This window comes from Theropithecus gelada, chromosome 20 (genome assembly GCF_003255815.1).
Source record: "Theropithecus gelada isolate Dixy chromosome 20, Tgel_1.0, whole genome shotgun sequence".
Classification (NCBI taxonomy): Eukaryota; Metazoa; Chordata; class Mammalia; order Primates; family Cercopithecidae; genus Theropithecus; species Theropithecus gelada.
The window spans coordinates 42,671,436-42,791,109 of NC_037688.1; the positions used below are offsets into that span (position 1 = coordinate 42,671,436).

A 119,674-nucleotide genomic window follows, 5' to 3' on the forward strand; every position below is an offset into this window, starting at 1 on the left:
TTTTTTTTTTTTTTTTTTTTTTTTTTTGAGTCAGAGTCTTGTTCTATTGCCTAGGCTGGAGTATAATGGTGCGATCTCAGCTCGCTGCAACCTCCACCTCCCAGGTTCAAGCGATTCTCCTGCCTTAGCCTCCCGAGTAGCTGGGATTATAGGCATGTACCACCATGCCCGGCTAATTTTTTGTATCTTTAGTAGAGATGGGGTTTCACCATGTTGGCCAGGCTGGTCTTGAACTCCTGACCTTGTGATACGCCCACTTGGCCTCCCAAAGTGCTGGGATTAAAGGCATGAGCCACAGTGCCCAGCCAGAATATTTCTGAATATTGATTTAGCCATCCAATAACTTTACTGCTTCTCCTACCACCTTCCCATGTCCCGTCCTTTAAACAATGTCATGAGATATGTTAGCAGAGGCTCCATCCTGGATATCTGTAGGTTTCCCTGCCTGTCCAGAATCGACCCTCCTTGTTCTGACCAGACCACCTCAGTTTCCTGGGAAGAGCCTCCCTTCCCTTGCTCTCCACTCAAGTAGTGTGAGTGGGGCTGACCCCTACTCCTGTGCAGATCTGATCAATCCAGTTATTCCAACAACCTGACCTCAGAGATTGGTTCCAGGGGATGAACACACAGGTGCATCAGTCCATTCCGAACAAATCCTGGGGCTTTTGCTGAAAATATTGAAAGAGAAGATCCTTTTTTCCATGGGGCCTGCTAAGCTGAGACAGACAATATAAGTCTAGAGCTCTTGGAGGACATTCTGTAAAAAGAACCTAATCTGAGGCCAGGCGTGGTGGCTCATGCCTGTAATCCCAGCACTTTGGGAGGCTGAGGTAGGTGGATCACTTGAGGCCAGCAGTTCAAGACCAGCCTGGCCAACATGGTGAAACCCCGTCTCTACTAAAAATACAAAAATTAGACAAGCGTGGTGGTGCGCACCTGCATTCCCAGCTACTTGGGGGGCTAAGGCATGAGAATTGCTTGAGAATTGCTTGAATCTGGAAGGCGGAGGTTGCAGTGAGCTGAGATTGCATCACTGCACTCCAGCCTGGGTGACACAGTGAGACCATTAAAAAAAAAAAAAAAAAGGAGCTTAATCTGAGACTGAAGCCAACTCAAAGGAGCAGTGAAGAGCGGGAGAGACCAAGTTCTGATGACATCACTTGTGCTCCTGGATCGTGCTGAGTTAACCCCAGAGCCTTTTAGTTATGTCCGCCAACATATTCCCTCTTTTTTCGGGTTGGGGGGGCAGAGACTGAGTCTCATTCTGTCATCAGGCTGGAGTGCAATGGCGAGATCTCGGCTCACTGCAACCTCTGCCTCCCAGGTTCAAGCGATTCTCCTGCCTCAGCCTCCCGAGCAGCTGGGACTATAGATGCACACCACCACGCCCAGCTAATTTTTGTATTTTTAGTAGAGACCAGGTTTCACCATGTTGGCCAGGATAGTCTCGATCTCTTGACCTCTTGATCTGCCCGCCTCGGCCTCCCAACGTGCTGGGATTACAGGCGTGAGCCACCACACCCGGCCCCCTCTCTTTTAAAAACCAGTTTGAATCGAGTTTCCATCACTAGTAACTGAAAGAATCCTGGGAAATAAACCTTCTGAGTCCAGATATATATTTCCACCATATTTCCTTGAATTACCAGTTTATACATTTCACAGCAAGAAATAAGGTTAACCTAGTGTGACCTGGTCTTTGTCACTGGTGTTTCATCTTTGGAGAGGTCACACATATTTTTTTGTTAAGTCATCTGTCCTGAAGATTTTCCAGGCCCAATGGCAAGTTCACCGATCTGTGGTTTGCAGAACTCACTTTCTTCCTCTTTTAAAAACTGGTCATGTCATCTGCCTCTCTGTAACCTTTTGACAAGGTCAGAAAACCTTCTACGAAGTCAGGAGAGGGTCTGCATGACGTTCCCCTAAAACAGAATCTGACTAAATGAGTCACCTTTTTTCAATTCTCCCGAACAGCTGGCAGTGCAAGGGCAGGTCAGGATGGCACAAGTCAGTGCCTCGTGAGAGGTTCACTTGCTGACCCAGGGAAGGAGTTTCTTCACCCACGGCATCCATCCTCCTCCATTCCCATGAATTCTACAACATGGCACTTGCATTCTGCTGGACTCAGGGCAGAACCCTGCAGAGACCAAAGGCGCACCCACTCACCTGTAGCAACCATGTCAAGGAATGAGGGGTATTTGACACAAACTGAATTCATACCAAGCTGGAGACTCCCTGAGTTCCAGCTTCACATGCATGGTGGCCACACCCAGTTGATCAAACAAATCTGGAATGAACCAGAAGGAGCTGTGGTGCTGAAGACTCCATAATCCTCAGCGCACTGCAGCTCCCAGCTTTTTTCTTCATGTGTTCCCTTAAACTTTCCCAAGGAGTCTACAGTTCAAGTCTATATCTTTCCAAGGACTATCACTTCTGCTTGGGGTGTGGGACAGATACTTGATCATCAATCCACGTCATCTTTTCTCTTAAGTGGTAGAACTTGTTTCTCCTGCATAACTCCCGAAATTTCAGAAAACCCACCGTTTTCTAAAATTGACATTCAGCCCTAGTTCAGATATCACTGCATTTCTTTAGAGACAGGGCTTGATCACTTCATTTAAGGAGCTACCAGAAGGAGCATTATAGCCCTGGAATGTAGTTGTACAAACATCTTCAGAAAATTTGAGGTGTCAGTTAATACTCCAGAACCAGATTCTCCACTTTGCTAGGTCCTGGAGTCGAGTTTGACATAACCCCCAAATTACTAGGGAGGGGCTGTCAGTTTATGTTTCCATACTTCCTCTACAACTAAAAAGGCGTCCAAAGGCAGCACTTCTATTTAAACAACTTTTTTTGTTTTAATTGAGGAGACATAGAAGAAACTGAATGGCCTGAACGTTGTGTTTATTGTATTTGCTGAAAAGATGCCGACTGGCTTAGAATTTATGGAGCAACTGAGATGGAATCTACCAGTCTCAAAGATGCCCCGTTTTAAAAAATATATTGGCCTCCGATTGTTCTTCCATACCATGTATCCTCGCCGGACATTTTTCTTTGTAAAATTTTTTAAAAAATTTATATCATTTATTTATTATTTTTTTTTTTAGCTCCGGCTCAAAGCCTCGCTGGACTAATTTTAAAGGTATGTTGGTTAATGTCATGCCTTCACCGTAACTAGGGGATAGGGCGGGTAAATGCCACGCTTGTTTTAAAGGTAGGGAAACCCAGGGCCAGGAAACAACTAGAATCAGACGGTATTTCCTAGATCCCTGCTGGCGCTTCTCATGCTCCCAACAAAATCATGAAATAACCCACTCACCTGTACGCACCGGCCCTGCCCCACCCCACCCACTGCTCCCAGAGCCGGAGAACACCCAGCCTCTTGGCAGAGCAAGCAAGGATCCAGGTATCCCCGGGCGCGCACCCACGTAGCGGAGCAGGCCTCGGGCCCCGCAGGCTCCGCCCTGTCACGTGACACCAACCGTGGTCCGCCCCTCCTGGGAGGGGAGGGCACGACCCGTCTCTCGCCTGCGCAGAAGGGGCTGGAGGCGGGCACGTCCAGTTGACTGACAGCTCGCGCCGCGGCATCGGGAAAGGACCCGGCTGCTCGCGGGCGGCGCAGTCGCCGCAGCCGCGGAGTCCGACGGCGCCGGTTCGCTGCGCTGTGTGCCCGCGGTGAGAGGTGCGGTGGGGCGTCCTCAGGCCGGCCTGACAGGCTCGTGAGGGGAAGGATGACCCAGGAGGGACGGCGGGGACCCGGGACGAGGGTCTGCGAGGGGTGACAGCTGGGAGCGCCGTGGGGCGGGGGGCGCGAGGAGGGAGGAGGGGTCCGCGGGGTAGGCGGGGGCGGGGCCTCGCGGGCCGGGGGCTCAAGCCGCGGTTCTCCGCAGGCTCCTCGCCTGCTGGGAGGCAAGGGGAATAGGGGAAGGTCGCTGGGAGCCCATGGGCGGAGGGGCAGTGCGGACGCCGGTGAATGAGTGCAACCCGGGCCGCTGCCGGGAGGAGGCGCCCCCAAACCGGGGGCAGGTGGTGGCAGCAGGTGGCTTTGGGATGGAGCTGGTGTCCCAGTCTTGGGGGAAGAAGAAATCCCGGACTCCTGCAAGGGCATTCTGGGGAGAGGGTGCAGGGACCCGGGGGGTAAAGACATTGGCGAATCGTGCGTGTGTGCGGGTTGATGAAGTTGCTGCCTCACCGCTCCCGGGGCTAGCAGGGTGGGGTGAGAGAAAGGGGCTTCCTGGCCTGGGTGGCCAGCCCTATCCATTCTGCCTCTTCCCTCTGCTCTTGATGGGCCCGTGAGCAAAGGGGAGGATTGCAGAGAGCATAGCAATGGAAATACGGTTTTAGCAGCTCAGTTTAGGACCGCTGGATCAGGTGGAATTGAACACGTTTAGAGGATCTTGGAAAGGACAGAATTGAGTGTTCTGGAGCTGGGTGCGTGCCCCCCATTCCTGCCCTTGTCCTGGGTTTGTGCTTCCCTGGGTTGCAGGTTGATTAGACTTGGGAAGATGAAAAGGGGAAGAGGAAAAAAAGACTTTGCAGGGGCACCAGCTGGGTCCTCTTCCTCTCTAGTTAGGGGCCAGGCATGAGTCCCAGCCTCCAGATTGTGCAGGAACAGCCTCTGAGCTGGCACAGGTACGGCGCCCCTGACGTGGAGGTAGTGGCTGTGGTGAGTCAGTGTTAGAGGCAGGCTGACAGCTGTCAGGGCCAAGGCTGCTTTAGCCAGGCTGTGACTTGATGTTGATGTTTCAGATTCATTTCCTTAGAGGCAACCCCCTCCCTCAACCTAAAAGCAGGGTAGAGAAATGCTTAACACCGAATCGTGCAAAGGAAAAAGGTGTGGGTTATATTGCATGTGAGCGTTCCTTCCTGTCTTCCCCCCATTTCTCCTGGGAAGCGTATGTTCTCCATTGTTCAGTGTCTCTGGCTGTCACTTGTTTTTATTTCCACTTTGTTCAGAAATAGGACTGCTTACGCCTTTGAAGCGCGGGACGAAAGGCTATTGAGATTGGCTCGCAATGAAAAAGTTGACTCATGAGATTTTCTTTTTCCATTAAAGAGATGAAGATGGCGTGGGACTCACATGTAGGCAGCCTTCACGACACTCAGATCATCACTAGCCTCTCTGTGTTACATTCTGACGTTTCTGGCCGTGTTTGCCTTTTGTATGGGACGTGTCAGTTAGTGTGAAGGTTGGTTTGCGTTATTTGAGATGTAACAGCCAAAGGCAATGAGAAGCCACTTGGTGACGGAGTAAATCACAAGCCTTAAATAATTTGCTGCTGAATGCCAGAAAGTGGAGGATTTCCATAGATACTGGCTATGGCTCTCTTTTCATGACAATAACTGCTCTTCAAAGGCGAATTGCTTTATAGTAGCCCCAGTGGCTCTGAGGAGCATCTTTGAGGACAGTCCCCAGGAAGGGTTTGGGGTGGGATGAGTCATGCTGCCTGCCTCTCTGTCCTCCCACCTTCTCCCTCCTTTCTCTCATAAAGCAAAAGTAATCAGGTTAAAAAAAACACCAAAAGCAGCCTGGGGCAGTTTTTAAAAAAAGTCATGAGAAGTCAACCAGCAGCAGGAAAGACATGCAAAGGCAGGAGTAAAAACCCTATTGTCCATAATAACCCTCACTTTCATATTTCACAAGGGTTTTCCCACGCAGACTCGTGGCTAATCTTCATTATAAGCTTGGCAATCAGGATGGGTTTGTTACCATTCCCATGTCACACATGAGGAAACTGAGGCTGAGTGACTTGCCCAGGGTCACTTTGCTACTGTGAGCACAGTGAAGTGATCAGCCCAGCCATCTGACACTGGATATAGCAGCCCTTACCACTCTGTGGAATGGGAAGTGGGGCAGATCCGGGTGGATTGTGCCTCACACGAGGGGTCCTCAGAGGCTTGCAAAACATCCTTTTCTTCCACCACCTGCCCGGCTTACCGAATCCGCCGCAGCACCCCTGCCCCCGCCCCAAGCTTGAGGTAGTCTGTGTGGACTCAGATTTATTTGGACGTCCTTGAGAAATCCAATAGGAAGTATGATTTCAAAGAGCGTCTTTTGCTTAAGTCTCTGTATTTCCACATAGCCCAGGTGTCTTCAGCTGTGTGAGGCAAGACAGCATGCAGTTCTCGGGCAGCCTGCTAGAATCGTTTTCCTTGTCCTCCACCCGAAAGAGAAATGCAGTGGTTGTGAAACCAAGGGAGCTGACCCAGTAACTTTGTTTATTCTAAACCGTTTTTTATATGTGGCATTATATGCATTATGGTGACACTTAAAAATAAGCCATAGGGCTGGGCGCGGTGGCTGTCGTTTTCCTGTAGTTCCGGCACTTTGGGAGGCTGAGGCAGGTGGATCACCTGAGGTCAGGAGTTCAAGACCAGCTTGGGCAACATGGTGAAACCCGTCTCTACTAAAAATACAAAAATTAGCTGGGCATGGTGGCGGGTACGTGTAATCCTGGCATCCTGGCTGAGGCAGAATCACTTGAACCCAGGAAGTGGAGGTTGCAGTGAGCTGAAATTGCGCCACTGCACTCCAGCCTAGGTGACAAAGAAAGATTCCATCTCAAAAAAAAAAAAAAAAAAAAAAAACAAACCCCAAAAAGGCGTAGTTGTTCTCATGAGGGAAGAACAAGTTTTAATCCCACTGTCTAAATCTGGGCATCACAAATAGGACTTCGGGGGAGGTTGGCCGATAAATGTTTCGGCAAGTCAGTGGTATAAAACAATGGAAAGCCAAGGCAACCCCGGGCACATGAACAGAAGTATAGGTCTGGAATGAAACAGGGGACAGTCCCAGTCTACTCCATGCTTAGAACATTGTGTTCTTTTCTGGACATCACATGTAATGAACGGTGTAGAAAAAAATAAGCATTTTCTTTTTTTTTTTTTTTTTTGAGACGGAGTCTCGCTTTGTCACCCAGGCTAGAGTGCAGTGGCCGGATCTCAGCTCACTGCAAGCTCCGCCTCCCAGGTTCATGCCATTCTCCTGCCTCAGCCTCCCACATAGCTGGGACTACAGGCACCCGCCACCTCGCCCGGCTAGTTTTTTGTATGTTTTAGTAGAGACGGTGTTTCACCGTGTTAGCCAGGATGGTCTCGATCTCCTGACCTCGTGATCTGCCCGTCTCGGCCTCCCAAAGTGCTGGGATTACAGGCTTGAGCCACCGCACCCGGCCAAAATAAGCATTTTCGTTGGAAACTGCTACAGTGGTGAATGAATTAGATGTAAGCCTGGAGAAGCTTGGGAACTGTGATTTATTAAGCCCAGGGTTCCAAGAACCAAGGGACAAAAGTAATAGAAAGACTTGGCCTTGGCTGGGTGTGGTGGCTACACTTGGAATACCAGCACTTTGTGGGGGCCAAGGCAGGCGGATCACCTGAGCCCAGGAGTTCAAGACCAGCCTGGACAACATGGCGAAACCCCATCTCTACCAAAAAATATACAAAAATTAGGCAGGCGTGGTGGTGCAAACCTGTAATCCCAGCTACTAGGGAGGCTGGGGTGGGAGGATCACTTGAGACCCAGAGGTGGAGGTTGCTATGAGCTGAGATTGTACCACTGCACCTCAGACTTCAGTTTTAAGACCGTAATTGTGCAAGAGTGGTCGTTTAAAAACTCTGAGTTAAATCGTGTCTGTCTCTAGCAGCTTCCCAAGACCTTGGTCAACTAGGGCAACTGCGCAGGTGCTGACTGACCCTGCCTGTTTCTCCAGCTTCATCGACTGCTGCTGTCACTCACCAGGGTCCTGCCTTCTTCCTGTGCCTTGCGAGTGCCAAAATGACTCTGCCTCAGGGCTTTTGCACGGGCTGTTCCTCCCCTTTCTATGGCCAGCTTCCTGCTGTTCCCATCACTGCTGCAGTATCACATCCTTAGTGAGACCGTTCCTAATAGTCAGAATAATGTTCTTTTTCCTCTGATCCCTGTCCACTCACTCTGTCATATTATAGTGTTTTATTTTCTTCATAACAATATCAGAAATGACCTCGTTTATTGGAGAATGCTTTTACTAGAGACGGTCAAACCTAGCCTGGCTAGTGGACCATTGGGCAAGAGAATTCAGGCACTAGACAGACAGTAATGGCAGGTCACCTTTATTTCTCTCAGGACTGCTCTCACAAAGAAGTACACATCGGGGCTTAAAGCAACCGAAATTTATTCTCACAGTTCTGGAGACCACAAATCCAAAATGAAGGTGTCAGCAGGGCTGGTTCCTTCTTGGGGACTCAGAGAGAGACTCTGTGCCTTGCTCCCAGCTTCTGCTGGTGGCCGGTGATCCGTGATGTCCCCTCACTGGCATCTGCGTTACCGCAGGGTCAGCCCCAGTGGTCACATGGCCTCCTTGTCCCCTTGTGTCTGTCTCCACTTCATGTCTTCTCCTGTGGGTCTGTGTCTCTTCTCCTCTTAAAAGGGCACCAGTCGGATTGGGCTTGGGTTCCACACTACTCCATTATGACCTTCTCTTTTTTTGAGACAGAATCTGTTGCCCGGGCTGGAGTGCAAGGCATGATCTCAGCTCACTGCAACTACCGCCTCGCGTGCCTCAGCCTCCCCTGTAGCTGGGATTACAGGTGCGTGCCACCACGCCTGGCTAATTTTTGTATTTTTGGTAAAGATGGGGTTTCACCATATTGGCCAGGCTGGTCTCGAACTCCTGACCTCAAGTGATCCTCCTGCCTCGGCCTCCCAAGTTGTGGGATGACCTCCACTCGACTAATTACATCCACAGAAGCCCTATTTTCTTTTCCTTTCTTTTCTTTCTTTCTTTCTTTTTTTTTTTTTTTTTGAGACAATGTCTCACTCTGTTGCCCAGGCTGGAGTGCAGTGGTGTGATCTTGTCTTGCTGCAAGCTCCGCCTCCCAGGTTCACGCCATTCTCCTGCCTCAGCCTCCCGAGTAGCTGGGACTACAGGTGCCTGCCACCACGCCTGGCTAATTTTTTGTATTTTTAGTAGAGATGGGGTTTCACCGTGTTAGCCAGGATGATCTCAATCTCCTGACCTCGTGATCCGCCCACCTCGGCCTCCCAAAGTGCTGGGATTGCAGATGTGAACCACTGTGCCCAGCCCCACAGAGACCCTATTTTCAGTTAAGTTCACAGGTTCCCTGGGTTAGGACCTCAACATATCTTTTGGGTCCAGGGGTTGCAGGGGTGGGGGCGCCTAAATTCAATCCATAATGCCTTCCAGGATCAAGATGCAGTGGCGTTTTAAAGGGAAAAATTGGCAGGAGGTGCTCGATTATTTTTAGGGATAATGACGGGGATGTGGACGTTTTTACGAGAAGCATTCATGATCCTTACGATTTGGGAGTCAAGTGCTGACCATGTGCTTCACCATGAAGAGGGCGAGCAATCCAGCGACCTGCCCAAGGCCATGCAGCTCCTGACAGTGAGAATCTCCTCACTTCAGATTGCAGAGCCCACAGCTTCTTTACCCCTCCCGGCAGGGACGCCACTGCTGCTTCAGGTCAGGATGCTGGGTTTCTGCGATGCACTCTGCACGGGCCCAGAGAGATGATTCCCTTCCTTTGCGTTTTGCTACACTGGTCCTTGTAGTGGAGGAACAGCTCATCGGCGTCCAGCAGTGAAATAAATGGCGCGGCTGAATACGATGCCCTCCCACTTAGCCAATGCTTCCCAGAGGCGGTGGCGTATGTAGAAGCCTCTTCCCTTGTGTAATTTGGAAGGGCTGTTTACCAAGGCCTCCAGAGCTGTAGGCTTCTGCGTCTCAGATTTGACCAAGGATGAGCCCTCAGGGAGTTCACAGAGCAACTTTTCTCCCTTTGGGCTGGGGGTGGGGGCAGGGGTGGGAGAAAGGTAGAGCAGGACTGGTGCCAGCTGACTTATCTGGTGACTGGCACCTGCAGCTGGAGATGCCTCAATTCCTGGATCTGTCACCCAGGTACCCAATATGCCCCTGTCTTTATTTATTTTTATTTTTGACTAAGTAATATGTGCAGATGGCACCAAATTCAAATGATACAGAAAGATGTCGTAGTTTGTCCCTCCCTGCCCCCGCCGCTTCCCAGTTACCCTCCCCAGTGGCATTACTGCCCATTTCTTGTGTCTTCTTCCAGAGATCTGATATCCTTTTAATGTCCCCAATTAACCTTCATCCCTGTCACCCCATGGGTCATGCTCGCCATCCCTCCCCTCAATCCGTCCTTCCTCCAACCTCCACAGTCCATCTGTTGTGACAGATGACTTGTTGCCCGTGTTAAGAGCTGATGAGACTAGGCGTGGTGGCTGATGCCTGAAATCCCAGCACTTTGGGAGGCCGAGGCAGGTAGATCACTGGAGGTCAGGAGTTCGAGACCAGCTTGGCCAACATGGTGAAACCCTCTCTCTTACTAAAAATACAAAAATTAACCAGGCGTGGTTATGGGTTCCTGTAAGCCCAGCTACTAAGGAGGCTGAGGCAGGAGAATCGCTTGAACACAGGAGGTGGAGGTTGCAGTAAACTGAGATCACACCATTGCACTCCAGCCTGGGCGACAAGAGGGAAACTCTATCTCCAAAAAAAAAAAAAAAGCTGATGGCTGTACTCCTGCCAAGGAGTTTATCTGGGGAAGGAAGGTGCTTAGCAGAAATGAGTCTGTACAGTTAAATGTGGGGCAAGAGTGTGGGGAAAGTGCTTTTATTTATGGAGTGGTTTTCATAGTCTTGTGCCTTAGACTTCACTGGGTAGGGTTTGCCATGTCCAGGGCGAGTACAGAGGAAGGAATGTGACGGAGACAGTTTATTTTATGTGGCTGAGGTATAAAAATTGTGTGGTTGTTATTATGGCTCATATTTTTAGGGTTTCCTCTGTCCACGCCCAGCTATGTGCCCAGTACCTCATGGGGCTGTCACTTCAACCCTCACAAAAACAGTGTAATGTAGCCACGGTTACCATCCCCATTTCGCAGGTGAGAAAACAGGTATAGAGAGGCGGAGTAACATGCCTCTATCACACAGTGTGTAAGAGCAGTGCCAGCACGTGGGCCAGGGCAGCCCATCTCTGGGCCTGGGTTTCTTTGCCTCTCCCCTGTGCCACCTCTCCTGGCAGAGTGCAGGTCACCTTTGAGACCCCCTGTCACCGGAGACAAGTGCTCTGCAGGGCGCTGGGCCCCTAAGCCCCACCTCACACCTGTGCACCTGCCTCTGCCCCTTCCCCAGGCTGAGCCGTCAGCTACCCTGCTTCCTCTCAGCCCTCTGATTTCCACCTGGCTCTCAAAGCCCCAGGCACCAGGACATCTTCCTGGAGCCCCCGGTTCTCAGAGCAGGGCCACAGCGGTGCTGGGTCTGTCCCCCGTCCCGTGGCAGGCGCCTCTCTTGCCCTCTTCACCGCCCGTTCCTCTCTGAGCAGGTCAGAAGTGGCTCTGCAAGTCCTGTGTTGTCCTGCTCGTTCCGTTCCCCAGGCCTAGCCCAGTGCCCAGCACAGAGCATGTGACGAAGAAATGCTGGTGGCACAGGAAGCTGGTGGTTTAGGAAGCCCTGGTCTCCACCCGGCTCCATGGGGACCCTCCTCTCCCAGGCTGTGAAAGGAAGGCTTTGACCTCAAGTCTTCTAGCGTCAGAATCTTCTCTCACTATGCTTATGATATTGTTTTGTTTTTTGTTTGTTTGTTTTTAGAGATGAGATCTTGCTCAGTGGTCCAGGCTGGAGGGCAGTGGTGCAACCACCACTCACTGCAGCCTCAACCTCCCAGGCTCGAGTGATCCTTCCACCTCAGCCTGCCAAGTAGCTGGGACTACAGGCATGCGCCACTATGCCTGGCTAATTTATTTTTATTTTTTATTTTTAGTAAAAATAGGATCTTGGCTGGGTGCGGTGGCTCACAGCTGTAATGCCAGCACTTTGGGAGGTCAAGGTGGGCAGATCACAAGGTCAGGAGATCAAGACCATCCTGGCTAACACGGTGAAACCCCATCTCTACTAAAAAAATACGGAAAAATTAGCCAGGCGTGGTGGCAGGCGCCTGTAGTCCCAGCTACTCGGGAGGTTGAGGCAGGAGAATGGTGTGAACCCAGGAGGCAGAGCTTGCAGTGAACCGAGATCCTGCCACTGCACTCCAGCCTGGGCAATAGAGCAAGACTCTGTCTCAAAAAAAAAAAAAAAAAAGAAAGAAATGGGATCTTGCTATGTTGCCTGGGCTGGTCTTGCACTTCTCGGCTCAAGCAATCCTCCCGCCCTGGCCTCCCAAAATACTGGAATTACAGGCGTGAGCCACCACAGCTGGCCTGCGTAGAGTGTTTAAACAGGCTTCTTTCCTCCTTCTTTGTTTGTTTCTTTAACAGCTTATTGAGTATGTTCTAGATATCATAACATTTTCCCATTTCAATTGTACAATTTAGTGATTCTTAGTAGTTTTACTGAGTGGTGCAGCCTTCCTCATAATCTAATTTCAGAACATTTCCATCATCCCATCCACGAGACCCCTTTCGCATTTGCAGTCTCTGCCCCCACCTCCCAGTCTGGCCTCTGACAACCACTAATCCAGTTTTTGTCTCCATGGATTCACCTGTTCTGGACATTTCGTAAACATGGAATCGTGCAGTATGTGGCCTTGTAACTAGATTCATTTTTAGTTCGTCACTGTTGTAGCATGTGTCCATGCTCTGTTCCTTTCTACTGTGGATGTTTTTAGTGATTGTCTGGTACTGGGAAAGAGTGCCGGTGCCTTCTGGCCCTCTGCACTCGTCTCCATCTGCCCTCTTGCAGAGGGAGCCTTTGATTGTGGGGTGGACGAGCGGGGAGTAGCCCTCCTGGGTGTGCTTACATATTACGCCATAGACCTTGCTTGACTGCCACAGTGTGCCTGTACTGTCCTCTTTCTGTTCCAGGATCCAGTCCAGGGCACCACACTGCATGTGGTCACACCTGCCCAGCCCCCCTCCCCTGGGACCGCTCCCACCTTTCCTTATTTCACGCACAGTTTGGTGGTCTCCGTGTAACACGGGATCTTCATAGCTCCCAGAAGGAAAGTGATGCAGCGGCAGTGTGTGTGTGAGGTCCGCCTCGCTCAGTAGGAAGAACCTGACTTGAGAAAATCCTGCTTTCGTTCTTGCAGGGTTTCTGGCCTTATTCCAGAAATGTTCTCCTGCCTCTAAATATCAGAAATGAATGGCCAGGACCCATTGCTCTGTAGGAGTAGTTTCTAGCCAAGGCTGATGGGGATGGTAAATTAGAAGAAGGAAAGGAGAGAGAAGGGGTTTTTTTTTTCTCTTCATGGCTGAGTCCATGTAGGAAAGCGTGTGCCTGACAGACCATCTTCTTCAGTGACATCCTTTTCTGTGCCAGGTGTGTTTGGAGACATTTTCCTGGCCTTTACATCATAGCCAGGCGTGACTCACAAGCAGATGACTCAGTGGCAAAAGTGACCAATGAGCTAGGGGAAAATGAGAATCTAGGAACAGTGGAACAAATGGAAAATGCCAGAGTCAGTGCATGTGGACGGCCGCTGTGACGCTGACATCCTTGAGTTAGGGGATGTCGGGTGAACCTAGGACGCTGGGATACAAAATGGGGCCCTGAAAGGAGGGGTGCAAGCCTCATGAGGGAAGAGAACCACATTCTGAGTGAATAGTAAGTATCGAGAATGAAGTAAAAGAATGAAATGAGACCAAAGCAGTGTCCGTGTGTCACTGTCAAACCTAAGACTCCCTCCCCATAATTTTTAAAAAACTTAATTTGCAGTGGTTGGAAGGAAATAGAAAATCCGTTAATAAAGTAAAACTAGTCGATTCCCCACTCTACTCAGTGAGAGGCAGATTATGTTGAACTTCATTACACAGAACAACATCACTCCTAAAATCCCAAGGCCCAATTTGGATAATAAAAAACACTTTACGAGTCTGCTCTTGTGGAAGGAAGCGATATTCTACATAATCGGAAATTTAATGGAAGTAGAATTAACAAGGTCATCTATGCTGTGGGAAAGAAGTAGCATGTCTCACATCCTCTCTCCCTCCTCCGGGGAACCCTCCCAAGTGAGCTGGAGCGGCCAAGAGCGGAGGGGCCCCGTGAGGCTGCGCCTCCCACCTGTGGTCCCGCGTCTGTTCTTGCTAGCATGCCAGTCCACTCTCCACACAGTGGCCAGAGTGCAGCATCTTTCCAAAGTCGAGCTTATGGCATTCCCCAGGTTTAAACCCTCCAGTTGCTCCTGGGATGTATTCCCAAGTCTGTAACTTGGCCTGCAAGTCCCTGCAGCCCTCCCACCCTCAGCTCCTTCCACACCGCCTCTGTGCACCCACTGGACCACACTGCGTCGCTATGGATAGAATGGCCCAGGTCCATGCCCTTGAAGAACACTGAGTTTGCCTCTTCCCTGGGCTGGGCCCCACGGCCTCCGGATCGTAGTGACCTCCCTGCTTTCTCAGGCTGAAGGTGCTCCTTGCTGCCAGCTACCTTCCCTAACCCAGCACAGTCCAGCAGAAATGCAAGACGTACCACATGTGTGATTTTAAATCTAGCAGCCACATTAAACAAGTAAGGGTATCTAACAGTATAATCTATTTTTTAATTGGCCGGGTGCGGTGGCTCATGCCTGTAATCCCAGCACTTTGGGAGGCCAAGGTGGGTGCATCACTTGAGGTCAGGAGTTCGAGACCAGCCTGACCAACACAGTGAAACTCTATCTCTACTAAAAAGACAAAAAGATCGCTGGGCATGGTGGTGGGCACCTGTAATCCCAGCTACTCGGGAGGCTGAGGCAGGAGAATCACTTGAACCTGGGAGGCGGAGGTTGCAGTGAGCCGAGATTGTGCCACTGCACTCCAGCCTGAGCAACAGAGCCAGACTCAGCCTCAAAAAAAAAAAAAAAGAAAGAATCTCTTGTTAATAGATTCTATTATTCTATTTAACCCAATACCAATATATCCAAAATATTATTATTTCTACATGTAATCTATATAAAAATTATTAATGAGATAGCTTACATTCTCTTTTCTGCTCAAAGTCTGAAATCTGGTGTGGTGAGCAGGTCACAGCTTGAACAAGCCACATTTATGGGCTCAAGGGCCACATGTGGCCAGCAGCTACCACAGTGGGCAGCACAGCTCTGACCTGTTAGTGACATATTTTATTCATAGTACAGATGATGGCTATAATATCTTTTGTTTGCTTTTTTGCTCTCTGACTAGCACATAAGCTCCCTGAGGGCCAGGCCTTTGTCTCTTTCACCCAGAGCAATGCCTGGTGCACTGTAGATGTTCAATAATACTTGTTGACTGAGTGGACAGAGGCCAAACACAAACCCTCAATTCTCCTGCTGCTCTATAGGCCACAGAGTAGTCAGTGCCATTGGGAGCCTATTTTAACCAGGGCCATTTAATGTCACGAGGTTCCTTGTAACACAAAACACTGTTTTATGTAGGGACTTATGTATCATCAAAGGTCTATATGATTACTCTTTTTTATTTTTTTGAGACAGGGTCTCACTGTGTTGCCCAGGCTGGAGTGCAGTTGCACGATCAGGGCTCACTGCAGCCTCAACCTCTGGGGATGAAGTGATCCTCCTGCCTCAACTTCCTGAGTACCTGGGACCATAGGCATGTGCCACCATGCCCAGCTACTTTTATTTATTTTATTTATAGATGGGGTTTCGCTGTGTTGCCCATGCTGGTCTTGAATTCCTGGGCTCAAGTGATACTCCCACCTTAGCCTCCTGTGTAAATGGGCCTACAGACATGTGCCACCATGCCCAGCTAAGTTTTGTATTTTTTGTAGCAATGGGGTTTCGCCACGTTGGCCAGGCTGGTCTTGAACTCCTGACCTCAAGTGATCCCCCTGCCTCAGCCTCCCAAAATATTGGGATTACAGGTGTGAGCCACCACTGCTGGCATGATTACTCTTTATTGGGTTGTTTTTTTTTTTTTGGATGATAGTGATACCAAAGAAAGAAAAAAAGGTTTTCTTTATTCTTTTTTTTTCTTTTTTTGAGATGGATCTCACTCTGTCACCCAGGCTGGAGTGCAGTGGCGCCATCTTGGCTCACTACACCCTCCACCTCCCGGGTTCAAGTGATTCTCCTGCCTCGGCCTCCTGAGTAGCTGGGATTACAGGCATGCGCTACCATGCCTGGCTAATTTTGTATTTGTAGTAGAGACAGGGTTTCACCATGTTGGCCAGGCTAGTCTCGAACTCCTGACCTCAGGTGATTCGCCTGCCTCAGCCTCCCAAAGTGCTGGAATTACAGGCGTGAGCCGCTGTGCCCGGCCATAGGAGGGTTTTTAACAGGAAGCAAGTGCAGAGATTGAGATGCTTTGAAACTGTTGCTTGGAGTTAATGTAGGTCAGGAGTTTCAACTGGAGACATTTGCAGTTGTGACAACCCAGGGGTGCTTCTGGCATCTAGTGGGTGGGGGCCGGGAGTGCCTCAGGCATCCTATAGTGCAAGGACAGCCCCCACCACAAGGAATGACCAGCTCAACTGTTAACGGTGCCATTGTCAAGAAACCCCATTGTTGGCTGGGCGTGGTGGCTCACACCTGTAATCCCAACTACTTGGGAGGCTGAGGTAGGAGGATCGCTTGAACCTGGGAGGCGGAGGTTGCAGTGAGCTGAGGTCACACCCCTGCACTCCAACCTGGGTGACACAGCGAGACTCTGTCTCAAAAAAACAAGAAACTCCACTGCCAATCATTGCAGCTACACATTTGTTGCTGTCTTGGAATTACCTCTGGTAATGTCGGGAAGGTTTTTAACTTCAGGAAACTTGAGAGGTTCCACGCAGGCCCCATCTTTTCATTCCCTTCTCTCCGTTCAGGTTAAACCCTCCCCAATGTATCATTGCTTTTCCTAAAAGCACAGACCAAATGGGAGCCGCCTGCAGCCAAAGCGTTTGAGATGAAAGAAAATTGGCTCCACTTGTAAACTACAGATGAGAATTTTGCAGAGAAGCCATCTAGAGAAGCATGTGCCTTGAGAGCTGTGGATCAATACACTTAAAGCAGTCCTTGGAACCTATTTAGATACCCTTGAAGCAAAACAGCCACAGAAACGTCTTTCTTTTCACTCACATGCAAGTAAACATCTGCCAACTCCACCATTTCCAGGCTCCTCAAAAATGCATTTGCATATTGCAAAGCAGGACTAGCGTGCAGAATGAGATGTATTTTAATTCCTGTTATATATTAAGGTCCCCTAAATAAGAATTCAGCTCCTGTTTTATTATGGGTAGAAAAGTGGTTGATTATATATGTTTCAGTTTTAGGGTTTTGGGGAATACTTCCAAATAGAAACTGAAGTTGTGCTAGACTAGGCAGTATTTTTTTAATCCTTCCCAACTCTCCAACTAGGTCGGAATCAGTCTGAATTAGCCATGTGGGGGATAGCAAACCACCTCACGCCTGTCACTTCGCGCCAACTGTTTCCTCTGTCCGGAATATCTTCCGTTGTATGACTGGCAGGCTCAGGCTTCTACCAGATTTCACCCAAAGAACGCAGCCCTTGAAAACCGCCCCAGGCAGAGTGGAGTTCTGCTCCTGGGCTCCTCCTGGCATCTGCCTCCTGGAGTCAGAGCGCGTGGCACATGGCTGTCATCTTTTCTGTGTGCATCTCTCTGGACTGTGCTTGGGAAAGGAAGGGTCATGTCCTATTCATCTTTCTTTCCTAGGATTTATCACAGTTCTAGTACTTGGTAGGGACTTAAAGATGGTTGCCAAGTGAATGGCTTGAACTCGTCAACGTAACACCTTTTATCTCTACTCGGGCGCTGCCTCCATCTATAAGGAAAGGAGAAGGGCAGAGAGACAGCAGCTGTCCTCGTCAGCCTCAGGTGGTGAGATTCCCAGACGTGGCACTGAGCAGAGAGGTGACAAGCCACTCAGGGGCGGGAGGGACCCTGGGTTCCCCTGGTTCTCTGTGTTTCCAGCTGGTGACACGGTAGGTGGGAAGTGGGGGTTCTAGACCCATCTGAGGAAACCGCCACTTGACTTTGGGGATACAGCTTCACCTTGTCACTTCACTCTCTGGGCTTCAGTGTCCCACTCTTAAAACAATTCCTGGGAATCTGAGCCTTTGTCCCCTGCACTGCCCACTCCTGTCCCTTCCTTATCTGTCTGCCAAGCCCCTACCCGTTTGCCAGAAGCCTGAAGTCTCATGTAACCCTGACATCCTGGGATTTTATTTGAGTAACACAAAGTCTAGAATTAATTAGTGCATAGCTGTTTTGTTCCCACTTCTTTGCAAACATCCTTTATTCTCTTATAATTATTTTAATAACATTCAACTCTTTTCTTTTGGCAGCGGATAACTTCTGTGAAAGCCCAGCATTTATGGGTGAAAAGTGCTAAGCCCTCCTTGTCAGTCAATCCCTACTGAAGTGGGAACTAGAGAAGTTCAGATGCTTTGGATGGGATATCAAATTGCTAATCACATGTGGCCTGTGTGTCTTCCACATGGGGAGACCTGTAGGTTGAGTCTTTTCCCGTGGCTCTTGGTCGAGGGAGTGTTCATCCACCCCGGTGTACTGCAGCTGTGTGAAGAGTCCTTATCTATCCCCCAAATGAGCAAATACGGGACGGGGTCCTTGTCCATACCCGAAATATTGTAAGGCTGTGGACTCCCACTCTGCCTGGGTTTATCTAGACACGTCCATCTTTGCTCTGTAGCCTTAGGCATCTGTTTAACCCTTTTAAGCCTTACCGTTTCTTCCCCCATGAAGTGGGGATAATAGTTTTAGCTTGTATGTTACTGGAGAATGAAATCAGATAATTAGTGCCTGGTATGTAGGGAATATACAATAAATGTGAGTTATAGTTATTATGTCATCATCAAAAAGGAGTAAATAGTGGTAATACTGAGTGTTGTGGAAAAGAACAGTCCAGCCCAGCATGGCTCCCTCCCAGCAGTGCCATGCACAGAGGCAGCAGCAGGCAGCAGTTGGCTTGGCCTTTCTGCAGGGCGTTCGTCAGGCCACACCATGGCACTCGGAGGCAGGCAGGCTTCTGAGATTCCCTGAGAGGGAGGAGCAGAGACTTTTGAAATGTCTGAAAGTGCCATCCTTTTATTCAAATATAAGTTTTTAAGGAAAGAAAATTTTTAGAAAACCGTGATTGTGTATAACTTCTATAATGAGTGGGATACACATCTTTATTTATTTTTAACAACTACGAGGTTTATAAACAAGTAGTCGGAAAGATAATTCTTTACATTTGCTAATATGTCGTAACAGGCACAAACCGAAATACAATTTTAGAGTAGCAGTGTATAAAAATACTTTTTAAATAGTCATTTTGATAGGTACAGTAGCACTTGGAAAAACAGCTGTGTAGTTATTCCTTGTGAGGACCTACTAAAACAACTCCGTTTACTACCCCCAGCTACAACTGAAAGCACAAACCTGGCAAGCAAGTTCTCTTACCCAGGGACACACCACACACACCTGTGCACTGAAATAACCTCCAGCCCCCATCTGTGGTGCACATTGGTGAGGCATCCGTCTCAAACAGGGCATGAGATGACAGTGTTTGGAGCCTGTTGCTGCTTGGTGGTTTTTTTTTTTTTTTTTTTTTTTTTGAGACAGAGTCTCACTGTGTCACCCAGGCTGGAGTGCAGTGGTGCCATCTCAGCTCACTGCAACCTCTGCCTCCTGGGTTCAAGCAATTCTCATGCCACAGCCTCTTGAGTAGCTGGGACTCCAGGCATGCACCACCACACCCAACTAATTTTTTGTATTTTTAGCAGGGCTGAGATTTCACCATGTTAGCCAGGTTGGTCTTGAACTCCTGACCTCAAGTGATCCACCCACCTCAGCCTCCCAAAGTGCTGGGATTACAGGTGTAAGCCACCATGCCCAGCCAGGAAATGATGTTTAATGGATTGAAATGTCTTACTTGAGGCTGGGCGTGGTGGCTCAGGCCTGTAATCCCAGCAGTTTGGGAGACCAAGGCAGGCGGATCACCTGAGGTCGGGAGTTCAAGACCAGCCTGACCAACATTGAGAAACCCCATCTCTACTAAAAATACAAAATTAATCGGGCGTGGTGGTGCATGCCTGTAATCCCAGCTACTTGGGAAGCTGAGGCAGGAGAATCTTGAACCCAGGAGGCAGAGGTTGTGGTGAGCGGAGATCGCGCCACTGCACTCCAGCCTGGGCAACAAGAGCGAAACTCCGTCTCAAAAAAAAAAAAAGAAAAGAAAAGAAAAGAAATGCTTTTCTTGAATCTTCTTGTTTGTAGACTGGCATGAACGTTTTTCCATATTTGTTTCTTAAAAACCTCAATAGGACAGAAAGAAGGAAGCCTGCCTTATCTTTTCCTTTTGTAGTCACTCATGAAGTTCTCTGTGGCTTGGGCCCTTGTCCCGTCAACAGTGAAGACACTGGGTCAGTCGTATTGGTTTGTAACTGAGGGGAGGTGAACCAGTGGTGCCCACTGCGTGTGCAGGGACTCTGGTCCCCAGGAAGGCACAGCAAGTGTCCCCGGTGTCATCGAGGGCAGGTCACAGTGTTCAGCGAGGTAACTCAAATCAAGTCCCTCGTAGTATCCCAGAGGGGGACACGGTGACAGTGTTTCCTTTCTTGGGGTTCAAAGTGATCCCTGCTGTCCTGGAAACATAGTCTCTGTCCATCTACCACCACAAAGTAATGCTCCTCTTTTTTTTTTTGAGACAGAGTCTCCCTCTGTCACCTGGGCTGGAGTGCAATGGTGCGATCTCAGCTCACTGCAACCTCTGCCTCCCAGGATCAGGCGGTTCTTCTGCCTCAGCCTCATGAGTAGCTGGGACTACAGGCACGCACCATAACACCTGGCTAATTTCTGTGTTTTTTGTAGAGACGGGGTTTCACCTTGTTGGCCAGGCTAGGCTGGTCTCGAACTCCTGACCTCGTAATCCGCCTGTCTCGACCTCCCAAAGAGCTGGAATTACAGGCATGAGCCACCATGCCCAGCCAGTAATCTTCCTCTTAAGAAGGCATCAGGCCGGGTGTGGTGGCTCACGCCTGTAATCCCAGCACTTTGGAAGGCCAAGGTGAGCGGATCATGAGGTCGGGAGATCGAGAACATCCTGGCTAACACGGTGAAACCCCGTCTCTAATAAAAATACAAAAAAATTAGCCAGGTGTGGTGGCGGGTGCCTGTAGTCCCAGCTACTCAGGAGGCTGAGGCAGGAGAATGGTGTGAACCTGGGAGATGGAGCTTGCAGTGAGCCGAGATTGCGCCACTGCACTCCAGCCCAGGCAACAGAGTGAGAGACTCCATCTCAAAAAAAAACAAAAGTGGCCGGGCGCGGTGGCTCAAGCCTGTAATCCTAGCACTTTGGGAGGCCGAGACGGGTGAATCACGAGGTCAGGAGATCGAGACCATCCTGGCTAACCCGGTGAAACCCCGTCTCTACTAAAAAATACAAAAAACTAGCCGGGCGAGGTAGCGGTGCCTGTAGGCCCAGCTACTCGGGAGGCTGAGGCAGGAGAATGGCGTGAACCCGGGAGGCGGAGTTTGCAGTGAGCTGAGATCCGGCCACTGCACTCCAGCCTGGGCGACAGAGCAAGACTCCGTCTCAAAAAAAAAAAAATAAATAAATAAATAATAATAATAAAAATAAAAAAGTAATAAATAAATAAATAAACATAAAATAGAAAAGAAAGCATCTATCCCTCATCATGTCAACGGTCTGTAGCAGTCAGATGTGTTTCTAGACATCTCTGAGCCGTGAAAGAGCAGGCGAACGGGAGGCTGGGGCTGCCGCACATGCCTGGTTTCAGCTGATCAGGGTTGATTTATGGCCAAGCACTCACTGTTCTTTGGGGGATCCTTATATTTAATAGTTAAGCAGAGGCCCAATGACCTTGTTTGTTTGTTTGTTTGTTTGTGACAGGGTCTTGTTCTGTCACCCAGGCTGAAGTGCAGTGGCACAATCTTGGCTCACTGCAACCTCCACCTCCTGGATTCCAGTGATTCTCCTGCCTCAGCCTCCCGAGTAGCTGGGATTACAGGCATCCACCATCATGCCCAGCTAATTTTTGTATTTTTAGTAGAGATGGGGTTTCACTATGTTGGCCAGGCTGGTCTCGAACTCCTGACCTCCAGTGATCCACCTGCCTCGGCCTCCCAAAGCTCTTTATTACAGGCATGAGGTGCCGCACCCGGCCCCAATGACCTTGTTTTAAGGACATGACATGGAATTCCTGGAGTTGGGATTCATTTTGAAGAGTCAGTGGTCCTAAGTTGCCGTCAGGCAGGGGACCAGGTTCTGCCCTGTGCATTGGCCTCTGCTCCAGCCTGTGTGGGCTCTGTGGACGAGTGCCACCTGCTGCACCAGCGGGCACCTTGCAAGGGTTTGTGGAGCTCCAGCGAGTAGCCCACTTCCATCTGTCCATCTGGCTTGGACTTTCTGTACTTATTCTGGTCCCATCGTTGTGCTCCTGCAGGGCTAGGCAGATGACGGCAACCGATAATGTGCATCTCAAAGGGATAGCCACCCGAGGAAGGGTCACAGGAAATGTCACAGGGGTGGGTCGTGCCACAGCCCCTGGAAATGAGCCGGGACGTTGCCCTTGATTTTGCCTGCGTTCTGGCTTTGCACATTGAGGGAGTTGCTTCAGCCCTTCCCTTGGTCTCTGGCTGTCTGTTTGAGCTTTATGTAGGGAGCCGAGTAGGAGTCAACCCTTTGGGGCTGTCTCTCGTGAAGTCTTTCTTACCACATGCCGTGTCTTTCTCGGCTGTGCCGCTGCATCCTTCACTCATGGCTATTCTCTTAGCAGTTTCTTACCCCATGCAGCTTAAAAACAAACATCTTACCTGACCCGGAGTGCTTTCTACATGCCCGTGACACCTTTCTCCTTACAGAGGATGAAGAACCATGGAAAAACTTGGGGCTCTGATATTGCGAACTCCCTAAATTCTCCCACCTCCTTTCCCTTGTAAGCTGATGCTCAGCCCACCACCAACCAGCATCAGCCCAGTGGAGGCCCATCTGCTCTGCCTTCGTCACTTCTAGTCCCCCTCGGTTATATTTCGTGTTCCTCATTCTCACAAGGAAGAATCCCTTTCCTTCTGCAGATGGACGGCCTGTCTGTAGGCTGGTGCCATCCTTCGAGGTCTGCTGGTGACACACGCTGAGAGGGAACCTAGATCCAGAATGTGCTTGTCAGGAAGGGTGTGCAGCCCAGGGTTCTCTTCATGTTCACTGACTCTTTCCTTTGTCATCTTCATTCTGCCATTGAGCCTGTCTAGTGGGTTTTTACAATTTCAGGTACTATATGTTTAGTTCTCTTGTTGTTGTTGTTGTTGAGATGGAGTCTCACTCTGTTGCCCAGGCTGGAGTGCAGTGGCCAGATCTCAGCTCACTGCAAGCTCCGCCTCCCGGGTTCATGCCATTCTCCTGCCTCAGCCTCCCAAGTAGCTGGGACTACAGGCGCCCGCCACCTCGCCTGGCTAGTTTTTTTGTATTTTTTTAGTAGAGACGGGGTTTCACTGTGTTCGCCAGGATGATCTCGATCTCCTGACCTCGTGATCCGCCCGTCTCGGCCTCCCAAAGTGCTGGGATTACAAGCTTGAGCCACCGCGCCCGGCCAAGTTTAGTTCTAAGTGTTCCATTTGGTTCTCCTTTATACCTTCTATTTCTTTCCTGAGACTTTTGATCATTTGCTTTATGTCAAGAATACCCCTCCTTACTTCTTGGAGGGTTTGTTTTTTTTTTTTTGAGACGGAGTCTTGCTCTGTCGCCCAGGCTGGAGGGCAGTGGCGCGATCTCAGCTCACTGCAAGCTCTGCCTCCCAGGTTCTCGTCATTCTCCTGCCTCAGTCTCCCCAGCAGCTGGGACTACAGGAGCCCGCCACCACGCCCAGGTAAGTTTTTGTATTTTTAGTAGAGACGGGGTTTCACCGTGTTAGGATGGTCTCGATTTCCTGACCTCGTGATCCTCCTGCCTCAGCCTCCGAAAGTGCTGGGATTACAGGCGTGAGCCACTGCGCCCAGTGAAGTTTTTTATTATAGCTGCTGTGGAGTCTGTCAGCTAATTCCAATGTTTCTGTTAGCTCAGATGAGCTGTTGATCATCTTTTCCCATGTGAGTTGAGGATATTCAACTTCTTTGTATGCTGAATGGTTCTTGATTGGTCCTGAACATTCTGGATTGATCCTGAACATTCTGGATTGGTCCTGAAAATTACGTTAGGAAACTATGGTTCTTGATTCAGGCCTCTGGAAAGTTGTTGGTGCCTTGGTTTTAGCAGGCACTCTACCAGCTTGGGCTCAGGTTCTCAGTCCCTACCATTCTGCTGTGGGTTTTGGTGCCGTTTTCCAAGCCTTTGCCCACTCTTCAGATCTGTCCACTGTGTAGCACTCCATGGCCTGCGTGGGCCCTGGGCATGCTCCGTCCTGACCTTCAGTGCTCAGGGTCTGTGCTCGAGGGCTCTGTTTACTTATGCCTCGTTCAGGGCTGAGCCCAGGAGCTCGTAACAACTTGATGGGGTTGTTTTCCCCAGCTCCTCCCTCTCTGCAATCTCCTGAGCACTTTCCCGTTTCCTGGGCATCCTGTCTTCAGCCCTTCAGCCAGGAGGCAGGGCTTCGGTTATCAGCTGTGCCACACTTCTCCCGTGACCAAGCTTACTTTTGTGGCCAGGCAAGAAGAGGACACAGAGAAGAAAGCCAGCAGGTTTGTCACCGGCTTTGGACCACTGTTCCTCCAGCTGGGAAGGAAGGTTCCCTCCCTCAGAGCTTCAGACACCTGCCGGCTGACCCCTCTGCTGGTGTTGTCACTGTTGCCACCACTGCCGCTGTGGAATTTCCTGGGAACCAGGGCACCAGAGAGACAGGGAGAAAGGAAAAAAGCCAGGGAACTGGCCCACTGTCTCAGAACCAGGTGACCCCTTTCCTGTTGTTAGAGGCTTATCCTGGAGCCCCCGGGCACCCTCTTGCTCGCTTCTGGGTATCGGGTTGTATTTAGTCCAGGCTGGGGATACCAGGGTCAGGGACATGGTAGACTCACCGCAACCTTGGTGACACTTCAAATTCTGGTCTTCAACCCCCTTCTGCCTGCTGCTGGTCAATTCTCAGAGGCGTCAGTAGCTCCTCTGTGTGCCTGTCTAGCCTTTTAGCCTCGTTCAGTGGGCAGGGCAGGGTGGCGGGGGCGGCGCTTACTCCCTGTGGAGTAACCATAAGGAAACCAGAACCATAAGGAAACCAGAAGATGTGTTTTAAAGGCCTTAAACAGAAAAATCTGGATGATACAAAGAAATGAGGAAGTCAGGAATAAAGTAAAGGGTGAATGAGTAGGTGAGAGTGAGCAGAAGCGCCTGATATGCAGGATCCTGTGGGCCTCTGGAGCCCATCCCTTAATGCCCTCACCCATCTTTCCGTGTGCGCCTTGCCGAGGGAGGAGGGAAGCCCTCCGCACCCACCCCACCTTCCAGGTTGAGACGAAGGCTTCGACCGTCAGCACATGAGCCTATGCTTTCCACGGGGAGTGTCAGAAAGGTATGGATGGAGACATGGAAAGGGGTTTCTGAGAGTCAAGAGTCTTTAATCCATGATATCAAGTGTCTGTGTCCAGGTAGTCACCCACGTGCAGAGCCTCATGCTGCACAATTGGATCTGGACTTGATAAAGAATTTAGCGTCTCAAAGCAGATCTCTCTCTCTCTCTCTTTCCCCCCTCTTTTTCTCAAAAAACAAAGCTTTTATATGATGCTTGCTTTGTTGAAAGACTTTCTCAAGCTGGATGCGCTGGCTCACACCTGTAATCCCAGTGCTTTGGCGGGCTGAGGTGGGAGGGTAGCTTGAGTCCAGGAGCTCAAGGCTGCGGTGAGCCAAGATTGTGCCACTGCACCCTAGCCTGGGTGGCAGAGCGAGACTCTGTCTCTAAATTATACTAGTGATGATAATAATACTAATCAAATATTGTTAAATATGTATCAACCAGATAAGGGAGGATTTCAGAAGACCACAAACGACCTGTAGAAAACAGTGGAACACAATAACGGTCTTCTGATTTCTCCGCATTGAGGGGCAGGTTTTGGGTTGACCACAGCCCAGAAGGCGGTGGGTAGTGTGGGGGAAGTGAAGAAAGCCTCAGCAAAGGTGCAGGGTGTGTGTGAGAGGGAGAGGGAGGGAAAAGCGGCCTGATGAGGGCAGAAGTTCTTTCTTGAAGACACCAACACCGAGTACTTCTGTGAGGTTGCTTGGCCCGGTGGCCATGTCCCCTCTGTCCTTGCTCCCTGCAGAACTGCGTGGGCAGCTTTGAGCAGCTCCAGATTGCAGAGTGCCTTGGGCCCCAGCCAGAGATGGCAGGTGTCGTGGGTAGATGGGGACAGACACTAGTGGCTCTTGAACAGAGGGCTCACTGTGGCCCGCCAGGCCATCCCTGGATCCAGGAGGATTTGCCCAGTCTTTCCTCCCACAGAGGCACAGATGTCCTCGGTGCACAGCTGTTAGCTTTGGCCCTTCATGGGGCCAGTGGGAGCTGAGCACCAAGCCCAAAGAGAACAGAGATTGGTTCCGTTCCACCCTCACCTACCTTGGGTTCTGATATGGTTTGAATCTGTGTCCCCACCAAATCTCCTGTGGAATTGTAATCTCCAGTGTCAGAGATGGGAGGTGATTGGATCATGAGGGCAAATTTCTCATGCATGGTTTAGTGCCATCTCTCTTGGCACTGTCCTCGAGATAGTGAGTTCTCATGAGATCTGGTTGTTTAAAAGCGTGTGGCAGGCCGGGCACGGTGGCTCATGCCTGTAATCCTAGCACTTTGGGAGGCCGAGGTAGGAGGATCATGAGGTCAGGAGATCGAGACCATCTTGGCTAACACGGTGAAACCCTGTCTCTACTGAAAATACAAAAAAATTAGCCAGCGTGGTGGTGGGCGCCTGTAGTCCCAGCTACTCGGGAGGCTAAGGCAGGAGAATGGCATGAACTCAGGAGGCAGAGGTTGCAGTGAGCCGAGATCGTGCCACTACACTCCAGCCTGGGTGACAGATCGAGACTCCATCTCAAAAAAAAAAAAAAAAAAAAGGGGGTGTGGCACCTCCTCTCATTCTCTCTCTTGCTCCAGTTCCTGCAACGTAGGACGTGACTGCTTCCTCTTTACCTTTCGCTGTGTTCATAAGTTTCCTGAGGCATCCCCAGAAACCAAGCAGATGCCAGCATGATGCTTCCTGCACAGCCTGTAGAGCCAATTACAACCTTTTTCTTTATAAATTACCTAGTCTCCGTCTTTATAGCCATGGAAGAATGGCCTCATTCACATTCATAAGGCCCAAGTCCTGCATCTCTTAGGGAGCCTCTCCCAGTTCAGTAATTATGTGCCGCCGTCTCTGTGCCAAGGGGTTGGGGCAATATTCATTTATTTTGCCAAATTATGCAAAAGTGGAAGGCCCAGTCGGTCTCTGTCCAAATTGAATTCAGCTGTCCCGGAGTTGACCGCCGTGTCCTTTTATGAAAGAAGTACAGCCCGTCACCTGGGGAGGGCACGCCTTGCGCTGGATTCTAACACACAGTTGTAGTGGAACCAACTCAGTCAATGGTGATAGCTGATGATAGACAACCCATCACCCCAGGCTGTCTCAGTGCCTGAAACTGGAGCGCCCAGCTCTCGACTCAGGAATTACCTAGGACCAATTAAACAATGACTAAAGTGCAAAGTGTACATCTGCATGCTTGTGTGCGGTGACTTGAGTTGGGACTTAGGACAACTTTTGAAAAAACGAGAAATTTCAAAGACTCTGGAGGAGCTGTTGATTCATTGATTGATATTTATTTATTTTTGTGAGACGGACTCTTGTTCTGTCATCCGGGCTGGAGTGCAGTGGCGCAATCTCGGCTCACTGCAACCTCCACCTCCCAGGTTCAAGCCATTCTCCTGCCTCAGCCTGCCAAGTAGCTGGGATGACAGACACCCGCCACCATGTCCAGCTAATTTTTGTATTTTTAGTAGAGACGGTTTCACCATGTTGGCCAGGCTGGTCTCGAACTCCTGACCTCAAATGATCCCCCTGCCTCGACTTCCCGAAGTGCTAGGATTATAGGCGTGAGCCGCCGTGCCCAGCCGAGCTGTTGATTTATAGCCATGGTATTTCTTTCCTTCCCTCCCCAATCCCCTGGGGGCTGACTCACCCCTTGTCTTCAGCAGTGTGGTGGAGTGGGGTTTGTTGTGGAGCCTTGTGCATTGTTGCTGAGTCGAGGAAGGCAGAAACAGTAGACTGTGTGCTCCGTGTCATGGGGAATACATCCCCTGCACTGCCTGACATGTGCCCAGCACTTAGCACAGAGCCTGCCCTTCACAGGCATTGACAAATGGAACCAGTGGGCCAGGTGCACTGGTTCATGCCTGTAATCCCAGCACTTCAGGAGGCCAAGCACTTCAGCAGGATCACTTGAGCCCAGGTATTTGAGACCAGCCTGGGTAACACAGTAAGATCCCGTCTCTACAAAAAATGTGTTAAAACGTTAGCTAGGCATTAGATGCAGCTACTTGGGAGGCTGAGGTGGGAGGATCAGTTGAGCCCAGGAATTTGAGGTTAACATCAAGCTATGGTTGCACCACTGCACTCCAGCCTGGGTGACAGAGTGAGACCCTGTCTTAAAAAGAAAAAAAAAAGAAAGAAAGAAAAAAGAAAGGACCCAGTTGAAGCCATAGTTTTGTGAGGTCATCTTCGTGGAGAAGTTAATGCATTTCATTCTCCCACTGGGTTGGGGAACCAGCAGATGGACCCTTATCTCTTTTTTTCTGTGAACTGTGAACCAAATTTAGATGTTTTCCTCTTCCCGGAGGTCATAAAATAGGACCTATCTTTGGATATAGCCATTATGACAGTTTTAGTGGAGAAGAACCGCATTAAGCTTTGTAAAATGTTATCTCAGAAGGGAAATGGCAAGACACCCTAGAGGTCCAATGGCCTCTCCCGGTTAATAACCTGCTAACAAGCAGACATCCCCATTCCCCTTCCCGCTTCCCTCAAAAGGAGACCCCAAAGGACTGTTCCGGTTGGTGGTGGCTCCACCTTGCTGGACCTCCACTGCAGGCTCAGCTCTCCTTCTGAGCCACATAGAACCGTACTGTCTACTTCCTCATACGCAGCGACTCACACACATTTAAAGACCACCGTCTTGTCTCAATGTTACTTACCCCCATGGTAATTTTTTTTTTTTTTTTTTTTTGAGACAAGAGTTTCGCGCTGTCTCCCAGGCTGGAGTGCAGTGGCGCGATCTTGGCTCACTGCAAGCTCCGCCTCCTGGGTTCACACCATTCTCGTGCCTCAGCCTGCTGAGTAGCTGGGACTACAGGCACCCACCACCATGCCCGGCTAATTTTTTATTTTTTGTATTTTTAGTAGAGATGGGGTTTCACCGTGTTAGCCAGGATGGTCTCAATCTCCTGACTTCGTGATCGACCCACCTCTGCCTCGCAAAGTGCTGGGATTACAGGCGTGAGCCACTGCACCCAACCCTGCCATGGCAAATTTCAACTTTTTCACCCTTGCTCGGGTGATACGATTATTAGACTCCCTAACAATGCTGGCGGGGCTTGTTTGGAATTTCTTTGGATGCCCTTGGTAACTCTCGCCTTTTCCCTCTCATCTTTTTTTTTTTTTTTTTAAAGAGGCGGGGTCTTGCTGTGTTGCCCAGGCTGGTCCCGAACTCCTGGGCTCAAGTGACCCTCTGGCCTCAGCCTCCTAAAGTGCTGGGATTACAGGCATGAGCCGTTGTGCCTGGCCTGCTTTCATGATTTTTTAAGTCTCACAAGCACTTATTAAATTAAAATGCCTTTGCAAGGTTCTTATCCTTTCTAAAACGATGCATTAGCCTGGTGCAGTGGTTCACACCTGTAACCCCAGCACTTTGGGAGGCCGAGGCGGGCGGATCACCTGAGGTCAGGAGTTCACGACCAGCCTGCTCAACATGGTGAAACCTTGTCTCTACTAAAAATACAAAAATTGGCGAGGCATGATGGCTCATGCCTGTAATCCCAGCACTTTGGGAAGCCAAGGCGGGCAGATCACGAGGTTAAGAGATCGAGGCCGTCCTGGCCAACATGGTGAAATCCCATCTCTACTAAAAATACAAAAATTAGCTGGGAGTGGTGGTGCACACCTGTAGTTCCAGCTACTCAGGAAGCTGAGGAAGGAGAATCGCTTGAACCCTGGAGGCAGAGGTTGCAGTGAGCCGAGATCACGCCACTGCGCTTCAGCCTGGTGACAGAGCAAGTAAGGCTCTGTCTCAAACAACAACAACAACAACAACAACAACAACAAAGCTAGCCAGGCCTGATGTCAGGTGCCTGTAATCCCAGCTACTCTGGAGGCTGAGGCACGAGAATTGCTTGAACCCGGGAGGCAGAGGTTGCAGTGAGCCAAGATCGTGCCGTTGCACTCCAGCCTGGGCAACAAGAGCAAAACCCTGTCTCCAATCAATCAATCAATTGATGCATCCTAATGGGTTTCTTTGGTCTTAAGTTTTGAGGATAACAATGAATATAGATTCTTGGACATGGCTAACCACAGTATTGCTATGGAAAGTTGATCATTTCTCCTGAGGCGTGGAATTGAACAGAATGTTCCAGGAGCAGTCTGACCAGCAGAAGCAGAATGACTGGCGTCATCACTGTGGTTTGGGGGCAGGTGCTTTTGTCCATGCATCTGAAGGTCGGTTCAGAATTTGTTGTTTTCTTCAGTTCCACACATGTTGACTCCTAGCAAGCGAGCCATCAAGCAGTAAGCTGCCTCTCAATATCGTGCTTATGTAACTTCGGATCAAATTTTTATTTTTATTTATTTATTTTTTTTGAGACAGTCTCGCTCTGTCACCCAGGCTGGATTGCAGTGGCACAATCTCGGCTCACTGCAACCTCCTCCCAGGTTCAAGCGATTCTCTTGCCTCAGCCTCCCAAGTAGCTGGGATTACAGGTGCCCACCACCACGCCCGGCTAATTTTTGTAGTTTTTAATAGAAACAGGGTTTCACCATGTTGGCCAGGCTGGTCTCAAACTCCTGACCTCAGGTGATCCACCACCTCAGCCTCCCAAAGTGCTGGGATTACAGGCGTGAGCCACCATGCCCAACCTGGATCAAATTTTTAGATAACCTCGCTAGTCATTTATGAGTTATTGGCAGGCAGACACCATGTTGTTTCTACATCATGCCTAATACATGGAAGGTACTCAGCAAACGCCCAATGAATGAATGAATTTCCCAGCCAGGGGTATCTTTTAGACCCAGCGCATTGCTGCAGTCTGCCAAAATCCTTTTGGGTCTCGATTGTGTCATTCTCTAAGTTAACTATATCTTTTGGTTTTATGTTCCCCACATTCTCTATCAGCATGATGTTTGCATTCATATCTGAATAATTAATAAGGTGTAAGGATAGGCCTGGACTAGAGTTTGCCCCATGAGGGATGGAGACAGCTTTCCAAATTGACTCTCTGGATAAGGCAGCTCAGCTATCATGTTTTATCAGACTTAACAACTCATCAGTTCTAAGATTCATCTTTATTTTATACATTACTAAGAAAGGTTGCTTGAGCCCAGGAGTTCAGAATCAGCCCAGGCAATATAGTGGGAACTTGTCACTACAAAAAAAATTTTAAGGCCAGGCGTGGTGGCTCACGCCTGTAATCCCAGCACTTTGGGAGGCTGAGGAGGGCAGATCACGAGGTCAAAAGATTGACACCAGCCTGGCCAACATGGTGAAACCCCATGTCTACTAAAAACACAAAAATTAGCTGGGCATGGTGGCATGCGCCTGTAATCCCAGCTACTCAGGAGGCTGAAGCAGGAGAATCACTTGAACGCGGGAGGCAGAGGTTGCAGTGAACTAAGATCATGCCACTGCACTTCAGCCTGGTGACAGAGCAAGAATCCGTCTCAAAAAAATAAAAATTTAAAATTAGCTGAGTGTGGTGGTGTGTGCTTGTAGTCCCAGCTACTCAGGAGGTCGAGTTGGGAGGATCATTTGAGCCCAGGAGGTAGAGGTTGCGGTGAGCTGTGATCGTGCCACTGTACTCCAGCCTGGGTAACAGTGAGACTCTGTCTCAAAAATAAGATTAAACACTGCCATTTAAACTGTTACACGTTTTCTTATCATTTAGAATTTTTATTCTATCCTTATTGAAAGAATGTCTTTAGAATTACTTAGACATAGATTGTTATGTGTCACCTTGGTCCATAATAAAAAAAAATAAGCAAAATAAAGTGGTTAAAATACTTCGAAAGCTTCTTCACATTCGAAGACCCATATTTCTGAAGTTATCTCAGCGCCGTTGAAATCTGTGTTTCTTTTTTTCTTTTTTCTTTCTTTCTTTCTTTCTTTTTTTTTTTTTTTGTTGTTGTTGAGATGGAGTCTCGCTCTGTTGCCCAGGCTGGAGTGCAGTGGCCACAGTCTCGGCTCACTGCAACCTCCACCTCCCAAGTTCAAGCAGTTCTCTGCCTCAGCCTCCTTAGTAACTGGGATTGCAGGTGCGCACCACCACGCCTGGCTGATTTTTGTATTTTTAGTAGAGATGAGACCTTACCATGTTGGCCAAGCTGGTCTCAAACTCTTGACCTCAAATGATTCACCCTCCTTGGCCTTCCAGAGTGCTGGGATTACAGGCGTGAGCCACTGCGCCCAGCCAAAATCCATGTTTCTGTACAGTATCATCCTGTCACCAGCAGTGTGCCCTTCCCAGAGTGTACCATCCGTTTACCTTTTGGGGAGGCCAAAAGGGGATGGCAATGTTCTATATCCTGGCGCGGGTGGTGGCTGCATGGACATATTCACTTTGTAAGGGTTCATTGAACGGCATCATTATGATTTATGTATTTTTGAGGCAGGGTCTCTCTCTGTTACGGAGACTGGAGTGCAGTGGTGCAATCTCAGTTTACTGCAACCTCTGATTCCTGGGCTCAAGCAATCCTCCCACCTCAGCCTCCCGAGTAGCTGAGACTACAGGTGTGTGGCACCACGCCCAGCTAATTTAGTTAATTTTTTTGTAGAGACAGAGTCTCACTATGTGCCCAGGGTGGTCTCAAACTCCTGGACTGAAGTGAGCCTCCCGCCTTGGCCTCTCAAAGTGCTGGGATTACAGGTATGAGCCACTGCCCCCCAGCCTCTTTTTATTATTTATTTATTTTATTTTATTTTGATTGCTTAAAAATAGAAAAGGAGTGTCCACTCTTGTCTCTAGACAGTAGCATGATGGGCTAGTTGTAACAGTGATAAGACACATCTGATTTCAGATATGTTGTTTTTTTTTTTTTTTTTTTTTTTTTTTTGAGGCGGAGTCTCGCTCTGTCACCCAGGCTGGAGTGCAGTGGCACGATCTCGGCTCACTGCAAGCTCCGCCTCCCGGGTTTACGCCATTCTCCTGCCTCAGCCTCCCGAGTAGCTGGGACTACAGGCGCCGCCACCTCGCCCGGCTAATTTTTTGTATTTTTAGTAGAGATGGGGTTTCACTGTGTTAGCCAGGATGGTCTCGATCTCCTGACCTCGTGATCCGCCCGTCTCGGCCTCCCAAAGTGCTGGGATTACAGGCTTGAGCCACCGCGCCCGGCCAGATTTCAGATATCTTAAAGTGCAAAAGGAAATAAGATGCATTTAGGGTAATGAAATACAGTATTTTTAAATACATCTAATTACACATTGCTTAGGCCATGTTTTTCTGCCTCGTCTTCAAAGACAGAAAGTGAAAGCAAAGTCCCTTGCTAAGACTCAGTGTGCTATTCTACAGGACAGGACACTCTCCCTGATCTCTGAGTCTGTAACAAACACACACAAACAACAGCAGGGCTTAGTCTGGCACCAGTTCCTGACCTCAGCCCTCACCACTTCCCCTTCGTAGTGCTTGCAGAGCGTCGTGTTAGTAACCTCTTTCTAGATGCCTACCTGACATGGATATCTTACTTAATCTGTTGCACAGAATCTACCACCTTCTCCTTTTGAAATGAGGTTTACATTTACCCTTCTTCTCACCTCTCCCCCAGCCTGTTATCTTGGTTTTCTCAGAGATGAGAAATCGTGATTCAGAGAGTTTCTCTGTGAGTTGTAATTCATCAGTGTGACAGCCAAGTGCTCGGAGCCAGCCTCCCAACAAGTGTGGGCTCTCGGGCCCACTCAAACCTCTAAGCTGGTGCTTGGGTGGTGCTGCGGGGCAATCTGTGCTTTTTCTTTCCCTCCCGTCTCTCCCCTAGTCCCCTTTCTGGCCTTGCCAGTGCTGCAGTTCAGCCCTTCTCTGCACTCTAAATGGTTCTGTGCTTTGTTTGTGCCTCTGGTTCAGCCCAGACTCCTCTGGAAGCCACAGCCAGCAGTTTCTCCTTTCCACGTGACAAGCATGTGCCAGCAGGCACCTTGAACTCAGGATAGCTGGGAGTTGGTTGTGATGGACGGCAGGAGGGTCTGCAGTGAGGATCCAGCATCCCGGACATGGATCCTAAACTGCTGTGGGATCCATGCCTTCCTAAGCCACCCACCCTTTGCTCCTTCTAATCAGCGTGGTGTTAGAAAAGCACGCTTTCCGAGGACCCTTCTCCACACTGCCACGAGAAGTCTTTCAAACGCCCTGGAAGTTAGGTTCAGGACAAGCCAGTCAGTAAGTTCCCCGTCATGCCACACTGCAGCGGTAGCTCTTTCCGTTCCACAGAACATCAGCCACAGGGAGCCAGGGCAGCTTCACAGCCCACCCCATGGGAAATGCCTGACTTTCTCCGTGTGGGTCCCTCTCCAGGAAAGCCTCCCTTCCCAGCTCCTCTTAAAACCCGCCAGCCTTCCAAGACACAGTTCCCCAAGTCTTCCCTGATAATCTCCTTGCCATTGGGTGTGCTCTTGCATTCGTCTGAGCCCCGCTCACCGAGAGCCCTTTGTTCACTGGTTACGGTGCTGGCCCCCTCTACTCGACTGCCCAATTATTTAGATGCTTATCTTTTTTTTTTTTTTTTGAGGTGGGGTCTCAGTCTGTCACCCAGGTTGGAGTGCAGTGGCGTGATCATAGCTCACTGTAGCCTTGAACTTCTGGGGTCAAGGGATCCTCATGCCTCAGCCTCTCGGACAGCTGAGACTACAGGTGCATGCCACCATGCTCAGTTAATTATTTTTTAAATGTTTTATAGAGTCAAGGTCTGTCTTTATTGCCCACACTGGTCATGAACTCCTGGCTTCAAGCGATCCTTCTGCCTCAGCCTCCCAGAGTGCTGGGATTACAGGCAAGAGCCGCTGCGCCCAGCCGAGATACTTGTCTTATTCTTCCTACTGGGTGTACAGTGTCTGAAGATTGAGTCTGTCAATTGTTCTTGTTTGCACAGCGCCCTCCACACAGCACCTCCACAGAAAGTGTGTTTGTTTGCCAGTCAGCGGAACTGTTGACTGGGTTTTTCTCTGCCTCCTGGGTTATGTTGTAAACCCACTGCGGTCAGGAATTGTGCCGTGTACACTTTCATGCAGCGGGGAAGAATGGCGTAGGGTCCGGGCTGATGCATTTTATTGATCAAAAGACCAGTAAATGATCCTATAGTTTTTTCTCCTTTCAGTTATAAAACAAATCGGCAGCAGGGCATTTTCCTGACAGTCTTCCTTAAACTGCTCCTCCCGGCCGGGCGCTGTGGCTCAAGCCTGTAATCCCAGCACTCTGGGAGGCCGAGACGGGCGGATCACGAGGTCAGGAGATCAAGACCATCCTGGCTAACACGGTGAAACCCTGTCTCTACTAAAAAAAATACAAAAAAACAAGCCAGGCGTGGTGGTGGGCGCCTGTAGTCCCAACTGCTTGGGAGGCTGAGGCAGGAGAATGGCGTAAACCCGGGAGGCGGAGCTTGCAGGGAGCTGAGATCCGGCCACTGCACTCCAGCCTGGGCGACAGAATGAGACTCCGTCTCAAAAAAAAAAAAAAAAANTGCTCCTCCCCCATCACCAGGTGTACAGGGTGGCAGGAGGAAGTGTGTGGTGTGATTGGGACGCCAGTGGCTGGACTTAGCAGCTGACCTTGCAGACTGCAGCAGGTGTGGAGGAAGGAGCAGTTCAGATGCAGCCCCTTTGGGTGGAGCTCACCTTTGCTGGCACTGTGAGTTTTTAACCAAAACACATTGACTGAGCATCTCTTATGGGCCTAGCCCTGTTCCAGTCCTGGGAATACTGCAGTGAAGAAAACACACACGACTCCTGACTCCCAGGGAACTTGCGTTGGAGGAGTATTGTCCTGAGATCTTCAGTCCTGGGCCACAAGGAGGGACAGTCAGCCAGAGCGTAGCCCGTATGCCAGTGCCTGGTTTAAAGGATCTCCACTGGGGAGGCTGCCTCTGTTTTTTTTCTCTCTCTCTTTTTACCTTTCCTGTGGTGCTGAGGCTGCCTCTTTCAAGCCAGTACCCTGTGAGTAGGTCATTCTGTGTGGGACCTGGTGTGTCTGCACACGGCTTGGTGTGGGCTGGAGCTGCCCCCACTGCCCTCCTCATGGGTGACCCCAACATTTTCGTCTTCACTGGGCAGTGCTCCCCACAGGAGTAGCCCCTGCAGATGGCTAAGATGCTGCTGCTGTCTGTGTCTGAGGGAATAAAGCCAGGCTCTTATGTTCACAGCAGAATGACAGTTCTCCCTCCCTGGTGACTACAGCACATGGATGCTATTTTGGGTATCAAATCAGAACCTTGGCACTTCAAGCCCTCTTCAGAGAATTCAAGCATGAATGGTCTGTGGTCCGACACTTGTCAAAAGCCCTACTGAGGCATCTGGCATTGGAGGAGAGGCACCGTCATGGGCACGTTCACTGTCGTGCCTCATGTGTCAGGGAGCTCTTCTCTTCACCTAGTAGCGAGATCCAGCCAGCCAAATACCTGCACCAAATCGATTTCATGTATGCCTTCAGATTTTTTGAGAGTCATTTAAAGAAATGCCTGTTTTGGCCAGGCACGTTGGCTCATGCCTATAATTCCAGCACTTTGGGAGACCGAAGCAGGTGGATTCCTGAGGTCAGGAGTTCGAGAACAGCCTGATCAACACGGTGAAACCCCATCTCTACTATAAATACAAATTTAGCCTGGTGGGGTGGTGTATGTCTGTAATCCCAGCTACTCGGGAGGGGGGCAGGAGAATCACATGAATCTGGGTGGCAAAGATTGTGGTGAGTCAAGATTGCTCCAGTGCACTCCAGCCTGGGCAACGAGAGCAGAACTCCATCAAGAAAGAGAGAGAGGGTGAGCAAGAGCAAGCGAAAGAGAGAAAGAAAGGAAGAAAGGAGGGAGGGAGGGAATGTTGGTTTCATCATCTCTGTACCTTTTACAGACCTTGTTAGAGACCTTGTCATCACAGTGATTAGTGTCATTGCATGTGAGGACCCTCCTGACAAGTGCATTTCCAAATTCAGTATCTGCAGAAAGCTACTCTGTGGATGAATTTGTCAGATCAAGAGAATATTATGGCCCACGATGCTTTTCTTTTTGGCTTCGGCTGCCAGGAAACTCAACCAAATCCACTGCCCAACTGCAGTAATGAATTTGGTTGATTCCACTGTCTCGCAGTTGCTCTAGATCCATATTGACTGAGTATAAATCTGTGTCTGGACAGCGACCCAAATACACTGACGTCTAAAAGGACATTGACATTTCCTGTGACTTGACAGGGCTGCTGGACCAAGTATTAGACCAACTATTGCTTAGTAGCCCCAAACAGCCAAAAATCTCTTTGTGGCTCAGTTAGGGTATCATCAAAAGACATGTAACATGACCTTATGGTAGAAGTGAACTGCTTCAAGCTAGTAATGTGCTGTCTTGCAGGTATCCAGTATTGCTGTATTTCCCTCGAAAAACTGATCTATCCTGTGGTACCCCTATAAAGTTTGCTTAGGTGTTCTGGGGGTGCCCTGATGCCAGTTTGGGAACCACAACCCTAGGTTAAAAGCATTCTCAGCCCCTTGAACTCTGCCTCATGCAATGAGGATTTGGGGTTCCCCCTGAGCCAGGCTGTCTTCTCTAGTCACAGGAGATAGGAGGTAGTATCCAGCTAAGGTGGCTCCAGAAAAGAGTGGGGTGCCTGAAGCCAAATGTGATGCTTAAGATGCTATCAGATGCCAGGTCTGCCTGGAGGTGATCCCCGCATACACCCCTCTCCTCCAGCCCCACGTTTCTCATCTCTAAATTGGGAGTAAAAGCAAATACTGCCCCAGCGGTGTGAAGTTGTTCAGAATGAAATGTTTTGTATAGTTTTGCTCTTTGAAAGGTGTGAACTACTCTGTTAATAGGGTCATTGATTCCTCCGCTGAACTGTTTCATGTTAGCACAGCCAGGGGAGATCTTCAGCTTCACCCATCCAGCCAGGAGGACCATAAGCTGTTTCCCTGAAATGTTTCTTCTAAGGCCCTTCATATAGCGCCTCACTGTGATAATCCAGCTGATTAGGGGAAAGAGCAATTCTCATTCACATTTTTCAAAGAGGAAACTAGGGTACAGATTCAGATGATTTCCCAGTTTGATTTTGTGTTTGTTTGTTTTGTTTTTTGAGACTGGGTCTCATTCTGTTGCCCAGGCTGGAGTGCAGTGGTACTATCTCGGCTCACTGCAACCTCCACTTCCCAGGCTCAAGTGAGCCTCATGCCTCAGACTCCCAAGTAGCTGGAATTATAGGCACCTGCCACCATGCCCAGCTAATTTTTGTATTTTTAGTAGAGACAGGGTTTCACCATGTTAGCCAGGCTGGTCTCGAACTCCTGACCTCAGGTGATCCTCCTGCCTCAGCCTCCCAAAGTATTGGGATTACAGGCGTGAGCCACTGCGCCTGGCTTTCTTAGGTTGATTTGTGATGGAGCTGAGATGGAAGGACGAAGAGGCGAGTTTTTCCTTGTTTGGGCCACCAGGCAGTTGGCAAACCAGGTACCTTAGTCAGGGGTGGAGAGGAGAGAAGTTCAGGCCTCCCGCAGAGACACAGCTGGTGTCTCGGGGCCCCAGTGCCCATCTGCACAGTGCACCTGTCCTTCCTGCACAGCACCCTGCATGGACAGCAGGAGCAAAACCCAGGGACCCCAGCTGCAAGGCTGGGGCTAGGTGATGTTTCCACCTTACAGTTGAAATGAAGGTTCAGGCCAGGCATGGTGGCTCACGCCTGTAATCCCAGCACTTTCGGAGGCCAAGTTGGAAGGATTGCTTGGGCCCAGGAGTTCGAGACAAACCTGGGCAACATAGTGAGACCTCACCTTTACGAAATAATGGTAATAATAATAATAATAAGTTAGCCAGGCATGGTAGCATATGCCTATAGTCCCAGCTACTCAGGAGGCTGAGACGGGAGGATCACTTGAGCCCAGGATGTCAAGGCTGCAGTGAGCCGAGATCGCGCCACTCTACTCCAGCCTGGGCAACAGAGTGTGAACCTATCAAAAAAGAAAAAAGAAAAAGAAAAGAAAAAGGCTGGGTGCAGTGGCTCACACCTGTAATTCTAGCACTTTGGGAGGCAGAGGTGGGTAGATTACCTGAGGTCAGGAGTTTGAGACCAACCTGGCCAACATGGTGAAACCCCATCTCTACTAAAAATACAAAATTAGCCCAGCATGGTGGCAGAAGCCTGCACTCCCAGCTACTTGGGAGGCTGAGGCAGGAGAATTGCTTGAACCCATAGTGAGCTGAGATCACGCCACTGCACTCCAGCCTGGGCGACAGAGCGAGTTTGTGTCTCAAAAAAAAAAAAAAAAAAAGAAGAAGAAAGAAAAGTTTCAGGTAAAAGCCCATCAAGTATATATTGCTGTAGACAGACTTTTGGCAAGGTAATTCGGTGTTTCCTATCACAAGGCTTAATAGCGTGCACACCCTTTGGCCAGCAGTTCCACATGTAGAAATGCCTCCTCCAGCATCTGAGATGTCACTGTAAGAGGTGAGGATGACGTGGGGATCTGGAGCACTGGTTCTCCAGCTGACCTGTGTTCGGGTTCCTTGCCCGGTCTCTTCCTGGCCTCTCCCCGCCTTACCTTATTGCAGCTTTAACAGGGGAGACAATCCAGGTGTATGTACATGTGATGCTATGTGTGTTGTGTGTTGTCTGAGGTTTGGCACACTCTGGCTGAGGGGAGCAGCACATTTGGGAGTTCTTGGGAACACTAAAAGAGAGGAGTGTCTTGAGGTTGATGGGAAGGGGCAGGCTTACAGAAAGTTCCAGATTCTCCCTGCAGGGAGCCCTTGTCTGATTGCCCAAAGCCAACCTGGTGGAGAAGCCACAGCTCTGGTTGTTCCGGGATGCTGGGGAAATCAGTGTGAGCACAGCTCGGTGGGGAAGTGGCACAGCAGCCACACCGGGGCAATCTCGTGAGTTCCTTCTACAGCTGGAGGCTGCGGGGTAGGAAGAAGCAGTGGGGGAAGTGGGGCGGAAGGGGTTGCAGCAGGAGGTTAGGAAACCCCCTCCAGAATACAGACCACTGTGGCCTCTTTTCCCATGAGCAGTGGCTCCCCGGCCTCATCAGCCTTCCTGGTTCTTGAACTTTCTAAAGCGGTTACCTTAGGGCCTGCATGCTTCATGTTCCCTCTGCATGGGTCACCTTCAAGCCTTTTCAATGCTGGTTCTCCCTCTTTCCATCTCAGCTCAGAGATCTGCCTCCCCAACCTCGCCATCCAAAGAAGCCACTTCTCAGCCCTCTCAGGGCCGTCACCTTCAGATCATCTCTGTAGCACTTAGTGCTACAGAAGCTCTTGTTCGATTTTTTATTCTATTAACTGTTTCTTCCCCTCTCCCTGCCCCGTGGTATGTACGTAAACACACACACACACACACACACACACACACACACGTTCCATAAGGTCTCCCTCATGGCTTGCTTTCTAGCTCTTTGCACAGTAACCGATACATAGTAGATGCTCAGTACATGTGTGCAGAATGAATGGATGTTTGCAAAATCTCACAAGGGCTTTGGAAGGTACAGGTTGACTTAGAATTTTAGCCTACTTTGATTGGTGGAAGCCTCCATCGTGGGGCCTATGACGCTCATTGCAAAGTGTAACCGCAGGGGGGTTGCAGTGCTTCAGGCCAGCATGTTCCTATCTCCAGTGACACAGATTCCCCTGTAGCCAAAAACGCTGTTTCTCAGAGTCTGGGCAGTGGCCTCAGTACCTCCTTGAAGGTAGAACAAAGCAGATGGGCTGGGGTGCAATCCACAGATGGGTTTTTTGACTACCAAAGTGTTTTGAAATCAATTTAAATTAGTTGTCAGTGTTGAGAAATCAGATTTCACGTAACAGGATTTCAGCATTCCTTAGAAACCTGTAGAAGATCTGATACTCCTGGGTCCGCGTTCCCAGATGGCAGCGCTGGGCTGGCTCTGAGCAGGGACAGTGTGGCTCCTTGCTGGACCACCTCCTGTGTTTTCGCCAGCTGGCCCAGGCAGTCCCCCGAGATTGTGACCCTGCAGTGTGGGAGTGGCCATCACCTTGTCCTGCCTAGAGGCCCATAATGACTTTTCCTTCCTGGAGGAAGAGGGTGGGATTGCTTTCCCTGCCATGACCACACAGAGTCACTGCTGTGACGTCTTAGCTCTGTGAGCGAGCCCCAAACAGCTGAGATCCCTGAGCTGAGGAGTCCGGGGACAGGGGTGGTGCCCACCGCAGCGCTCCTGCCACCCATCTGCTTCCTGTCACTCAGTGCCTCTCCTGTGATGTTGTCGCCTCCATGATGAGCCCACTGAGGAAGGCGGCACCCAGCACTTAGGGCTTCTGGGAGAGGATGACTCATAAGAGCGTCTGACTGGCCCAAGAGTGCCTGAGACTGGATCAGAAATAGCCACGATCATCCAGTTTGATTGATTGATTGATTGATTTAGTTGAGATGGAGTCTCGCTGTGTCTGCACTGTGGAGTGCAGTGGCACGGTTCATTGCAGCCTCTACCTCCTGATTTCAAGCAATTCTGCCTCAGCCTCCCGAGTAGCTGGGATTACAGGCGCCCGCCACCACACCCGGCTGATTTTTGCATTTTTAGTAGAGACAAGGTTTCGCCATGTTGGCTAGGCTGGTCTCGAACTCCTGACCTCAGGTGAGCCACCCGCCTCAGCCTCCCAGAATGTTGGGATTGCAGGCGTGAGCCACTGCCCCCGGCGCCAGCTTGATCTTGAACCTCCTGTGTGTGGGCAGAGAGACACGGCCCTGCTACTGCTTGAATGGCTTCCAGAGACAGTGACTTGTTTCCTTTTTCCCACTGAACTGTGAGTGTTTGCCATGCAATGTTAGGATAATGAACAAAATGAAAGAGGAAATCACCCCTATGCCAGCACCACCATACATTTCTACATTCTTCCTCATTGCTTTTGCATATGTATACATGATTGTAATTAGAGTAAAATTAAATTTCTCTCACTTCAGTGTTCTCAGCACTCAGAACAGGGGTTGGCAAGCAGCAGCGTTCAGTAAACCTGGGCTGACTACAGAACATTCTGTTTACTAGAAAGTGGACGTTTTTTGAATTGTATCATACACTCATCACTACTGCATCAACTTTTTAACATGCATTTGACATTTTACTGTATTTATTTATTTACTTATTTTAATTTTTTTGAGATGGAGAATCGCTTTTTTGCCCAGGCTGGAGTGCAGTGGCGTGATCTCAGCTCACTGCAACCTCCGCCTCCCGGGTTCAACTGATTCTTCTGCCTCAGCCTCCCGAGTATCTAGGATTACAGGCATGCACCACCATGCCTGCCTAATTTTTGCATTTTTAGTAGAGATGGGGTTTCACCATGTTGCTCAGGCTGGTCTCGAACTCTTGACCTCAGGTGATCCACCCGCCTCAGCCTCCCAAAGTGCTGGAATTACAGGCGTGAGCCACCATGCCTGGCCCATTTTACTGTATTTAGGTATTTTTTCTACCCTCTTCCCAGTTAATCAAGATTATAAACACTGTTGCAGTGAACATTTTTCTCTACATAACTGTTTTTGAGTGTTTTGAATTATTTTCTTAGGATAAATTCCAAGCATTTGAATTCCTGAATCAGAACAGAGAAAAATAAGAATGGTAGAAATTGCCTTTTGAAGTATTATTTATCCCTATTCCAGCAATGCTTGAGAATGTTAATTTTACCATAACTTTACCAGTATTTAAATAGTTTTTAAATTTTTACTAATTTAGTAGTATAAGATGGTACCTTATGGCTTTAATTTGCATATTTATATTGTGGTTATTAGTATAGGTTGAAGACTTGTCTAAGCCTTTAATAATTGTATTTCCTTTTTTCTTTTTTTGAGACGGAGTTGTGCTCTGTCACCCAGGCTGGAGTGCAATGGCACCATCTCGGGTCACTGCAGCCTCCTGGGTTCAAGCAATTGTCTGAGTAGCTGGGACTACAGGCGTGCCCCACCATGCCTGGCTAGTTTTTGTATTTTTAGTGGAGATGAGGTTTCACCATGTTGCTCAGGCTGGTCTTGAACTCCTGACCTCAGGTGATCCACCTGCCTCAGCCTCCCAAAGTGCTGGGATAACAGGTGTGAGCCACTGCGCCTGGCCTATAATTGTATTTCCTCTTGTGTGACTTGCCTATTTGAGTGGTCTGTGTAGCTGTTAGAATATAGACTTTTGGCCGGCGCAGTGGCTCAAGCCTGTAATCCCAGCACTTTGGGAGGCCGAGACGGGCGGATCACGAGATCAGGAGATCGAGACCATCCTGGCTAACCCGGTGAAACCCCATCTCTACTAAAAAAATACAAAAAACTAGCCGGGCGTGGTGGCGGCGCCTGTAGTCCCAGCTACTCGGGAGGCTGAGGCAGGAGAATGGCATAAACCCGGGAGGCGGAGCTTGCAGTGAGCTGAGATCCGGCCCCTGCACTCCAGCCTGGGCGATAGAGCGAGACTCCGTCTCAAAAAAAAAAAAAGAATATAGACTTTTTAGAGTTGTGTGAATTTGTAATACAGATACCACTAGCTCAATTTTCCTAGTATATTTACTGTAAACATTTTCCTAGTGTGTGGTTTTTCATTTTTAATGCCAGGCATGTTACCATGGGTGTGGTTTTCTATTCTTTGGCGAGTGAGCCTGTGCTTGTGGAAGGGCCTTGGGTTTCTGATCCAATCTTGATGCCTCAGCCGGGGGGACCCACCGAACAGTAGGGGCCTTGACCGGGGTCGCAGCTGGTGAGGGGAGACTCCAACCGGCCACTCCTTGCTCTCCAGCTCCCTGAGCCGAAGCCACTGCCTTCTGAGCTCATCAGAGCCCTTGTTGTTGTCCTGGTGTGGAAAGTTCTTCTGAGCTGAGGTTTATGCTTCTCTCTTCCGGACTGAGGCTTGCCTTGTGGGGCTCCCCTGAACATGCCCATCACCATGCTGGTGACCGGGAGCCAGCCTTTTTCTTTTCTGACTCAGGGCATTTAAAAATACCCCAGGCTGGAGAATTTGGAGGAATCCATCATCGACGGGTGAGCATTAAGCTCTTAAGAGGCAGAAAAGGCCATTCTGCTATTGAATTGTCCTCTGAAGATGCAGTCAGTTCAGCAGTTTCACAGCCACCTCACTGGCAGGCATTGTCCTAGGTATTTGGGGCCTAATGGACAGGGCTGAGGTTAGAGGTATGCTGTGCTCTGAGGGGCTGACTGTCAAGACGGTGTCTCCTTCCCGCTTAGCTGTCTGCCTCTGTACTGGTGAGGAAGGTTCCCCGGGACCTCTTGAACCAGCAGCCGGGAGACCTGGATTAGAAGCGAAGATTTGAATCCCAGCTCTGCCACCCTGTGACCTGCGTAGCCAACACCCCTGACCCTGTGAGCGTGTTCACAGTCGGGTCTGTTCTTTCCTTCAGCAAGCACACAACACACACATATGTAGTCAGGAGTCCTCGCTGGGCACAGCATGGCTGCAGCGGTGCCAGACATGGTCCCTCTGGAGGGGCGTATGCTTTATGGGTAAACGGAAATATTGGAGTCTGTCAGTAAAGCAAGCAGAATGATAAATTAGGCTGAATACGTTGCTGGAGCCCACAGAGGAGTCATTCATTCATTTTGAATAGGAGCAGAGTAGAGCTTTTCAGAAGACGTGGCCAAGGCAGAGCCTCGAGGGGTGAATAGAACTCCAGGGTAGGAATGGCGGAGGAAAAAGGAGGGGAATGGAGAAGGGAGAGGGCTGCCCAGCCTGAGGAGCCCAGGGGTGTGTCGTTGTCCAGGGCGGCTGCTGTGCCGGGAGAGGGGACAAGTCCAGATGGCAAATGTTGTGCTTAGCAACCATCGTAGGGTTTGAGAAGGATGTTGAGAGGATAGACCTCTGACAGCCTGGGAACGTTCTGGATGAGAACAGAGCCCAGGAAGGAGGCCGGAGCCAGGAGGTGAGGTGTCTGTTGCTCAGCAGGGAGGTTCTTCCGTAGCCACCAGTTCCAGTGACAGCGAGCGGGCAGGTGGATTGTCCCTGGTGATCCTCCATTTCCAGCCCAGGATGGACCTTTTCTGTCCTGGTGATGGGCTCAGTCTTGGGGCTGGAGCGGGAAGGAGGCCAGCAGAGGCAGTGCCCTGACAATCTGTTTGCAGAACTTGGAGAAATCCTGATGTCAGTGTTTATTTGTTCATTCATTTAACAAGTATTTATCGAGAGCCTATCGTGTACCAGGTTTTGAACAGTAAAGTGGTCGGTAGGAAGATGATAGGGAAGAGGCACCCCAAATTCCAGAAGAGCAGAGATTCTTCTCTTTCCGGAGAGTGTGTGATTTAGGTCTGGATTCTGGTGAGGAATGGCGTTAATGTCTGTGTCTGTGTTTCCTTTCTAGATGCTGTAGGGCCAGGTGAGCTGCTGCGAAGGACTCATTCTTGGTGGCCAGCAGTTACCGGCAACTTGTGAGCTTGGTGGGCTCCTACTAACACGCCTGGGACGCCAGGCTGCCGGGCTCCCCTCCAGGCAGCCTCCCCAGCAGCTCCCCGGAGCCATGGAGGCCCCGGAGGTCCCCGTGGGCTCGCTGATCGACTTTGGTCCTGAGGCACCCACCTCCTCTGCCCTGGAGGCACCACCCCCTGCACTGCAGGACGGGGATGGCTCCCTGGGGGATGGCGCGTCAGAGAGTGAGACCACTGAGTCTGCGGACAGTGAGAATGACATGGGCGAGTCACCCTCACACCCGTCCTGGGACCAAGACCGCCGCTCCTCCTCCAACGAGTCCTTCTCCTCCAGCCAGAGCACCGAGTCTACCCAGGATGAAGAGACCCTGGCTCTCAGGGACTTCATGCGTGGCTACGTGGAGAAGATCTTCTCTGGAGGGTAAGGGGCCTGTGTGGACAAGACAGCCTGGCATGGCCACAGGGCCCAAGGGGACCCGCCTTCTGCTCTTGGCTCTGCCTCTCCCCAGGGTGCCACCTGGGGCCAGAGCTTCCATTTCCTCATCAGCCAGGGATGGCCACTGCAGGGGCCTCTCTCCACTTCAGCCTGCATGCAGAGCCACATGGGGACCTTTTAAAGAATACCCGAGTCTGGACTTCACTCCAGGCCAATTACATCAGTTCTCTAGGGTGAGGCCGGCGTCAAAGCATGTGCAGCTCCCAGGTGATTTGGAAGGGCAAACGTGCAGAGAACCCCTGGAGGGACACGCTCCAGAGTACTCGGCTCACAGGTCCCCATCATCCCCGTGAGCTCCATTATTTTCTTTTTGTTTGTTTTCTTTCTTTCTTTCTTTTTTTTTTTTTTTGAGACCGAGTCTGGGTCTGTTACCCAGGCTGGAGTGCACTGGTGCAATCTCAGCTTAATGCAAGCTCTGCCTCCCAGGTTCAAGTAATTCTCCTGTGTCAGCCTCCCAAGTAGCTGGGATTACAGGCACCTGCCACCACACCCGGCTAATTTTTGTGTTTTTAATAGAGACAGGGTTTCACCATGTTGGCCAGGCTGCTCTCGAACTCCTGGTCTCATGTGATCCGCCCGTCCCAGCCTCCCAAAGCGCTGGGGTTATAAGCGTGAGCCACCATGCCTGGCAGAGCTCTGTTATTTTCCAATGCATGTTGTTCCCGAATTTTATCCATGCAATTCTTAAGTAAGGCTTTGGAGGGGGCTGTCTCTTTCCTCTCACTCCGCCGACACCTGTCTCACCTCATCGTTGCTAAACACAAGGGGCACTTGTTCTGTTTCTGGGACCATCTGAGCATTTGTAGGCTCACCACTCCCTAGCGCTCCTTGTCACAGCTATAGTTGGCTAAGAGGTTGCAATTATTCACTGAAATTAGATATAGGGGCAAGATAAGATAATAAAGCTGTGGTTACCCATACTGGTGTGCTCTTAAGAAGCAGATTATTAGGCCGGGCGCGGTGGCTCACGCCTGTAATCCCAGCACTTTGGGAGGCCGAGGCGGGCGGATCACAAGGTCAGGAGATCGAGACCACGGTGAAACCCCGTCTCTACTAAAAATACAAAAAATTAGCCGGGCGCGGTTGTGGGCGCCTGTAGTCCCAGCTACTCGGGAGGCTGAGGTGGGAGAATGGCGTGAACCCGGGAGGCGGAGCTTGCAGTGAGCCGAGATCGCGCCACTGCACTCCAGCCTGGGCGACAGAGCGAGACTCCGTCTCAAAAAAAAAAAAAAAAAAAGAAGCAGATTATTTTTTTTAGAGACAGGGCCTTACTCTGTTGCCCAGGCTGGAGTGCAGTGACACAATCACGGGCTCAAGCAATCTTCCCACCATAGCCTCCCGAGTAGCTGGGGACTATAGGTACATGCCGCCATGCCCCGCTAATTGTTTTTTTTTCGTTTTGGAGACAAGGTCTCGCTCCGTCACCCAGGCTTGAGGGCAGTGGTGCAGTCATAGCTCACCACAGCCTCAAACTCCTGGCCTCAAGCAGTCCTCCTGCCACGACCCTCCAAAGTGCTGACCCTGGCCAGCAGCTGATTCTGAAGCAGCTGTTTGCATGGGGCCCTTCCCTGGGTGGCTGTTCTTTTGTGGTTCTTAAGGGTAAAATAACGAGTGTTGACAATTGGAGCAGCAGGAAGGGAGAGTTTGGGTCCGTGACATCCACTGAGAAGCGGGAATCTGTGCATCGGCCTGATATTTCCCTACCCCAGTTCACTGCCTGTTAATATCTCAGCCAGGGAAAGGAGGATGCACACACACCCCAGAGCCATGGGGTTCACGTGTGGATTGTGGCTCTTCCACCATTCACGGCAGCACACTAGATACGGATGGTCTTGCTGCTCTGTCATGTGTGGGCTGGCAGCATTGGCATCTCCTGGGAGCTTGTGAGAAATGCAGAGTCTTGAGCCCTGGCTGGCCCCTCTGAGTGAGAATGTGCCCTTTAACAAGATCAGTAGACAGCTCATGCACATCAGCGTCTGAGAGGCACTGCCTTAAGGGAAAGTTTTCCAGTTTCATTAACGCAGTTAGGATTTGTGGCCAGGCTCAGTGGCTTACACCTGTATTCCCAACATTTTGGGAAGCTGAGGCAGGAGGATCGCTTGAGCCCAGGAGTTTGAGACCAGCCTAGGAAACATAGTGAAACTCTACAAAAAAACACACAAAAATTAGCGAGGCATGGTGGCATGTGCCCATAGTCCCAGCTACTCAGGAGGCTGAGGTGGGAGGATCACTTGAACCAGGGAGGCTTAGGTTGCAGTGAGCCATGATCGTACCACTGCACTCCAGCCTGGGTGACAAATGGAGACCCTGTCTCAAGAAAAAAAAGAAAAAGAAAAAGAAAAAGAAATGTTGCCTTTTACTCTGCAGAGCCCATTGTTTCCACCATGATTTGAGCCCCACGTGTGTAAACTCTCAAGGGCTGACTTCTGCCTTTTTGATGGGTGCTTTTCAATTGATGGAGACCAGCCTCAGTTTTCTGTGTGGTTAGAAAAGGGAACTGTTGTATGATAATCCACATACCTGACCATCTAAAAATGCATTTATGGGCTGGGTGCGGTGGCTCACACCTGTAATCCCAGCACTTTGGGAGACAAGGCGGGCACATCACCTAAGGCCAGCAGTTTGAGACCAGCCTAGCTAACATGACGAAACCCCATCTCTACTAAAAACACAAAAATTAGCTGGGCTTGGTGGCGGGTGCCTGTAATCCCAGCTACTTAGGAGGCTGAGGCAGGAAAATCACTTGAACCCAAGAGGCAGAGGTTGCAGTGAGCTGAGATTGCACCACTGTACTCCAGCCTAGGCAAGACAGAGCGAGACTCCGTCTCAAAAAAAAAAAAATTAATAAATAAAAATGCATTTATGTTTGATTTGAGTGCATTTTAGGAGAGCAGATGTAGCTTCCTACTTGTTTTGTTTGACCAACACTGAGATGGGTGCGCTTTCTCTGAGCATACCCCAGTTAATGAAAAGGGGAAACACCCAGAAGTTTGCTCATTTGCCAGGAAAGCCAGCCTCTATTTGCAGTAGCCTGTCAGCGATACCGAATGTGGACACCTGAGTCAGATGCGCCTTTGCATGCATTCCGGAAATTACTGCAAAAGCCTGCAGATAACACATATTTCATCTGATGTTGGTATTTAGAGTAAATGAGGACCAAGATGTTTTCTACAAAACATAAATGAAGGTTGCATAAGCCAAGTGATCTTCAGCCTTCTGCTTCATTTTCGAGTCTTTAAATTTGGGAAAGAGTATTGGCGCCTTACAAAGAGTGATGAGAAGTGGCCTGAAAGTATGTGAGCATGTTATCCATCCTAGTGGTGGTGACACCAAGGTGGAGGCCCCTGGTCTCCATACCTCTCGCACACAGCTGGGAATGGCCTGGCCCGTGAGCAGCCTCACTCTGGAAGTGCAGAGGGATGAGCGAGTGCCCTGCTGATATGTGGGAGATGGTTTTCTTCCTGGCATCAAACCTTGGTGTTAGTATACTAAGAGCAAATTCAGGAAGTCTTAAATTCAGGGGCTGGTTCCATGCTGACTCCAGCATCAAAAACTAGTGGGAAGTCAGAGAGCTGGAGAACCAAGACCTCTCAGGGTTCGTGCCCTTATCCGGACTCAGACCTCCCCAGGCAGGGGTCGGGAGGGGCAGGGGAAGGACATGGGCTTTGGAACCAGGAAGCCTGGTTGGAACTCTGGTTCGCCACTCTCAAGCCGGCGTGTGATACTCCGAGCCAGGCTCCTCACCTTTGAAATAACAGTAACACCCTTTCCTCACGGGACCGCCCGGAGGCTGAGACGAGGTGATGGGAGCTGGGGTCTGTGCTTGGCTGGGGAGCAATACTTCGTTAGTTCCTTCTCCTTGCTCTTCCCCTATTTCTCCAGCGGATTGAAAAGGGTTTTTTTTTTCCCCTCTCCTTTTTTTTTTTTTTTTTTTTAGGGAGGACTTAGATCAGGAGGAGAAAGCCAAGTTTGGAGAGTACTGCAGCAGTGAAAATGGAAAAGGCCGGGAGTGGTTTGCTCGATACGTGAGTGCCCAGGTAAGGGAGAGGTGATGGGAAGGATGGGCGTTTACTCTTGAGGAAGAATCTGGTGAAGCATAACAAATTTGACTTTATCCTATAATGACACTCTGGAGAAAAGAGTCAACGGAAATGACCCAACAGAAAAAAAAAAAGTAAAACTTACCCCAGAATATTCTGAAAAGGAGTGTTGAGAATAGTGAGAAACAGTCTGGGCACAGTGGCTCACGCCTGTAATCCCAGCACTTTGGGAGGCCGAGGCGGGAGGATCACTTGAGCCCAGGAGTTCAAGACCAGCCTGAACAACATAGTGAGGTCCCCCCTTCCCCCATCTCTAAAAGTTAAAAAAGAATAGTGAGAAACAGGAAGTAGCTCATTTGGACGTCACACTTCAAGGGAAAGAGTAAGAAACTGGGCTTTCAACTTCATGAAATTCCGTAAAATCTCATTTTTTAAAGGCAAGCATGTGAGTTATGTGCGTGCATATTTTTATTAACCCGTAATACTCGATTTTTTGTAAAAAAAAAAAAAAAAAAAATTCAAGACCGTGACAGTCATGTGAAGAAAAATATATTAACAAAGTTTAGAAAATAATTAAATTTTGTAAATATCCAGTAGGTTCTTTTTTTTTCCTGAGTGGCCTAAGTTTTTAGTTTTTAAGTATTTTAGTGCAAATAATTTATTTTTCATGGAAAAGTTAGAAAATGCAGATGAGCAAAGAGAAGTTTATTACCCATACATCCACAGTTTGGAAACAGCCAGCGTTGTCATTGTGGGGTACTTTTCTGTGTGTGGGTGTGTATGAAGTTCCTACTTTTAAAAATCTGGGAAGGACACCGAGGGGAACCCCTGTGTGTGCCCTGCCCAGTGATGGTTGGGTGCAGGTGGCTGTACTCTGCCCGGGTCCTGGCAGGAGGGGCGGGTTCTATAGTGCAGAGGCAGCAGCCATCCTGGGCCCTCATCCCAGCTGCATTTGGAAACACTGAGAGTGGAAAGCCTGCAGCTTCACTGAGTGCTGCGTGTGTCGCCCTGAACCTCAATGACGTGTCTGGCCTCTTTCTGGACAGCGCTGCAACTCCAAGTGTGTCTCAGAGGCAACCTTCTACCGCCTGGTGCAGTCTTTTGCAGTGGTGCTGTTTGAGTAAGTAATGCCATTGCACAAAGCCTTTGTCCTGGTAAGCTCCTCTTCCCTCCTTCCTTCCCTCCCCACCCAGCCATGTCATAACCAGCTGTGAGTCATATCCACACTAGTCATCAGGTTGCAACTGCTCTGCTATACCCAGCATCAGCTAAAAGGCACAGTCGTGACCACCATCTCACGGGAGCAGGGCTGGCCATCCTTAGCTGGCAGTGATGAGAGGACTGCAGCTGGATGTGAGGAGCATCCTCTGGGCGGGTCCTCAGGGCCAGGTGGTGATGATGTACTGTGGCCCTGCCCTCCTCGGGAGTTCTAGCACTTTCCCGAGTTCCTGTTGTAAAGTACTTCAAACTCAACTGCCAACCCCATGAGCAAATAAACACTTAATGATGTGTTGGGAGGACTGTAGCCTTCCCTGCGAACACTGATTAGGCACCGCTGGGGCCTTTTATCACAGAAGCCCTTGGTAGGCAGTGAGGGGTGGTGGAAAGAGCATGGCTGCCAGCTAGAGATTTGGGGCCAATCCCATCTCTGTCCCTGCTCACTTGTGAGATTAGGGAGCCAGACCCCATGAGGCACAGACTCCCTTCTCAGGAGCATGACTCTCTGGGGTCACCAGACCAGCTTCATGCCTCCAAGGTGTGAAATGGAAGGGATGCTTCTTGGCCTTGGGGAGGCTGGGCAGTGGCCTGACCGATTCTGGGGAGCCTCGATTCTGGGGCTGGGAGCCCTGATCTGGGCATGTCTGCACCCCACTATCCCCATCTCCTGCAGAAGGCCTCTAAGCAGCCCCTGCTTTCGGCCGTGTGTCCTCTTCTGGTCCTTGGCTCATCCCATCGCCACCTTCCCACATCACTGCCTTTGTTTTGTCCTTCCAGGCCTGAAAAATCTCCCTCCTTTACTTCCTTGTCTCCCAACCAAAGATAGCTGCTTGGGTCTTTTTTTTTGGTTTTTTGAGACAGGATGTTGCTCTGTCACCCAGGCGGGAGTGCAGTGGCTCAATCACAGTTCACTGCAGCCTCAATCTCCTGGGTTCGAGGGATCCTTCCATCTCAGCCTCCCAAATAATTAGGACTACAGGTGCATGCCACCACACCTAGCTCATTTTAAATTTATTTTTTATTTTATTTTATTTTTTTGAAACAGTGTCTCACTCTTCACCCAGGCTGGAGTGCAGTGGGATCTCGGCTCACTGCAACCTCCGCCTCCCGGGTTCAAGCAATTCTCCTGCCTCAGCCTCCTGAGTAGCTGGGACTACAGGCATGCACCATCACGCCCGTCTAATTTTTGTATTTTTAGTAGGGACAGGGTTTCACCATGTCGGCTAGGCTGGTCTTGAACTCCAGACCTCAAGTGATTCACCTGCTTCAGCCTCCCAAGGTACTGGGATTACAGGAGTGAGCCACCACGCCTGGCCATATTCCATATAGATATATACACATACACACACACACATATATTTAGTAGAGATGAAGTCTTCCTATGTTTCCCAGGCTGGTCTCAAACTCCTGGGCTCAAGCAATCGTCCTTCCTCAGCTTCCCAAATTGCTAGGATTACAGGCGTGAAGCACCACACCCAGCCTACTCTCTGGAGTCCCAGTTCTCCTGCTTCTTCATGTCTCTCCCCTTTCTCTCTTTCTCTTTGAACTTGAGCATATACTGGAAGAAGAAGACCAACAAAAGGAGGACCCCTATTTTTTCCTACCCTTGCTCAGGATACCCGAAGTCCAAGATCCGTTTCTCCTCTGAGGTCTGGCCTTCAGAGCTGGCCAGGGGAGGGCTGAGAAACCTTCACCGGAAGAGGCTGAGTGAGCCCTCACCTTCAGCCAGAGGGTAGTGGTTTAAAACAGGCCCTCTAGGTTGCCTTTTGTGAAACATTCTCTCATGCAATTAAGATACTTCAATTTCCAACATATGCAGTCCCAGGCATTTTCACGAACCCCCATTTTGCACAATTCTGATTCTCCATTTTCTTTCTTTTTTTTTTATTTGCACTAGGCTAAAAGTAATTCTCCATTTTTCCTTGAGTTTTTTGTCTTACACAAGTAAGTTGGGGAGGGAGGGGTTAAAGTCCCAACCTGCCAAAACACAAAGATTCTTGCCATCACTTGGTCCCTGAGCATATATATGTTTGTATAGTTGCAAAAACAAAGTGAAACAAAAACTCTTTTAATATTTAGACAATATGGGATTTTTTAGTTTTATAATCTTTAGTTTGTTAAACATCTTTAGTTTTTACTTTGTCTTTTATAGTTTTATTACTAGTTTAGTTAGTTTTTTATATAAAAAGATAAAAATGGCCCTTAATCCCACTGTCTAGATAATTTCTTTTGACTCGTAAAGTAATAATTGTCCAAAGTTAAAACCTAAACAGAAAAGAAAAGTCTAAAAGGGATCAGGGGCCGGGCGCGGTGGCTCAAGCCTGTAATCCCAGCACTTTGGGAGGCCGAGACGGGCGGATCACGAGGTCAGGAGATCAAGACCATCCTGGCTAACACGGTGAAACCCCGTCTCTACTAAAAATACAAAAAACTAGCCGGGCGAGGTGGCGGGCGCCTGTAGTCCCAGCTACTCGGGAGGCTGAGGCAGGAGAATGGCGTAAACCCAGGAGGCGGAGCTTGCAGTGAGCTGAGATCCGGCCACTGCACTCCAGCCTGGGCGACAGAGCGAGACTCCGCCTCAAAAAAAAAAAAAAAAAAAAAAAAAAAAGGGATCAGGATAGAAAGACAAAGAAACCTGCAATACAAAGGAATGGCCCCGCCCAAGACCAAGACCCGCTGGATCAGAGGCTCTACCTCCTGATGCCCCACCACCGATGCTGTGGGCAGGAGCCTGAGAGCCACAGATGCGGAGAAGGTCCTCCAACTTACTGCTAATTCCTGAGAAGGCAAGGGCTGGAGAGCCAGGTGGCCTGGGCCACAGGTGTGTGCTGAGACTTGAGGCCCAGCTTCTTGTGCACTGAGACTTGAGGCCTGGCTCTGCTCCTGGGCGTCGAGTTGAGCTTCCCGGGCCCTGGCTTTTACCTTTTCAGTGAAAGAAGCCAGGCAGGCAGACCACAAACTCCTTCCCATTCAGTCAGTCCCAGGCCATGTGCCTGTATGTAGCTCTCCTAATGGAACTCAGGGAGATTGTTTTGTGCGTCTCCAGTGGGGGAAGGTATTAATTGGGACACATGTGTCAAGTGTCTCAGCGATGGCTTGCAAGGAGAAGCAAGTGGAGCGATCTTTAGCCGTGAACCTTGCCTCTTGTTTCAGGTGTCATCAGATGGATGACTTTGGGCCTGCCAAGAACCTCATGACCATGTGCTTCACCTACTACCACATCGGTAAGACACGGGTGGGCTGATGTGGGGTTCACCCACAGGATCCTGAGGCTCGCCAGCCAATAATGTGTCAGCGGAAGCTTTCTTCACGGTTAAAAGCAAAAGCTACGGGGCCTCCAGAGAACAGAGGACGCTGGTGTTAGGGAGGAGTGAGACTTCAGAGAAAACATGGTCCGAATCATGGGGTGGGAGGTTGACTGACCAGGGTGCAAAGGAAACTCCTGAGCTGATAGGAGAAACATGCTAGGCAGGACGTTTTATGGTGGAGGCAGGAACTGCTGGATGTGAAGATAATCAGTTTTATGTTTTACCAAAACAAGACACGGTTGGTTATTGGAGGGTGGTGGGGAGCAGCCGTCTAGGATCTGAAGTGGCAGAGAGTGCCCAGGGATGGGCTGGAGATGGCTTATGAGGAGTGTGGACTGTTCTTGATGCTGAGGCTATGATATCTCTTCTGCCTCATTGTGTTGGAACTTTCTGGTACATTGGAGCTCAAGGGCTTCCTGCGTGAGTCTCCTTGGGCTGCAGCAACAGGAATAGGAATCGTTCAGGCCACCATAAGTGGAAGGTTGCTGGAAGCCTCCACGTGGACTGGAGCTGGGTCAGGGAGGTGCTAGGCCCCGACCCCCCGTGCTGTCCTCTCACGGTACCTGCATGCTCACTCTTGGGGTATGTGTATCTGCTCCCCCTCCCACAGCTGTCCTCTCCGCACCCCTCAGTTCATTTGGTCCAACTGCCATGGCTGGTGTCCCAGCCACACCAGCAGGCAAGCCCTTCCCGCCAGGCCACTCATCAGCTGCTTTGGGTGGAGTGGGAACCCCCCAGTACAGCCTTTGGCTCTTCCTTTTTGAAGAACAGATAGACCCATAATGAATAGACGCTGCTTCCTGAGACAGGGCTACCCACAGCAGCTTCAACTAGTAAGGACACCCTGCCAGGGCCTACAGAGAACCTTTGACTTATAGTGGGCACTGGGGCCCATGGGGGTACGTCATCCTGCGGGGGTGCCAGGGCCTCGTGTCCGTCCATTGGCTAAGGGAGTTTGGGTGCCAGGGCTCCCCACCCCCCTGCTGTCTCCGCACTCCCATTTCAGGGGCCTGGTGCCCAGCTGGCTTCTGCCTCCCTGGCGCTGGCATGGTCGGGCCTCTGCCCTCGCCTCCCTGCAGACCCTGCCACCTGGGCCGGGCTCCAGCCTGCATCTCCTTTGCTCCCTCCCTGCTCCTAGTGGCTTCTCTGTGCACAGCAGGTGCTGAGAGTGCTCACGGGGAGCAGGGCCCCCACTTCCTCATCCTGGGCCGGCTGAGCCTGCACCACCCCTGTCCTGGGCTGAGGAGGGAGGCTCCTGTATCCCCACTGCACAGGACCCCTGCGGGGCTCCCCCTGGGCCTCTGCAGTTAGCAGGTGCAGACCCCGGCCTCACTGGCCTCGTCTTGTTCCCTGTCTCGTCCAAGGAAAACCACAGCTGCTGCCCCCGGAGGCCCGGGAGAAGCCCGCGGGCAGCATCGACTCCTACCTGAAATCCGCAAACAGCTGGCTGGCTGAGAAGAAGGACATCGCCGAGCGGCTGCTGAAGAACACCTCGGCCAGGACAGAGAATGTCAAGGGCTTCTTCGGGGGGCTGGAGACCAAGCTGAAGGGGCCCCTGGCCAGGAGGAACGAGTACGTGTGGCCTTGGGGTCCCTCCCACCTGCATGGGACGGGGGAGAAGCTGGTGTGGAGCTCGGGTGGGGGCAGCAGGGAGGGTTCGAGTGAGGCCCAGAGACTGTCAGGAGCACTGCGCTGCCCAGCCGCCTCTGCCCCCACAGCTTGCTATGGTCTGCAAAGCTGAGCCCCCCAGTGACATGCAGGGATGTCCCTGGGGGCCACACTCCCTGGGACTGATGAGGAGCCCAGGGGATTGTCCGATGGCAGAGGGAACTGCAGCCCCTCCACTCTGTCTCCTCTGTCCCCTCCATCCCCTGGCTGGACCAAGAGTGAGTGTTTGTGGAACACGGTCTTGAGTCACAGGAGAAAAACACTGTTCCCAGGAGAGCGGGGCTGTGACAGACACTTGAGGAACACTTTGGGGACAGGCACATCAGAAATAGACTCATAGAAGCTATGACTTCCACAAGGAGGAGGGATGCGGCAGCCAGAGGGAGCCCCGGGGTCCCCTCTTCCCACCCATGGCTGGGCCGCAGCCAGGTGCCTTGGCCTCCTCCTCTGCCCCATTCAGCTTTGGATTCAGAGAAAATGACATAAAGAAACCTCAATGCCACATTTCCTGAATTCTGAAACACTGGCAGTTGACAAACAGAGCCTTGATTTCATAAAAGGCTTTTCAGAGCAAGCCATATTAAATGTAGCCAGTCCCACCTGAGAAGTATAGAACAGCGTCTTTGAGTTGAGAAAGTGTGGTGTGAGTCGCATCTGTCGTCATGGTGCCTTCTTTCCCTCAGGGAAGACGAGAGCAAACCCCAGGAGAAACGGCCCAGGGCTGGTGAGTCTGCCCAGGCAACAGCAGGAGATGCCTGGCCCACACCCCCTCAGCCAGCACACAAGCAGGTGCACGGCCTCTGGGGCTTTCCTGCCTCCACGGAGCACAGGAACCTTGCCCTGGCTGATGCCCCAGTTGCTTCCCAGCTCCCGTGGTCTGTATTTTCTCACTGAGTTTCTGTGGAAGAGCCACTTTTCTAAGGAGGAACTAAATTCCTTAATCCCAGGAAGGCTAAGGGTTACCGCGAGGGGCTGCGGCTGTGCTGTGGAACCATCCCTCAGAGGAAGTCCTTATTGCCGGGTGGGAATAGCACCATTACTGGCTCTGGCTAGCAGAAAAGCCATGGTGGAGTTTGCACCACGTGTTTCTGTGGCATTCGGGGAGAAACTGGCTGCTGGGAGGCTGTCGCCCGGGGTTTGCCAACAGCGGGCACGCAGCCGGAGCTGCTTTCAGCCTTTCTTCTCCCACAGTGACCGTGTACAGCCCCGAGGACGAAAAGAAGGGGGAGAAGATCTACCTGTACACGCACCTGAAGCAGCAGCCCATCTGGTAAGGCCGAGCCCGTGGCTTCCTGTCACCCTCTTACGGGGCCAGCAGTCACTCCCCAGGATCACTTCTAGTTGCCTTTGTCCCCATCACAATGGCAGAATTCTTACACCCCCCAGGGTGGCAGAATAAAAAGATGAACCCTCACAGGCATTGGCGAGGATGTGGAGAAATTGGAGGTCTCCTGTATGGCTAGGAGGAATGTAAATGGAGCAGCCGCTGTGGAAACAGTCTGGCAGTTCCTTTAAAGGTGAAACACAGAGTTACCCTGTGAGCCAGCAGCTCTACTCCTAGGAGTCACCCAAGAGAAAAACGTGTCCTCACAAAACCTTGTACAAATGTCTGTAGCAACGTCATTTATTATGGCCCCAAAGTGGAAACCACCTTCATGGCCGTCCAGTAATGAATGGGTAAACAAAATCCATCCATTGCATGAAATATTAGCCAGCCATGAAAAGGAATGGCATGCCGCTCCACGCTGCAGCAGGGATAGGCCTGGGAAACGTGTGAAACTCAGTGGAAGAAGCCAGGCACAGAAGCCCACGTATTGTATCATCCCTGTGAAATGTCCAGAATAGCAGATTCCTAGAGACATAGCAGATGACTGATAGCCCGGGCAGAGGGCGCGGAATGGGGAGCAGGGCATGACTGCTGATGGGGATGGGGTTTCTTTATAGGATGAGGGAATGTTCTGGAAATGGTGGCTGCACAACTCTGTGAATACACTAAAAGTTACTGAATTGTGTATTTTAGAGGGCGAATTTCATGGCATGTGAATTATATCCCAATTAAGCTCTTACATGTATATAAATGAATGAAGGTGATGGTTGAAGTGAGACCAGTGTTGCAGGGGAAATCTTGGCCACCCTGGCGTATGGCCCAGCTCTGCAGATGATGGTCAGGCTGCGCTAATCTCTCTGAAGCCTCTCAACATATTTTAGAGTGCTTTGCTAGCACCTGGAATCAGTGTCCGACAGGCCCTCCCTCCCCTGAAGATCACAGTTGGCTGTGGTGCATTCTGCTTATTAACCAAGCAAGGGCTACTTAAGGAGCTTGGCCAGGGAGTGCCGCAGGGACCCAGAGGGCAGAGGGCAGGGCTGGAGCTGTAGGAAGGCCCTTGAGGCTGGACCCGGTTCCCGTGGAAGCAGAGGACGGGGAGAAGCTGGCGCGCTTTGTCCCGCCTTCTGGTGATTCAGCTCAGCTCCTCTGTCCTTGACTTGGCTGCTGTCTTTTCATTGTTGCTTGGCAAACTTTTCTGTGAAGGGCCAGATAATAAATATGTTAGGCTTTGCGGGCCAGATGGTCTCTGCTGCAGCCACACCACTATGCTGTTGTAGCGTGAACACCACCAGAGACGTTGTATAAATGTATGAGCGTGGCTTGTTCCAATAAAACTTTATTTACAGAAACAAGCCGCCGGCCTGCTTCAGCCTACACACCATAGTTTGCCAACCCCTGATGTTCTTTAAGAAGGATTTTTCTGCTGGGCGCTGTGGCTCATGCCTGTGATCCCAGCACTTTGGGAGGCCAAGGCGGGCGGATTACCTGTGGTCAGGAGTTCGAGACCAGCCTGGTCAACGTGGCGAAACCCCCATCTCTACTAAAAATACAAAATTAGCCTGGTGTGGTGATGTGTGCCTGTAATCCCAGCTACTCAGGAGGCTGAGGCAGGAGAATGCTTGAACCTGGGAGGCAGAGGTTGCAGTGAGCGGAGATCACGCCATTGAAATCCAGCCTGGGCAACAAGAGTGAAACTCCATCTCAAAAAAAAAAAAAAAAACCCAAAGAATGTTTTTTCCTTGAGTGTCCCCATGAACGTTAGTTCTCTCGGCACACGACGTGTTGCTGCCGGGTTCCCATTTATGTTACTAGACCCTGATGCAGAAAAGCACATCTTCCCAGCCCTGTGCTTCCTCTTGGGAGTCCCAGCAGGAAAGGCGGAAGAAGAAAACGGCCCGCCTCTGTGTCCTACAGATGGTGGCTTCAGCTCTGCCCGCCAGCGCCCTCCTGCCCGCGGTGCAGCCCGAGATAGCGTAGTTTTCCCTCCCACTTGCACCGTCTCTCCTAAGAGATACGCAGCCACCGGGAGCCCCAGGGAAACAGCTTTATTTAGATCAAGCCATATGCTCAGTTCTTCCTTCTCAGCCCTACCTCTCTGAGACTTTTTTAGAAGCTCAGACAGATGTGAGACACTGCCCTTATTTATCCCTCAAGTGGCCCACGACCTGTGTCCTCCCGGCCTCCCCTTGGAGAGAGTGTGACTAAGGCTCTGTCTTGCAGGCACACACTGAGGTTCTGGAATGCAGCCTTTTTTGACGCTGTCCATTGTGAGAGGACAAAGCGATCTCCCACTACCAGGTAGGAGCAAAGTGTGGCCCCATTTGGCCTCAGGAAAAAGGACCAGGGAGTGGCTTTATTTCGCGGTTGCGGAAGAGGAGAGCAGAAGAGCAGCTGAGTGGACGTGTCTGGTTTTTCTTCACCCCGTCATGGCCCTGGTGCCCTGCAAGCTGCCTGAGGGTCTCGGCTTCATGGGTGGGGGTGCTCAGCTTGCATGAGCGCTTTCTGTCCTGGGGCTCTGGCATGACTTGGCCTGACCCTCCTAAAATTGCCAGCTCCCACTAATACCATCAGGACCCCTGCTCCCGGGCCCACCCTGCTGTTTGCTGAACAAAATCAGCATCCTGGGGATGAACGCCTGGAGCAGGGTCCGGGGAGGAAGGGCTGGCCACCTCCCCCGAGACTTTGCCCTCGAGAGCTGGTGCCTGGTGAATGCAGTTGCCGCTCGCAACTCACCTCTTGGGTCTGCAGCCTGACCAGACCTTCCCAGCTTCGCTGAGGGCCACCTCGCACATGGCAGCAGGGAGGGGCTGGCACCCACTCCACGGGGGCCGATGCCATAGCAAGCAAAGGTGCCATCCACCGTGTACAGCGACACGACAGCGAGGGACAGCAGCCCCCGGGGGAGCCCCTTCCAGTCGTGTGACTGAAGGCTCTGAACCTCTCTGGGCCCTGGTCTCCTCATTAATAAAGCACATCCGTCCCTCTGTAACACCAGGGAGACCCTCTACCCTTAACCCTCGTCAGGAGAGTGGGCAGATGGCTGCTGTTGGGGGGAAGACTCGAGTCTCCCAGCACTTGCCGTGTCTCAAGTGAAATTCTTCCCTCTGGGGGCAGCTAAAACCCTATCAGGGGCGAGGGACCCAGAGCATTCTGCCATGGCCGCATTTCCTGGGGAGGCACAGGGGCTCGTGGAGAGGGAAAGACGCTGAGACTGCCCGAGGACCCTCGAGAGAGACCGCGCTCTGGAGGGAGACCAGAACAGGGAAATGCTTAGATGCCTCTAGGCGGATGGGCGTTGCCTCTTTAGTTCTCAGATTTCTAGGAAGTTAATTTATTTCGAATATCCTGTCTTTCTCTGTCCCGCTCGTTTCTGCCTGTAATAACCCTCCTCTGCTTGTTCTCTTTTTACCATCCACATATCTTGCATGACTTTGACATGTTCCTTTGTTTACCTGTTTCTGCTGCCGCTCCAGAGGGGATGCTGGAGAGGAGGAGGAGAAGAGGTGTGTGTGTCCACGTGACTTTGTTCCATTTTACAGTGCGGGCTCCTGCAAAGGTCACTTCAGGTTGGGGGCTGTGCACTGTGTTGAGCTGCTGCAGCAGGCACAGCCCAGACGCAGGTGCAGCCTGGCAGCCGGCGGGGAGGGCAGCCCTGGGGAGGTGAGGCCAGCACTAGGGCAGGCTGGCAATGCATCCTGGAACTGGGCAGGTGGGAGCCTGCCAAGGCCAGAGCACTCTGAAATAGTCAGAAAACAAATGTGACACCTTGAGACGCCCTGGCGACAGCATGAGCTCGAGAGGCAAAGGCGGTGACGCCAGGGAAAGCGGGCTCCAGTTCTGGGCCAGCCGTGCTCTCTGCCAGCCGCTCCGGCCCCTTCTGAGCAGACCTGAAAGCCTCGCGCTTGGCCTCACTGTTCACACTGGAGACGTGGGTCCCGGCTCATCTGGGAAACCGCGGGTGGGGTGCAGAACCTGTCCTGTTTGCAACACCACCCACTCTCGGGTGTGCTGGGGCCGCCAGGTTGAGGAGGCACGGAAGAAGGACACACTCCCACTTTCCCAGCCGCTCGGGGATGGGGGTGCGAGGGGTCCCCGAGGAAATCCTAGAACGGGGCTGTTCCTGCCAGCCCACAGAGGGGTCTGACTCTCCCTGTTCCCCTTTCTGCGGGCTAGAATCCTCTGTGATGTGTTTTCAGAGTTGCCGATCTGCCTCTTCAAATAAGAGTCCCTGTTACGATGTCTCGCTGGAGGATGCGTGAAGTTGCCTCCTGTAATCAGTGACATGTGTGGTGTTTATTGTCGTGAGCAATCACGTTTCTTATGCAGACCTATGGCTTTTAAAGGAGCACTTAGGCCTAACAAACACCTCCTTTCATGAACAAAGCCCCTGGGTTTTCAGTGACTCTCTGGGTGACAGTGTGATTAACCAGCCTTCCAGGAACAAGTCAGCCCCACAGCCCTGGCCCTAGGAGGGCTGGGAGCATCTCAGCATCCTCTGAGAGCTGGTCGGTGCTGCTGGGGAGGGGTGGTCTGTCCTGAGCTCAGCTGAGGGGACAGCTGGCCTCCTGGGCCTTCATACCAGGGCAGATTAGCTTTGACCACACATAGCTCTGCACCGGCTCCTCATCTCTGACCGGCCCCTGAGCCTTCCCCAGAAGGCTGAATATTGCTTTGAGATTGAGGCAGGTGGCAGGGGGCGAGGTTGCCTCCAAGTCCCTAGGCAACTTCATGCCTCTAACATGCCATCTCTTTTTTGGTAACCTCTGCTGACAGCAAGAAGCCATTATCATCCTCTCTGTTTCCAGAGGCAGGTGCTTCTCCGTTCAGAAGGTTTCCCTCGCAGCAGGCGGTCAGTCCCATCCAGATTCCCACCGAGGCAGTGTAGACGCAAGTTCAGCTCGCTGTACAGTGTCAGAGCTTGATTGGCACTGGAAATTGAACTCTTTTTTGTTTTGTTTTTTGAGATGGAGTCTCGCTCTGTTGCCCAGGCTGGAGTGCGGTGGTGCAATCTCAGCTCACTGCAACCTCCACCTCCTGGGTTCAAGCTATTCTCCTGCCCCAGCTTCCCGAGTAGCTGGCATTACAGGTACTCGCCACCATGCCCGGCTGATTTTTCTTTTCTTTTCTCTTTTTTCTTTTTTCTTTTTTTTTTGAGACAGAGTTTTACTCTTGTTGCCCAGGCTGGAGTGGAGGGGTGCGATCTCAGCTTACTGCAACCTCCACCTCCTGGGTTCAAGCGATTTTCCTGCCTCAGCCTCCCAAGTAGCTGGGATTAGAGGCGCCCACCACCATGCCTGGCTAATTTCATATTTTTAGTAGAAACGGGGTTTCACCATGTTGGTCAGGCTGGTCTCAAACTCCTGACCTCAGGTGATTCACCCGCCTCAGCCTCCCAAAGTACTAGGATTACAGGCGTGAGCCACCGCACCCGGCCTAATTTTTGTATTTTTAGTAGAGATGGGGTTTTGTGATGTTGGCCAGGCTGGTCTTGAACTCCTGAACTCAGGTGATCTGACCACCTCGACCTCCCGAAGTGCTGGGATGACAGGCATGAGCCACCACGCCCGGCCTGAAGTCAGTCGTAAGAAGTGATTTTATCATGGACATTACCTCATCTGCTACTGCCAGTGACCATTTACCTCTTTCTTGAGACGTCAGGTTAAATGTCTCAGTTTTCGTCCTCACCATGGCGAGAAGAATCGCCGTGTCATCTGGCTCAGGAGAGGAGGGGCCAGGGCTCCTGTGCTGCACGACTCCAAGGGAGCCGTTCCCGTGCGGTCTGGGGTTGTGCAGGGCCCAACCTGCCCAACTGTGCGCAGCAGGCCTGCGGGTGGTGCAGGGGTTTATGTCTGAACAACCCTCAGGGGGGCTGTTTTGGGGAAAGACAGTAGGAAGGAAATGGGATAGGACTCTGCAGAGTACCTGGAAGTATATTCTGGTGTCTTCGTGGGCATCCTGCCATCAGCACGAGGAGGCCGGGAGTGACCTTTGTCCGTCACTCCCATCATGCCCCTGATGCCCTGTGATGCCTGCTAAGCTGCAGCAGTGCCAGTGACCTCTTGTGGGCCGGGGGTGGCGAGGAGCCAGGAGTTCATGTTCCTTTGTTTTGTTTCTCTTCCTCTGGCTTCTCCATGATCCCAACCTCTCACCCTCTCATACCATCCTTCTCCCCCTTCTTTGATCTTCCTCTCAACCTTATTTTAGTCAGACTCATCCATCCAGTTTTCTTTTTAAGGGGAAAGGGGCTCAAATTAATGTCTCCACGTTCGCAGCTGCCTCTGCAGGTAGCTTCTCAGATTGCCGTGGTGTCCAGGGAGTTGTGTAAGGGTCAGGAAGGCCCCAGGCCCTGCCCAAGGGGCGGGGAACGAGCCGGCAACGCAGAAAAGCTCTGTGGCAATGAGGGCTGGGAAGGAGTGGAGAGCCCCCTTGTTCTGCCCCAGACGAGGGATTAACAGCACTCCCCTCGAAAGCATGCAGCAGGTGAGCGCTCAGAGCACCCTCCCACCCCAGGCCTTGTGCGGAGAACGCGTCAGGGTCCCCCCCGGCTCCTGAAGCTCGGTGCAAACCTCGGTCGATGCCGTCTCATTGGGTTTTCAGCACTTTGTTCTCACGCCTGGGTGCTGTCTTCACTATGGTCCACAGCACCCACAGGGTCACGGTCAGAGGGGCCGGCGGGAAGCGTGGGGGCCTGGTCTGTGTTATTTAGGAAGGGGACTAGAGAGAGCATTGAGGGCCTTGAGAAAGCCAACCCAGAGAAGGCACAGCTGAGCAGGGCACAGCCCTCTTCAGGCAGGGCACAGTGTGGCCCTCCGTGCCCTCAGCCTCCGTGGAAGCTGCCATCCGCAACTGGCCTCAGGATGTCACACCTCGCCTGGCCCATCAGGCTGGTCAGGAGACAGGGTGTGATCTGAAAACGTTCCCTGGGCCACCAAGGCCCGCTGTCCTGGGATGTTGGGCAGGTCCCCTCCTTCTCTGGAGGTTTCTTCCCCGAGGACGGGCCCAGACCCCACTCTCCAGCTGTAGCGAGGCTCTGGGGCCGGCCCCGCTGCCTGTAGAATGCCTGGGTAGCCACGTGGCGCTCCGCACCTTCAGGGCCATAAAGAACACTTCTGTTTCCGCGTCTCTTTATCTTGTGAAGAGTGAGATGAACGTTGGGGACCCCAAGCGCGGTGTCAGGATCCCGGCAGGCCTTGTGGAAAGGCTCAGCACACGGCTCTCTGGTGAAAGGCACCCCCTTCTGTGCCCGGGGGGCCGTACATGGGTGCCACCAGCACCTGCGGGTCAGAGCAGGGCGAGGAGCAGGGGCAAGGACAGCACCGTCTGAGTCCCGCTCCTGTCACCTCCTGTGCTTGCAGGGAGAAGTGGTGCCACATGACGCAGGAGGAGCGCGATGATAGCCTCCGGTTCAACGAGAACATCACCTTTGGGCAGCTGGGGTAAGGGCGGGCGTGGGAAAGGGGGAGGGGAAAGAGGGGGCAGGGAGAGAGGGGGCGGGCCCACGCTGTGAGCTGTCACGACCTGTGAGCTGTCACACCCTGGGGTGCTGTGTCAGCCTGCTCTGAGGCATGGAGTTCATTACACTGGCCTCCATGCCAGCTCATAATTAATCCGCCTCCTATGAAACCCCTGGTGGCCGCAGTGCCGCAGCGAGAGTTGCTGGTGGTTAATTAGGCAGCAGTGCGTTTCAGTTTTTGCTGACAATTCCAGGCAGGCCACGGTGGGCGTCCCAGAGATGAGGGCCCAGCTCCTTGGCCCTTTCCCCTGGGAAGCCGGCGGGTGACGCTCTTGGGTTTTCTCCTGCAGCACGTTCTCGCACAACATGCTGGCCTTCGGACTGAACAAGAAGCTGTGCAATGACTTCCTGAAGAAGCAGGCTGTGATTGGCAACCTGGATGAAGGTGTGTCTGCGGGAGGCCGCTGGTGGGAGGCGGGCAGAGCTGGGGTCAGGAGCCAGTGCCGCGCCCGCTGGCGCTTCTGCACTGCCAGAAGGCATGTCGTGTTGCAGTCGGAAATGTGCTGAGCTCTGGGCAGACGGCCCTCCTCTCTCCCCAGTCTGTGTAGACGGACGCACAGGACACCTCTCGTTCCATTTGGAATCCATTTCTGCTAGATGGGATTGTGGGCATTGAGGCTGCAGCCCCGGTGTTCACAGGACAGAGGAAGAGGGGGATGCAGTGCTTGGACTCAGCTTGCACAGAGCCAAACTCTGGCCCCAAGTTGCCCCCTTCTAAATGGCTCCCGCGTGGCGTCCTTTTCTTTCTCAGACCACACTGCTATGATGAGTGCCAGGGGACAAGGGCGGTGGGGAGGGAGTTTTGAGGTTTCTCTGGAATCACTGGCTTCCGTGACAGCAGGGAAATGCTGTGACATTGACGCCCTCCTGCGCGGGGGCCAGTCCCTGTGTGCGGCCCCATCTGCTGCAAGCGTTGGTTCCTCTGCGTCGAAAAGGACTTACACTTAGGCGTGGATACGGATCGACCCATATTCTTCAGAAAATCTCGTTCTCCACCTAATTCAAGGGATCTGTGGTGGAGCGGCCTGAGGAGGCATGAGGGCGCCAGTGGCCGTTAGACTGTCTCAGAATGTTGCTAGCAGCCCCACCTCACTGGCACAGGGCAAGGGGGATGCTGCCACCTCTCCCAGTCCCCAGGGTGGCTGGACTGACTGCCCTGTGCCTGTCACAGGGTGCAGGGGCTGTGCCCCATGACACCATTTTCATAAGAAGGTGCGTTCCCAGTTTTGAGGGCCCCTTCCAGCCACCTGCTTGCCCCACAGGCGGCGTGCTGGCCAAGAGGCTGCGTGTGCAGTGCGCCCTCGTGGCACAGCCCTGCCCCGAAGCGCGCAAGCTATGTGGCCTGCGGAAGGCAGTGCAGTTCAGGAGCCGCAGCCCTGCTGCCAGGGAGGCCCTGATTCACCCCGTCCGAGTGACAAGAGCAGGACACACCTGTCCCTGTCACCATATTTCATCTGAGAAATAACATCGCTTTCTCTTCCAGAGCAATACAAGCTGCTTAGTGACCACATTGAGCAAATGGCCACTGAGTAGGCCCCAGAGGTCACACTCTGCAGGAGGACTGAGACCATGCGCCATTTTCCCGGGCCCAGTGCCCGGCCGTCACCCCACCTGTGACCTGCATGAAGCCAGCAGCACCCAGAGCCGCACCTGCTGCCCTAGAACTAGTGGTTAGAAGAATCCGCTGCTCCTTCCTCTTCTCCTCTGCCTGTGTCTGCGCCCCCCCATCCATGTGCCAAAGTGTCCCTTGGGTCACACGGCTAAAGCCAAGGTGACCAGCTGTACCCCGAGTGCCAGACTTGTGAGATGAGACCAAGAGGGAGGAGGGGAAGGACGCTGTGGTCCGTCGTGGGCCAAGGGCTGGCGAGGGTGGGGGCGGGCAAGGGATGCAGGCAGGACAGCCATGAGGTGGGGCTGCAGCCGGCATACCCAGTGGTGGAGGACTGGCCCTGCCACTCATGGTGGGCGGCCCTGGGCCACATTCCCTGCAATGAGTGCACACCTGGCTCCCATCCAGCCCTCTCAGTGTGGGGCTGTGACCGGTCCTCACTCTTCCCCAGTCTCCCTCTGTGGGGCAGGAACGGGAAGTCACAGGACCCTTGAGAAAGAAACGCCTGTTTTAGGGAGAGAGAGGGAATGGTGCAGAGGATGCTCTTGGCTGACTGGAGCAAGACCCGGCTCCCACCAGAGGGACATGCGTGTGCCCTGCAGACGGCCCGGGATCTGTGTGTCTCCGCCAGAGCCACAGCAGTGCCGAGGTGTCTGCAGTAGACCACACAGACCGTCTGACATGCGCCCACCTGGCGGACAGCTCCCTTCTGAAGCAGAGAAGGCTCTGCGGTCACGAAGCAGCGTTGTGCCGTGTGTCCCTCACAAGAAGCAGAGGAAAGAGAAGTTTCTTTAGTAGTCACTAGACAACCACCCTTTCTAAAAGCAAACAGTGCTGCTCTTTATTCCAGACAAGGCAGGAAAGTCTGAGCTGGGAGAGACAGCAGCTGGAGAGAGGCAGTTCTGTGTGACGTGTGGGGCGAGCCAGTGGCATGGACTCTGCCTCTAAGGGCTGAGCGCTGGGCCTGTGCCCCCAGGGGCTCCGGAAGGGGCTTTTTCCTTCCCCACCAGACCTTTGCAGCTCCTTCCTCCAGCCTCTGCAGAGACTCCCTTCACCTCGCAGCTACTGCCTGGGAACCATGACCCTTCTCTTCTGTGGATCTGTACCAGGCACTCCAGGCCAGCCCGTGGGCCCGGGGCCTGACCCTGACACCTGCATGCTGGGTCCAGAGCCTTCTGTTTCGCCATGCGTGGACGCTGCCAGCCTGCCTGGGGTCCCCTGCCTCCTACCCGTCGCTGCTGTGGTCCCTGACCGCCAAACAGGCCCGTGGGGCTCTCCCTCCACCCGCCATCCTCCCCTCCTGCCCTTCCTGGCTACCTCCTCTGACATTCGGTCAGATAAGTCCCGTCTTGTTTGTAAGCCTGAGAGTCACTTACCCGGCCACTGCTTGGAAGGTTTCCCTCCAGGGAATGCCTCCCCAGAATGGTCCAGAGACGAGCACAGATTGGTTGGATCACAGAATGTGTGTCTGGGGCATTATCTGAAATGTAGTGTCATCTGATGCACTTGGACCACATGTCGGCAGACTGCAGAATGGGGAGCCGGGGCTCAGGGCCCCTGACTACGTGGTGCGTGAGTGATTTCAGCCTGGCAATGCCGCTGGCCAGACTGGCCATGCTGCCAGTGCGCTCGCCATGAGTTGGGCTGGGGTGGGGGAGTTGCGCAGGCTGGGGTGCCCCTTCCCCCATCGTTGGACCCCAACGGCCGTGTCTCCACCGAATCCATTTAGAGAAACATCAGAGAGCAAGGGGTGTGCGGACGCCCCTCGCTCGGATGCCAACTGCAAATAATACACACCTCCTGCGGCGTCCAGCCACGGCTCCAGGGCACTGCTCTCCTCCCCACACCGGCGAAACTCAGGCCACACTGAGGGCTGACTGTCCGGGAGCTCCCTTCAGCCGCCTCGTTGTCAGCGTTCTTAGTCATGTATTATTCGTGTTAGTGAAACGCATTCGGCCTTTGTTCTGCGGTGCCCACAAGACTTACCCCTGCATGTGTAGGATTTTTGTTTGGAGGTTTTGTTTGATTCTGAGACTCTCTTGGGGGCACTGGAGGGCTTGGGCACAGCCTCTGGAAGGAAAGGCAGCACTGACTTCGTTGGACTTTTTTCCAAGCACTTTGACTTCAAAAATGGTCTTGACACTGTTTTGTCCACATAGACCTCTTGAAATAGCCATTTCAGGGAGAGGAAAGGTTTGGGGTTTTGTCTGTTTGTTTATTTCTCCCTTTACTACCTATTGTTGTACATCTAGCTCCTCAAAGTTGGAGGAAGCCTGACAGAGAAGGGTCCCCTCTGTGCTCCATCCACACAGGACGCCCGAGAGACAGCTGCTTGTGCTGTGAGCGGAGCAGGCAGTGGCTCGGGAGGCTGCCTGTGGTCTCCTGCCGGCTGTGGCTGACAGTGGCTCTGGCCAGGGTTGCCTGGAGGAGGCCCAGTGTGCCTGGGACGGGGCTGACCACCTGCCACCAAGGTTTCCTCTCTTCCCCCAGGGCCTGGACAGAGGAGGCGTGAGCCGGGCCATGGGCAGAGCAGGCGTGAGCTGGGCCCTGATGCGGAGCAGACTGACCCAGCCACACTGCTCAAAGGTCCCCGCGTGGGGAGGTGTCACACCAGGGCACACCCAGGGCCACCTGGGTATAGGAGAGCTCTGGTGGCCCCTCTGTAAATTCAGGAAGTGTCAGGTGATTCCTAGGAAGAGGTTCCCAGCCCCAGCAGACAGAATGCCCAAAACTAGGGGCGCAAAGGCCTGTCGTCCATGGGGCCGTTGCAGGCACTCTGTCGCCCGACCTTGAGGGCTGTGTGAATCCTAGTGAACCAAAACGCAAACAACTCACTCAAGTGAAAAGCTCCCTGCTTTGAAAACAGGACATGTTGACATGCAGCGTTGTATGTTTTTAGCCTTTGTTACAATTTTAGCAACATTGATGGAATTGTAGCAACATTGATAGATGTTTAAGAGGGGCTGTGTTAATAGATTGCATCTGCCCTGTGCATGCACATGTTTAACCAAAGGCCAGAGAACTGAATTCTGATGTCGTAAGTTATCTGTAAGTGAAATGGGGTAGGCTCTATGATTTTCCTATTGCCAAAAGAAAGAAAGTGGGCCAAAGAGCTCTGACGTTTCCAAAAAAGGGCTAGAGGGAGAGTCCAGTTTCTGAGCTCTGTACCCAATTTAAAATCCTGATGTTCAGGTAATCCAAGCAACACACGCTGGGTTTAAAACCAGCACCGAGGCCGAGTGCGGGAATCACAGGCACCGCCAACCCTCGTCTTCTTTCCTTCCTGTGAGTTAAAATCAAACAGGCCTCTCGCTCACTCCTCCAAGCCCAGTAATGCTGAGGAGTTCAGTTATGAGGAAAGAAGGCTGGAGCCGTGAGATTTCGCTTTTCCCTAGGCTGTTCTGCCTGGGTTACCTTATCACCCCAGAGCACCTGGTATTCCAGACCCCTGACACGAGGAATGCAGGTTCACACTGTAAAGAGCTTGTGAAAGGTTTCAGTCTAACTGGGGTTCCTTAGCCGGAAGCCAGGGCTGTAAGCTACTGGCCTGACCTTCCTGGGTCCCACTATCTGTTGGCTTTTTTTTTTTTTTTTTTTTTGAGACGGAGTTTCACTCTTGTTGCACAGGCTGGAGTGCAGTGTCTCGATCTCTGCTCACTGCAACCTCCGCCTCCCAGGTTCAAGCGATTCTCCTGTCTCAGCCTCCCCTCCCGAGTAGCTGGGATTACAGGCATGTGCCACCACACCCAGCTAATTTTGTATTTTTAGTAGAGACAGGGTTTCTCCATGTTGGTCAGGCTGGTCTCAAACTCCCGACTTGAGGTGATCCACCTGCCTCAGCCGCCCAAAGTGCTGGGATTACAGGGGTGAGCCACCACACCTGGCTTTTTTCTTTTCTTTTCTTTTCTTTTCTTTTTTTTTTTTTTTTTGAAACAGAGTCTTGCTCTGTCGCCCAGGCTAGAGTGCAGTGGCATGATCTCTGCTCACTGCAACCTCTGCCTTCTGGGTTCAAGCAATTCTGCCTCAGCCTCCTGAGTAGCTGGGATTACAGGTGCCCGCCACCACGCCCGGCTAATTTTTGTATTTTTAGTAGAGATGGGGGTTTCACCATGTTGGCCAGGCTGGTCTCGAACTCCTGACCTCAGGTGATCTACCCACCTCAGCCTCCCAAAGTGCTGGGATTACAGGCCTGAGGCACCACACACAGCCTCTGTTGGCTTTTTAATTAGGAAGGATCCAGGTAGGCCCGTGTGGTTAGGTCAGCTTTGTTACTGAATTACCTAAAACCAGACCACAGCACAGCCAGGGAGTCCAGTAGTGTTTCCAAGAACAGTGTGGAGCTCGAGAAAGAGAACTTTAAAAATCAGAGGGTTCCTTGTCGCAGAGGAAGGGATGCTCACAGCGTGGCAGTGGTCCAGCCTCAGGGAGAGGGGAGGGAGAGCCCCCCTGGACCCAGCAGGCAGGTGTTCTGAGGCTGGTTCCCTCCTCCGTTTCTGCAGCCACAAGGCGAAGCTGCCAGGTTCTCACTCAAGGCCACTCTCACTCCTTTTCCTGTCCCATTTCCAGTCCCAGTGAGCCATTCACTTCCGCTGAACCATTTTTCTTAGGATGCAGCCGTCTCACTCCCTTGTCCTGTAAATCACGCATTCACATTGATGATTCTTTGAGATAGGTTTCACTTCAGAAGCTCCCAGCTGCGTCCACAGGAAAGGGGAGTCGGATGCCAGGTGCACCCCGCCTGGCTCAGCAGGGCTTCCTGGAGTCACACAGGCCATGCACCCCAGGAACCCTTGCTGCCTCAGGCCAGGAATAGGAATGTGTTGGTGCCTGAGACACCAAACAGAGGAACCATGTCCAGACTGTTCTCCTGCAGCCAACACTGGCCTGGAAGCCACCCTCCACACAGGCGCTCAGGGGGCCTGCCTTCTGTGCCTCAGGCCCGCATGCATCCCTGGGCCTCCCTGGGCCTGGGTAGCATGCTCTCCAGGAAAGGGATGGAATCAATCATGTGACCGACAGGCTCGCAAGGATGCATGCCACCGTGGGAGCCTGACTCCGGTGCTGGCAAGGGATTGGGTTTGTGTGGGTGTCTCTAGCCTGCAGACTGTGGTGAGTGGGAGCCCTCGGGAGCGCGGCCCTACCTGCAGCTGCGCCTGGGGATGCACGTGACCACGGGATTTCAGTGGGACAGCGCTTCCACGGGGGTTGGGGGTGGGAGTAGGGTTTCTTAGTTACTATTGGAAAGGGAAAAACCATGTCCAAGGGGAGAGAGGATGGGCTGGGTTCACCCCAACTTCCCTTCTACACCGCTCCCACAGGAAAGTGCAATTTGGGGAGAACCCAGCCCATCCTCTTTATCTGCAGGCTCTGGGACCTGACAAAACAGAGCCTGAGCCCGCTGCAGCCTGAAGCTCCCTTGAGCTGCGCCTTAAGGGACTTTGCACTTTAACTAGAAAGAGGATGCCTGTCAGTAAATCCCCTGTGCATTGACCGGAACTAGGGGGCTGCGCCCACTCCCTCCTTAATCCTAGATGATTTGCTCATGAAATAGAGGTGGGGGACGACGGCATGCCCTTAGGACGTGCAGCCCTAAGGGGTGGACTCCAGATCTCCCTGCAAGAGACAGCTTGTCTTGGGTTTGTCTGTTGGAGAGGAGCTCCTGGCATTCCCGGCGAGCCTGGGGCTGTGGCTTAGGGTCTTCTGGGTGGACACTTGGGGAAAGGATAAGGCAAACGTTTGAACACTAGGAAATGCTAGAAATTCAGACAACATACATGGATCCCCTTAAAACATGTAAATGTGTCAGGACACGGTTGACCTGCCGCCGCCTTGGACCTGGCAGCCCCCCTTGGAACTATCAGTGGCGTCTCCCATGCACACGCCCTCTGCTTTCTTTTTCCTAGACTCGTGGTGGTCACATCCGGACATTGCCTTGTTGGTAGCCCCCAGTGGTGTGCAGTGACACCAGTATCTTCTCTGTTGCATTTTTGCAATCTTGTGTCCCACTCGGTGATGTTCTACAAAGTATTTTAAGGTTGAGAAAATGTCAAGGGTAAAGATCTCAAAACAGTGCTAAAATCAAAGGTGTTTGCTGTGAAGAAAAAAATGTGTATATATATTGCACCTTGAGTTGTCGGAAGGTAGAAACTGAAATAAAATATCCTTTTTTTAAAAAAAAAAAAAAGACACAAAAGTCTGTTTAATATTTAACACATCCATGAGGAATTTTTACAGAATTTGAAATCTTCTGAGTGACATCCATAGCTTTTCAGAAGAAAACCATTTTTTCTAAGGCCAAATAGACATTTTTCCACTTAGACTGAGCACCTGGGTCTTATCAGATACAGCAGCCATGTTGGCCATGTTGGTCTGCCTGGCTACTGGGAGTCTGTATTCATGAATGAGGGACCCCCTCTCTGGACTGGGTCTTGGCCCAGGCTCCACCACCGCCTTGAACCCCTTCACCTGGACACCTGACCCTACCCCTCAAAGCCAAAGACACCTTACCTCTTTGATTGGGGGTTTTGGGGTGGTCAGTGGCCCTGACCACAGCCCCTAGCCAACACAAGCAGGGCGCCTGCATCAGTTTCTTCCAACTCCGTTCCACAAAAATATTTCAAAAATTTGGGGGCTTTTCCTTTTCTCTGATTGTAAGAAGTCCACAGCCACGTTCTGATACTCTGGCCTAAATGGCTGGGCAATGAGCCCGGGGAAGGAGCTGGACACAGGGGTGTCCCCCAGACCCCAGGGCTGAGATGCAGGGGTCCCCTTCATGCCCGAGGAAGGAGCAGGACACAGGCGTCACCCCAGACCCCAGGGCTGAGATGCAGGGGTCCCCTTCATGCCCGGGGAAGGAGCTGGACACAGGGGTGTCCCCCAGACCCCAGGGCTGAGATGCAGGGGTCCCCTTCATGCCCAGGGAAGGAGCAGGACACAGGCGTCCCCCCAGACCCCAGGGGTGGGATGCAGGGGTCCCCCTCCTGCCTTGGGAAGGAGCTGGACACAGGGGCAGACCCCAGAGCTAGATCCTGGGGTCCCCTTCATGCCCAGGGAAGGAGCAGGGCACAGGGGTGTCCCCCAGACCCCAGGAGCAGGGATGCAAGGTCCCCCTCCCCCAACTGCCTGAGCGGACAGGGACACTCCTTGCCACTCCAGGCAGAGAAAGAATGGAGCAGCTTCCACATCCCCAGCTCTCCCTCTGCCCCCTCTTAGCCACACAGGGAGGGCGGGCATGGCTTGTGGGTGCACAGCCCTGGGACATCGCATCTGGGCTTTTTCTCTAGTGCTGGGGGATTCCTCCCGCAGGTGGTGAGGGTCTAGACTCGGAGGCAAACTCCATGGAGGGGAGAAGCTCCTCTGAAAGGCAGCGAAGACCCCAAAGAGTTTGAGCAGCTCGGGGCGGGACCTGGAAGGGCCCGGATCCGGTTCCACCTCCCGCCAGCTGACTGTATGCCCTTAGCCAGATGGTTCTTTGAGCCTCAGCGTCTTCATCTGTGGACCGGGAAGAAGAGCATCACAGCCCCAGGCCATTCCTGTGGGAAGTGGAGGTAGGCCTCTTCCTGCTCAGCTGCCCTCAGGACAGAGGGGTAGGAAGTTTCCTATCTAGTGAAAGAAAAAGGACCCAGCTCTTCTAATTTTGACAGGAATAAATTAAAATGTACTATTCGGCTGGGTGGGGTGGCTCAACGCCTGTAATCCCAGTTCTTTGGGAGGCCGAGGCGGGTGGATCATTCGAGGTCAGGAGTTGGAGAAACCCTGTCTCTACTAATAATACAAACGTTAGCTGGGCATGGTGGTGGGCATATGTAGTCCCAGCTATTTGGGAGGCCGAGGCAAGAGAATCGTTTGAACCCAGGAGGCAGAGGTTGCAATGACCCGAGATCATGCCACTGCACTCCAGCCTGGGTGACAGAGCAAGACTCCATCTCAAAAAAAAAAAAAAAAAGGAAAAAGGCAGGGAGGGAGGGCATCCCTGTGTGAGGTGGCTGCCCCCATCTCTGCCTCCTCAGGGCCCCAAAAGAGAGAATTTCTGAGTTTTCTTGCCAGTTCCCAAGTGACCAGCAGAGAAGGAGTGACAGGGAAGGCTCTGGGCCGACTGTCCCACCTGTACTCTGGGACAATTGGTCTCTTAGGTGCACTGGGGCCAAAGGGGAAGGGGAGAGGCCCCCAACCCAGCCAAACCTTACATGAAATTGGCACCACCAGTTCCGGGACCATGGCCCTGACTAGCAAGGTCATCGTCCTTCAGAAACTATCACAGAGTTGGGACTCAGCTGAGGTTCCTGAAAACATGGACATCTACATATAAGCAAATGTGTGTGTACACGCAGGTATATGCTTATAAAAGTATACAAATATACACTCTAAAGCATTAATAGATGTAATACACAGATTATACAGAACATCTAGAAAGTTTTAGTTATTTCTGGAGCGTGTATCCTGGCCTGGGGGAGTCGGGGAAGGCTTCCCCGAGAGGCACTGTGGAGCCGAATCTTGGGTAATAAAAATCACTGTGGGCCGGGCACAGTGGGCTCACACCTGTAATCCCAGCACTTTGGGAGGCCGAGGTGCACAGATTGCCTGAGCTCAGGAGTTCAAGACCAGCCTGGCCAACATGGCAAAACCCCATCTCTACTAAAAATACAAAAAATTAGCCGGGCATGGTGGCGGATGCCTGTAGTCCCAACTACAGGGGAGGTTGAGGCACGAGAATTGCCTGAAGCTGGGAGGCAGAAGTTGCACTGAACCAAGATTGCACCACTTCATTCCAGCCTGGGTGACAGAGTGAGACTCCGTCTCAAAAAAGTCACAGTGATGAAGATGCCAACCCTACCTCAATCCTCACACATCTGTGAGAAAGATGTGTGTCCCTCACTTTGCTGATGAAAAACGCAGGGCACTCCATGTGGGGAATGCGAACCCGGGGCTGTCTGGCTCTAGAGCGCAGCGGTTATCCACCAGGCCAGCATGAGAGGCCACCGGGCGGACCATTCCCAGCCGAGGTCCTCAGAAGGCAGGAGGCTAGGCAGGGATGAGCCCCCCACAGGGATGATGCCCCGCCCGGGCGCTCGAAAGGATTCCGCAGCTGGAACAGGCCTCCCCCCTGCAGGGTGGAAGGATTGTGATCCTATCTAGGAAGGTGGTAGAAAGAAGCTTCTATGCTGTTCTGTCTCCTCATGGAGAATTTAGCCTCATTTGGAACTTTCACTGGCTTCCATTGTCTCAGCAGAGACGAGGTGCTTTCTGGCTTTGAGCTTGTGGGAACCCTGGCTGGGGGTGACCCGTGGGGGGTGCTGGGATCGGTGGAGCCAGCCCGTATCTGCAGGCTCCAGGTGCACTTTCTTTTTCTTTTTTTTTTTTTTTTTGAGACGGAGTCTCACGCTGTGGTCCAGGCTGGGAGTGCAGTGGCCGAACCTCAGCTCACTGCAAGCTCCGCCTCCAGGGTTCACACCATTCTCCTGCCTCAGCCTCCCGAGTAGCTGGGACTACAGGCGCCCGCCACCTCGCCTGGCTCGTTTTTTGTGTTTTTTAGTAGAGACGGGGTTTCACCGTGTTAGCCAGGATGGTCTCGATCTCCTGACCTCGTGATCCACCCGTCTCGGCCTCCCAAAGTGCTGGGATTACAGGCGTGAGCCACCGCGCCCGGCCCAGGTGCACTTTCTAACCTGGAATCATTGGGCAGCGTGTGGCCTTGAGGGACAGAGATGGCCACACTCATGGGAAGCACGGAAGCCAGTTTTTTGTTTGTTTTTTTGTTTGTTTTGTTTTTTGAGATGGAGTTTTGCTTTTGTTGCCCAGGCTGCAGTGCAGTGGCGCGATCTCGGCTCACTGCAACCTCAGTGGTGCAATCTCAGCTCACTGCAACCTCCGCCCTGCAGGTTCAAGCGATTCTCCTGCCTCAGCCTCCCGAACCTGGGATTACAGGTTTGTGCCACCATGCCCGGTTAATTTTTTGTATTTTTAGTAGAGATGGGTTTCACCATGTTGGCCAGGCTGGTCTCGAACTCCAGACCTCAGGTGATCTACCTGCCTCGGCCTCCCAAAGTGCTGGGATTACAGGTGTGAGCCACCGCGCCTGGCCACGGAAGACAGTTCTAGGACCCAGACATCTCCACTAAGCCTCACTGTCACCAAGTTGTGCCAGGCTGGGAGGAGCGAGCTCACCTCAGCTGCCCTCGGACACGGTCAAGGGGATTTGCTCCCCGGCTGTGCACCAGCGGTCCCAGCAGACAGCCCCCTAGTCCACACACCCCAACCCTCCCTACACCTCCATCCCGCTCTGACTGCTGTGGACTTCTGTGGCAATCTTGGTCCCAAGAGCATCCCTGCACATCACGTCCATGTGTTGTGGGCTGAATTTTGTCCCCGAAGGTCTATGTTGAAGTCCTACCTGCCCCCATACTTCCGAATGTGACCTTATTTGGAAATGGGTCGTTGCTGATATAATTAGGCAAGATGAGGCCATCCTGGAGTGAGGGGGGTCTCTGATGATGGGCGTCCTTATAGGAAGGGGGGGTTTGGACACAGGCTTAAGTGCACACTGGGAGAACACCACCTGAAGAGGAAGGCAGGGGCTGGGGCTGCGGCTGCAAGCCCAGGCGCGCCAAGGACAGGAGCCACTGGAAGCTGGAGGGGGCCTGGGATGGGTGCTGAGCCTCCAGAAAGAAGTAGCCCTGCTGACACCTTGTTGTGAGATTTCTGGGTTCCAGAACACAGGAGAGTAATTTTCTGTGGTTTGAGCTGCCCGGGCAGTGGTGCTTGTCTAGGCAGCCCAGGAAAGGAATCCACTGTGCTTGCAACATGAACACAGGGGCAAGCACACCCCACCTGAGCCCCCGGACTAAAGGCAGGACGAGAGCGCCAGGATCCAGCTGAGAGTCACAGGGCATTTATTGAACACCTACTATGTGCCAGGCACAGCGATCCCCCAGAGCAACCTGTGAGGTGAGTGATATTGGCCCTATTGTACAGATGAGGAAACTGAGGCTCAGGGGACATGTGGCTTGCCTGAGGGCACACAGCAGAGCCCACCTGAGGATCCCAGGCCAGCTAAGTTCTTCTGACTGTTGTGGGCGGTTCTCTAGCATTGGGTCTCTGCCCCAGGGCCCTGAGATCCTCCACAGGGGCCTCCTCCATGGAGTCGTCCTCACTCTCCTCCCCTTCTTTTCTTGGGCTCCGTATCGTGCTCTGAGCACTCTAAATAATAGTAATAATAAAACGACAGCAACATCAGTAATAATAATGGCAGCAACAAGTCTCGAGTGTTCGTTGTGCAACAGGCCGGGTTTTCCGTGCTTCGTATGGATCTGTTCATCTGATACTCAGCGCAGCCCCACACAGAGGTCACTGTTCGGAGCCACTCTGCAGGCGAGGACTCCAAGGCACAGAGAGGCCAGGAGACTTCCCCGAGGTCCCACCGCCAGGAGCAGTGGGCTTGGACCAAGAAATAGCATAAAGAAAACCAACCAAAACTTCAGGAAACACTGGGCACACTTACAGAAATGCAAAATGCTCTGGGAAGTCTCAGCAATAGAAGTGAACAAGTAGAAGAAGAAAATTCAGAGCTTGAAGACAAGGTCTTCGAATTAACCCAATCCAACAAAGACAAAGAAAAAAGAATAAGAAAATATGGACAAAGCCTCCAGGCAGTCTGGGATTATTTTAAACAGCTTGGGATTGCACTTACCCTACCATCGTTAGAAAGAATGTCCTGGAAGCATGAGATACCCACCCTGCCCACACACACAGTGAGCTGACTGCCCCCTCAACCCCCAGTCATGGAGACTAAACCTGCGATGATTGGCATGAGGATGTTCAGGGTCTTCATTTGCCCTATACAGCTGGACCTGCAGAGTTCCCTGCGGAAATACAAGTGCTCCTGACGGCAGGCCTTCCTGGGGCTGTAAGGTAACGTGTAATGTATACACCTAATCACTTCCCTAACCTCTGAGGAATCCTGGATTCTGGAAACCGTGGGCCCGTGGGCTGGGATGGAGGTGTGGACCTGTCTGGGGGGCCTCTGTTTCTCCAGTGGCAACACCTCAGAGTGCCTCCAGGGAGTGCTCAGGACCCGTGGCAGCCACGGCAGGGACTGTGTGAGCTGCCACACTGCGTGTTGTGGCTTCATTGATTCTTTTTTTTTTTTTTTTGAAACAGAGTCTCACTCTATCACCTGGGCTAGAGTGCAATAGTACGATCTCGGCTCTCTGCAACCTCTGCCTCATGGGTTCAAGTGATTCTCCTGCCTCAGTCTCCCAAGTAGCTGGGATTACAGGCATACGCCACCAAGCCCGGTTAATTTTTGTATTTTTTTTTTTTTTTTAGTAGAGATGGGGTTTCACGATGTTGGCCAGGCTGGTCTCAAACTCCTGACCTCAAATGATCTGCCCGCCTTGGCCTCCTAAAGTGCTGGGATTACAGGCATGAGTCCCCGCACCTGCCTTTGTTCTACTTCAAGGCAAAGTCCTGGTCAGACCTCAGGCAGCCCTCCACGCTCCCACCACCCCTGCCTCCTCAGCCTTTCATTTCAAATTTGAGTTCTCAGCCACCCTCCTCTGATCCCTGGGATTACTACCACAGGACCTCCCACGCCATGTATGTCATTTTAGGTATAACCCCCACCCACACACTCACCTGGCTGGCGAGAGACTGAAGAACAGATGGAGAGGGGTTGGTGTTGGCAAGCGGCTGAGTATTGTAATGCCCATAAACTCCTTGCATCTTGGCTCTAAAATCCTGCCGGGGAGAGACCAGGGTGGACTGGATCCAATGGGAAAACACAGCATGTCAGGGGAGTGGGATGGAAAGACGGTGGGATAAGAAGACCCGAGACAGCTAACGCCCATGGAACTCCACAGTCCTCTCCAGGAGCTTCCTGTTTCTTATTCCACATAATCTACAGCAGCCCTGTGAGTGGGCATTATCACCCCGTTTTACAGATGGGAGAGGCCCAGAGAGGCCAGGTAACATGACCGTTGTCACACAGGAAAACAGCTGGATTCGAGATCCCCTTTGCCCCTAAAAAGAATATTGTTAAGTGAGTGAATGCGAGAGAAGCCCCTCCGACCTGCATCAAACCTCTCGTGGTAGTTTTAAGGCTTATTGGTAACTCAGATGATCTGATGCTTCTCCCATCAGGAGCTGGAATCAAATTCCTCTCCCCTTGAATACAGGCAGCCTCAGAGATTCACTTCTAACAAATAGAATATGGCAAGGACACACTGGGTTACTGCTGAGGTTAGGTCATAAAAGGTGATCGAGTGCTGGACGTGGTGGCTCACGCCTGTAATCCCAGCACTTTGGGAGGCCGAGGCAGGTGGATCACGAGGTCAGGAGATCAAGACCATCTTGGCTAACACAGTGAAACTCCATCTTTACTAAAAATACAAACAATTAGCTGGACATGGTGGCAGGCGCCTGTAGTCCCAGCTAGTCGGGAGGCTGAGGCAGGAGAATGGCTTGAAACCGGGAGGTGGAGATTGCAGTGAACCGAGATTGCACCACTGCACTCCAGCCTGGGTGACAGAGGGAGACTCCATCTCAAAAAAAAAAAAAGGCCAGGCGCGATGGCTCAAGCCTATAATCCCAGCACTTTGGGAGGCTGAGACGGGTGGATCACAAGGTCAGGAGATTGAAACCATCCTGGCTAACATGGTGAAACCCCGTCTCTACTAAAAAATACAAAAAACTAGCCAGGCGAGGCGGCAGGCGCCTGTAGTCCCAGCTACTTGGGAGGCTGAGGCAGGAGAATGGCGTAAACCCAGGAGGTGGAGCTTGCAGTGAGCTGAGATCCGGCCGCTGCACTCCAGCCTGGGCGACAGAGACAGACTCCATCTCAAAAAAAAAAAAAAAAAAAAGTGATCGAGTTTCCACTCGTGTCTCAGGACACTCCCTCTTGGAACCAGCTGCTGTGAGGAAGCCCAGGCCCCATGGAAAAGCTGTGGGCAGGCACTGTGGCCGCAGATCCTGAGGAAGACCCAGGGAGGGCAGGCTTTGTGGGATGTGGCTCATGCAGTTGCCCAGGGCTCCACGCCCAGAAGGACCCTGTGCTTGGCTTAGCGCTCTGATGCTGCTGTCCTGAAGATCTTAGTAATTGTTGAAGGAAGGGCCCCACATTTTCATTTTGCAGTGGGCCCTGCAAATCACATGGCCTGTCCTGTGCTCAGATGACAGCCACCTTCTTCTAGACATGAGGGAGGAAAGCTAAGAAAAGACAGCCCCAGCCCCTGACCAACGGCAACCACATGAAGGCCCCACCTGAGAACCGCCCAGGTAAGCCCCATCAACCCCTAGAACCACAGACGAGAATCATGAGAAGTGATTGTTGCTTTACAATACTAGACTTACAGAAGGATGTCACAGATAATGCAAACAGCTCATTCTAGATTATAACTGATCAGATGGGGATAAATAGCACTTCTTTCTATTTCAAAACTACACCAAGCATCAGCCAGGAAAGGTTTTTTGTTGTTGTTAATCCATTCACGGTTTTTCTTTTTTTTTCTTTTTTTTCTTTTTTTTGAGATGGAGTCTCGCGCTGTTGCCCAGGCTGTAGTGCAGTGGCATGATCTCAGCTCACTGCAACCTCCACCTCCCGGGTCCAAGCGATTCTCCTGCCTCAGCCTCCTGAGTAACTGAGATTGCAGGTGCTCACCACCATGCCCAGCTAATTTTGTATTTTAGTAGATGTTGTGGGAAGTCAGGAACCCCAAAGAGAGGGACCAGCTGAAGCCATGGCAGAGGAACATAAATTGTTAAGATTTCATGGACATCTATCAGTTCCCAAAATTAATACTTTTATAATTTCTTACACCTGTCTTTACTGCGATCCCTGAACATAAATTGTGAAGATTTCATGGACATTTATCAGTTCCCAAAATTAATACTCTTAAAATTTCTTATGCCTGTCTTTACTTTAATCTCTTAATCCTGTTATCTTCATAAACTGAGAATGTATGTCACCTCAGTACCACGATTGTACAAATTGATTGTAAAACATGTGTGTTTGAACAATGTGAAATCAGCGCACCTTGAAAATGAACAGAATAACAGCAATTTTAGGGAACAAGGAAGACAACCAAAGGTCTGACTGCCTGCAGGGTCGGGCAGAATAGAGCCATATTTTCCTTCTTGCAGAGAGCCTATACACGGACGTGCAAGTAGGAGAGATATCACTGAATTCTTTTCCCAGCAAGGAATATTAATAATTAATACCCTGGGGAAGGAATGCATTCCTTGGGGGAGGTCTATAAACGGCCGCTCTGGGAGTGTCTGTATTATGCAATCGAGATAAAGACTGAAATATGCCCTGGTCTCCTGTAGTACCCTCAGGCTTATTAGGGTTCGGAAAAGATCCCACCCTGGTAAATTTGAGGTCAGACCGGTTCTCTGCTCTCGAACCCTGTTTTCTGTTGTTTAAGATGTTTATCAAGACAATACATGCACAGCCAAACATAGACCCTCATCAGTAATTCTAATTTTGCTCTTTGCCTTGTGATCTTTGCTTTGCCCTTTGCCTTGTGATCTTTACTGCCCTTTAAAGCATGTGATCTTTATGACCTACTCCCTGTTCATACACCCCCTCCCCTTGTAAAGTCCTTAATAAAAACCTGCTGGTTTTGTGGCTCAGGGGACATCATGGACCTACCAATATGTGATGTCATCCCTGGAGGCCCAGCCGTAAAATTCCTCTCTTTGTACTCTTTCTCTTTATTTCTCAGACAGGCCGACACTTAGGGAAAATAGAAAGGACCTATGTTGAAATACTGGGGGCTGGTTCCCCCAATAAGTAGAGACAGGGTTTCACCACGTTGGCCAGCCTGGCCTTGAACTCCTGACCTCAGGTGATCTGCCTGCCTTGGCCTCCCAAAGTGCTGGGATTACAGGTGTGAACCACCACGCCCCACTGATCCATTTGTTTTTAAACACCCCAATGATGATGAATATGTTGATATTCCAAACAGTGTTACGAAAAATTGTCCTGTTTGGCACCCAGGTGCAGATATTGACAATGCTTCATCAGAATGAGTCTTCAAAGTTAGAAAAGTTATGAAATGTGGCCAGGCACAGTGGCTCACACCTGTAATCCCAACACTTTGGGAGGCTGAGGCGGGTGGATCACAAGGTCAGGAGATCAAGACCATCCTGGCTAACATGGTGAAACCCTGTCTCCCCTAAAAATACAAAAAATTAGCCAGGTGTGGTGGTGGGCGCCTATAGTCCCAGCAACTCAGGAGGCTGAGGCAGGAGAATGGCGTGAACCTGGGAGGCACAGCTTGCAGTGAGCCAAGATTGTCCCATTGCACTCCAGCCTGGGCGACAGAGCGAGACTCCATCTCAAAAAGAAAAAAAGAAAAAAAAAAACAAAAAAACAGTTGTGAAACGTTACCAACAAAAACTGCTTCTATCAATACAGAACCAAAGTGAAACTCTGCCCTACTCCACCAAATAGGAAATGGGGTGTCTGTGACCCACCTGTAGATCCCTCTCCAGGTCATACTTCTCCAGGGTCTGGAAGGCACTAGAATACACCTCCAACGCTTTGGCATGGAAAACCATCTCAATAGTCACAAAATTAGAAAAAAAAGTCTGTGGGGAGAGAAACCCAAAGAACAAAGAATGTAAGCATCACGGTGAGAAAGAGAGCCCAGGGTAGCCTGGGATGTAGGCAGATGGGATGGGGGTGAGGGGAGCTGTCCGTGTGAGGACAGGCCCTAGGTGGGAAGTTTCGACATGTTATTTTAAATTTATTTTTCTTTGAGAGAGAACACATTTGCATGCTTCAAAAATCAAAACTATTGGTCAGGCACAGTGGCTCATGCCTGTAATCTCAGTAACTTGGGAGGTGGAGTCAGGAGGATCACTTGAGCCCAGGAGTTCAAGACCAGCCTGGGCAACATGGCAAAACCCTCTCTCTACTAAGTACATATGTAAGTAAATAAGTAAATAAATAAATATAAACCATGCCAAAGTGTCAATTGAGGAGACTTGCTCTACATCCTCCATCCTGTTCCCTTTTTCATTTTCCCTCCACCTCCTGAGATCATGTTCAGAAGTTTTTGTGTGTTCCCCCTTGTTTCCTTAGATAAGCCAATATTCTTCTCTTGTCCCTTTTTCACTCTCTTCTGAGCTTGCTTTTTCCCCTGCTAACAACTGGTCCTGAAGATCTTTTCACAGGAGGCTTTTTTTTTTTTTGAGATGGAGTCTCTCTCTGTTGCCCAGGCTGGAGTGCAGTGGTGTGATCTCGGCTCACTACAATCCCTGCCTCCCAGGTTCAAGCGATTCTCCTGCCTCAGCCTCCTGAGTAGCTGGGATTACAGATGTGTGCCACCACACCCAGCTAATTTTTGTATTTTTAGTAGAGATGGGCTTTCACCATGTTGACCAGGCTGGTCTCGAACTCCTCATGATCCACAGAAGGGCTCCACTTTCATGAATGAGATTAGTGCCCTTGTAAAAAAGACTGGAGGGAGCTTTTCTGCCCCTTCTGCCACATGCGGATGCATAGAAGGCACCAGCCGTGGGGAACAGGCCCTCCTTGGATGCTGAATCTGCTGGAGCCTCGGTCTTGGACTCCCCAGGCTCCAACACGGTGAGAAAGAAACTTCTGTTGTTTATAAATCACCCAGCTTAAAGTGTTGTGTTGGCGCAGGCTGGATGGGCTAAGACAGGTGGTGATGATTAGCTCAAGTTCTTGTTTTATCTCTTTTGAAATGTGAAGGGCTTTCAAGGCATGGTTTGGATTCACATTTCTTACAAATTTAATCCCAGAACTTGAAAGCATGCCCACTTTTAAACTGTGCTTCTGTTGGCCCCTGACCTGCAGAACCGTGTGGTCCATGCTCCCTGGTGCCGTCCACCCAGCCCCAAACACATCAGGGGTGCTGAATAATGTCTGCCGACAGTTTCAGGTCCTCCTTGCCACGTAGACAGCGTGAGCACTAATCACTGACACTTCATTCCCTTGTGCATGCGTTCATGTAGGCATTCACTCATTCATTCATTCCACAAGCATTTACTGAATACCCACTAGGTACCAGGCCCTGGACCCTGGTGGCTGGGACTGGCAGGGGGCCTGTCCTGTGGCACCGACATGCAATGTGTTACACAGCGACCTCACAGGCTTCTCTGCTCCACAATGTGACGAACGTGATGGATGGCACACAGCATATCACCGGCCACACGAGCCGTCCATCTCCTCCCACCCCAACGGTGTCAACTCCGTCAGCTCAGGGACCTTGTTTGTTGGGCATGATGTCCCCAGCATCAGGCACAGCACCTGGCACATAGCAGGTGTGCATTCCACACTTGTTAAAGTAACGTGTGAATTGAATACACAATTAACCATTGCAACTGGGATGGCAGCCCTGCGAAAGCAGAGTAGGGTGTTTAAACAAGGGGCCTGACCAGTCTGGGGTCTGGGTGAGTTTCCCCAAAAAATGAGGTAAGCCAAAGGAGGAGGAGGCACCAACTGGGTGCAGATCAAGGCACAGCCCTGCAAAGGCCTCGGGTAGGAGTGGGCTCTGTGCACTGGAGCTTGGAGTGTCACGGGCAGGATGAGGCTGCAGGGCTGGGTCAGGGCTTTAGGAGCCTTGAAGGGATTTTGGTTCCAGTCCTTAGAACAAGGGGAGCCACCAGAGGGTGCTCAGCCCAGGGATGATGAATTGGACCTGACTTTTAAGAGATCCCTGGGGTAGGCGCAATGGGTCACACCTGTAATCCCAGCACTTTAGGAGGCCAAGGCAGGTGGATCACTTGAGGTCAGGGATTCGAGACCAGCCTGGCCAACATGGTGAGACCAACCCCCCCATCCCTACTAAAAATACAAAAATTAGCCGGGCGTGGTGGTACATGCCTGTAATCCCAGCTGCTCGGGAGGCTGAGGCAGGAGAATCACTTGAACCCGGGAGGCGGAGGTTGCAGTAAGTGGAAATCGTACCACTGCACTCCGGCCTGGGCAACCAAGTGAGACTCCATCTAAAAAAAAAAAAAATCCCCAGGCGGCGTGCACCTTTGGAGAATGGACTAGAGTGGGCTCGAGAGCTGGGGAAGGGATCTCTGTGATCAGTCAGTCCCACCTCTCTGAGCTCCTCTTGTAAGAGCTGGGGCTCTGGGCCCAGCGCTCTGTGGCACTGGGGTGGGGATCTGGGTGGCAGGAGGAAGGCACCCACACCCAGCTGCTGGGCCTCAATGTGGCTTGTTCAGGGAGGGGGTTTGGAGCTGTGAGGAGAAAAAGAGGTTACAGCAATCTGTGTGGAGAGGAAGTGGAGAGTGTGTGTGGAGGGAGACAAACTCTTCCTGGCTAGGAGCTGGACCTAGGGCCACCCAGTGGCTTCCAGCTGCACTGGGACAGCTGCCTTGAGCACCAGCCTCTGATGCCCTGTGGCCAGGATTAACTGTGCCGCGAGCCTGTGTGAGCATAAGCTCACTCACACTTGCCCATGCTCACACATGTACACAGACCCGCACACACACACTCATACTGATGCATGCACATAGACACATGCACACACGTGCGTGCACACACACACCAGGCAGCCCAGGGCGCCTCCCATCCCGGCCAACCACCTTCACCTGCAGGTCCTTCAGCTTCTGCCTCTGGAAGGCATCCACTGTCTCCTCCAGCTGGAGGGTGGTGCGGCTGGAGTCCATGGCGGCCCTCTGCACTCTGGTCTCCGCCTGGCCCCAGGGACACAAGGGGTAGAAAGTGTCATGGGGGTGCTTCTGGCCCTTAGACACCTTTCTGAATCACTCTGTCTCTAAACCCTTCTCTCAGGTCAGCTCTCCTGCCTCAAGGGACATCTCTTGCTAATTTGGTCATCAAAGGAATGGCTGAGTAGGACCCTAGCTGAAGGAGCAGTCACTGGAGTGAGACACACCTGCTTGCTAGCTGTGTGACCTCAGGCAAGTCACTTACCCTCTCTGAGCCTCAATTTCCTTGCTTGTAAACAGAGGACAGTAATGAGACTTGCTTAGCAGGGCTGTTGTAAAACTTAAACAGTGGCACCTGCTGAACCCTTATGACAGGTGCTCCACATTCATTGATAATTAACTTCTGCATGAGGAACACGTTTAGTTAATTAACTCCTTTGTTCTTTTGATCAACGTCTATAGACGCCTACTCCACACCAAGCCCAGACATGAAGAAGCTAGCTTTTAGAGTTGAACACCTTGGAGGTGCATTTCAAATTTGCAACTTAACTGCCTGCATGACCTTGGACAAGTCACTTTTTTCAGCTTCAAATTCCTCTTTAAAATGGGGACTTAATGCCACCTTCATGTTTGTGAAATGCCCGAGAAGAGACAGCTGGGGGCTCGCATCTAGGAAGCCCCCAGGACAGAAGGGAAAGCTGTTGTCACTCAAACAAATGGGTTGCAGAGACGGTGGGTGACCCAGGCAGGAGCCAGGATAGAACCCGGAAGTGCTCGGGCAGGGCTGTGGCCCCCATTCGTGTAGGTCAGGACTCCCCACACTTGGCACTAGTGTCTGGGACACTGTGGGAGGTTTAGCAGCATCCCTGGCCTCTCCCCACTGGATGCCAGGTGGTAGGTGGGATAACGGCCCCCAAAGATGGCTACATCCTAATCCCCGGCACCTGCCAATACGCCCCTTCCAAGGCAAAAGGGAGTGAGGGTAGCAGGTGGAATGAAGGTTGCTAATCAGCCATCCTTGCCATGGGAGAATATCCTGGATTATCCGCTACACCCAGTGCAATCACAAGGGTCCTTACAGGCAGAAGAGGGAGGCGGGCAGGAGAGTCAGAGGAGAGACGTGACTACAGAGGGAAGGTGCAGGCTGCCAGCTTGAAGACGGGGGAGGGGCCACAAGCCAAAGGATGTGTGTGGCCTCTGGAAGCTGGAAAAGGCGAGGGTACAGACTCTGCTTGGAACTTCCAGAAGGAACCCAGCCCTTTCCACACCTTGATTTAGCCCAGTGGGCCCACGATGGACCTCTAACCTCCTGAACGGTGAGTCTGTGGCCATTTTTCACCACAGTGGGACAAACTTAACACGTTCTAGCAGAGCTCTCCAATCGTGAGCCAGAAACATCCCCGGATAGTGAAATGCCCCCAAGTGAGGACCGCTGACTTGGCTCCATTAAGGGACACTCTTTGTGGCTGGGCTTGTAATCCCAGCACTTTGGAAGGCTGAGGCAGGTGGATCGCCTGAGGTCAGGAGTTCAAGACCAGTCTGGTCAACATGGCAAAACCCTGTCTCTACTGAAAATATAAAAATTAGCCGGGCACAGTGGTGGGCGCCTGTAATCCCAGCTACTGGAGAGGCTGAGGGGGGAGAACTGCTTGAACCCTGGAGGCGGAGGTTGCAGTGAGCCGAGACTCTGCCACTTGCACTCCAGCCTGGGCAACAGCGCGAGACTCTGTCTCTCAAAAAGAAGTGGGGGCACTCTTTGGATGAGGTCACACAGTCACAAATCAGTTACACATACAGCGGAGGTGACTAACCCTCCTCCAGCTCTCACCCTACCTCCCGTCCCCTGCATCTTTCCCACGGGACAGGACAGTGCGACAGAGAGTGTGCAGGCTCCCCTCTACCTGCTGTGCCCCATGAGCTCCCGTAGTTGCGTCTCTGTGAGCCCTGGTTTCCTCCTACAGACAACAGGGATGAGGCTAGTAGTGCGCACCTGATATGAGCATTAAACAAGTAACTGGCGGGGAAGCCGTGGCCCGTGGAGGGAGTGACTTGTTGGATGGTGTCAATGATGGGACAGAGCCCAGGTCTCCAGACTCCCAGAGCCCGTTTTTACCGGTACCTTTGGCTTTCCCATCCTGAGCGCAAGGTCCTGCACACACCTGCTTCTGCCCAGGTAAAGCCTACCTGGCCGTTTTGTGAGGTCGTATATTTCCTACATGTGATTCTGCCTGCCCCAGACAGGCATGTGACACTCACCTGGGACTGAAAAACATGTGTTAAGGAACCGAGTTAAGCCCAGGCAGCCCCGTTGGGGTGGTCCACCCGCTTCCCAGCCCCTGCCCAGCGGGCCCAGGCAAAGAAAACCCCAGAGGACATCAGTGTGAGTGGACACCCTGGCCCGGCAGCCCCAGGCCCCACTTCCAGGGAAGGGTGCGATCATTTGCCGATCCCAGGGTGACTTCTGCCTCAGTTTCTCCAGCTTTTCCAGTTGTTTGATCTCACGATTTTGGACACGTTTGAATTTCTTGATCTCAGCCTGCAGAAAAGGAGCAGGCTGTTTCCTGGGATCCCACAGGGCAAGACGGGGACGCCACCCACGCCAAGGTGCCCCAGCTCACCCGCGTCTGCTTGATCTGTGCCCCGTAGAGCTTCAGGGGGTTGACCACCTTGGTCTCCAGCCTCTCGACCTGGGGGAGCGGGGACACCAGGGGATCTGAGTGAAGGGCACAGGGTGCTGCCTGACTCCAGCCTGGGCATATAAAGTGCAGCCTGCACCAAGGAGCCGCGTGTCCAGAGCTGTGTTGGGGGAGGGGGAGCGCGAGGTGCCCTCCCTTTTCCCAGTGTATTGGAGGCACCGAGCCTGGGCTCAGGGCCCGGCTCTGCCTCCTGAGGGCTCCAGCAACGAATTTGATCTCTCGAAGCCTCATTTCTTCACCTGTCAAATGAGGTCATGGGTGCACCCACCAGGGTTTCAGGACAGTAGGAAGATGGTGCCTGGCCCAGAACTCAGGGAGTGTCATTACTGGGGAGGCCAGGACAGGCCGCTGGTGTGTGCTCAGTCCCTCTACACGACAGCCTTGGCCCCGTCTCCCAACTGCCACACAGGGTGGCGATGACAAACCCACTTTGCAGATGAGAAAATTGAGCCTCGCTTTGGGGACAAGACTTTTATTGAGGTCACAGCAGGGCTGGGCACGGTGGCTCATGCCTGTAATCCCAGCACTTTGGGAGGCCGAGGCGGGCAGATCATCTGAGGTCAGGAGCTCAAGACCAGCCTGGCCAACTTGGTGAAACCCCATCTCTACTAAAAATACAAAAAAGTAGCTGGGCGTGGTGGTGCACGCCTGTAGTCCCAGCTACTTGGGAGGCTGAGGCAGAAGAATCGCTTGAACCTGCAAGGCCGGAGGTTTCAGTGAGCCGAGATCATGGCACTTCACTCCAGCCTGGGCAATAGAGTGAGACTCCATCTCAAAAAACAAAAAACAACAAAAAACTAAAGCAGCCTCTTGCCCGTTTTACAATCGGGAATGTTTTTGTGAGGGCCGGGAGCCATCTCTGAACGTGTAAACATCAAGGAAGACGGCGCCCTGCCTCCTGGTGTCCTGGTCTTCCTCCAACCTCTGTGGGAATTTAGCGTAGACGCCTGGCTCCGAGCTCTGCCACCTGCTTGTCACAGAGCCGTGAGAAGTTTTATTTTTCCTTTGGTTAAAGGTAATTAACTAGGCCAGGCATGGTGGCTCACATGTGTAATCCCAGCACTTTGGGAGGCCGAGGTGAGAGGTTGGCTTGAACCCAGGAGTTCAAGACCAGCCTGGGCCGCATGGCAAAACCCTGCCTCTTAAAAAATGTTTTAAATAAAATAAAGATAATCAGCTAGCACAGGTGGCCACCTCATTACCAGGTGAAATTAGGATGTATTGGTGAGAAATGGGGTTGTCAAGGCCTCTTGCTGGGGGACTATCGTCATCTGTCTTGAGAACATGGGCACCGTGGGCTGTGTCTGGCTGCCTGGAGAAGACAGTGCTTTTTCCGTCTGCACAATCTTTCTTGGGTTGCCCATGACATGCGTTGCCATCTGATTTAAATCTTTGTTTTTTGGTATTTTTGTAAGTCAAAGTCTCGCACTGTCTCCCAGGCCAGAGTGCAGAGGCACAATCATGGCTCTAGCCTCGACCTTCCAGGCTCAAATGATCCTCCTATCTCAGCCTTCTGAGTAGCTGGGACCACAGGTGCTCATTTTTTTATTTTTATTTTTTAAGAGATGGGGTCTTGCTATGTTGCCCAGGCTGATCTTGAACTCCTGGGCTCAGGCAATCTGTCCACCTAGGCCTCCCAGAGTGCTGGGATTACAGGTGTGAGCCGCTGCAACTGGCCCTTTTTGATTCTTTTCTACAATTCATGGTGAGGATTTTTCTGGGCTGGCAGGAATTTCTATTTTTAATTATTTCCTAAACACCCTGCAGCCTCCTTGCCCCTGACTCCCCACCAGGATTTCTGTTCCTTCTCGAGGCCCTCATAGGCCCTGGATGTGTCTCATTCAGGGGTTCATGGAGCCCCCAGGGCTGGCTTCGTGGGTTTCCTTGCTTTGTTGGCCCTTCATCCGACTCAGCAAAGCCTCCTGGGCTCTCAGTCCTGCAGGCAGAGGCGTGACCCTGGAAAGGGTGTAAATGTCCACCCTCGGTGGATGTCTCTGGGGACACACCCATTGGCTGTGGCCACAGCAGGGCTCCTGCAGCCCTCAGGCCTGACCTTGGCATTGGAGCCCGGGTGTCCCTCAGCATCCCAGACCCAGGCCGGCAGCACTCACCTGGGCCTGCCGGTAATCCTGCACTTTGGCCAGGTCCTCGGCGAAGCCCCTCATGGTGGCCCGCAGCTCAGGGTTCTCGGAGTTGGCAAAGTCGATGAGCTGCTTGACTAGCTGGTCTGCCTTGTCCCGCAGCCGGGCCGTCTTGCGCGTGTAGGCGGCCAGCAGTGAGCAGAACTGCCCGAAGTACTTCTCGGTGTTGGCCACGGTATTGTCCATCCCCCTCACCTGGCTGTCCCTGCGGAAGAGGGGACCTAAGCAGCCATTCTGGGCAGTGATGCAGGGCCCCGGGCATGCCAGGAGGAGACAATGGTTATAAAAATAGGAGCTGCTGGCCAGGCGCAGTGGCTCACGCCTGTAATCCCAGCACTTTGGGAGGCAGAGGCGGGCGGATCATGCAGTAAGGAGATCGAGACCATCCTGGCTAACATGGTGAAACCCCGTCTTTACTAAAAATAAAAAATAATAAAAAAAAATATTAGCCGGGCGTGGTCGCGGGCACCTGTAGTACCAGCTACTTGGGAGGCTAAGGCAGGAGAATAGCGTGAACACAGGAGGCAGAGCTTGCAGTGAGCTGAGATCTCGCCACTGCACTCTGGCCTGGGTGAGTGAATGAGTCTCCGTCCCAAAAAAAAAAAAAAAAAAAAAAAAAAGGAGCTGCCATCAGCCGGCCTCCGGTGTGGCACACACATGCCACAGGCTGTCACTCAAGGTGGCAGTATCAGGGCTGTTGAGGCTGATGAGGGGGATCTGCCTGGGCGGGTCAGTAGTGGGCAGGAATATAAACGTGAGTTTGGCTGCAAAGCTGGCTTTTTTCCTCCCTGGGATGCTAAAGGTGCTTTATCTTCCTGGAAGGGTTACTCTACGCCACAACCCCTGGCTGCAGAGGCCTCTTCCCTCTGAAATTCCCCTGTGCTGTCTTTCCCCGTAGGCTGTCAAAATTCTTTTTTTTGAGACAGAGTCTTGCTGTGTCACCCAGGCTGGAGTGCAGTGGTATGATCTTGGCTCACTGCAACCTCTGCCTTCCGGGTTCAAGTAATTCTCCTGCCTCAGCCTCCCGAGTAGCTGGGATTATAGGCACCCACGACCATGCCTGGCTAATTTTTGTATTTTTAGTAGAGACAGGGTTTCACCATGTTGGCCAGGCTGGTCTCAAACTCCTGACTTCAGGTGATTCTCCTGCCTTGGCCTCCCAAAGTGCTGGGATGACAGGCATGAGCCACCACACCCGGCCCTGACTCACCTTTAAATGCTCCCGGTCCGGCACCTCCCCGCAGCAGGTGCACGATGACTGACCTGCCGCATTCAGGCTTCTAAGACAGCCACGGACGCCCAGCCTCTGCCTCCCTCCTGGGCTTCCTCACGCCTTCTCCTTCCCCTCATCCCCAGTGTGTCACTGTCCCTGCCTCTCTCCCTCTGACGAAAGTCCCCCGTGCAATCCTCTCATCAAATCCCTGATGCGAGAAACGCCCTGAGGAGCAGCCCTCTGTCCAGAGAGACCCTAACTCTCTCGCCACCCTCGCCGCAAAACACTCCACGTGCATTGCCCTGTAAGCAAGGCACTGCTGGTATCACCATATGAAAATGGAGTGAACTGAGGCCCAGAGAGGTGAAGCATCTTGCTACAGGTCACACAGCCAGACACAGCCTCTGTTCTTGCAGGTAGGATCCTCAGAGCGCCATGATTCAGCAGCACAGGGGACAGAAGTCAGACACTGGGGCTCCCAGGCCCCCACCCCAGGCGTGTGCACCAGAATCCCTGGGAGTGTGCCTGAGAAGCTGTGTTTTCAAAACACATCAGGGCCAGGCACGGTGGCTCACGCCTGTCATCCCAGCTCTTTGGGAGGCTGTGGGGTGCAGTTTGCCTGAGCTCAGGAGTTCAAGACCACCCTCGGCAACGTGGTGAAACCCCATCTCTACTAAAATACAAAAACTTAGCCGGGTGTGGCAGCACACCTGTGGTCCCAGCTACTTGGGAGGCTGAGGCATGAGAATCGCTTGAGCCCAGTGGGTGGAGGTTGCAGTGAGCCAAGATTGAGACTGCACCACTGCACTCTACCTTAGGCTACAGAGTGAGACTCCATCTCAAAAAAATAAAAATAAAAGATAAAAACACATTGGGTGCTTGAGAGGTTGCCTGGAATTCAAACCTCAGAGGAACCAGGCGTGGAAATGAGCGGGGCAGGGCAGGCAGGTTGTGAGAGCAGGGATGGCATGGGCTGGGGCGGCGTGGGCCGGGGTGGCGTGGGCTGGGGCAGCGTGGCCGGGGTGGCGTGGGCTGGGCCTCCAGGGAAGGGGGAGGCCTGGTTGGGGTTGAGGTGGGATGGGGGTTTTCCAGGTGGAGGCGAGAAAGGAAAGGGGATGAATTTGGCTACCCCAGATCCACAGGCAGTGATTCTGGAGAAGCAGAAGGAGGCCAGATTCTGGAAGCTTCTGTAGTTCCAAGCCCTGTCTTCCCTGAGCTGGATGGAGGCGGAGGCGGCGTGGGAGGGAGGGCTCCCCTTACCCCCCACCCCCACCCCAAGCAGCAGGTCCTGCTGCCCTCATCTTTCTTGGTGCACTGGGCCTCAAAACCCCACTTCCACCTCCCTCGCAGCCAGGCTGGCGCCAGCCCACTCACCTGGAGAAGACGATGTTCATTGTGACCAGAGCTTTGGCTGTCCTAGTGGTGGGGAATAAGGACAGGGCCCCAGGGGTCCTGCAGGCCTGGGAGGAGCTGGGCAGGGCTGGGTGCAGCTGTGTGGCCTGGGCTCCAGGGACGCTGCCACCGCGTTGCCAGGTGACAGGGCCACCCACAGCAGGCCCTAGGAGGAGCTGGTTGCCCGGGCAATGCCTCCCTGAGGCTGGCCTCCCCAGCCTCGCATTGGTTCAGGGGCTACTCAGAGAAGAGGGCATCCCACAGAGGCCCACACTCTCCCTTTGAAGATGGAGGCTCTTGTGGAACTGGGCTAGTGCTTGGGGCTCCCAAGAAGGTAGCAGGGAGAGATTTAGGGGGCTTAGGCCTGCGCACAGCCACATGTGTGGGTCCTGCCCACTGGGTTCCTCCCTCCCTTCAGGGAGGCTGCGTGCCCCAAGCCCGCCACTGGCCTTCCCGGGGTCTAGGCTCAGGTGGGGGGTGCAGATGCACAGGGTAAACTTGAGGCTCCCCAGGGTGGGGCAAGGAACCAGCTCAAAGGAGTGGCTTTCATGTTTTTATCAGAATTGCATTGTTTTTTCCCTTATTATAAAAGCACTATAGGGCCGGGCGCAGTGGCTCACGCCTGTAATCCCAGCACTTTGGGAGGCTGAGGCGGGCGGATCACGAGATCAGGAAATCGAGACCACAGTGAAACCCCGTCTCTACTAAAAATACAAAAAATTAGCCAGGCGTGGTGGTGGGTGCCTATAGTCCCAGCTACTCGGGAGGCTGAGGCAGGAGAATGGCGTGAACCCAGGAGGTAGAGCTTGCAGTGAGCTGACGTCATGCCACTGCACTCCAGCCTGGGCGACACAGTAAGACTCTGTCTCAGAAAAAAAAAGCACTATCTGCTCAGTTAGTAAAGTAAGACAATTAAGATACCACAGAAAGAAAATATAAACGCACATGTCAAATTGACTAGCTCAAGTCCAATACATTCTACTAATTGTATGATTACTGTATCTCAATGTATAGACACTTTACCTTCAGGAAAGAAACATAAACATCAGGACAGTAAGGAACGAGGGTGGGAGGCGGGCGAAGGAAGCGGCCCAGGCCTTGCTCTGCTGTTCTGTTACTTGGTATGTTTGGAGGTTTTCATTATGGAAATGGAAAGGGTTTTTGTTGTTGTTGTTGTTGTTGTTGTTTTTAAACATATATAAAAGCAAGGACTTTAGGGTCAGCTAAACACAGGTTCAAATCCCAGACCCCGCTCTGCTGTGTGACCTTGGGCAAGTCTCCTGACCTCTCTGGGCTTCAGTCCCCTCCCCTGCAGAATGGGATCATGACAGTACTTAATTAGAAGAAGTAAGTCCCTGACATGGAGGTGAAGGGACAGACACAGACGCTGGGGCCAGGACCCAGAACTCATTGAAATTCCCAGTGCACAGGTCCAGGCTGATGGCAGCTTCCCTCTCTGACCCATCCCCGGGTGCCCACGGGGCTGTGCCGGCTGACTGGCCCCTCCTCACGCTTCTCCAGTGATCTCATCATCACACTCTATCCAATAGTCCCTTTGCAGATGCCCTGCCCTGTGTTCCCCAGAGGCCCTGAACAATGCATGGACCACCCAAGCTCTGTCCCTGCTGGGTCCCCATTCTCTGTCTGGAGCATGAACCCCTCCAACCTCCCGTGGGACGTCTCTAAGTAGCCCCCTGGGGTTCTATGGTCAGCGTGGTTCCTTCCTTTCTGTGCCAGGCTGTGGGGTGGGGGGGTCCCGTGTCCCCTTTGTGCCATGCAGCCATCACTGGGCCCCAGTCCAGTCACTCTCCTGCTCTCTGCTTCCTTCACTCTTGGGGGCTGTGCTGGGTGGAATAATGTCTCCCCAAATGTATGTCTTCCTGGGGACCTCAGAGTGTGGCCTTATTTGGAAACAGGGTCGTTGCAGATGTGATCAGCTGGGTCACACCGGAGGAAGGTGGGCCCCAATCCCACCACTGGAGTCCTCATGAGAAGAGGAGATGGAAGCACACCCAGGGGAGATGGGCATGCGGCCAAGGGGCAGGGACAGGAGTGGCACAGTGTGAGCCAGGAGCACAGAGAGGTGCCAGGGGCTGGAGAGAGCCCTGGAGCCTCCGGAGGGAGTATAGCCTCCCTAGAACCTTGATTTCGGCCTCTGGTCCCAGAACTGCAAGAGAAGAAGCTTCTGTCATTTTAAGCCCCCAGTTTGGGGTAATTTTGCTATGGGGGCCACCAGGACACTCACACAGGGTCCAAAGAGAACACACCGTCCCATGGTCTACCCCACAGGGTCTCTCCGGAGCACCCTGACCTCACCCCTGCCCTCACCCCTCCTCCTCCAACACACTCCTCCACCCCGTCGCCTCCCCCCATATCCATCTCACATGAATGCTCTGCTCTGCTGGAATTGTGGGTGTCTGTCCTAAGGGCTGTGGTTTTATTTGTTTGTTTTCTTGTTTTTTCAGACGGAGTTTTGCTCTTGTCGCCCAGGCTGGAGTGCAATGGCAAGATCTCAGCTCATTGCAACCTCTGCCTCCAAGGTTCAAGCGATTCTCCTGCCTCAGCCTCCCAAGCAGCTGGGATTTAAGCTGCACCATGCCCAGCTAAATTTTGTATTTTTAGTAGAGAAGGGGTTTCACCATGTTGCCCAGGCGGTCTCAAACTCCTGATCTCAGGTGATCCGCCCGCCTCGGCCTCCCAGTGCTGGGATTAGAGGCATGAGCCACTGCTCCCGGCCTCCCAGTGCTGGGATTAGAGGCGTGAGCCACTGTGCCCGGACTCCCAGTGCTGGGATTATAGGCACGAGCCACTGCGCCCGGCCCCTTTAAGGGGTGTGTCTTAACTTCCCAACTGAACAGCCAGGTCCTGGAGAGAGTTTTGGATTATTCCCTTGGTGAACTAACTCCTTCATGCGCCAGACTCCTGGAGGGTCTTCTTTGTGTCATGTGAGCCAATCCCTTAAGTAAATACCTTTCCGATTGGTTCTGTGTCTTTGCAGACCCCAGCTCTTCTAGGACAGGAGAGACCACAAAAGCCATGTCAGGTGTCTGCCCTCCAGTTGGCCTGGTCTGTGCTACTGCTAATGGCCACGGGAGGGCAGCAGAGACCCATCTGGCGGAAAATTCCTTGCCGCAGAGGTCAAGTGGGCTGGGCGGTCCCCCGGGAAACCAGAGAAGAAGCTCAGTTGAGAAAAGGCCACCTTAACACAGGGTAGGAGAGAGAGAGGAGGGTCAGAGAAGAAGGGCAAAGGTCTCAATTCGCCATCCTGGAAACTTTAAGCACTTTTTAAAAATGAAGGTTGGGTATGGTGACTCACACCTGTAATCCCAACACTTTGGGAGGCCGAGGTGGGTGGATCACTTGAGGTCAGGAGTTCGAGACCAGCCTGGACAACATAGTGAGATCCCCGTCTCTACTAAAAAGAAAGAAGAAAAGAAAAAGAAAACCACTGCCTGGTTGGACAACACAGAGACATCTAGTGGCCAGAGAAAGAAAAGTTGAGAAATGGGGGCTGGGGTGAAGTTGGGGGATGCATGAATCCCTGTGTACCCCCGTTTAGATCCCATGGGCTCACCTCCCACCCCCTCTCTCCTATAAATGTTTTTGTATTTGTTTTGTTTTTGTTTTTGAGACAGGGTCTCCCTCTGTTGCATAGTCTGAAGTACAGTGGCACCATCTCAGTTCACTGCAACTTCCACCTCCCGGATTCAAGTGATTCTCCTGCTACTACTCTCCTCCTACTCAGCCTCCTGAGTGGCTGGGATTACAGGCACGCGCCACCACAATCCACCTAATTTTTGTATTTTTAGTAGAGACAGGGTTTCACCATTTGGGTCAGGCTGGTCTGGAACTCCCAACCTCAGGTGATCTGCCCACTTCGGCCTCCCAAAGTGCTGGGATTACAGGTATAAGCCACTGCACCCGGCCCTATAAATGTGTTTTTGGGGAACCACATGGGAGATGGTTGCAGACATCATGAAATCTAGGGAGCACGTCCAAAGAGCAAGGACATGTCCCGCAGGTCCGCCTGTGATTCCACACCCAGGAAATTCACATGGCCATGCTGGCGTCTGACCCTGTCCATAGGCTCACTTGCTGTATCCAGCCGCTGCCATCATGGTAGCCAATTTTCCCCGAATCTAGGAGGGTCTGCAAGGACTACCTGGGTCTACATAGTCTCGTGGAATCAGAAACCGTTCTCAGCATTTTGTTTGTTTGTTTGTTTCTTTGTTTTGAGACGGAGTTTCGTTCTTGTCGCCCAGGCTAGAGTGCAATGGTGTGATCTCAGCTCACTGCAACCTCTGCCTCCCGGGTTCGAGCCATTCTCCTGCCTCAGTCTCCCGAGTGGCTGGGATTACAGGCGCCCACCACCATGCTTGGCTAATTTTTGCATTTTTAGTAGAGACAGAGTTTCTCCATGTTGGGCAGGCTGGTCTCAAACTCCTGACCTCAAGTGATTCACCCGCCTTGGCCTCCCAAAGTGCTGGGATTACAGGCATGAGCCACCACGCCCAGCCTCTCAGCCTTTTTTCATTCATGATACTGATTTTGGTTTTTTACATTTTTGTAACTTTTTATTTTGAAATAATTCCAGTTGTGCAGCAATAATAGAAGAACTCCTTCACCCAGATTCCCCGGTTTTGAAATGTTACCACGTTTGTTTCATCATTCTCTCTGCTGCCCCCCTCCACGTGTATTTTATTTTCTGAACCACTTGAGAGCGGTTGCAGACCTGAAGCCCCTTTGCCCAAATATTTCATATGTGTTTCCTAAGAACAAGACCAGTCTCTTACATAACCACAGTACGAGTATCAACGTCGGAAAATTCACTCTCTTATGTTCTATTCCCTAATCTACAGACTTCATTCAGATTCTACAGTTGTCTCAATAACGCCGTTTTAGCAAACAAGCAAACCATTGTCTCCTGGCCCAGGACAGCCACCCGCTGCCTTTAGCAGGCGCAATACTGATGTTTTGGGGACTCTGAACCAGTTGTTTTGGGGAACATCCCTCGGTGTCCTTTTCCTCAAGGACTGATTCAGGCTGAATGCATGGCAGGATGGCTCAGAGGTGCCCCTGGGCCCTGCCTGTGTTTTATAAGACTCTCTTCCCTAGTTGCTTCTAGGCCACCTTTTCCCACGTGACATAACCCAGCCTCCTCTCCACCACCCATCTGCAGAGCGTCAGTCCCAGAGGCCACCCACCGCCTGGAATTTGGGGTGGACCAGCCTGGCCGACATGGTGAAACCCCATCTCTACTAAAAACACAAAAATTAGCTGGGCATGATGGCACACAACTTTAGTCCCGGCTACTTGGGTGGCTGAGGCATGAGAATCACTTTAAGGAGGCGGAGGTTGCAGTGAGTCAAGGTTGCGCCACTGAACTCCAAACTGGGCGACAGAGCAAGACTCTGTCTCAAAAAGAAAAATAAATAAAATAACATTTATTACATTCTTAAACTGTGCTGGGTACTGGACTAAGGGTTTCACACATGCCCGTCAGCAGTTAGTGTTATGCAAAATAATTACCAACTTCACGTCAGGACTTGTCCCAGCCCCTCGCCATAGCAGGTCCCTTCATAACCCCTCTGCAAATGACTGCAACCCCTCCCCAACCAAAAGATAGTACAGGAACAGTATTGGCTGCAAGTAAGAGAAAAACCCAAATAATCATGTCCTTAAAAAGATGGGAATTTATTTCTCACGTCTGTGAGCCTCCATGATTTTGGGACCCAGGCTTCTCCTCTCTCCTTCTCTTCTATCAATTTCTATTCCTGGAATTGCTTCATGGTCCAAAATAGCTGCTGGAACTCCAGCCATTGCATCTACCATCTAGCCAGCAAGAAGAAGGGAGGGGCAAAGGAGGCCATGCCCCTTTCTTTTTTTCTTTTCTTATTTTTTTCTTTTCTTTTCTTTTGTTGTTGTTTTTTGAGACAGAGTCTTACTCTGTCACCCAGGTTGAAGCACAGTGGCACGATCTTGGCTTACTGCAACCTCTATCCCCTGGATTCAAGCAATTCTCCTGCCTTAGCCTCCCTAGTAGCTGGGATTACAGGCGTGCACTATCGCACCTGGCTAATTTTTGTATTTTTAGTAGAGACAGGGTTTCACCATGTTGGCCAGACTGGTCTTGAACTCCTGACCTCAAGTGATCTGCCCGCCTTGGCCTGCCAAAGTGCTGGGATTACAGGTGTGAGCCACCGCGCCTGGCCATGCCCTTTTCTTTACTGAAGCTATGCACATTGCTTTGTGCTCACATCCCATTGGTCAGAGCTTAGTCACATGACCACACCTAGCTGCAAAGGAAGCTGGGAAATGTAATCTCAGGTGCAGGCTCAGGTACAAATCAGGGATTGTGTCCTGGGTAGACCAGGCTGCAGGACTCCACTCTGGCTGGGCTGATGGCCATTTACTTCCTCAGGGACTCTGTTGGCACTCATAGCTGCTAAAGCCCCAGCCTCAAAGCACTTCGTGTAGACTCCCTTAGCCACTGCTGCAGGGGATCACAATCAGGGGCTGGGGAGCTTGGCCAACGCCCCTTGTTCCTGAGACCTTCGGGCTCATGAGCTGACCATGCCCCAGCAACAGGCCTAGTGTCCCATCTTCCTCCAGGCCAGCAGTGACTGCAGGTTCCCTGGGGTTGTTGTCGTGTTTTTGGTGTGCCTTGCTGCGTGTCTCCAGTCTCAACCAAATAATTAGGAAGGGCGCTCAGATTTCTTCGAGTGAGCAGAAAAAAAGACAAAGATAAACCAAAATGGCCGGGCACGGTGACTCACGTCTGTAATCCCAGCACTTTGGGAGGCCAAGGCGGGCGAATCACCTGAGGTTGGGAGTTTGAGACTAGCCTGGCCAACATAGTGAAACACCATCTCTACTGAACATACAAAGATTAGCCAGGTGTGGTGGTGGGTGCCTGTAATCCCAGCTACTCGGGAAGCTGAGGCAGGAGAATCGCTTGAACCTGGGAGATGGAGGTTGCAGTGAGCTGAGATCGCACCATTGCACTCCAGCCTGGGTGACAGCGCGAGACTCCATCTCACAAAGCAAACAAATAAACAAAAAACCCAAAATATGTTTCGCTTTGGAAAACCCAGTGATGATGTCAAAACCTGGTGACACAGGAAGTGGCTGGCATCGCTGCCATGTGGGTTTATGAAACAGAAAGGCTGGGGGTGGAAGCCCTGGAGAAAAGTGAATGGGACCTGGTGGGGGCCGGGCGGGGGCTCAGGAGTCATGGGATCAAATTCCACCTTAGCCACGGGTGTGCTGTGTGGCTCTGGGCAGGTCATTTTGTCTCTCTGAATCTCATTTGCCTTCTTTTTTTAGTTTTTGAGACAGGGTCTCACTCTGTCAACCACCTGGAGTGCAGTGGTGCGATCTTGGCTCACTACAACCTCTGCCTCCTGGGTTCAAGCGATCCTCCCACCTCAGCCTTCCAAGTAGCTGGGCCCACAGGCACGCACCACCACACCCAGCTAATTTTTTGTATTTTTGGTAGAGACAGGGTTTTGCGCTGTTGCCCAGGCTGGTCTCGAACTCTTGAGTCCAAGCCATCTGCCCGCCTCAGTCTCCCAAAGTGCTGGGATTACAAGAGTAAGCCACCGCGCCTGGTCTCATTTTCTTATTTGCATAATGAGAGAGTGGGGCCTAGTGATGCCTAGTGCCCTCCCAGCCCTGACACCCTGAAGCCCCATCCCACATCCCAGAACACCTTGCACCCCTGGCCTCCATGCAGCCTTCTGAGCAACAGGGAAAGGCCTCTGTTCCCAGCGTGGAGCTCCCCACGAAACGCCCCGTACCTGGGACCATGCAGGGGCTGTGTTCCTTTCCTGTCTCTCTTCTGCTGGACTCCTGGCGGCACAAACATTTCCATGAGACAGGAAAAAAGCTGTTCCCCTCCTAAGCAAAGAGAAGGCAATTTAGAAGCAATTTGCAGCTCCCCAGGACAGGAGATAAAGGGAAGGATGGTGGGGAAAGTAAGCCTGAAGTTGCATTTTTTACAAAGCTGTTTTTCCCCCTAATTATTATTATTTTCTTTTTTCAGATGGAGTCTTGTTCTGTTGCCCAGGCTGGAGTGCAGTGGCACGATCTCGGCTCACTATAACCTCCACCTTCCGGGTTCAAGCTATTCTCCTGTCTCAGCCTCCCAAGTAGCTGGGATTACAGGCATGTGCTACCACGCCCAGCTAATTTTTGTATTTTTAGCAGAGACAGGGTTTCACCATGTTGCCGAGGCTGACCTCCAACTCCTGAGCTCAGGTGATCTGCCCACCTTGGCCTCCCAAAGTGCAGGGATTACAGGCGTGAGCCACCGCGCCCAGCCTTTCCCTCCCTAATTATGTAGTAAATCTAGAAATACAGGTAGAAAGTACAGTAGGAAAAGTGCATAATCCCACATCCAGAGATACCCGTGGGTAACAGAGGATGCATTTCTCTACAATCCTTTTAGGAAATAATTTATATGATTTCATAATTTTGACATCACAGGCATTCTCATGTGCCAGTATAATAGTTGTTATTTTTCTTTTCTTCTTTTTTTTTGTTTTTCGAGACTGAGTCTCGCTTTGTCGCCCAGGCTGGAGTGCAGTGGCACAATCTCTGCTCACTGCAAGCTCCGCCTCCCGGGTTCACGCCATTCTCCTGCCTCAGCCTCCCAAGTAGCTGGGACTACAGGCGCCCACCACCACGCCCGGCTAATTTTTTGTATTTTTAGTGGAGGCGGAGTTTCACCTGTTAGCCAGGATGGTCTCCATCTCCTGACCTCATGATCTGCCTGCCTCGGTCTCCCAAAGTGCTGGGATTATAGGCATGAGCCACTGCACCCGGCCAATATTTGTTATTTTTCTACCTTTTTATTTAAAAATATTTCAAATACATAGAACAATGAAAAAAAGAAGAGCATGCAATTTGTGCCCCACCCTCCGGATTCGATGGATGTTGATGTCTGCACAGTGATCAAGCTCGTTTTAGTGGCTGGGTAGTATTTCACTAGGGCATATGTATCTGGGCTCGGTCAGTTACTGAATGAATATGTATTAAGCGCCCATTCTGTGCCCAGCAATCTCACAGGCTTTGGGGCCATGTCAGTGAACAAAATAGTCATGTGTTTGCTAAAAGGACACTCTATCTAGGAGTGTGGGGAGGTGCAAAGGAACCCTTAGGCATGGGAGAAGTGAAATTTCCAATGGTGGAAGGCCGCATGCGGGTCAACAAGTCCTCCCTAGTACTTGGGCATCTTTGGGATGGTGGAAGGGTTTTCATGAGGACTTTTTGGCCAACAGTTTGAGACCTATTTCCTCTGTAGTACAAAATTGCCAGGGCATTCACCAGCCAGCAGGAAGCCAGTGACAAGCATCTGTTGATAGGATGCTACCTCCAAGGCACCCAGCCCAGGGGCCCCTGAAAGCCAGCTGCGCAGCAAAGTGAGCCAGGCTGGTACTGCCACAGTCCACAGTGAACCGGGAAGAACATGGAAAATGCAAACTGACATAGTGAGGCTTGTTCCATTTTTAAAACAATTTAGGGGCTGGGCGCAGTGGCTCACACCTATATTCCCAGCACTTTGGGAGGCTGAGGCAGGCAGATCACCTGAGGTCAGGAGTTCGAGATCAGCCTGGCCAACATAGTGAAACCCCATCTCTACAAAAATACAAAAAAAAAAAAAAAAAAAAAAATTAGCCAGGCATGATGGCAGGTGCCTGTAATCCCAGCTACTCGGGAGGATTGCTTGAACCCGGGAGGCGGAGGTTGCAGTGAACTGAGATCATACCATCACACTCCAGCCTGGGCAAAGAGCAAGACTACATCTCAAAAAAAACAGAATTTAGAGATTTGTCTTCCTTCATTTGTGGTAGTCTTGTGTTTCTTGTTGGGTACAAAATGGTAGCGGTTGTGTTATTATTTTTTTTAATGTCCTTGGTTAAGGCTGAGGGTGGTGCCTCATGCTTGTGATCCCAGCACTTTGGAAGGCTGAGGCAGGAGGATTGCTTGAGTCTAGGAGTTTGAGACCAGCCTGTGCAACAAAACAAGACCCTGTCTCTATAAAACAGTTTAAAAAATTAGCTGGGTGTGGTGGTGCATGCCTATAGTCCCAGCTACTTGGGAAGCTGAGATGGGAGGATCACTTGAGATCCCGGAAGATGGAGGCTGTGGTGAGCCGAGATTGCACCACAAAAATTAGCCAGGTGTGGTGGTGGGCACCTGTAATCCCAGCTACTTGAGAGGCTGAGGCAGGAGAATCACTTGAACCCAGGAGGCAGAGGTTGCAGTGAGCCAAGATGGCGCCACTACATACCAGCCTGGGCCACAGAGTAAGACCCTGCCTCTGAAAAAACAAAACAAAACAAAAGGCCAGGCATGGTGGCTCATTCCTAAAATCCCAGCCCTTTGGGAGGCCAAGGCGGGTGGATCACTTGAGGTCAGGAGTTCGAGATCAACCTGGACAACATGGTGAAACCCCATGTCTGCTAAAAATACAAAATAATTTGGGCATGGTGGTGGGTGCCTGTAATCCCAACCACTTGGGAGGCTGAGACAGGACAATCGCTTGAACCCAGGAGGCAGAGGTTGCAGTGAGCCAAGATCACGCCACTGCACTCCAGCCTGGGTGACAGAGCAAGACTCCTCCTCAAAAAAAAAAAAAAAAAAAAATTCAGTACCAAGTTATTTAAAACTCCAAAAAGTGAAGTCTCCTTATTATACCATTTTATTCAAAGAAACTATACTGTCACACCAATTTAAAAAAAAAAAAAAAGGAAAAAAGGCATAAGGTTAGAACCTCCTGAAGTGGCAAAAAATAACAATTAGAAAAAAAAACCAACCTTAGAAGCAAGGCCCCACCTCTTATTTGTAAACACGGATGCGCCAAAATCTCAGAAGTCACCACTAAAGAACTTATTCCTGTAACCAAACACCACCTATTCCTCAAAAACCTATTGAAATTAAAATTAATTGATCAATTAATTAAATACTTAGAGCCCTCCCCCCGTCCCCACTTCTTTAAAAATTTGAGATAGAGTCTCACTCTGTCACCCACGCTGGAGTGCAGTAGCACTATCTCAGCTCACTGCAACCTCCACCACCTGGGTTTAAGCGATTCTCCTGCCTCAGCCTCCCAAGTAGCTGGTATTACAGGCATGCGCTAATGTTTTTGTATTTTTAGTAGAGACAGGGTGTCACCATGCTGGCCAGGCTGGTCTGGAACTCCTGGCCTCAAGTGATCCGCCCGCCTCGGCCTCCCGAAGTGCTGGGATTACAGGCGTGAGCCACGGCGCCCATTCTCGGAGCCCTTATTTTCCTCCTCTGTCTTGAGCTCCTGATAACTCTGGCCCAGGTCATCACCCACCCCCAGCCCACCTTTTTAGGGGCTGCCGCAGCCAAACCGCTTGGTTCCAATCCCAGCTCCGCCACCTACCAGCTGTGAATTGTGGACCGGTCCTGACTTGCTGTGGGCCTCAGTTTCCTCATCTGTAAAATGGGAATAGAGCCCCCCTCCCCTCCTCGGCGGAATAGAGAATAGTGTGGTGCGTCACTGAGAGATGGCCGGTTTAACTCTGCCTCCTCCTCCGCGCCTGTCCTGGGGAGGAGACCCTGGCTGGGCCTGGGATGGGAGCTTTCCCGCAGGGAGGGGAGGCCGGGAGTGTGAGTGAGTAAAGTGGGAAGGTCTCCGATACAAGCTTTGCTGACTTCAGGGTTCCGCTGAGGCCACGGCCACCAGCCAAGCCGCCTCTGTCAGAGGGAACAAAGGGTGACCTCCCTGCAGGCTCCCTGATTCCACAGGAACGACTCACAGCCTCGGCCTCGGGGCTTTGCGAAACCTTCTTTAAACAATAAGTGCTGAGCTGTGCGCTTCCTCTCTGCAGAGCGGCCTGGGCACATCCGCTCCAATGAGGTGACGTGTTCGTGCATTTGGCTGGGACGACCACCTCAGAGGCCAAGGCGCGGGGACTGGGCCCCAGCCAGGCCGGGGTGCCGTCCAGGAAGAAGACACTGCTGCCCGTGGGCCTGGTGCAGTCACTCCCCCGCTGCCCGCCCCCCATCGGGACCAAGTCTCCCCCAGCGGGGCCGCTGTGAGGATGACCTCCAGCTCCAGGGGGGCCTGAAGTGAGGACAGGTCATCAGATGGGCCCTGGGAAATTTCCACACAATGGCAATTTTGTTATGGTTTCTTGGGCTTCTCTAAATGATAAAAAATCTTTGGAACTCAGAGCCACATGCAGTCAGGATGCCTGTGTTCGCACTTTAGCAGTTCTTGAGCTACTCATTCATTTAAGGCACTTTTATTGAGCAATTGCTCCGGGCTTGGCTCTGAGGGCCAGTGGTGGACGTGAGAGGTGACAGGCATGGGTGGGCCCTGCCTTGCTGAAGCCATGGTATCGCGAGAGCCCCCATTTAGACAAGCACATGCCAGTGAAAGGCCACATGGCACTGAGAAGCCGCTTCACTCCCACCAGGGCAGCAGCTGGGATCATACAGACGGATGATAGCAAGTGTGGGTGAGGATACGGAGAAATTGGAACCCATCTTTGTGGCAGGTGGGGATGAAAATGGTGCAGCTGCAGTGGAAACAGTCTGGCAGCTCCTCAAAAGGTTTAAACACAGAGTTACCATGCAGCCCAGCAATTCCATGCCTAGGCTTATCCCCAAGATGAATGAGAGCATCTGTCCACACTAAAACCTGTCCACAAATGTTTTTAACGGCAGTATTCTTAGTAACCAACCAGTAGAAATCGCCAGATGTCCATCCACTGATGAAGAGACAAGGTGTGGTATATCCACACAGTGGAATATTATTCAGTCATGAAAAGGAATGAAGTGCTGAGTCATGTTGCAGTGTGGATAAATCATGAAAACACCATGCTAAGTGAAAGCAGCAGTTTACAAAAGACCTGCATGGCATAGGTTTCCATTTACAAGAACTGTTAAGAACAAGAACATTTATAGAGGTATAAGGTGGATGCATGGTTGCCAGGGGCTGGGGGATGGGGGGAGAGGGGATGGGGTGACTGTTAAGTGCATGGGATCTTTTGGGGTGATGAAAATATTCTGGAAGTAGACAGTGGTGATACTCGAGCACCCTTGTGAATATATGAAAAACCTCTGAGTTGCACACTTTAAAATTGTTAATTTATGGCATATGGATTATGTCTCCATTGTTTTTAAGCAGAGAGAAGGGCCAGGGCCCGGAGTTTTCAGTCTATGTGGGCTCTCTCAGCTCACAAATCCAGGAAAGCATATACTGTATTAATTCCCTGAAGCTTTCCAGGCTTTTGAAGGCAATGACTGTGGCCCCATCTTCAAGGTCTTGCTGACGGCTGTTTCTGTGGCTCTGGGCTGTCCAGGGAAAGTGCTGGCACACTGTGGGCACAGTGAGTGCTCAAAAAGGACAGGCGTGTTGGAAGCGGCAGGCAGGGTCTGGAACAGCCACCTTCTGGCTTCTCTCCAGAGTTCTCAGCGCCACCCAAATCTGTCTAGCCTCAAAACCCGCCCTTCCTGGACCTCTCAGCTCAATTGTATCACCTTTTAATGAAAGAGACCGGGAAGTGTACTGCCAGGTACTGTTGGGCAGTTTGTTCACTGTGCAAGCAGCGTTTATCGAACACCTACCTTATGCCAGAAAGCGTGCTTAGCACTTTGCCTAAACTGAACCTTGTTTCATCCACACACTCACTCTTTGGTGAGGGACTTGTTATCCTCAGCTGCTGAAGGCAGGAGCCTTGGGAAACTTTGTGAGTCCCTCAAATTCACACTCTTTCCCTGGCTGCATCGGGGGCAACCCTGGCAGGCCTCAGGTCTTCAGCAGAGCAAGGCCTGCCTCGCCGCTGGGAAGGGCCAGGAAGCCTCTACCACACCAGACCTCCCATGCCCAGGGAGTCCGGCAGCCTGGGACCCGCCCGAAGCTGAGGCTCAGCTGTGGGAGGCACAGTAGTGAGACTCTCAGGCCAGGGGTCAACAGGACCTGGTCCAGCCTTCCTGACTCTGTTCTTGGGCAAGTTGTTGAATCTGTCTGGGCCTTGATTTTTCTCAAACGTCAAATGGACAGTGACAACATGACGTCTAGAGTTGCTTGGGGATGAAATGACAAAACACATGCAAAAAGCGCTTAGCTCACAGAGGAACCCCTAAGCCTGTCAGCGTTCAGAGGTGTGTGCTGGTTGCTTTTCCCCACCATCCACGAGGGCAGGGCCTCAGCTGTCTCGTTCACAGCAGTTCCCGGTGCCTGGCGCCGTGCCTGGCACATGGCACTCAATAAATATTTTTGAACAAATTAATGAACAAACGAATTAGTGAACGAGGGCTACTTAGTACCGGGTACTGGGCACAGACTTCAGATCTGCCGCTGGAAGTCACCAGACTCCTCCTAGAAGAGGCCACAGCCCCCAGTGCCCCATCCCAGCAGGGGTCAGATTCTCCCTGGGTGGTCTTGCTCAGAAAACACGGCTGGGGGAGCTGCCAGGCGGCAGGGGCTTGGGGGAGTCCCAGCCTCTCCTGTTTCTTCGGCCTTGCGGGCGCCGTGACCTTCCCCACCTGGCGCTGTCCGTCTTGCCGTCTTGCCGGCTGCCCTGGCCACCAGGGAGCCCGCAGTGCCCGCCCCGGCTCCCCTTTCACACGGAGAGGGGCGCCTTCTTCATCCATACGGCCTCACCGGGACTTTCCTCCCCAGCTCTCAGGTTACATTCCATTCACAAAAAACAATCCAGATTGTAAGATGTGTGAGCGAATTATAAGGAAAAAAGCGAGGTGGAAAAATGTGGTCAGAGTGAGCTAGTTGGGATCGGGGCACAGGAAATTGTTCCACCCACCCCCTTCCACCCACCCACACACATGCCCGGGGCCAGCTGGAAGCCTTTCCATCTGCTGCGTGGGCTTCCAGGCTCAGGGCTGCCTGCTCTATGCAGGGGGGTTGGTGGGGCGGGGAGTGGGGGAGGGGACACTGAGCAAGAGAGGCAAAGAGATTAGTGGCAGAGGCTCTAATTAACAACTACTCCATTATGTCCTCCTGGCCAAAGCTGCCAGGTACTGTTGGGCAGGTTGTTCACTCTGCAAGGGTGCTTAGCTCCATCCAACAAGCCATGTGCCCTGGCACGGGGCTCTGTCTGCCCAGCGGGGGACATCTTTTCCTCACACACACAAAGGTAGCTCATGCACTGGTGGTCTAGTCTCTTAAATCTTCACTTCTAACATGCTTAAAATAGAACTTTGCTCAATGTGATTCTCTCACTCCAAGACTCTCCATGGCTCCCACTAACCTACAGAATAAAAATAATAGCAGCACATTTCCTGATGACTGCCTGTGTGCCTGGACTGTGCTAACAGGTTTTGTGTGCAATGCCCCTTCTCCACCACCACAGACAATTCTTATGAACAGGTCTGCAAAAAACTACATAAAATATATACGTACTGTTTAACAATTTTTTTTTTTTTTTTTGAGACAGAGTCTCGTTCCATTGCCCAGGCTAGAGTGCAGAGGCATGATCTCGGCTCACCTCAACCTCCACCTCCCAGGTTCAAATGATTAACCTGCCTCAGCCTCCCGAGTAGCTGGGACTACAGGCGTGTGCCACCATGCCTAGCTAATTTTTGTATTTTTAGTAGAAACCGGGTTTCACTATGTTGGCCAGGCTGGCCTTGAACTTCTGACCTCGTGATCCGCCCGCCTTGGCCTCCCAAAGTGCTGGGATTAAAGGCGTGAGCTACTACGACCCGCCGTGTTTAATAAATTATAAACAAATGCCTTTACCCCTCACAACAATAGCGTGAGGTAGCCACTGTTACCATCGCTTTTTCCAGGTGAGGAAGCGGAGACACTGAGAGGTGAGTTGCAGGCCAGAGGTCACACAGGAGGTACAGGCAGGATTTGTTTTGTTTTGTTTTTCGAGACAAGGTCTCTCTCTGTCATGCAGGCTGGAGTGCAGTGGCACAGTCACAGCTCACTGCCGTCTTGACCTCCTGGGCTCAAGTGATCCTCCCGCCTCAGCTTCCAGAGTAGCTGGGACTACAGGTGTGTGCCACCACACCCTGCTAATTTAAAAAAAAAAAAAAAGATTAGTGCTATGAGATCTCGCTATGTCGCCCAGGCTGGTCTTAAACTCCTGGCCTCAAGTGATCCTCCTACCTCGGCCTCCCAAAGCTGGGATTCCAGGCACCAGCCACCATAGCCACCCAGAGGCAGGATTTGAACCCAGGCCTCTGGCTGCAGAAGCCCACAGGGGACCTCTACAGCTTTATCTCAGTCCCCACAACAACCTTGCCAGGGGCATCTCTCCTTGTCCCCATTTTTCAGATGTGGACACTGAGGTCCAGAGGGAGCCGACCCCTTATCCAGGGCCAGCATTGAAGAGGCTGCACTTTACCACTGCACTGTCCCCTTCCATACAGCAGGTGCTGAATCGATGTGTGTTTGAGTGAAAGTGTGGGGTGTGTTAAACCACACCAGCAGCCCTGTCCCTCTCCAGGTGCTTTTGTAAGGGATAGCAGGGCAGATACTTTACTCCTTGTTAAGTCCCTTCAGACGCTGGACCTGATCCAGGCCCTTCAGCCCCTCCGGGTTCTTCTCTGAGTTTCCTGGTGTGTAGGAGAGACATGACTCCAGGCAGAGCCTAAAGGCTGCAACCTTGGCCTCCCACAGAACGGCAAACCTTACTGCGCTTTGCACGGGGAGAACCTAAACGGAACGGAATTGCCAACAGTGGGATCATCTTTAAAGCTAACCAAAGCCGGGCGCGGTGGCTCACACCTGTGATCCCAGCACTTTGGGAAGCTGAGGGGCGGATCACTTGAGGCCAGGAGTTCGAGACTAGCCTGGCCCACATGGTAAAACCCCGAATCTACTAAAATACTGGGTATGGTGGCTTGCACTTGTAATCCCAGCTACGTGGAAGGCTGAGGCAGGAGAATCTTTGAACCTGGGGAGGCAGAAGCTGCAGTGGGCCGAGATTGCGCCATTGCGCTCGAGCCTGGGCAACAAGAGGGAAACTGCATCTCAAAAAAAACCCAAAAAAACAAAAAAAACAAAAGAAAAAACCCCGCGAAACGAGACAGGATAGAAATCCCATCCCTGGCCTTAGACCAAATGACTCTGCTGCTCCATTTCCTCACCCACAGAATGGGATGAGTTCTTTCTTCTTGGGTCTGTTGTAGGGATTAAACCATGTACTTGGCTGGGTGCAGTAGCTCACGCCTGCAATCCCAGTACTTTGGGAGACTGAGGCTGGTGGATCACTTGAGGTCAGGAGTTCTAGACCAACCTGGCCAACATGGTGAAACCCCATCTCTACTAAAAATACAAAAATTAGCCGGGTGTGGTCGTGCACGCCTGTAATCCCAGCTACTCAGGAGGCTGAGGCAGGAGAATTGCTTGAACTGGGGAGGCGGAGGTTGCAGTGAGCTGAGATGGTGCCCCTGCACTCCAGTCTGGGCGACAGAGCAAGACTCTGTCTCAAAAAAAAAAAAAAGAGCAAAAAACAAACAAAAAACCCAACAAACCAACTATGCAGTCTTCGTCACATGCCTGGGAGCATGCTGGCACACAGTAGGTGCACAATAATTGCTCTGTTTCCCTGTCTTCATGCCGGCAGAGCAGGGGCACAGATCTGGTGGCTTAAACCATACCAGGGACTGCTTTTCACATTGAATCCTTACCCACGTGGCCCCACGAGGCTCATTCCTGCTCAGGGATTTTTTTCCCTGCTGCATCTGTCAGTATCATAAATACTTGCAAGGGGAAGAAAAAAAAAATTCCCCCAGACTTGACGTCAACACAAACAGCCCTAATTGGTCCTGGAGCCTCATAATTCTCAGATTGTCTTGACCGTGTGTATCTAGGAAATTCACAGCGGCAAAGGTGAAGGGTGTTTTCATTCGTAAATTGAAGTGAAGGCTTTGTCTCCAACTGAAATTTGGCTCCAACCTCTCACCTTGGGGCACTTTTTCTGTGTGTGTGCAGAAATCTGACTTATCACTTTCTTAGGGGAAGGAGAAAAGGCATGAATATTTAATTATTCCGCTGCCAAGAAAGGAGGGTTCGGAGCTAGATGAGGAAAGAGCTGGGTTTTTCTCTTCCAGGCCAAGGCAGGGCCCACAACAGCCCTTCGGATTCTCCCCTGCCCTCCTCCCGCTTTTTTGTTGTTTTGCGGGTGCCACAAGTTGTCCTGCTCTGCTGCCGCGGCCTCTCTCTTTTTGGAAAGCATCCGCTGTTGGGTGAGTTTCGTGAATTTCTGGTCAGATCTTCTGAGCTCCTTGGCATGTTTTGTTTTGTTCGCAACAAACTTCAGAGAAGGAGGAGGAGGGAGAGGAGAGGTGAGGTCCAAGCTCGTCTTTGGCCAAAGAATTGCCAGCCGAGAGGGAAGGGGGGCCTGTGGCTGACAAGGCTAGAACATTCTACAATGTGGAAGCCAAAAAATTCCAAAAGAAACATTCTGTAGCTTCCAGCCTGTAAAAGGAGGAAGAGGATTTCCTCTCTGGGCAGCTTCTGGGGGCTCTAGGGAGGGACCCACCAGTGGCGGCCCCTCTGGCAGCCAGGACGGAGGGGAGGGGTGAGGGGGACAGGAAACAGGGTCAGGACTCTGGGCAGCACCAAATTTGGAGAAGCTCAGGGGTGAGAATTTCAGCCCAGGCAGGAACAGGACTCTGTGATGACCGAGCCTCCTCCGCCCTTGGGGAGATTTGCCTCTCTTCTCGGGTGGTAAACTGAGGCAGTGAGAGCCCTCCAGTTTGCAGAGCAAGTTTCCAGGAGAGCTGCATGTCACAGGTGCAAACTGGCTAAGCACCTACCGGCCATCACAAACTTCACATAGATTTTCCTGTATCCTTGGCACATCTCAAAAGGGGTGAGCCATTAGGCCCAGAAGACAGATGTAGAAACAAACTGAGAGGCCACCTCTTTCTCTTTTTTTTTTTTTTTCTTTCTCCAACTCATATTTTAAAGTTATCCTATGCTTAATCTGGCCAGGTGGGTCAGACCTGTAATCCCAGCACTTTGGGAGGCCAAGGCAAGTGGATCACCTGAGGTCAGGAGTTTGAGACCAGGCTGGCCACATGGCAAAACCCTGTCTCTACTAAAAATACATACAAATTAGTCAGGCGTGGTGGTGCGTGCCTGTAGTCCCAGCTACTCAGGAGGCTGAGGCAGAAGAATTGCTTGAACCCAGGAGGTAGAGGTTGCAGTGAACGGAGATCACGCCACCACACTCCAGCCTGGGTGACAGAGCAGACTCCATGTCAAATAAATAAAGTTATCCTATGATTAATTTCTTAACAGTAGTACACCAGATATGATGTCATTATATATAAATTAAACAAAATAATAGGAACCCCAGTTTTAATAAAAACCGCTGGGAGTAATTAAGACAATTGCCTGACACTGATTGTTAGAACAAGCGCCTTTGCTACCATCTGACAGAAAATTGATGTAATTGATGGAAACGTAGTCCATCTTTCAAGTCAATAAAGCTATCATAAAAACACAAACATGTTTTCTAGATGATAAAGATGTCCACAATGTGAACAGCCTCCCCTTTGACATGACTCCCTGTGCAGTGCTCAACCTAAATAATGGAACACAGTGAGGCTGGGCGCAGTGGCTCACGCCTGTAATCCCAGCACTCTGGGAGGCCGAGGCAGGCGGATCACAAGGTCAAGAGATGGAGACCATCCTGGCCAACATGGTGAAACCCCGTTTCCACTAAAAATATGAAAATGAGATGGGCATGATGGTGTGCGCCTGTAGTCCTAGCTACTCAGGAGGCTGAGGCAGGAGAATCGCTTGAACCTGGGAGGCGGAGGTTGCAGTGAGTGGAGATCGTGCCATTGCATTCCAGCCTGGGGTAACAGAGCAAGACTCTGTCTCAAAAAAAAAAAAAAGGGACACAGTAACCCTGATGAGTAATTGAATTTGAACTTGGGGCTGCCTCTACAAAGCCTGGGTGCCACTTATTCCATCCCTAATTAGCCATGAGGCCCACCCCAACTTCTAGCCACTAGTGACTAAGAGCACTGAGGGGTCAGAAAGGAAGGGACAGGAAGTGCTCAGCTGTGGGACCTCCCCTTGGTCCTGGGGCTTGGGGCTCTGGAACCTTGAATGACTATTTACAGGACACAGAGTTGGGCAGAGCCTTGGGGATGCAGGAGTGAATTCGTGGACGGAGAGATAGGTGGATGGGAATTTTTTTTTTTTTTAAGACGGAGTTTCGCCCAGGCTGGAGTGCAGTGGCACTACCTCTGCTCACTGCAACCTCCACCTCTCAGGTTCAAGCCATTCTCCTGCCTCAGACTCCCCAGTAGCTGGGATTACAGGTGCCCACCACCACACCCAGCTAATTTTTATATTTTAATAGAGACAGAGTTTTGCCATGTTGCCCAGGCTGGTCTCGAACTCCTGAGCTCAAGCAATCTGCCCATCTGCCCGCCTCAGCCTCCCAAAGTGCTAGGATTACAGGCGTGAGCCACCACACCTGGCCAGGGGGATGGGATTTTCGACACCGTGTGTGCACACATGTGTCTGAGCATGTACATTTCTGTGTGTGCATGTGTTTTTGTGTGTACGCATTTCTGTGTGTACACGTGTTTGCATTTGTGTGTGTACACATGTGTGAGTGTGAGCATGTTTCCGTGTGTGCACACCCGCATACTGAGAGGGATAGGACTTGCTTTCAGGTGGAGGCCCCTTAGCACTGGACATTTGGGGCCTGCAAGATGACTTTGCCCCACTCATTGTGGATCAGTAGTTGCTTCTTGTCAGGGGGAATGGGTAGCCCCCAGAGGGCCCAGGGGCATTTATTGAATACCTACTGTGTACCAGGCACCCCTTGGCACCTCACCCATGCCCCTGGAGGGTCCTAGTAACCCCACTTTCCAGAGACATTGTTCAGAATCCTGGCAGGAGGGAAGTGCGGGGGACCAGGCTGGTGCCCTGGACTCTAGGCCCCCTGCCCCCTCCCCTCTCCTTGGGAAGGAGATACCTGAGAGCCCTCCTGAGAGTCCCCAAGTTGTCCTGGCCCTTTTTGCCTGGGTCTCCTCCTTTCCCTTTGTGATGGGGAGACTGAGGCTGGAGGAGGGGAGGAAACTGGCTGGAGGAGGGAGGAAAGTGGGCAGATGGGAAGTAGTTAGGGGATGCAGAGGGGGAGGTAGGGGCTGCAGATGGGAAGGCCAGGGGTGCAGAAGGGGAGGTGGGGGCAGGGAGTGCAGATGGGAGGTGGCCTGGAGGCCTGTCTTTTTTTGGAGGACTCCCTGCTGTGTCCTGTCTTCCTTTGCCTACTAGGAACCTAAACTCACCCATCCCTCCAGGCTCAGCCTAAGGTCACCTTCTCCATGACGCCCTTGGCCAGTGCCTGCTGTCTGTTTCCAAAGGTCAAATTGTAAGTTGTGGCTCGGTTTCTGGTTGGTCTGTCAAACACCCTGGGACAGGGCCACACCCTTGGCCTGAGAAAGACTCTGTATGGTGCATGACTTCAAGGATCAAAGGGACTCGGACCTGGGTTTGAGTCCTAACCCACTCCTATTAGCTGTGTGACCCTCAGCGGTGCCCTGACGTGCCACATTTCATATCCAACCCTTTAAAGACACTTAGAATGGCCCCAAAGCCTGACTCCTCTCCCTCATCCCCATTTTTGGTTGCTTATTTGTTTGTTCTACAGATTCTCTGGCCTCAGGGCCTTTGCACATGCTGCCCCTTGGCCTGGAATACCCTCTCTTCTCTCTCTACCCACTCAGCCCGGCCAACTCCTGGTCCTTCAGGTCTCCACCTCCACCTTCTCTGGGAAGCTTCTCCCATCTGCAGAATCACTGTGCATGTGGCTGCTCCTGGCCAGACCCTCCGCACCAAACTCCTGGAAGGTGGGGGTCACCCAGAGTTTCTATCGCCCTCTCCTCAGGGCCTAGCCCAGGGCTAGACACCCAGGGGCACATGCTGGTGCAGGCTGAATGAGTGACTGCAGCTGGGAGAGCTCAGTCCTCCTCCCTTCCCGACACACCCCTGCTCTGCCGCCCACACCGGCATCAAGCTCAGGGACATAGCAGATGGAGGGCCATGATCTGAGACCCCACTGAGCCAGGGACACTGAAGTCAGTTCCCAAGGCCCCAGCATACAATGAACCGTGTGAAAGCCACCAGCAAGCACCTCTTGTAATCAGGGACAATGCTTGGCCCTCCATCCCGAAGGACATCCCAGGGTCTCCGGAGGTGGGAATGGCCCAGCCAAGCGCCCTGGCCTCATGCCTCCTGGCGCAGCCTGCCGAGGGTGGGACCCACCTGGCGACTCCTTCCTTCCAGCTGCTGGCTCCAGGGGTTCCGGCCACACCTTTCCTGCAGCCACCCCTTCTTTTTCCGGTCCCCACCCTGCTGGCCGGGCTGCTCCATTTTCTGCCTGACCCCACCCCCAGTCTTTCAGGGCTGCTGGACTCTGGGGCGTGAGAGTGGGGTGGCGCTAGGTTTGCTGGGTGGCAGCTTTGGGGACAGCAGTGCCTGTTGGTATAACAGCCAACCGTCAAGAGTCCACCAGTCACTCAGCAGTCTTAAGGGCATTATTATCCCCACTTCTCAGATGGGGAAACTGAGGCTCTCAGAGGTTATGCGACTTGACAGGGTCACACAACTGAGTGTACAGGGGGAAGGCAGGGCAGGGCCTGAGCCCAGGCGTATCTGCCTTCAACAGGGAGAGCCACCACCATCCCCCTGCTGGAGACACCACAGGGCTTAGTGGGCATCAGTCCCTCCCTGAAGCTGCACCTGTGACCCTCACACCTGGAGGCGACGCTGGGAACTGTGCTGGAATCAGAGAGGACAGCCCTCCCCTCTGGTCCGGCTCCAAACCATCCAGCAAAATGCCCCGGATGGGCCAGAAAGTCAGAAGGGACCTGGCCCAAATAGCAGTTCCGAGAGCAGAGGCTTAAAGCTGTGATGTCCCTTCTTTCTGAAGTTTCTCCAGGACAGACGGTGGTGTGTGTGTGTGTGGTCACCATCTATGCATGGTGGACAGATATCCATTCACAGCTGGGCTCTGTGAGACAGGAGATGGGAGCAGAGGGTGGGGAGGCCATCGTCAGGCCACCATGAGACCAGGGCATCTGTGAGTCACCCCAGCATAGGGTGAAGGGAGAGAGAGGCAGTTCCTCAGCCCGCTGGCAGAGCCCTGTCAGTGGGAGCCACAGAGCTGTCAAGGAAAGAGCTCTGAAAGGCCCGGCACGGCACTCACACCTGGCATCCCAGCAATTTGGAAGGCTGAAGAGGGAAGATCACTTGAGCCCAGGAGTTTGAGATCAGCCTGGGCAACATAGTGAGACCCTATCTCTATAAAAACTTTTTTTTTTTTTTTTTTTTTTATGAGACGGAGTCTCACTCTGTCGCCCAGGCTGGAGTGCAGTGGCACGATCTCGGCTCACTGCAAGCTCCGCCTCCCGGGTTCATACCATTCTCCTGCTTCAGCTTCCCAAGTAGCTAGGACTACAAGTGCCTGCCACCCACGCCCAGCTAATTTTTTTGTATTTTTAGTAGAGACGGGGTTTCACCGTGTTAGCCAGGATGGTCTCGATCTCCTGACCTCGTGATCCACCTGCCTTGGCCTCCCAAAGTGCTGGGATTACAGGCGTGAGCCACCGCGCCCAGCCTACAAAAACTTAAAAAATTAGTCAGGTGTGGTAGTGCATGCCTGTAGTCCCAGCTACTTGGGAGGCTGAGGTGGGAGGATCACTTGACTCTGGGAGGTCAAGGCTGCAGTGACCCGTGATTGCACCACTGTACTCCAGCCTGGACGACAGAGTGAGCTCCTGCCTCTAAAAGAAAAATAAAAAAGAAAGAGCGAGCCCTGGCCTGGGGGTCAGAGGGACCTGATTTCAGCTTCAGCCCTGTCAGTTATCAGCAGCTGCATCACCACTGTGGCCCTCAGTTTCCTCATCTGTACAGTGAGCAAAATGTAGTTCCTCCCCCGGCCGCTGTCCTGAGACAGAGAAACCACCACCACAAATCACAGGGCTGCATGGTGCTCAGACATATTAGGAAAAAGAGGAAGAAGATTGGGGCGATCTGAAAAGGTCAGTTTGAGGGTTGAGGGAGAGAATCCTGCATTTCCTCCCCCGCCTGGCCTCAGCTTGGCCTCACTTCCTGTCCCAAGCTGGCCAGTCAGCTGTGCCCTTGTTTAACCCCTTCCTGCGGCCATCTCTGGCGGGAGGCACCTCAGTGCTTTGGTTTAATTGGCCTCTGCCTGCGTTTTAAAGCAGAAAGCGGCCTCTCTCTGCAGGACCCAGCGGGGCAGTCCCTCCCCTTGCTCTGTGCGCGGCCCCAGCTGCCCCTGTGCTCCTCATCCAGCTGCCCCGATTTCACGGGGCTCAAATGTTCAAGGTCACTGGGTCGCCCAGAGTGGCTGCTCCACTCCCCTCTCCTCGCCCACGCCGCTGGGACTGCCAGAGCCCCTCCCAGCCGGCCAGCAGCCTGGCTGATTCTTCTCCTAAACTCGCCCTGCCCCTAGCTTGCTGCATGGGCTCAACTCCAAGCCCCATTCCAGACCCGATCTCCTGGTCTGCCGAGGAGTCTAGTGGCCACGAGCGACCTTCTGGAATCGCTCCTCGCAAGGTCTGAGACTCGGGAGGGAACAGTCTTCATTCTCAGGGAAGGACTCCATTGGTCCTGTTCAGGTCCCATGCCCATCCCTGCACCAATCACAGTGGCCAGGGGAACGGGAAACTGTGATTGGTCGGGACAGGGTTACATGTTTCCCCCGTTACGAAGGGTCAAGGGCTAAGTACTGGTACTGGCACCATCCCCAGAAACTCAGGGGCAGAGGGAGGAGCAGCCCATTTCCAAGCCAGGATGCAGTTCCAGGGCAGGCAGTAGAGGCCCAGGGTAACCCCAAACCGGATGCCACTCCCAGTGCAGTCCATGGTGGAGGGAGTAGCCAGGTGGGAAGGGCAGGGTGTCTCCTGACTGCACCTGACCCCACCCCATCTGATCTGTGTCCCAGGAGAGGGGGTGTGGCGACATCCCTGTGTGGTCCCCTCACGAGCCAGCCAGGTCATCCCGGTGCCTCTGGCCTCCCCTCCCTGCCGCCAGCGAACACGTTGCAAACATCTGCCCCAGCCGGCTGCTGGGGGTCCCCTCCTGGAGTTCCCTGCTGCTGACAGGAACCAGTGTGCCTTTTATCACCCGCGGTGCACATCTGGGAACGCTCTGGCCAGTGAGCTGGAGAGCTGACTCCTGGCCAAGCTAATGGGAGCTTGGGAGGAGGGGTGGCCTGGGTCTGGGAAGCGCCTCCCAGTCCCGGGCGAAGCTGCCCCATGTGACCTCCAGCTTCTGGACAGTGTCCACAGAGACCGTTGTGTAACCGCCTTGTCCAGGAGCAGGGCGGGCCTGGGCGGTGGGTGGGGTCCCACCAGCAAGCCTGGTCTGCCAAGGCGAGACAGGGGCCTTTGGGGTGGCTTAGGGACGGAGGCTGGGGCTCCTCTCATTAGGGGCTGATGTGCATTTTCATTCTTCCCCTCGCCCCTCCTGCCTTTCTCCTTTTCTTCTTTCTGTCTCTCTTTTTTCCTTCCTCTCCCCTGTCTCTCTGGCTCTATTGGTCTCTCTCTCTCTCTCTCTGTCCTTCTTTCCTCCCTCCTTCCTTCTTTCGTTTTCTTCCTTCTCCCTTTTCTCTCTCCCTCCCTTCTTCCCCTCTTTCCTTCCTTCCTTCCTTCCTTCCTTCCTTCCTTCCTTCCTTCCTTCTACTTTCTTTNTTCCTTCCTTCCTTCCTTCCTTCCTTCCTTCCTTCCTTCCTTCCTTCCTTCCTTCCTTCCTTCCTTCCTT

The 119,674-nt window shown here is 51.9% G+C and overlaps 2 protein-coding genes across 4 annotated transcripts; one reads left to right on the forward strand and one right to left on the reverse strand.

The window, feature by feature from the left end:
• Positions 1–3,568: 3,568 nt before the first annotated feature.
• KIAA0513 (KIAA0513 ortholog) lies at positions 3,569–68,945 on the forward strand. Of its 3 annotated transcripts, XM_025371313.1 has the most exons (13): positions 3,569–3,679; positions 45,572–46,056; positions 50,069–50,168; positions 51,218–51,291; positions 54,543–54,613; positions 56,062–56,269; positions 57,049–57,089; positions 57,557–57,635; positions 59,913–59,990; positions 61,166–61,195; positions 65,048–65,128; positions 65,496–65,590; positions 66,689–68,945. In XM_025371313.1, the coding sequence occupies exons 2-13, from the start codon at positions 45,728–45,730 to the stop codon at positions 66,736–66,738; spliced, it is 1,236 nt and encodes a 411-aa protein (XP_025227098.1). In that variant the 5' UTR covers positions 3,569–3,679; positions 45,572–45,727; the 3' UTR covers positions 66,739–68,945. The 3 variants fall into 3 exon arrangements, with proteins under 3 accessions (XP_025227098.1, XP_025227099.1, XP_025227100.1); XM_025371314.1 differs by lacking the exon at positions 61,166–61,195; XM_025371315.1 differs by lacking the exons at positions 59,913–59,990; positions 61,166–61,195; positions 65,048–65,128; positions 65,496–65,590; positions 66,689–68,945 and having other exon boundaries at positions 3,572–3,672; positions 57,557–58,372.
• An 8,738-nt stretch (positions 68,946–77,683) lies between these two features.
• On the reverse strand, positions 77,684–94,058 carry FAM92B (family with sequence similarity 92 member B). The gene is made up of 9 exons (XM_025371298.1): positions 93,889–94,058; positions 91,272–91,506; positions 89,083–89,151; positions 88,899–89,000; positions 88,721–88,726; positions 86,387–86,491; positions 83,288–83,401; positions 79,448–79,549; positions 77,684–78,672 (listed from the first exon to the last, which is right to left on the reverse strand). Exons 1-9 carry the CDS (start codon positions 93,906–93,908, stop codon positions 78,511–78,513), a joined length of 915 nt encoding a protein of 304 aa, XP_025227083.1. The 5' UTR covers positions 93,909–94,058; the 3' UTR covers positions 77,684–78,510.
• Positions 94,059–119,674: the final 25,616 nt, after the last annotated feature.

Excerpts from the sequence above, each read along its gene's own strand:
- KIAA0513 (XM_025371313.1), top strand. The coding sequence starts at position 45,728 with ATGGAGGCCCCGGAGGTCCCCGTGGGCTCGCTGATCGACTTTGGTCCT. Across the intron at positions 51,292-54,542 it reads TTTGCAGTGGTGCTGTTTGA|GTGTCATCAGATGGATGACT; the intron begins GTAAGTAATGCC and ends CTCTTGTTTCAG. Across the intron at positions 54,614-56,061 it reads CTTCACCTACTACCACATCG|GAAAACCACAGCTGCTGCCC; the intron begins GTAAGACACGGG and ends GTCTCGTCCAAG.
- FAM92B (XM_025371298.1), bottom strand. The coding sequence starts at position 93,908 with ATGAACATCGTCTTCTCCAG. Across the intron at positions 91,507-93,888 it reads ATGAACATCGTCTTCTCCAG|GGACAGCCAGGTGAGGGGGA; the intron begins GTGAGTGGGCTG and ends CCTCTTCCGCAG. Across the intron at positions 79,550-83,287 it reads ACCTGGAGAGGGATCTACAG|GATTTTAGAGCCAAGATGCA; the intron begins GTGGGTCACAGA and ends TCTCCCCGGCAG.